We start from the raw sequence: 144,179 nt of genomic DNA, 5'->3' as shown, positions 1-144,179 counted from the left end.
CTATCTAAATTACGAAAGACCTCTCTTATACATGTAATACTAATATTTACATATATTTGAGGCACTAGGTGGCTTCGATAACTGAACAAACCCCCATCATGTAACCCTGGATCTTGGAATGTGCCAGTCTGCAATACTGAGTCAAAGTCAACTCCTTGTTCTGGAATACCAACACGTTTAAGGAAAACCAAAGAGCTATCACTGAGTTAATGGCTGTCAAAGTGTGTATCCTGGGAATCAACCGTAGAGCATGGCAGTCCCACATCACAGAGCTGCTTGGAATGAATCTTCACAAAAAATGGGTGTAGTAGATTTATCCAATTAATTATTGTGCCACAGCATCTCCGCTGCTATTCCTGTATCAGGAATATCACCATGACTGTGATATTCATGGCATCTCTCAGTAAGGCTGACCTAAGACTAAAACTGAATGCATTATTTTATAGAAACTGGTTTCTGTACTCTCATTAATTACAGTCATGAAATCTCAAGTTTTTGAATGCTCAGGTCAGAAATGGCATTTCAGCTACGAACATGCACACAAAGGCTGCAGGGAACCTTTTTTGTATCTGAAATAAATCTAATCAACCTGTTCAGAGAAGCTATTACACATTTCTGGAACAAGTGAGGCTTGAACCCAGGTCTCCTGGCTCAGAAGCAGGGACAAAACCTCTGTGCCACAAGATCTCCGTATTCCAGGACCTGAAATAGTAGGTCCAGGATGAAAGTGATAATGGACTCCGGCTCGATATTATGGAGATAGACTAATTTAGAAGCATAATAGGAGCTTGCTGGCAACTCATCAATAAAGAGGACTCCTAGATTTGACCGCCACAATGCCCATAGTGACCATAAAGTTAGTTGCAAGAGGATGATCAGGAGGGAGAACTGTTAGGAGTCAGAATGATCATGATCTTGCTGTCATAATATGATGACAGCAAGAGTACTTTCTACACTTAGTTTTCATTGTCTTTACTTAGAAATTGTCATTTCACAATTGCGGGCTCATACAGGTACCCTGTCACTCAGTTTCAGAAGCTGAGGGTGAAAGAGGGTAGTTGGAATTATTTAAACCCTGGAGTTGCTTGCCTCAAATGTTCATTCAAGTGCAGCTAAGCAAGTTGAACCAATACTTGAGACTGAGTGGTTGATACAAGTCATTAAAAGGGGAGAATAGAGAGTTTGGGAATTTAGAGGAAGGAAGGATTTGAAGGAATAATTCTGCTCCTTTTGAATTCACAAAAATAAGATTTGTATTGAACTACAAAGGCCTTAGCATCTTATCTGTTGGGTTTGCCCAGAAAATAATTAAAATGTTATGTCAAAGTCTGAGCAAAATCAGACAGTTCCTCAAATGGCCACCAGTACAATAGTTATGGAATGTTATAAGTGCTATAGATGCATTGCTTTGATTAAAGCTCCTATATTTCACAGTTACCTGTAGGGCAGTGATTCATAAAGTCTATACTAAGGTGTCAGTTTGTATGCATTGTATCATTCACTGGATAATGGAATCAGGTATGCAGATATTGGAAAATGCGATTCAACTTGTGAATCCAATGAAGCTGATGCAACTGAACTACAGAAAGTACTTGTGCCTGACCAAACTTTGTAAGAGGTAAGAACTTACTTTATTAGGATGTACTTTGGAGTGAGCAGGGAACTAACATGGCCATTCGTGACAAAGCATTTTGACACTTCCGTTCTGCAGTTTGAGGCAATGGCAGTGAAGTGGGATGAACATTAGAATTTCAAGGCCATAGATAATACTTCTAAAATTGTGATTTCTTTATTGTTGCTAATGTTGCCTTCGTTAAGAATCAACCTTTCTGAAAGTTTCATTTAACCAGGGTTCTTTTTGATTTATTCTTCATTGTGAAAGAGACAATTGCTTCAATCAATAAACTTTATGTCCATCATATTTTCCATGTCCTACAGTACCTATCTGATATTCTCTGACAAGACTTTAGCCTGAGGAATATGTATAGTGGAAACAAAACTTTTAATTATATAGATTGATTGCTTGCTTTAAGAATGACTTATAATAAGGGTAGATATCATCAAATGTTATAATTTGTGGATTGTAGTCATTCCATTAAAGCCCATGATCACATTGTAATTGTCTTCCTTGGACCCTATTTGCTATTCTTTATTTGTCCAAACCTCACAAATAAAAATACAACAACAGACCTAAGTGCAGCATACCTTACACTTAAGTGTAGTCATGTATAACAATGTAGTAAAATCACAAAGCCATAAAAATGAATTGTGGGTCAATTGTTCAAATAAAGAAAACTCAATGGATTTAGTTTGCACTCAAAGCAAGATTACTGCAGAGCTTTCATAATAAAGTATTTAATGACTAATGAATGTATTTTATTTTCTTTAAATTGTAGCTAATAATTGTGCTATGAAAATGACCCGTTATGGGCTCTGTAATTGACGCAGTAATACTTTAGCTATACACCTGGTTCCTATTCTTCGAGCGTGTTAATTCAGGATAATACTGGCTTCTGCTTAAATTGGTAATGAGTACACTGTTACAATACTACTGATCATATTCATTTCACCAGATTGGTTTATTTAGAATAATAGTAAACTGGTGCATAAATAACTTATGAAAGAACTGTGGTAAATTTTAAATGAATGGTGATGTTTATTGATGTACTATTCTTTTTAAAAAAGCAAAATGGGATTTGGTCATACAATAATATCTCATATATTTCATCTTTTTTGTTTTTGTTGTGTGCAGGAATATTCATATTTACTTTTGATGATAATTATTTTAGTGGTTTTCTCCATCGTTCAATGAATTATTTGAAAGTACTGCATATAGCATAGAAATATATCATTCACTTCAACAGATCAATGTTTAAACTGCATTTGAGTCCTTCAAACCAAAATTCATCTAACTTCATCTTCACATTGCTGTATCCCTTTCACCCTCATGTATTTATCTAGTGTGATAACTCGGGAATCCTGACTGGAAAGGAATATCACTTATTGTTGAACATCAAAAAAGAACCACTACTCATGGCATACATAGACTGGTCCCAGGGCAGGGCAGACAGTTCTGTGAACCCATCTATTCTGTTTGTAGTTCATTAGAACCAGAAATAGAACACGAGGTAGATGGAGGGTAAACCTGAACAGGGAATACTTTATTGCGCATCAATTCAGCTCTACAGTCAGTCCTAGACTGCACCTCTAACTACTTCTTCTGGGTCACATGACCCACTCACTTAAAGGGCCAATACACACTCAACATCCTGTATAACAACCCTTCCCCTTTACTTCCATATATATAATTATAACTGTTACATGAGCACTGCAGCTAACATTTATACATCATTCGGAATATATACAAAATTAACACGGCAGAAGAAGTCTATGCTACTGTTTACAATGGCTTGGTCAGTCTCTCAGAAGGATGGTGATTCCTAGAAAACTGTCTCCTTGTCTCAGAAACTTTTCCTGGTGCAGTGTCCTGGCTTCTGGAGGCTCGTGTTGTTCTGCAGATATACACCTCTGTGATTAGCTGTTGTTGCCTTGTGGCGCTGTCATCTCCTCCTTGGGTATGGCCAATCCTGGCTCAGAAACACATGACTCAGTCGACACCACTGGTCCCATCTGGACCGGCTCAATGTTCTGAGGGACATCTCCCTGTTGGTCAGGTGCGGCGACCAGCTGTCTTCTCCAGAAAAGCTCATTCCTCATCTCGTGTCTGACAATAATCCTGTTTGAGCTATGACTATTCCAAAGATCTTCAGGTTGAGTGGGTTGACCATGCTAAGAATTGCCCATGTGTCCAGGGTTGTGTAGCTTAAGTGGATAAGCCATGGGAAATGCAGGGTTATAAGGTAGGTTGCGATGGAATGTTCTTCAGAAGGTCTGTGTGAACTCGATGGACCAAATAGTTTGCTTCCACACTGAGGGATACTATTCTACCATCCAATAAAAATATCTTTATAAATGTGCAATTTATGAGGTGTTTCTGTCAGAAGGTTTTCTTTTCCATTTCCCTCACATTTCATCAAGGTGTGGTTCCGGGGTCTGCTGCTGAGTGGAGGAATCCTGTCCTATACTGGAACCTGTCGGCCTTGAAGTTTTTGATAGTTAACACCGCAGGGTCACTGCAGCTAGATGCCAGACATGTTGAGAGTGTCCTGGCCAGACACAGGCTCACCCTTCTCTGCTTAAACTTCCACAGGCTTGAGGTTCACTGGCAGAGTTGGGGGAGGACGTGGGGTACAGGTACCTCTGATTTGTTCTAAGAGGAGATTCTAGGGGCCTATATGTGTTGAAATCACTTTAAATCTTGCTAATGATCCTTTTGTAAGTGGGAATAGTTTTTCTGTATCTACACTATCCAGCCCACTCCTGGTTTTTAAAACCTCTGTTAAATCTCTTGCAGTTAGAATCACTATAGTGTGGAAACAGGCCCTTCAGCCCAACAAGTCCATACTGACCCTCTGAAAAGGGTCCCACCCAGACCCATTCCCCTACCCTATATTTGCCTAATGCCCTAACCTACACATCCTTGAACACTATGAGCAATTTAGCTTTCTTCTCTCCAAGTAACAGCGCCAACACCTTCAATCTAGCTTGATAACGGAAGTTCCTCATCCATAGAACCAATCTTGTAAACTGCTTCTGCACTCTCTCCAATGTGTTCATATTCTCCCAATAATGTGAACTGTATACAGTGCTCCAGCTGAAATCTAACAAGTGTCTGATACAAGTTCAACACCTTACTCTTTTACTCTATGCCCCCAATAATAAAGCAGAAGATACTGTAAGCTTCACTGACTGCTGAGTCTATTTGTCATGCCACTTTCAATGATCTGTGCACATATACACCCATGTCCATCTGATCAGCACCTCCTTAGAATTGTACTCCTATTTCATACTAACTTTCAATGTTCTTTCTATCTCAGATTTCTCTTAATTGAAACTCATCTGCCACCTATCCGTTACGCAGTTCACCAACTTGTTGATGTCCTTCTGGAGTTCTGCACTGTCCTCCTCATAGTTTACAATTCTTCTAAGCTTTGTGTCATCTGCAAACTTTGAAATTGTTCCTGCACATTGAGCTCTCAATTATTCTTAATAATATCAAGAAAAGCAGGGTGCAAATACCAATCTCTAGGGAACTCCACTAAAAGCCTTCCTCTGAATAAATATGCCCATTGACCATTACTCTCTGTTTCCTATCATTCAGTCAATTTTGTATCCATGTTGTTATTGACCCTTTCATTCCATGGATATAAATTTTATCACATCTGTTGTGTAACATTGTATCAAATGCCTTCTGAAAGTCCACAACATTATCCTCTTTGAGCTTTTCTATTACCTGTTTAAAAACACTCCAGCAAGTTTGTTAAACTTAATTTTCCCTTTAGAAATCCATGCTGACCCTATCTAATCAGGCTATTTTTTTCACGTGTAACTTCTACCCTGAATAATTCTCTCTAGAATCTTACCCAACACTGAAGCCGAAGGGTCCCTATTGCTGGGTCTCAAAATATCACCTTGCTGCCTCCTCTTCTGATGTGTAGGTAAAAAGGGAAAACAAAACGTAAAAGAGAATCAGCGAGAAAAAGAGAATGAGAATCGTAGAATCATAAAAATAAAAACAACAAAACAGTAGTTAAAAAGGAACAAGTATGCTCTGGCAGGAGATTCATTATGTTCACTATGTTCGAACACCAGTCAGGAATTTTGTGTGAATGTGTTCTGTACTCAACTGCTAGTATTATTGCTCTAGTTTTTCAGGCTTTAAATGTCAAATAAGTTCTGTTTTACTTTATCTTCATCACAGGCTTTTGCAAGGGTTATTTTGATTTTTCCTGCTTATTTTAATTTTTTTTAATTCATAGTTTCCTGACCTCTGCTGAATCCAATGACTGTGTAATCTAAGGGTTATAAAGACTTCTGCAATATCACTGATCCCTCAGGATACCTTGCCCCTACTCATTACTATTTTTTCCCACTTGCTTAGATGAAAATTAGTCTATGAACAAAAATTCAAAACTTCATTAGCAGTATCAGTATGTACCATATTTTCTAATAATTTAGAAAAAGGCCTACTATTTCTGTCATAATGACAGGTCAGAACTCTGAAGAGCTGAGGATATTTTTAGCTTGTCCAGTAATTCCAAAATGTGATTCTTTGAAAAGGGCTGGTACAGCCAAAAGTAGATGCAGACCTAACTTGAGTAGATGCTGAGAGAAATAGGAGTGTCACATCTACAGCTGCTAAAGGAATATCAAATAACAGCCTTTCAAAGGGTGAAGAAGCAAATCAAAACACACTGGACTTTGATCTCTTATGAGTGCAAAGGTAACAAGGGGATTATGATTTTTTGCTCAACAGCAAGCCACATCCTGCATATTGTGCTTTTCCTTTGAATAGCATACAAGGACAGAGGTTAAAAAGGCAGCTTCAACTCTACAGTTGTATGCTAGTGGATCTGAACAATCTCATATGTACCAGCTTGGGTTCACATGTTAGAGTACTGTGAAGGTCACAGTTGAATAACAATCCCCCAGGATAGGCTGTCCAAAAATATCCATTACAAGTCCTCTGACTCTCACAGTTACCTGAACCACACTTCCTCATGGAGAAAGTGAGGTCTGCAGATGCTGGAGATCAAAGTTGAAACTTTATTGCTGGAACAGCACAGCTGGTCAGGCAGCATCCAGGGAACAGGAGATTCGACGTTTCGGGCACAGGCCCTTCTTCAGGAATGAAGAAGGGCCTGTGCCCGAAACGTCGAATCTCCTGTTCCCTGGATGCTGCCTGACCAGCTGTGCTGTTCCAGCAATAAAGTTCCACACTTCCTCATACATTGCTTCCTGCAAGGATTCTTGTCTCTGGCAAATAGACCCTTGGTATATCTGGTCCATCCAGTCACAAATATCTCCAGGGTCAGCTGACGAAACCTCCAACATTCTATAATGGAGCAGATCCCTTCCACCCCATATGTGCAATAGGGGAGCTCAGTGCATCACAGTGAGGGGGAGAGGAGGAGAATATTAATGGCACATGTAGCGATGGCTGGAAAAACAATTTGTTCAGCACACAAAGTGATGTAAATTGTTTATGTTTAATGTAAAATTTTGCAAACAATGTGATATTAAACATTTGGTTCTCAAACAATGTGATTTCAATAGTTAGTACATTTAATAAACCTTCTCTTTTGTGGATGCTTGGTTAGGCCTTGCAGTATTACACCTTGACCCTCAGCAAAGTGCAGTGTTAGGGATTTATAGCCAGGGGTAGAAAATGTTTGCATGGTATCAGCTTAGCAGATTCTTCAGTTTTGTGGGCAATTCCTTTGGAGTTTGACATACTAGAGATGCTGCACGGTCCCCATGCTCAACTCACATTTACACCAGAATAATCAATGCCAGGCCATCAGAAAGTCCAAGCCATTATTTCACCTCAAAAATGAAATCGCAATAACCAGGAAATGGTGCCAATTTCTTAAGTTATGATCATGAAAGCCACATTTCGAGCTCTGCGCTAGCTATCCTGCCATGAATCATACATGGTGGAGTAATCACAGGTTTGTGCCTCTTTGCAAAGTTTTGGGTGATTTAAAGATGGTTGCTGGGCAACAAGGGATACCGTTTAAACATGGCATATGAAACTTTAAGAAATCCACAGATTGATGCAGAATAAAGATACAATATTGTTCGTGCTTCCAACAGAACCATAGTGCAACAGAACACAGGACTCCTGAATGGCTCCAGTGGAGGTTCATAGCATCCATGCCCTCCTCAACTTGAGCCAATAATGGGGCTGGATGGGGGTGGGGGGGTGCTGTCCTGAAAGCAAACAAAACCATGAGTGAGAGTTATTCTTCAAGCTTGAAGCTCAGGGTTAGGACCATAAAATTAACCAGAGATTCTGTCTACAAGAGGAGGACAGAGCAATATTTCAGACAGATTGAGAGGTCAGAGGCAATCTTATTGCTATCCACTTCCAGGATAACTCAAATGGGTTCTGACTTTGTTTAATTGTTCATACTTTTAAGTTGGTAATTTGATAAGCAGCCCCCTGTGTAATGGAAAGGACATGTTGAACTTGTTGGTTTGCTGTTCTTCATCTTTTATACTGTGCATCAAATGTTACATTATCTATGTTATTATATGAATTATACGTTTAGGTGAACCAATATTTTTATAGATATGCATAACTTGCCTCACATCCCTATTCAGGAATAAAGCAACAATGAGAAAGTGTATTTACATTTGTAGGGTTCCAGTTTGCAATCAGTAATTTTCTGATTTTTAAGTGGTTCATATCCCTCCCAGATCCCTGCTTCTGGACACTGGACCTATTTAGGGAATGCAAAATTAGGAGGCAGTAAACAGGTGTTTCAGGGCAAAAGAATCCCTGCGTTTAATTAAGGTACAAAGGCAAATATCATACAAGAAAAACAGGTAAATGCAATATATAAAGAAATTGACACAATTAATAATAGAGAACTGTAGTACCTTAAGTCACACTATTTACTAGATTAACACCATTAGAACCTATCCCACCAACACTCACAGAAAACAACAGTTTAATTACAGAGTCTTTAATCAGAATTCCTACTCTGGGGTCCCAATGCACCGCCACCACATGCCTTCCCCTCCCTGCCAGCCAGGTCAGAACTTTGTGGTCTCAGGAACTAAAGCTCACCACTGAGAAAACACAATTTTGAAGTGTACTTGGTTGTTCCCGCTTGTCATACCCAGAGCCAGGGTAAAGCTTTCAGACTGCATAGACTTTTCAGTTTGTGTTGAGTCCACTGATGCGATAACTACGTGTATTGGCACTATTGAGTGAGTACCTGGTTTTCTTTACTTCTGATGGTTTTGTGGGCCGGTTTTCACCTCAGGATATACCTGGGGACTTATGGTGTCATTAGAGCCTGTTGGTCTGAAGGCTGTTGGCCTTTGTTTCTGCTGGTGTGGTCGGTCATCGACAGTTCTCTTGGTTTGGGATAGGACTGTGTCCGGTCGCTGTCATTCAGAAAGCTCTTGGATTGTTCACACATGCCAAACCTGTGCTTTTCATTGTGTTTCTGGTGTTTCCTCCGGAAGTTAATTGGTTTGGCGATCATTAAAGTGGCTGCGAATGGATTTTGATTGAGTTTGAACATCCCAGTATCTAAATTGGCCCCATACTGCCTGTGCTGTGTAGCCCAAGGTATAATAGCTGTCGTGGGCTGGAGTATGGTGGTTTTGGCTGATTGTCCTTTAAGAGATGAGGTATAAGTTGGAATTCCAAAGCTGAACAATGGTTCCTGACAGCACTCTTCATTCTGTGAGTTGCGTTTGTGTATTTTCCACAGAATTCAGTCCAGCTATTCCTTTACTCTTTCAAAGTCTTGAAAACCCCAAGGTTGTGTCCAGTATTTTAGATATTGGAAGAAGTCCATGGTTTTTTCCAGTCCTTTAAATATTGGGAATTTTTGCTCAGTTCTACACATTGCATGGGGTTAACATTATGTAGCTCTAAAACCATACATGAGGTTATGGCATCTGAGTCATGTGAAACTAGTCAGTCATGAAAGCCAGGATTTGGAGGTGCCAGTGTTGGACTGGGGTGGACAAAGTTAAAAATCACACAACACCAGGTTATACCAAAGGGTTTATTTGGAAGCACTAGCTTTTGGAGCACTGCTCCTTTGCAGGGCTCCAAAAGCTACTGCTTCTAAATAAACCTTTTAGACTATAATCTGGTGTTGTGTATTTTAACTCATGAAAGCCATCAGGTTGAGATGAATTCTCAGGAATCTCTTTTTGACCCTTCCTCATTAATATTCTTTCAATTCTTCAGATTGTGTCATGACTGTAATATTGCCTTGATATACTTGAAGATCCTTATGACTTGAAGAGCCTTTAACTTGAATGAGGCAATAATTTGTCTAGTTTTTCTATCCAGACTTTGTGCCATGAGAAACATTGGACATGTTAGCTGTCCATTGAATGTCTCCCAGAATCGAATAGCACTGTGCTCCCTTGAAAAACATAAACATAGGTGGGGAATAAATATTTATATTTAAGGATCACATGAAAACTAGAAGATTTAGATACTTTCTGGATTGAAAAGTTTTCTCACCTTGCTATTGCTTGAAAAATGAGGTCAACAATTTAATGTGTACTGTGATTGGCCTGTTATTTGCAGAACAGTAAATGAATTTGGAGAAAAAGACAAATAAAGTTTTTAGGGAAAAAAGTAATAGCATTTGTGATTCTTAATTGCTGGGAAATTTGACTTTAGAAAAGACTGGGGGCACTTTGTGCTAATGGAATGCAATATATTTTTTTAACAGAGCTCGATGATCATTAAGGAAGGAATATTCAGAAGCTGCAAATCTGTCTCTCTCTCTCTCTTCTTTGCTCAGTAGAAATGGAAACTTGATAGAATTTCCAAAAATCCATATTTATGATTACCTTTTAAACCCTGAAAAGTTGAACTGTGACCACTTTCTAAGGATTTTGAACAAGCTTGAAATTAATCTGAAGATCTTTCATCTATCTACAACTGTCAGCAATTCAACTTTGTCAACAAGAAACCCAATAGATCATGGGAATTCATAATATTTTAACCTTTGTTTTCAGACCCTTGGCCAACAAGAGCTGTTTTCCTTTGGTCCTTTTTCTATTGTAACATCCTGTAAAGTCTACTGTTGTGTTAGTTTGAATGTTGGGATTTAGGGGATACAATTCTAATACTGGATTATTTCCCAGATATTGCCCAGTATTTACCACTTGTTTTAAGAATGAATTTTGTATTCCAGTAAACAGATTATTTTATGTTCATTAAAGAAGATAAATGAAAGTGTCTTTTATTGTGGATAGTAGGCAAAAAGAAACAAAATATTTGGCCATTTTGGAGATTCAATCAACACATTTCAACAATTGGTGAGACGGGAGTGGTGGGACTTCATTAACAGCACATTCCCTCCATCATAATCATTAGTCATAATATCAGCATTTCCCCATTGAGATGGATGGATTCATCACTTCTGTCTTACTCACACTCAAAAGGTGTTTGCATGTGTCAAATAATGTGTGCAAAGGAGGCCCTGGCACATTTCATGATCATTCATCTCTGTGTTGTTTGTACTAACGTGAAATGCTTCAGCTGCCGTCCTCAAAGTTAAGGTTCAGTGATCCCTGGTAATATGAGGCTATCTATTTGTTTGCAAAGGCTGAGCAATTCTTGACAATTGCAGTACTTTAGGCTCCTCATCTCTCACATGGGCCTGACTTAACCAGGTATTATTATGAAAATCACACTACAGCAGGTATTGTAACAATGCAAGTGAAAGTATACCAAGCTTTGACAAAGGGTCAGTTAGACTCGAAACGTCAGCTCTTTTCTCTCCTTACAGATGCTGCCAGACCTACTGGGATTTTCCAGCATTTTCTCTTTTGGTTTCAAGAAAAATGTTTGGTTCTTTACAATATTGCAGAATGCCAAAGCATTCTCATTATGTTCTCTTCTTCTTTGTCCTCTTATTACATCTAGATGCCATTCACAGATGGGCTGGAGAGAGCCTGCTCTGCACTTTGTTCTGCTAATTTGGAAGACTAGGGAAATCCCCTGGTGCCTGCTGAAAGTTTTCTGCCTAGGTGCAGGCCCACCCAGCAACCTGCTGTGGGCCTTGTAGTCACAGGGTAGGTAGAGGAACAGTTTCCTGTGAAGAAGCTTCCATGGCTCTTGTGTGTGGCTTGCTTTCCCAGTAGATGCCTCCTGACATCAGAATGTCACAAGAATGTCAGTCACTTAGGAGGAATGTCAGATCTTCCGCAGTACCTTCAAATAATCTAGCACCATAAAAAATCAAGGCAGAGCTCACTTTCATTGTGACAAGCTCAGCTGGAATGGCGGTTGAATGAGACTGAAGATCTTTGTGAATAAAATCGTAGAAATGTGCCATGTCTGATTTGGATAATGTCATATGTCACCCAGAGAGGATAGGGCATCTAGAATAACTATGACAGAGCTTGCCCCCCCTCTCCTCTTCCCATTGATGCTGAGCATTCATGGCTAATGCGAAGGAGAGCAGGACTGAGGCTGTATCTGGCAGCCATGGGTCACAAGAAGTAGGCACCACCTTTATTGATACAGCCATGAGCTTGGGTGCACTGCCACGACAGTGATGAGAACAGCAATGAAATCCTCCATCTTTTATTCCTGCCTACCAACTGTCACTGGCACACTTGCCTGATGGTCCTCTGCCCATCTCTGGAGGTTGAGTTAAGAAAGCAAGCATGATATCTACCTGGGGCTGGGAAGGTAGCTGGCCTCTGGTACAGGGAGTTCTCCGATAATGTCATAAACATGTTCCAGCGAAACCTTGCTTAATAGAAAATCACATAATTGAAATAATGGGACCTATGGGAAAAGTGGGGTGAGGGGCAGATAGCGAAACATATAACTAACAATCGCTTAAAAATCACTTAAAAATCTAGCCTGAATGAAGATTGAAATCATATTTATTAACTAATTAAAAGTAAATTTAACACAGTACATTTAAAAAATGGAAGAAAGTTGCTCTCTATACAGTACCTCTCATAGAAAGCTGCTCTGTTGACAGCTGACATCAGCACATGCACAGAACAACAACAAGACCTATGCTGACATCACACATGCTCAGAATGAAGCATATAAACCGATCACCGCTGGAACTGCATTATTGCCAAGGAAAATAAGTGTTCTCCAAAATACCGTTTCCTTATTCTTCAGTGACATTATAGCCAAATTGCGCTGCCGAAATGCACGTTATCCCAGAACCACCTGTAGTCCTCTGACTTTGAGACAAGCTGAGAGTTCCTTCCTTGATCAGCTGCAGAGACATGTTGGTCTTGTGCACACCTGACTGTGCCCTAAAGAGAGTACCCTCTAAGGTGAAAGTCTCTGAGTTGGTGGAGAATGTAGGTGTACACCTTGATAATGCATCCTTAACGGGTCGAGTGGCTTCCTGTTCAGAGGTGAAGCTGTCAGAGGGATCTCAGGGTGTGCCCTCTACATTCTGGAGGTTCCTGAGACAAATTATTTGGAGATGATAAATAAAGGTTTGTGCAGAATAACAATAAGTTAGTGCTGATGATAAGTGAATAGGAGTGCAGCACAATGGGGGTTACAAATTTGGCTCCCTATCACTACATAAGCAGTCTTAGTCCTTCCTGGCTGCTGTACCATCATGTTGTCATAGGAATCCTGACGTCTGGGTACTCCAACCATATGTCCTCCTTGAATGTGAAACATCTTTTTCTACATTGAGACAAGCCACAAGGATTGAGTATGATGCAGAAGATGCAAGAGTAGTTAGTGACAATCCATGAGCAGAAGAAGTAATGAGATGTCCCCAGTGAGTGAGTAAGAAGCATAGAGGACAGGAAGAGTTAGTAGCTATAGAGGATGAAGTATATAAGAATATCAGCCTTTGAGCGGACTTGATGTCCTAATGAAGTGTTTTTGCCTGAAACGTCGATTTTCCTACTTCTCGAATGCTGCCTGACCTGTTGTGCTTTTCCAGCAGCATTCTAATCTTGACTCCGACCTCCAGCATCTGTAGTACTCATTTTCGCCTTGATGCATGCAATGTTGAGTAGTAATCCATCATATGCATTTGCACTGGCAAAGTTAGAGTGAGTACTAGCCCTGGGTGCATGAGATACCAGAAAACAATCTCATGGAACATAGGATATCATTTGATCTTCTTTCTGTGCTGCTGGATATATCTTTTCACAGTGGTGTCAGCTTGATCTCTACAGCTATCTCTGGCAAGGCTGGCTGGATCTGGTGGTGGGGAGTCTTGAAATGATTAGCATGGTAAAGGATTTACCTTCTCTTTATCTTCCTATCTACTAGAACACTTTTAAACCAGAAAATATGGAGCAAGCTGCATATGAGTTGAGGCTTTAGAGGAGATCACCTCTGTCTAATGGGTAGTTATTGACTCGCGGCATTTGAAAAGGTGTCCACTGAACTTTAAAAATGACACTACAGACTTCGAAGGTCAAAATTCCTAGCAATAATGAGCACATACATCAAATTTGCTATGCAATTTACAAACTGACATGAGCAAAATCCCACTTGCATAATTAATAAGGAAAGAAGCTCAAGATTGTTCAAGGCTATTCACCTTGGCCTATGACAGAAATGATGCCACGAAACTCACCAACAGCAAATGGGAAAATGCTGTCCTTAGTGTGTGGATGAAATTGCTACCCAATAACAGAGGTGTGGCCTATTGCAAAGGTTGCACATCCTCTCCTTGTCTGTATGGGTTTCTTTCAGGTGCTCCGGTTTCCTCCCATAGTCCAAGGATGTGCAGGTTAGGTGGATTGGCCATGCTAAATTACCCATAGTGTCCAGGAATGTGAAGGCGAGATAGATTTTCCTGATGGTTTTTGGAGGGTTGGTGTACACTCGATGGGCTAAATGGCCTATTTCCACACTATAGGGATTCTATGATTCTATGAACCATAAATAGAACTTTTCACTTCATTGGTGGCATAGAATGACTATAAGCAGATTGGTTTCTCTTATACAAATAACTCCATTTTTTTTTCTCCTTCAATTGACTGGGTAGAATGTGGTAGTGATTAACAGGGAGTTGTTCTACTATGACCTTGGGATGATCAATAAATACCAGATTAGCCAGTACAGTCCATATCCTGAGAATAAATCATAAAGTCAAAATGGTACAGCTTCTGTTTAAAACTTCTCTCTTCAGTCGAATATGTGGAAGTAGATGGAGGAAGTTATTGAGATTATTTCTTCAATTTGCATTTTGTTCACTTGTGATACTTCCCATCCTCATCTGAATTGCATTAAACTAGAAATTTGTGCAGCCCCAGCAGAGTTTGCTCCACAGGACTTTGCAAATAACAACACCTCACAAGAGGATATTTCCCAAGGAAAGATAGAAGATAGGAATGGCAGACTCCAGTGATGGCACACAGATAATATCTGGCACTTTCAAAAAATCTAGTGCCAAGAAAAAATGTGAAGGCAGAGTTCAGTTTCATTACAATAAACTCAGTCAGTCTGGCAGTGAAGCAGGCCTGAATATCTTTATGTGCAGAAGTGTGTCATGATGGCCTTAGACAATCATAAGCATTGAATAAGTTTCAATAGAACCATGTTTCTAATAAGAATGTGTAGTACCTGGTGAGATGTCATCTCTGTAATACTATGTCACTCTCGTCAGCTATTCCTCGTCCAGATTCTCCTCCACCTCCACTCGATGTGAGGAATTCATACATCGAAATTACAAACTTTCGCCAGATGTTCTGAATGGGGGTGGGGGGTCAAAGCATAAAAGAAGAGTCATATTGGACTTGAAATGTAAACTCTGTTTCTCTCTCGGCAGATGTTGTCAGGATTTCTCTCATAGTTTCTGTTTCAGATCTCCAGCATTCACAGTAATTTGCTTCTGTGGAATATAAATTGTAGGGCTGAGGGTCTGCCATTGCAATATGAGTGAAATACCGTGTACAAAAATTTGAACAACACTCTGCAAAAAAAAGTTTAAAAATATCATTGAATTTCAAGAATTGATCAAAGCTCTGAAACTCCTCACTGTTGCCATAGGTATGTTTGCTGAGCTGGGAAGTTGGTTTGCAGATGTTTTGTCCCCTCTCTAGGTGACATCCTCAGTGCTTTGGAACCTCCTGTGAAGTGCTGCTGTACTGTGTCTTCTGGAATTTATTTAGTTTCATTCCTGCTGCTTCCGGATGTTCATTGCAGTGGTCAATGTGCTATAGACGGAGCCCGTGGATAAGTGCCAAGCTTCTAGAAATTTCTGGCTGTCCTCTGTTTAGCTTGTCCTATTATTGTTGTGTTGTCCCAGTCCCCTGGACCTTCATCCACAGGTGCCTAGCAGACAAACAATGCGACAAGGACATGCCACAATCTAACACACTAGCCATGCTACTTTATATAAAAAATGTCTCGGATCTAACAGCCAGACTTCTCCGGCCACTTGGATTCATGACAGCCCATAATGCAACAGCCACACTAAGCCAACAACTCACCAGAACAAAAATCCCTATACCCATCATGTGCGAGATGAATGTAATTTATAAGATTCCATGCAAACACTGCACGAAACGTTATATAGAACAACAGGCAGACAACTAGCAATCCACATCCACAAACACCAGCTAGCCACTAAATGCCATGACCAACTGTCAATAGTAGCCATGCACACAGATGACAAGGACCACAAATTCGACTGGGACAATACAATGATATTAGGACAAATCTTTAGGCAAACCTTGAACTCCACACTGTCTCTAAATTCAGGGAGCTGAGGAGCAGCTGCAGTTCTTGTATGGGCCTAATTTTTACCTGTAATATTTCATTCATCTAGAGCATGAATGGTACATAGATAGCAACGAAGATATGGAGCTTGTTCTAACTTCTTTAGTAAAATTACAGCTTAACAATAGTTTATCTGATGAAGATAGAAAGGAAATCCAACACCAACAATGTTATAAAGGGAAAAAGTTTCGCCACACATTTTTGGTATTTGATTCTGTACTTAATTATGTGAAATTACTAAAAAATGTAAATTGGAACTGTTAATTGTTGGTACACACTGCATAGGTCCATGCATGAACAGTGTGTCTTTGGGCAAGTTACCAGGAAGAAATCAGTGTATATGGACTGTCCCCCATCAACAGAAGTGGAGAGTCAAAACACTGGTGAAGAAATGTGCTTAGAAACTTTTTAACAATCCTATTTGATGCCCAATTAAAGAAAGTAGCTCATTTAATAGTTATTTCATTTGAAAAATCACAGTTCACAACGTTTCTAGATGAGACGTTCAGACATCAACATTTTATCGCTCAATCAATACTGACTGAAAAACAATTACCTGCCTGCTACAGCAGCTTAGTATGATTAATAGCTGTGGTACAGGAACAGATTTAATTTAATTTTCTTTCTTTGCACCCCCAACTTATGCCCTCTTTATGCTTGGGAATAACTGAGAGAATGAGTATTTAATATCCGTAGTGACTTCTCAATTCACTGTGCTTTCTCTATTACCAGGATTTTAGATTCTTAATGGTCTTACACTTTAAAGAGTTTATTTGCAACCACTAATCCTGTTGAGATTCTAACTCTTACCCCTTTGGGTAGAGGTCTACTGAAATCTGGATATTGATTTTGCATTTGCTAGCACTCCAAATTGAATGTATCTTTTGACAAGTCTGGATCACAGAGACACTGCGCCTTGTCATTGCCAAAGCATTCGATTAATATCATGATCTTTCAACTTCAGGTGTCATTGAAGGACTTAAAATCCATCTTGAAATCCATCATCAGTTGTTAAATTTGTGTAATCAGGCTCTGGCATCAAATTAAGCATCCTACATGTCATGATGAGAAATAACATATTTCCAAAGATTTTTCCAGGATTTTCTCTCAACTCTTCCAGTTCATTTGGCATGTTACTCCATGACCATTATCCGATCCCCGTCCTAAATCTGCCAAGATGACACATTGCAGGGTGAAAACAAGAAGACCATAAAACCATATAATGCATAGGAACAGAAATTAGGCCATTCAGCCCATTAAGTTTGCTCCACCATTCAATCATGGCTGATAAGTTTCTCAACCTTATTCTCTCATTTTCTCCCCATAACCCTTGACCTCTTTGATTCTAAAGAGCCTATCTATCTTAGTCTTAAATATCTCCAATGCTTTTTGTGGAGATGAATTCCATAGATTCACCACTGAAGAAGTTTCTCCTTATCTCCATTCTAAAAGATCTTCCTTTTACTTTAAATCTGTGCCCTTGGATCCTAGTCTCTCCTACCAATGGAAACATCTTCCCAACTGCTGCTCTTTCTATATGTTTTCTATTCTATATTCTATATGTTTCAATTAGATCTCCCCCATCCTTCTAAACTCCATCGTGTACAAACCCAGAGCCCTCAAACGTTCCTTTTCATTCCTGGGACCATTCTCCTGAACCTCTTCTGAACACGCTCCAGGCCAGTACATCCTACCTGACAAATGGGCCCAAAACTGTGCAAATGTGATCTGACCAGAGCCTTATAGAGCCTCAGACGTACACCCCTGCTTTCATATTCAAATCCTTCCAAATAAATGGCATCATTTGCCATCCTAATTACTGACTCAATCTGCAAGTTTAATTTAAGAGAATCCTGGACTAGAACTCCCAAGTCTCTTTGTACTTCAGACTTCTGAAATTTCTCCCCATTTAGAAAATAGTCCATGCCTCTATTCTTCCTGCCAAGGTGCATGACCTCACACTTCCCCAAGTTGTACTCCACCTGCCAATGCTCCAATGCTCCAAACCTGTCCAAATCCTTCTGCAGCCTTCACGCCTCTTCAATGCTACTTATCCCTCTAGCTACCTTTGGATCATCTGCAAACTTAGTCAGAATGTCCTCAGTTCCTTCATCTAGATCTTTAATCTATAGAGTGAAAAGTTGTGGCACCAACAGGGAGCTTTGTAGAACACCACTTGTCACCGGCTGCCATTCTAAGAAGGACCCTTTTATCCCCATTCTCGGCTTTCTGCCAGACAGCCAATGTTCTATCATGCTAGCACCTTGCCTCTGACACCATGGGCTCTTACGATACTCAATTGCTTCCTGTGCAGCACCTTCTCAAAGCCCTTCTTGAAGTCCAGGTAGATGACATCCATTGGCTCTCCTTGGCCTAAGCTGCTCATTACTTCATCAAAGAATTTTAGCATATTTGTCAGGACTTCCCTTTGATGAAAACATGGTGACTTTGCTCTACTTTACCATACACTTCCAAGTATTCAGAAATATCATCCTTCACAATGGATTCCAGGATCTTACCCATGACCGAGATTAGGCTAATTGGCCTGTAATTTTCCATCTTTTGCCTTATTCCCTTTTTAAACAGGGGTGTCACGTTAACAATTTTCCAGTCCTTTGATTCTAGCAATTCCTGAAAGATCACCACTAATATCTCCACTATCTCTTCAGTTATCTCCCTTAGAACTCTGGGTTATAGCCCATCTGGTCCAGGTGATTTATCCACTTTCAGACCTTTCAGTTTTTCCGAGCACCTTCTCCTTGGTGATGGCCACCATACCCAGCCCTGTCCCCTCACTCTCTTGAATGTTTGGGAAATTACTCGTGTCTTCCACTGTGAAGACTGATGTAAAGTAGTGATTTAGTTCCTCAGCCATTTCCTTGTTCCCCACTACTATCTCTCCAGCCCATTTTCCAGTTGTCCAATGTCAATTTTTGTTTCTCTTTTGCCCTTTATATATTTAAAGAAACTCATATAGTCTTCCTTTATGTTACTGGCTAGCTTACCCTCATTTTCAATTTTCTCCCTTCTTATTTCATTTTGGTTGCTCCCTGTTGGTCTTTGTGAGCTTCCCAATTCTCTGGTTTCCCACTACCCTTCACCACATTATATGTTTTTTTTCCTTTTATGCTGTTCCTTACTTCCCTTGTCAGCCATGGTTGCCTCATCCTCCTTGTACTATGCTTCTTTTCACTCGGGATGAGTATCTCTTGAATTATTCCCAGAAACTCCTGCTATTGCTGCTCTACGGTCTTTCCTGCTAGGCTCTTCTCCTGGTCAATTCTGCCCATCTCCTCCCTCATGCCTCTGTCATTGCCTATATTCAGCTGTAATACCATTACCTCTGATTCTATTCTCTCCTTCTCAAATTGCAGAGTAAATTCAACCAAATTATGATCACTGCTTCCTAAGGGCTCCTTCACCTTAAGCTCCCTTATCAAGTCTGCCTCATTGCAGACTAAATGCAGTATTGCCTCTTCCCTGGTGGGCTCCACTATAGGCTGCTCCAAAAAGCCATCTCATAGACATTCCACAAATTTCTTTTCTTACAATCCACTACCAAAATGATTTTCCCAGTCCACCTGCATTTTGAAATCCCCCCGATTACTGGAACTTTACCTTTCCTATGCATCTTTTCTATCCCCTGATGTACCTTATGTCCCAGCTCCTGATTACTAACTCCAAGTATGATTTTATTTTATCTTTGCAGTTCCTCAATTCTGCCCACACAGATCCTACACCATCTGACCCTACTTTGTTTCTTACTATTGATTTCATTTAATGTCTAACCAATAAGGCAAACCCAGCCCTCTGCCCACTTCCCTATCTTTTTGACAGGATGTATTTCCTTGAATATTTAGCTCCCAGTTCTGATCCCCTTGGAGCCATCCCTCCATTATGCCCACCATGTCGTACTGCCATTTTTGATTTGTGCCACAAGCTTGTTTACTTTATTCCTTAACTGCGTGCATTTAGATGTAACATCTTTAGTTCTGTATTAACCATCCCTCATCTCATTGTCATTCGTTTGTCCAGTACGCTTGAAGTTTGATTGCTTTGTTTCATCAAGGGAAGGGGGTCGTGTAGGGAGAAACAATAGAGTCAAAAATGCAAGTAAGAAAAATGATGTGAGAATACTAGGGGAAGAAATGTGAGTAATGAAATTAAATTTAAAAATATAGAGTGACATTTGAAAGCTAGCAACCTCAACCAAGGTAATTGAATAGTTTCTTCCAAAACCACAATCTCCACCACGTAGAAGGCCATGGGTAGCAGAGGCTGGGGAAGACCACCACCTGCAAGTTCTCCTCTAACACACATACAATCCCGATTTGGAACAATGTCACCATTCTTTCTGTGACACTGGGTCAAAATCTAGGAACCCCCTTGCTAACAGGCTGTGTCTATTTCACTGTTCTCATGTACCTGAGAGATCCAGAACCCACAGGCAATACAACCCAGGACAACTTCAACCTGCCACCAACAGCTTTGGGGAGTTCAGCAGACTGCTGACAGGAGTCACCGTAGCCTAGTGTGTAGTCCTATCCATTATCCAGGCTGTGCTACTGGTTTAGAAAAAGGCTAGGGCATCCCAAGCAATGTTCACACCTGGAGGAACAAGAATTGTTAAAGATAAAAAGAAGTTGTGAAAAAAGCGCTTTTATAGAAAACCTCGACTACCCAACACATGGGTGGTAACCACAATCGGTATGCCCTTCTAATTCTTCACTGAATTCCCTTCCCCAGCAGGAAATCGGACCGTGAAGGAACGAAAAGAGGAGCTGTTGGAGAAGGTGCGATTTGGTGAAACTGCAAGGGAAAGTAGTGTGATGAAACTGCTGGGCTAGAGTGTGGCGGAGCTGCAAATTGGAAGGATGCCGAGGCTGTTGGGGATAGGGGGTTTGTGAAACTGCGAGGGAAGGAATGGTTAAATCATGAGGTAAAGGGCGTGAAACTGCATGTGGGAATTGCAGCAAATCCGAGGGTTGGGAATGGCACAACTGTAAAGCGGTTTAATATTTGGAGAAGTGGGATTAATGATGGGTGGTGTTGGTGGGAGAAGTTGTGAAACTGCAGGACAAAATCACCTGCTATGTAAGGGAAGCATTGTTGTTTATTCTATGAATGGTGTACAAAGCTCTTTGAGACTTTGTGTTGCTGGCTTAAAATTTTCCCACAAGTTCCTTGATCACTTTTCGGTATTGATGGAACGGTCTGCTGAATACTTTGATACTGCAGATGTTTCTTTCACCATCATTCCATGCTAATGTTAATTCTATGAAAATGGAATTCTTCAAACCACTTTGAAGGTAATTACTGTTGCAATTGTTGTGGTTCAAGTACTGTGTGATTCTGTTTCAGTTCAGTGATTTCAACTGATTACTTTTTTTTACAATTAGCCCCCTAAACTGAGGAGACTCTAAATCTCCTGGTTATATATATTATATATGTATATATATTTCTTTCCCCCAGCATCCATGCTTTGTGTGTGCAGGTGTGAGACACACTGAAAGACAACAGGTGTATAAAGCTTTATTCAATTTCCACCACCAGGCAGAAAGGAAACACTTGAGTGGTAAGCAATGCCCTTCTTATCAAAGGGCAATGCTGTGTGATCACAAAAATGAAGGGGAGGGCAGGGATTAAATAATTGATGACTATTAGGTGTCAAATGGCGACTGGTTAATTTGAAATGCAGATCATCACAAATGAATGTAGTTAAATGCTTGTGGGATGGGGACAGTGCCTCTACCTTTGAGCCAGAAGTCTTGGGTTCAAATCTGGACTGTTCCAGACGTGTGTAAATCTCTGAGCAGATTGATGAGAAATTGCGTACAGAAGGATGTCAATGTTTTCGAAAATGAACTGCAGATGCTAGAAATCTGAAACCAAATCGTGATGTAAACTCTGCTTTCACCTGCTGATCAACAATTGCTGGGAGGATGGGAACTCGGGAAAATTGGTCCCTAGATGCAAAGTTCATGCATCTGCCATATCCAGACTGTAATGGCTTGGAACAAACTTGTACAGTTTGAGTTCTGTTGGTCTCCAGGCTAAAGAACCTCAAATTGGGAGAAGGAAAGAGGGAAAGTGCAAACTGGGTGACACTGGAAAGTGAAACACAAGCAGTTGGATAAGAGACTTTATATCAGCCTGAGAGATGAGTTATGTTATATAATGGCCATTTATTCTGGGAGAAAGACAGTGTTACTGCTGCTCTCTATGAACTGAGTCACAGTTCTTGAATTTTGGATCTCAGTGTTGGGCTTTAGAAGTCAGTGAATAGGATTAATTCTGCTTTTAGCTTGATTTATTGGTCAAATATTATTGTATGAACAATGGTAAGGGCCTCAAAATCAACATTATTAAAAGTAAATCTTCTGATCTTCACCTCATGCGCAGATAACTGTGATAATCAGGATAGTCCTATCCGATTTATCCTGCTCCTCCACAATCCTCAGGAGTGTAGCACCATGATGAGAAATTTTGCATTTGAATCCATGGAAAAGGATGAAACTGTGGCCTTAGTCATGAGTACCCATCAAACACACCAGTAACATTAGAGGCTTTCCATTGAAGTGTAAATGGTATTTTAGCAGTGTGAAAAGTCTTAACATCAACAATCTCTCTGTTTACCTTTATAAGGGTGGAATCGCAGCCCACCAAACTTTCATGGTTGTTGGAAATTTTAAAATGTTATTTTTCCTCCTTTTCCTTCCTGCCTCCTTCATTTCCCACTCTCAATCTGATTATTATTCCTTACCCTCCCTTTGTTTTGTATTCTGGTCAATATTTTACACTGAATTGAATATTATAAGTTGAACTCATGAATTCAGATTCCATATGCTTTAGTCAAGTTTTTTCAATCTGATTGTGGAAAGAAACATAGCATTACTTGTTCTGTTCACATAAGTCACAGATCCCTGATAGAGGGTGCCACGCTAAACTGACTGCCTAATTATCTAATTTGCTGTGCAAAATCCCACTAAAGTCTGTAAGCAAATGTAAACATTGTTCATTTTGCTGATTGCAAAAATAAAGCCATATTTTTTAAACCTTCCTCAGTATTACAGTTAAATGTTACATGTTCACACGTCAGGGACTGAACATCATGTGATTGATTATCCTGTGTTTAAATGTCACATAATCAAATCTCCATGCACATGAAGAGCGAAAATTGTCAAATCTACTCATGATGTCAGCAAATCATTTAAGTGACAATATATTGATACAATACACACTTGTATACATTGTCTCTTAAATCTGCAGAGAAATCTGAATTAATTAGTTCATGGCCAGAACATTCTGTATCTCATTATTGTAAATCTATTGTCTCTATAATTTGTATGTTGATGCAGACTTGATTAAGTATTGATTATTTATATATTTGGACTTGACAATAATTAAGCAGTGGCTATCAGTGGTTCTGGTGCTGAATTGATGGTGCCCACATGAAATTCTTTCATTTATCATGATGTATTAGAGCTGTGGGATATCATTAAATGTAGATTAAAATAACAACAGGATGTTTGTCTCCAGTTGGAAATCATAGTGTCTGAAACTGAAGGCCTGAAGACCATAGGAAACTGGGCCCTATTGCTTATCAGCTAACACCAGCTCATCCAATACCTCAATGTAACTCTAGTTTCTTCTGGCTCTGCAATAAGGTATGCATAAAAAGAGCTTATCTACTCTTCTAAGGCCTCCAGTGTTCTCTTTAAGGAGCATGGATTTTACAGCTGTGGATTGGAAAATGCTAGCAGACCGTGAACAGTGATTTTTTTTAGGTCACTTTTTCTGAATGTGCCTTGGAACGCTTTGATCAGTATCTTCAATGTACATAACCTCTTTTCTGAGAAAGTGACCTGTGATCATTTGCAAGGGAATTTGACATGCTGGAGATCAATCACTTTCCTATTGGCCCTTCAGTCTGTCTTTAGCTATCATTATGGATAAAAATATTAAGTTTTTTTGAACCAACAGCCAGTCAATAACATTGAGTTATCTGGAATGTAGGCCCTGCTATTAATGAGGCAATGCTTTGACACTGGAGACAAAAGGGATCTAATATTGGATGGAAAACCTGGCATTAAATACAGTCTGCCTGTCAGTGGCTTTTAGCAAGACCATCTCACGATTACTCATGGATCTGGGTACATTGTGACAAACAAGGATCTACATTCAACTTCAATATATAAAGGCCTAACCTGAAGATAGGATTTGGCATAAAGAGATGAAGAATTGCAAAAGACTCCAGGTAACCAAAGACTGATGTGTTTCAATAATGCTTACTTGTTTTGCCATTGGGGTCAGAGGATGGCTGGAGAGGGAACTCTCCCATAGTTACAGGATAAAGAAACATGCTGCTAGCATCAAGAAAGTGTGCTTGGATGTGACAGGAGGTCAGCAACAGGAGCAAGGACCCATGTAACAATAATCTTGCATTATCTAATTGTAACACAGGTCCATTTACTTGAAGATGTCTGGTGGGTTTATTCACAGCTAAACTAATTATAACCAGTACAGAAATATATTCATTGAAATAAAGTGAAAGGTTGTTTTTGGAGTGCTACAATGCAGAGCCTGTGGTCATGTGATACTATAGGGTACTTGACTCATTTACATGTTGAGCTCATAAAACAAAACATCATTACAAATGTGATAACACAACAGGTCATACTTCTGGATTAGGTAAAGGAGGAACTGTAATGACCTAAACAGCTGACCAGACAGGTTAGACAGTTGTAGGTCAAAAGTGTCATGCATCTCTCTGGGAACCTTATGCAGAACTGTATCATTTTTTTGTGCGCATCTCTGATAAAGAAACATGTTGCCAAAGCTTTTTGTCTCATACTTGTGAGGAACAATGCGAGTGTTGATTTTCAAATATTTACAACAATTTATCTTGCAGAATTTACTTAACCCTGGAAGGGACAAGAGGTGAACTAATTACAAGTGGCACTGACTTTGACAATTGTCATGAAAGCAAAACATCTATGTCCAGATGTGAGCAAATCTTCTTTTAGTAGGCAGCAGATGTTGCATGTCACCTCCAACCTAAGTCTCCTGAGACATTCCAGTTCAGATAGGTCAATAAATTTTAGTCTGTCTGTGGGCCCCATGTCTGTAACATTGTCTGTGATCTGTTTCCCTCTCTGCACCTTCACTCTGCATTGTGGTGACAGGTCATTCAAGAGCAGGCTGCTACTACCATTGTTTCTGAGTATTCTTGTCCTCATTCAAGATTATTGAAGAAAATCATTTCAGCGTGGTATGATTCGGAAAATTGCAAAGCATATAAAGTGAATTCTCAGCTAAAGTACTATGAACCAATCCTTTCCCATTAACCAGCAAGAAATCAAATAAGAATATTGAGTGAGTATTGCAATATTTCTGAGATTCAAGTAGCGTCCTCAACTGCCTTATTTTCACTGGTGAGTGTCAGTTAACTCTGGAAACCCAATGGATGAAACATTACAATTAAAGGTGCAATGTAACTTTAGTCCAATTGAGTGATTAGTATATATTAATAAGTAATCCACCTTTCCGAAGGAATTTTCTGTAAGTAGTTAAAACACTTGAGTTAAACCTGGCAGTACGCTGATTGATGCATTTGCATTTTTCCAGTTTTCACAACACCAACTCAAAATTGTTTAAGGTCAAAATCTCTACATCTGAAGCAGCAAAATAATTAATCAAAAGATAGAAAAACACTATTGAAATTATCAAATATATTAGTCAAGGATAAATTGATAAGATTTCTGTGGGATCCAGGATAACTTTTACTATATTGAGTGAATGTTTTATATTATAATGAGTTTGGTTTGGCTGAATAGGTATTTGCATTGAAGTGTGGGAAGTAATGAATATAATTAGTTAATTACAATACCATACAACATTTGGCCAGCACTGAATAGCTGCAGACTGTTGCCTTGAGATTTTACAGGGACTGAACAAATTTATTTGGTAAATGCATTGATTTCACCTGGTGCCAAGTCATGCAGTGCAGCAAATCGTAAATGAGTTATAAAGACTGAAATAAATGCATAATTTACAGATCTATATAAGTGTATCTTTTTAATTACTTCATTAAGTTGCATAACTGTTTTAAATTGCATTTTGTTTGGTATCTCCAATTTGTAACTAAGTAAAGCACATTTGCTAAGAATATGAAAAGCTGTCGTATTGTTCTCTTGAAAGTTGTTTTGACCACTTAAGCATATTAAGGCTGAACATTGGCTGTGTTGTACTAGAAATGTACTGTCCTATGCATATGGAGTGCATCCAAAAATGAACAAGAATCAATAAACATCTGAGAACATATTGCACAAATCAAGCAGAATATTGACTAGATTTCTGTTTTATGGGTACTAGATTTACTCCATAAAATTGCCTATTATATTCGAGATGAAATTAGACAAAATAATTGACAACATACTAACATGTTTAAAAAAAACAGCAATAACCAGAGTTTCTGAATAAAAGGCAATTGATATTAATGATATTCTTGTTTGTAAATGTATCAGCAAAAAATTCTGGTCAAATTTTGTAACAGAAACAACAGAAATTACTGGAAAGCTCAACATCTGTGGGGAGAAAGCAGAGTTAACATTTCAAGTCCAGTGGCCTTTCAGAACTGATCTCAAATGTGGTATTTATCTTGATGATGGGAGGGTGGGAGAATGAGTGAACAAAGAGGTGGAAGTAGAGCCCAGAAAGAGAAAGGATTAGATTAGATTACATTAGATTAGATTAGATTACATTACATTACAGTGTGGAAACAGGCCCTTCGGCCCAACAAGTCCACACCGACCCGCCGAAGCGCAACCCACCCATACCCCTACATTTACCCCTTACCTAACACTACGGGCAATTTAGCATAGCCAATTCACCTGACCTGCACATCTTTGGACTGTGGGAGGAAACCGGAGCACCCGGAGGAAACCCACGCAGACACGGGGAGAACATGCAAACTCCACACAGTCAGTCGCCTGAGGCGGCAATTGAACCCGGCTCTCAGGCGCTGTGAGGCAGCAGTGCTAACCACTATGCCACCGTGCCGCCCACAAATGTTAGACAGATAAGGATTGTTGATAGTACACCAAGGACAAAGAAAATGTAATAGTGAGGACTATAAGAGGATGAAAATGGATTGGTTGTATTGAAAGCAAACCCGTGTCATGACAGGACCTCAGGTATGGGGGTGGTAACAAAGAATGGAGGGAGGTGTTCAGGCTCAAACATTATTGAAGTCAGTTTTGAGTCCTGAGGGCTGCAAAGTCCCCAGTTGGAAAATGCAATGCTCTTCCATGAGGAGGAATAGCCTTCAGGACTCAATATTGAGTTCAATAATTTTAGAGTTGGAGCCATTTCCATTACCATCAAGCTGGAGAGTTAACTCCAGTTCAATGAGGAGCACAGGAAGGCATATCAAGTGTAGCACCACGCATTTGTAAAAATAAAATATGAATCTGGTGAAGCTACAACACAGTTCTGCATGCATTAGAAATAAAGAAACAATGTGTTAGATAAAGCTGAGTGATCCCAAAATGTCAAAGCAATCTCAAGATCAGATAAAAGCTCTATAATGCTGTCCTATACAGTTGTACATGGTGGTGGACTGTTGAACAACGAACTGAAAGAGAAGGCACCTCAAATATTCCCATCTTCAACAATGAAGGAGTCCAGTCCACCTAAACAAAAAACAAAGCTGAACTATTGGCAACCATCTTCAGCCAGAAGTGTTAAATAGATGATCCATCACTGCCTCATCCTAAGATTCCCAGCATCTTCGTTGCCAGTCTTCAGCCAATTCAAATCACTTCACAAAATATCAAGAAATGGCAGTGGGAACTGGATAAAGCCAATGATTTGGGCCTTTATAGCATCCTGACAGTAGTACAAAAGACTTGTGTTCTAGAATTAGCCATATCACTAGCAAAGTTATTCCAGTATAGCTACAACACTGGCATTTACCCAGTAATGTGAGAGTATAGCTTGTCAACAAAAAGCAAGATGACTATAATTCAGTAAATAACCTTCCTATCAGTTTACTCTCAATCATGAACAAAGCAATGGAAAGTGTTATTAAAAGTGCAGTCAAGCAACATTAAACCACCCACTCACTGCAATGCCTACAGGATCTCACTATGGTCACTTGATGATAATCTTGTTCCAGACATGGCGAAAAGAAGTCAACGGAAGAGATAGAATAGAATCCTTAGTGTAAAAACAGGCCATTCAACCCAACAAGTCCACACCGACTTTGAGGTGAAAGTAATTGCCTTTGATTAAAACATTTTTTGATCAAGCATTTTTGGAAAAATTGAAGTTAAAGGTAATCCAGGGGAAGTCTTCCAAATATTAGTCATACTTAGCGCAAGTGATTTTAGTGGTGGTTGTTGGGAGACCAATGATCTCAATCTCAGAACGCTACTGCAGAAGTTCCTCAGATTAGGATCTGAAGCCCACTGACCTTTAGCTGATTCAACAAAGACCTTCCCTCCAACATGAGGTCAGAAGTGAAGATGTTTACTGATGATTGCACAATATTCATGACCCCTCTGATATTGAAACAGTCTACTTCCAAGTGCTGTAATGTCTACACAACATTTAGGCTTGGGCTGACAAGTGGCAAGTAGCATTTGCACCATACAAGTGTCAAGCAACAACTATCTCCAACAAGGGAGAATTTAATTATCTCCTCTTAATCTTCAAAGTAATAACATAGCTACAATTCCAGCTATCAACATTATATTGACCAGAAACTGAACAGGACCAGCTATTTATCTATTGCGTTGACAATAGCAGGTCAAAGACTGGGAATTCTGTAGTGAGTAACTTGTCTCCAGATTGGTCAAAGCCTTTCCATTATCTACATATCAGGGGTGTAATAGTATATTTTTCTGAGTGCAGCTCCAGCAATACTCAAAAAGTTCGACACCATCAAAGACAAAGCAGCCTGCTTGATTGACACCACATCCATCACCTTCAACATTCACTCCATCCACCGCTGGAGCACAGTGGCAGCAGCGTGTACCACCTAATAGATGCACTGCAGCAGCTTATCAAGACACCTTTAGCAGCACATATAAACCCATCGTCACTACATCTAGCAAGATAAGGACAGGAGATGCATGGGAACACTACCATCTGCAAGGTGCCTTTAGCCACACACTATGCTGAGAATGGAGCTAAATTGTTATTATTTCACTGTTGCTGGATCAAAATCCTGGAAATCACTACCTAACAGCATTGCATGTGTAGCTACCTCACCTGGTCGACAGTGGTTCAATAAGCTCATCATCACTTCCTCTAATAAATGCTGGCTGAGCCAACAATGCCCAAATCTCATGATTTTTAGAGAGTCTCTTCTGATGTTAAAAATCTTGACATTACTAAGTCTCTTGTAAATCTACTTTCACAATACATCCCTAAAGTGCAATGGACCTTGGAGGAATTTTAGAGCCAGAGATACATCAGGTTAGTAATCAATAGTGATCCTGGAGTCCACCAGCCAGGCTGTTGCTAATGGTCTGCCTGTGGCTCCAGCTCAGAAGAATCAAAGGGAATAGAGTGGAATCCGATATGTGATCGGTTATCAATTTAAACAAGCAGCTCCTGGAAACTCCTACAACTGAGGAGACTCCAGGTGTGGGAGTTCTCACCCCTCCTCCAGAGTCAGGCAGTTGGTTTAAGAGGGAGTTGCATACGTAGGACAAGTCTGTGTCTCCAAATCATGCCCATGGTATACAGCCAAAATAAAAATGAAAAGCACACCTTATGACTGATTAAAACAAATGGAGAGGTCAGTTCACCTTAGCAATGGGCGGACTACTGCCCCCTTGATCATGACCTCACCTCCCATCACCAAATCATCATCTCCCAGACCATGCACAAACTCATCATCTCTTGGGATCTCCCATCCACAGCCTCCAACTTCATTGTCCGTGAACCCCGCACTGCCTGATTCTACTTCCTACCGAAGATTCACAAACCTGACTGCCCTGGTCGACTCTGTCTCAGCCTGCGCCTGTCACACCAAACTCATTTCTTCCTACCTCGACATTGTCCTATTCCCTTTAGTCCAGTAACTCTCCACCTACGTTCGTGACACCACCCATGCTCTTCACCTCCTCCAAGATTTTCGTTTCCCCGGCCCTTAACACCTCACCTGCACCATGGACGTCCAGTCCATGTACACATCGATATGCCATGACAAAGGTCTCCAAACCCACCGTTTCTTCCTCTCACATCATCCCAGTACCCTTCCACTGACACACTCATCCGCCTGGCTGAACTGGTCCTCACCCTCAACAACTTCTCCTTCCAATCCTCCCACTTCCTCCAAACCAAACAGGTAGCCGTGGGCACCTGCATGGAACCCAGCTATGCCTGCCTGTTTGTTGGATATGTGGAATAGTCCATCTTCCACAGTTACACCAGCACCACCACCCACCTGTTCCTCCGTTACATTGATGACTGTATCAGCGCTGCCTCATGCGCCCACAATGAGGTTGAACAGTTCGTCAACTTTACCAACACATTCCACCCTGAACTCAAATTCACGTGAACCATCTCCGACACCTCCCTCCCCTTCCTGGACCTCTCCATCACCGTCGCTGGTGATCACCTAACCACAGACATCTACTACAAGCCCACCAACTCCCACAGCTACCTAGACTATACTTCCTCAACATCCAACTCCTGTAAAAACGCCATCCCTTATTTTCAATTCCTCTGTCTCCACTGTATCTGTTCCCATGATGACCAATTCCACCTCAGAGAGTCCCAGATGGCTTCCTTCTTCCACAATTGCAACTTCCCTTCCCACGTGATTGACAATGCCCTCCAGCACCTCTTCTCCACTTCACGCACCACCGCCCTTGAACCCCACCTTCCCAACGCAACAAGGACAGTACACACCCTGGTCCTCAGCTTCCACTCCACCAACCTCCGCACACAAGCCATCATCCTCTGCCACTTCTGCCACCTTCAAACGGACCTCACCATCAAACATATGTTTCCCTCCCCACCCTTATCAGCATTCCAAAAAGACCATTCCCTCCACAACTTCCTTGTCAGGTCCACGCCTCCCCCCACAGCCCACAAATCACTCCTGGCACCTTTCCCTGCCACTGCAGGAAGTGCAAAATCTGCGCCCACACCATTCCCCTCACTCTTCCAAGGCCCCAAGCGAACCTTTTACATCTGTCAGAAATTTACCTGTACCTCCACCAATTTCATCGACTGAATCCGTTGTATCCGGTCTGGTCTCCTCTACATTGGGGAGACAGGACGTCTTCTTGCGGATCATTTCAGAGAACACCTCTGGGACACCCACATCCACCAACCCCACTGCCCCATGGCTGAACACTTCACTTCCCCTCCCACTCTGTCAAGGACATGCAGGTCCTGGGCCGCCTCCATGACCAAACTGACGCCTGGAGGAAGAGCGCCTCATATTCCACGTTGGGACCCTGCAACCACACAGTATAAATGTGGATTTCAACAGCTTCCTCATTTCCCCTCCCCCACAATATCCCAGTCCCAAGCCTCCAACTCGGCACCGCCCTCCAGATCTGTCCATCGCTCCCCCCTCTGACCTATCACCTTCTCCCTCACCTTCATCCACCTATCACTTTCTCAGCTACCTTCCTCCCAACCCCACACCCTCCCATTTATCTCTCAGCCCCAACCCATAGCATCATTTCTGCTGAAAGGCTTATGCCCGAAACATCGATTCTTCTGCTCCTCAGATGCTGCCTGACTTGCTTTCGTTTCCTAGCAACACACTCTTGACTCTGATCTCCAGCATCTGCAGTCCTCACTTTCTCCTCAGTACAGGAGGTAGCAAACTATAGGCTACAAGTCCTGGTCTATTAGCATAGAAGGCTCTGACAGTGAGAAGGATGATCACATTCTACCAGTCAGTGACTAGTTAGCTCAAGCTGGGCAGCCCCCAAGCAATAAGCTACTTAGCTGCCAAAACCATTCTGTGGTTGGGGGTTCCAATCATGACAGGTACACAGTAAATAGGTAGCTATGAAACGAATGATGAAGACTCTCAGGCTTGGAAGGTGTAATGTCCAGACTATGTGGACTGCACGCCAAGCCCATAGCCACCTATACATTTTAAAACTATTTTTGAAATCCTGTTGAACAAAACATACCAGATTTCAACATTTCAGAGTTTTACTGCAGCAAACAAACTCAAATCAACATTGACCAAACATTACTTGGTGGGAAACTAACACTAAAATCTATAGAAACAATGACATTTCATAATGTCTTAACTCTACCAATAATCCCACACTACATAGATATACATCATTGCACACTCTCCTCAGGATTATAGTCTATACAGGAAACAGTACACAGTCACTTCCCAACTTCCAACGAAATCTTTATTTCCCATGTTGCTGAGTCATGATATTGAGTGTCCATGGAAAGATATGATAAAAATAATTTTGTCTGTGCTACCCTTTCAAGCAAACGTTTCATGCCCACATACTCACCTGATGAAGAAAATTATATCTCAACTCCTCTCTAAACCTTTGGCAAATTATATTAAATCTATCTCCAATTGGCATCTGAAATATGTCCTTTCTACCCACTCTAATTTTGATCCCCAAAATACAGTATGCATCTTAATTAAATCTAACCTCATCCCCCACATTCCTAAAGAACCAGTCCAGGTATATCCCATCTTTCCCCATAGCTAAAACTACTTTTATTTGGCAATACATAAAACCTAATCCAAATAAAAAACTCACACTGAGCCAAGTTTATGCCAAAGTAATACAAGTGAATATAAATAGCTGCTGCTCTGTTCCTCTAGTTCTCTAAGCTTGATTTTCATAGCTTTACAAACCCTTGAGAGCAGAATTTTTCCAGGCTCTGAGCAATGTTGGCTGTGGTGAGAAACTTGGAAAATATGTCAAATGAGGACGTTCTCAACTTTAACAATAATTTTCTAACCAAGTTCTGAATATTGAGACAAGATTTTTGTGACTGAGTGGCAAGAGGTCTATTAGCCTGGGTTATCACTCATGGATTTTCAGCCTCATTATAACTTCTTTAATATGTAGGTTCATATTCACTGCCCACCACTTAGAAATTATATGTCAACATTTCCTGACATGAAGGTCGGAGCACGCATCTGGCAGCTCTAGTTTATTGCTTGCTTCTTCAGACCTCTACCTTTGATACCCAGCACAAGCATCTAAAGGTACATTCCATGGTCACTGGCTGCAAGCTCCCAATATCCATGGACTTTGTCTGCACTTCAATGCTGAACATTGGGGTGTACTGGCCCCTTTCATTGGAATGCTGGTACAAGGAGATTTTGAGCACATAATCTGGACTAGGGGGAATGTCAGGGTTGCTCACCCGTGTTTTCTGCCCTCATTCCATTTGTGTCTACTTTGAAGCCATAACCTCCCTGCCTTTCTTTGCCTTCTGGTGGTTTTTTCCCCACAGACTCACCTTAAATGTTCACAGTTCTTCAGTGTTGACTTGATTTTCAGTGCCTACATAAAGCTAGACAGTTTGTCAGCTGGCATCAGTCACCGATGAACATCCTGCCTGTTAAAACTGGACCATGTGCCAGCTATTCACATGCCAATGATGCAGTATGTGCTTCGAGCAAATAACTATGTCTGAAGTCAGAGGAAAATAGTCCCAAGTTAAGTTCAGGTAGACACCCTTCAGGTAGGAGGTCCTAGCACTGGAATTCAAGGACAACCTCCTACAGAGGAAGACAGTCAGGGACCTGTACAGATAACAGTAAGGGATCTGGTCACTCATCATTCAGGGCTGTCTGACTAGGTTGCTCAAAGACATTGGTCACAGGGTGAGGGTGGCACGGAGGGTGGAGATGGAGGGCCTAGCCACCTCTGGAGCATCCTAAGGGGAGACTTCTGGGTGGCCTGTATGCTGTTCTTACTCACAGGGGTGCTTACCAGTACCATCCTGTCTCCTTGTGTGGACCAAAAATCAGTAGTGAGATCTAGAGTGAGATCAAGGTCCTTTGTCACTGTCAGCTTCATGCACACAAATGAAGAGCTCTTGTGCAGGTCCTTTTGCATATCCCACGGACTCAGCCTGCTGGACCTGGTTGTCCATGGCTGCTACCAACTTTACCCATGGAGTTAGCCAGACACTCACATGCCTGAGGTAGCAGGATGCCAATGGGCCTGCTGCAGTCCTGCTGCCTTGAGTCAGTTTGTCCCATTCCCCTGACAATCCTGCTCTTGTCTTTGGATGTGCATGTTGATAAAAGTTTTGACTGTCGACACCATGGGATCCTCTTCTGCCGAGGACTGAGCAGACACCTGGACTTTAGGTGTCCTCCAAGTGCCAGTGATCTGGGGCATTTTCCTTTCGATCAGCTGAGGAGACATGGCGGTATCTCTCCCTCAGGTGCTCCCGACTCCAAACTAGCTAATGTATCCACCAAAGTGTTGCTGGGTTAGTGCCGGGTGCAGACACCTTACTGATGCTTCCTCTGAGGCATCAGGATCTCTTTCTCAGAGAATGTTCATTTAATCAGAGAGGCTGCAGAACTCTTGCTGGTACCTGCAGAGCAAAATGTACCATGACAAGTTGTGGCATGATAGTGGTAGTGGAGGTAAAAGTTAACAATGAACAAAGCTTTTTACTTGGTTGTTGGTACGTGGCTATTTTTGCATCTCTGTAGGACCAGTTCTGGTCCTCACCAGCGAGTCTAAAATTGTCTCCATGCAGAGGGTGAGGAGTCAAACGTTAGCCCCATTCCACATTCCCTGCCTGGTTATTTTGGTCCTAATATTGCCCATTTGCCACTGGAATGAGAGAAAAGGAGGGACTGATTGTAATGAGTTTGTTGGTACCGCTGCATTTAGGGGAAAGATGTTGAGGAGGCCGAAGCAAGTGAAAAATGCAGCATAGATGCCATACAGGCCTCAAGGGTTGGGGGACTGGGATGGAACAGCATATGAAGGAAAATGTTGCAAAAATAGTGAGAGGGATAGAGCATGAGCCTCAGTGGATATTCCATGCAGTAGCAGAGATAGATTGAGTGTTGAGTAGCAAAGAGAAGATAATGGCACTTACTCTGGCAGAGCAGAGCAGATCATTGACCTCCTGGTGGCACTGCTGATTTATTCTCCAAATGTGGAAAGACTACATTGGTTCTGTGGCAATCTCAAACCAGGCTGAGAGAGTCTGGTAATGCAGCATCCTCTGGCAGTCCTGGGGGAAAGAGGATGCCCCTCTCCTGCATCAGTCCAACTGTCAAGATACCCAGGTCCCTATCCGCAAAGCCCGGCACTAGTTTTGCCTTGTCTGTCATTTCAACTGTGCAGATCAGCACTTGACTGGCTACACAATAGCGTTTTAAAATGTCACTTCACCAGTGATCCCTGAGATATCCCAGCAAAGGTAAGTACTTCCGGTGACAATAAGTGAGAATCCAGCTAGCAATAGACAAATGGCCGGGTGCCATGGTGTTGTGGTAACCAGTTGATGAGGTGAGTTTGGAGGATTGCAGCAAAAAACTAGGAAGATTTCATGAAGAGAAACTCTTCATAAAACTAAATAAAAGTGGCAGCCAATTTCTGGTAATATTCTGTTCATTATCTCATTGCTTAAAGAGTATCTCTAGGTAGGGAAAGGGTGTAAGAGCTATGATTACACCTCAGCACTGTTTTCAGAGCATTGCAGAGTAATAATTGTGAAATAAACTAATTGGAGTAAAATGACTGTTGAATGGTTACAGTACATATTTGGGATTAATCTCAGCCTGAGAGAGGGGGGATAATAGGTGATTGTGAACTGATTTGAGTCTGATTTGCTCACATTCTTTTCATATCATAATTTTCTTTTCCTCATCAGTTCCACTTTACCAAGCAGAATTAATTTCAAAAATTCCACAAGTCAATAAGAATCAAACACGTTAAAGTAAGTCCAATAAAAAAGAAATGGTGAGCACATGTATTTTAATGGGGATGATGTACCTTTAACATAGCTGCTTGAAAGTCTATTTTGTAAATTGAGGCTGTTTTTGTAATCCTAAGACACTAGCTGCAATCTTCCAATTAAGTTGAGAAAATACATCATCCATAAGCTTTTGCAGTGGAAAACCTAATTTATCATTAAAATTAAATCACTTTTGCAATTATATTGTAAGCAAGCAATACTCTTCAGTTTTTCTTTAGTTTTTCAAGCACCATTGTACCATTATTTTAGCTATAGATGGATAAATTTAGCCGTATATTTTATTTTTAAAATATGTCCTGGTTGGATTCTCACAGTTCTTGGGGTTTGAGACCATTCTTCCCTCTAGGCTAATTGGAGTAAACTTTTGTCTTCAGCTTCAGGGTACCAATATGACAAAAAACAGGAAGTGCCGGAGAAACACAACAGGTCTAGCCGCAACTGTGAACAGAAAGGCAGAGTCAACCAGAGAATCTTATAAGAGTCTGAACGATGTGGGTTATAGAGTCATAGCGATGTACAGCACAGAAACAGACACTTCGGTCCAACTCATCCATGCCAAGCGGATATCCTAACCTAATTGACCATAAGACATAGGAGCGGAAGTAAGGCCATTCGGCCCATCGAGTCCACTCTGCCATTCAATCATGGCTGATGGCCATTTCAACTCCACTTACCCGCATTCTCCCCGTAGCCCTTAATTCCTTGTGACATCAAGAATTTATCAATTTCTGCCTTGAAAACATTTAGCGTCCCAGCCTCCACTGCACTCTGTGGCAATGAATTCCACAGGCCCACCACTCTCTGGCTGAAGAAATGTCTCCGCATTTCTGTTCTGAATTTACCCCCTCTAATTCTAAGGCTGTGTCCACGGGTCCTAGTCTCCTCGCCAAACAGAAACAATTTCCTAGCGTCCACCCTTTCCAAGCCATGTATTATCTTGTAAGTTTCTATTAGATCTTCCCTTAATCTTCTAAACTCCAATGAATACAATCCCAGGATCCTCAGCTGTTCCTCATATGTTAGACCTACCATTCCAGGGATCATCCGTGTGAATCTCCGCTGGACACGCTCCAGTGCCAGTATGTCCTTGCTGAGGTGTGGGGACCAAAACTGGGCACAGTACTCCAAATGAGGCCTAACCAGAGCTTTATAAAATCTCAGTAGCACAACAGTGCTTTTATATTCCAACCCTCTTGAGATAATTGACAACATTGCATTCGCTTTCTTAATCACGGACTCAACTTGCATGTTTACCTTTAGAGAATCCTCAACTAGCACTCCCAGATCCCTCTGTACTTTGGCTTTACGAATTTTCTCACCGTTTAGAAAGTAATCCATGCTTCTATTCTTTTTCCCAAAGTGCAAGACCTCACATTTGCTCACATTGAATTCCATCAACCATTTCCTGGACCACTCCTCCAAACTGTCCAGATCCTTCTGCTGCCTCCCCACTTCCTCAGTACTACCTGCCTGTCCACCTAACTTTGTATCATCGGCAAACTTCGCTAGAATGCCCCCAGTCCCTTCATCCAGATCATTAATATATAATGTGAACAGCTGCGGCCCCAACACTGAACCCTGCGGAACACCACTTGTTACCGGTAGCCATTCCGAAAAAGAACCTTTTATCCCAACTCTCTGCTTTCTGTCAGACAGCCAATCCTCAATCCATACCAGTAGCTCACCTCGAACACCATGGGCCCTCACCTTGCTCAGCTGCCTCCCGTGTGGCACCTTATCAAAGGCCTTTTGGAAGTCTAGGTAGACCACATCCACTGGGTTTCCCCGGTCTAACCTACTTGTCACCTCTTCAAAGAACTCCAACAGGTTTGTCAGGCACAACCTCCCCTTACTAAATCCATGTTGACTTGTTCTAATCCGACCCTGCTCTTCCAAGAATTTAGAAACCTCATCCTTAATGATGGATTCTAGAATTTTACCAACAACCGAGGTTAGGCTAATTGGCCTATAATTTTCCATCTTTTGCCTTGATCCTTTCTTGAACAAGGGGGTTACAACAGCGATCTTCCAATCATCCGGGACTTTCCCTGACTCCAGTGACTTTTGAAAGATCTCAACCAACACCTCCACTATTTCCTCAGCCACCTCCCTCAGAACTCTAGGATGTAATCCATCAGGGATTTATCAATTTTAAGACCTTTTAGCTTTTCTAGCACGTTCTCTTTTGTAATGGCAACCATACTCAACTCAGCCCCCTGACTCCCTTTAATTGTTGGGATATTACTCATGTCTTCCACTGTGAAGACTGACGCAAAGTACTTATTAAGTTCTCCTGCCATTTCCTTATCTCCCATCACTAGGCTTCCAGCATCAGTTTGAAGTGGCCCAATGTCTACTCTTGCCTGTCGTTTGTTTCTTATATATTGAAAGAAACTTTTACTATTATTTCTAATATTACTGGCTAGCCTACCTTCATATTTGATCCTCTCCTTCCTTATTTCTCGCTTTGTTATCCTCTGTTTTTGTAGCCTTCCCAATCTTCTGATTTCCCAGTGCTCTTGGCCATTTTATAGGCTCTCTCTTTGTCTTTGATAGATTTCCTGACTTCCTTTGTCAGCCATGGCTGTCTAATCCCTCCCCGGATAATCTTTCTCTTCTTAGGGATGAACCTCTGTACAGTGTCCTCAATTTTACCCACAAACTCCTGCCATTTTTGCTCTACTGTCTTCCCTGCTAGACTCTGCTTCCAGTCTATTTTCGTCAGTTCCTCTCTCATGCCCTCATAATTACCTTTATTTAACTGTAACACCATTACATCCGATTTTGCCTTCTCTCTTTCAAACTGCAGACTGAACTCTACCATATTACGATCGCTGCTTCCTAAGTGTTCCCTTACTTTAAGATTTTTTATAAAGTCTGGTTCATTACATAGCACTAGGTCCAGAATAGCCTGCTCCCTTGTGGGCTCCATGACAAGCTGTTCCAAAAAGCCATCCTGTAAGCATTCCATGTATTCCCTTTCTTTGGATCCACTGGTAACATTATTTACCCAGTCCACCTGCATATTGAAGTCTCCCATGATCACTGTGACCTTGCCTTTCTGACATGCCTTCTCTATTTCCCGGTACATGTTGCGCCCCTGGTCCTGACCACTATTAGGAGGTCTGTACATAACTCCCGTTATGGTTTTTTTGCCTTTGTGGTTCCTCAATTCCACCCACACAGACTCCACATCATCCGACGCTATGTCATTCAGCACCATAGATTTAATTTTGTTCTTAACTAACAAGGCAACCCCACCCCCTCTGCCCACCTCCCTGTCTTTTCGATAAGTTGAAAACCCTTGGATGTTTAACTGCCAGTCCTGACCCCCCTGTAACCACATCTCTGTGATGCCTACCACATCATAATCATTCACGATGATCTGTGCCATTAGTTCGTCTGCTTTGTTATGAATGCTACGAGCATTCAGGTAAAGTGCCTTAATGTTAACTTCCTTATCATTAGAAATATTGGAAGTCATAAGATGTCCTAAGTTATCCTTCCTTTTTGCTGCATTCCCAGTCTGTCTCAAGTTTAAATCTGCCTGCACATATGCTATCCTGCCGCTTATCTTTAGATTTAACTCCATACTCCCTGTCGCTTTCACTTTCCCTTCCCCCCAACTCAGAAGTTTAAAGTCCTACTGACCACCCTATTTATCCTCTTCGCTAGAACATTGGTACCTGATCGGTTCAGGTGGAGACCGTCCCAACGGTACAGATCCCCCCGGTTCCAAAACTGATGCCAATGCCCCATGAAGTGGAATCCCTCTTTCTCACACCAATCCCTTAGCCATGTGTTTACTTCCCTAATTTTCTTATCCCTATGCCAATTGGCACGTGGCTCGGGCAGTAATCCAAAGATTATGACCCTTGAGGACCTGTACTTCAATTTCCTTCCTAGTGCTTGATAATCCCCAAACAGGTCCTCCACCCTAGCTTTGCCTATGTTGTTAGTCCCAACATGGACCAACGTGAGTCTCATTTCCCAACACTTGACCCATATCCCTATTCATATACCCATCCAGATGCCTTTTAAGTGGTGTAAGTGTCCCAGTCTCCACCATTTCCTCTGGCAGTTCATTCCATACACGCACCATCCTCTGCATGAAAAAGTTGCCCTTTAGGTCCCTTTTAAATCTTTCCCCTCTCACCCTAAACCTAGGGACTCCCACACCCCAGGGAAAATACCTTGTCTATTTACCCTATCCAAGCCCCTCATGATTTTATAAGGTCACCCCCTCAGCCTCCGACGCTCCAGGGAAAAAAGCCCCAGCCTGTTCAGCCTCTCCCGTTATCTCAAATCCTCCAATCCTGACAAGATCCTTGTAAATCTTTTTTGAACCCTTTCAAGTTTAACAACCTCCTTGCTATAGACGGCAGACCAGAATTGCACACAATATTTCAGAAGTGGCCAAACCAATGTCTTGTACAGCCGCAACATGACCTCTCAACCCCTATACTCAATGCACTGACCAATAAAGGAAAGCATACCAAATGTCTTCATCACTATCCTATCTACATGCAAGTCCACCTCACATTTATCTAAATTTAACTCCATCTGCCACTCCTCAGCTATTGGCCCAGCTGATCAAGATCCAATTGTACGCTGAGGTAACCTTCTTCGCTGTCAACTACACCACTAATTTTGGTGTCATCTGCAAACTTACTAACTATACCTCTGATGTTCACATTCAAATTATTTGTATAAATACCAAAAAGCAGTGGACCCAGCACCAATCCTTGCGGCACACCAATGGTCACAAGCCTCCAACCTGAAAAGCATCCCTCCACCATCATGTTCTGTCTTCAAGCCAGTTCTGTATCCAAATGGCTAGTTCTCCCTGTACTCCATGAGATCTAACCTTGCTAACCAGTCGACCATGAGGAACCTTGTTGAACGCCTTACTGATGCCCATGTAGATCGTGTCCCACCACTTTGCCCTTATCAATCATCTTTGTTACTTTTTCAATAAACTCAACCAAGTTCATGAGACGTGATTTCCCACGCACAAAGCCATGTTGACTATGCCTAATCAGCTCTTGCCTTTTCAAATGCATGTAAATCCTGTCCCAACAACTTGTCCAATACCAATGCCAGGCTCACTAGCCTATTGTTCTTTAGCTTTTCCTTGCCATATTTCTCTAGTAGTGACACCACGTTAGCTAAACTCCAGTCTTCCGGCACCTCACCTGTTATTATTGATGATACAAATATTTCAGCAAGGGGCCCAGCAATCACTTCCCTAGCTTCCCACAGAGTTCCAGGGTACATCTGATCAGGTCCGAGGGATTTATCCACTTTTATGCGTCTTAAGACACCTTCTCCTCTGTAATATGGATATTTTTCAAGATGCCACCATCTGTTTCCCCTCATTCTATATCTTCCATATTCTTCTCCATAGTATTCACTGATACAAATTAGTCATTTAGTATCTCCCCCATCTCCTGTGGTTCCACACACAGGCTGCCTTGCTGATCTTTGAGGGGCTCTATTGTCTCCCTAGTTCCCATTTTGTCCTTAATATATTTATAAAATCCCTTTGGATTCTCCTTAACCCTGTTTACCAAAGCTCTCATGTCCCCTTTTTGCCCTCCTGACTTCCCTCTTACGTATACTTCTGTAACCATTATACTCTTCTAAGGATTCACTCGATCTCCGTAATCTATACCTAACATAGACTTCCTTCTTTTTCTTGACCAAAACTTCAATATCTCCAGTCATCCAGCATTCCCTACACCTAACAGCCTTTCACCCTAACAGGAACATGCTGTGTTTTGACTCTCATTATCTCATTTTTGAAGGCTTCCCATTTTCCAGCCATCCCTTTACCTGTGAACATCTCCCGCCCAATCAACTTTTGCAAGTTCTTGCCTAATACTGTCAAAATTGGCCTTCCTCCAATTTAGGAGAAAGTGAGGACTGCAGATGCTGGAGTTTAGAATTAATCCTGATGAAGAACTTATGCTTGAAATATCAACTCTCCAGCTCTTCAGATGCTGCCTGACCAGCTGTGTGCTTTTCCACCAACATACTCTTCGATTCCTCCAATTTAGAACTTCAACTGTTAGATCTGGTCTATCCTTTTCCATGACTATTTTAAAACTAAGAGAATCATGGTCACTGGCCCCAAAGTGCTCCCCCACTGACACCTCAGTCACCTGCCCTGCCTTATTTCCCAAGAGTAGATCAGGTTTTGCATCTTTCTCTAGTAGGTCCATCCACACGCTGAATCAGAAAATTTTCTTGTACACACTTAACAAATTCCTTTCCATCTAAACCCTTAACACCATGGCAGTCCCAATCTATGCTTGGAAAGTTAAAATCCCCTACCATAACCACCCTATTATTCTTATCAATAGCTGAAATCTCCTTACAAATTTGTTTCTTAATTTCCTGCTGACTATTGGGTATCTACAATACAATCCCAATGAGGTGATCATCCCTTTCCTATTTCTCAGTTCCACCCAAATAACTTACTTGGATGTATTCCCAGGAATATCCTTCCTCAGTATAGCCGTAAGCTATGATATCCCAGTCCCAAGTTCCTAACCATGCCCTGAGTTCATCGGCCTTCCCTCTTAGGCCTCTTACATTTAAATAAATGCAGTTTAACTTATCAGTCCTACCTCATTCTCTGCTTTGTCCCTACCTGCCCTGACTGTTTGAGTCGCTCCTTTTCCCAACTACTAGTGTCAGACTGATCTCTTTCTTCACTATTTCCCTGGGTCCCACCCCCCACCTTACAAGTTTAAATCCTCCTGAGCAGCGCTAGCAAATCTCCCTGCCAGTATATTAGCCCCTTTCCAATTCAGGTGCATTCTGTCTTTCTTATACAGGTCACTTCTGCCCCAGAGGTGATTCCAAAGATCCAAATATGTGAACCCTTTTCCCCTGCACCAGCTCCTCAGCCATGCATTCATCTGCTCTATCCTCCTATTCCTACCCGTACTAGCTTGTAGCACCAGGAGTAATCTAGATATTACTACCTTCGAGGACCTCCTTTTTAAATTCAAGTCTAACTTTCTGTATTCTCCTTCAGAATCTCATCCTTTTCTCTTCCTGTCGTTAGTTGGTGAGATTTGTGGCAAAATTGGATGAGAAGTCCAATGAGTCCAATCTTGATGTGGGTAATATTCCACTCCATCTCTTATACTTTTGACAAGCAGCACAGAAACCTTCTTGCTAGGCAGCAGCAGGTTGCCAGTTAAACAGGGCTACTTATTGGTGAATATCATATTGATGGCTAGAAAAGCTAGTTGTGTTCCTCAACAGAAAGAACAAATCAGAAGGAAAATGATTCCTAGGTCGCAATAACTCACCTCAACATAATTGTTCCAATCAGAAATGGCATGTTTATGGGACAGCATTGCTGTTAACTGGTAGGTAGTTGACAAAGAAAGAGAACCAAATAATTAGCACCTCCAAAACAGATTAAAAAACACATTAAAGGCCTACTGTGCTCAGAGTTTCTATTGACTTATCTTTGAATCCAATGGGAAAGAAATTAAATGGTCTCCTGTGCCATGCTTGTCAGTTCATATGTGAATTAGAAAGCAGGTAATCCTCAGTAGATTTTACATGCCCAGAAAATGGTAAACATTCACAAAGCTCAGTCACTGGGAAACTCGTTATGAAGACATGTGTATGAAAATATTACGTATGAGCTAAGATGCTTCCACTGAACTCTATAGGAAACATATCTAAATGGCAGTATAAAATCACTGTCAGCTTAGCAGGTAGAACCATTTGACGATTAATGATTGCTTTGGTAGTAACAATACTAGTGTTAAGGACTAGACATTAGTGTGTGACTGCATGTGGACTCAGTAAGAAGATCCTTTCCAAGAATTTCTCATTTGAAATGTTTTCCAAGGCTAATCAAACTTTAAATCTACTACAAGAATTAAGTCATAGAGTCATAGAGTCATACAGGACGGAATCAGACCATTCGGTCCAACCAATCCATGCCGACTATAATCCCAAACTAAACTAATTCCATCTGCCTGCGCTTGGCCATATCTTCCAAACCTTTCTTATTCATGAACTTACCCAAATGTCTTTTAAACATTGTAACTGTACCCATATCTACTACTTCCTCTGGACATTCATTCCATGCATGAACCACACTTTGTGTAAAAATGTTGCCCCATGTCTTTCGTAAATCTTTCTCTTCTCGCCTTAAAAATATGCCCTCTAGTTTTGAAATCCCCCATCTGAGGGAAAAGACACCTGCCATTCATCTTATCAATACTCCACGTTATGTTATAAACCTATCCAATATCACCCTGAGTCTTCTGTGCTCCAGTGAAATAAGTCCAGCCTTTCCTTATAACTCAAATCTTCCATTTCCAGCAACATCCCAATAAATCGTTTCTGAGCCCTCTCCAGCTTAATAATATCTTTCCTATAACAGGGCAACCAGAACTGGACACAATACTCCATAAAGGGCCTCACCAACATACGGTCCAATCTCAACATGATGTGCCAACTCTTATAGTCAGTTAGAACTCTTGCATTATTTCTTACATCAGTATATTGGAATATACCGATATAAGAAAACACATTTCCTTTTGAACAACAATATTGAATTTCCTGCAAGAAATAATGCCCTTGTAATTTGATAAAGTTAGAAACTATAAATAAATTGAAATGTATAGTAATGGCCATCCTGGATTGTCACTGACAGCCAATTTTATTTTTGAAAATGGTACTTTAAAATCACTTGACTTCAAGATAAATTTTATGGCTAATACATTAACTCAAGACTTTAATAAAGTGTGCACCAGTTTTGTATAAAGGACATTAGTGACAAATCATCATAGAACTTAAGATCTCACACGTCTAGTGACAGATAAGATGGACAAAACAAGTATTCAGATTTGTTTACATTCTTTAAAAAGGTCAGCAGCCTGTCACCAACAGCATAAATCTACATCAAGCAGTTCTGACGATGAGACTTTCCCTCACTTACTTTCTGCTTTTGCTTAAGTTGTGTTAATTTACAGATTAATATCCATATTCTACTAACATTTATATCGAGGCTGCTAGCTAAATCAGGCATGAGTCTGAAATGGTATGTCACGTTGAGGTTGTACAGGACCTGGGTGAGACCCTCTCTGGAGTATTCTGTCCAGTTCTGGTTGTCCTGTTATCAAAAAGATGTTTTTAAGCTGGAGAGTGTTCAGTAAAAGATTTTACAGATAATGCTGGGAATGGAAGGCTTGATAATGAGAATGTTAAATGAAAATAGTTTAAAGATTGGCCTTGAAGAATTTGAGAAATGTGGCTATGACCATTTCCTATTTCAGTTTGTTCCACTGTGGGATTGTTCTTGGGAGTCATTGATACATTGCCTTGGAACTTAATGGCTATGTAAGTTTATGTAGATAGCTACTTTATGTTTTGTTGGAGAGCTCCAGGTACTTGTTGGAGTGAAATCCCACCAGTCTATTCCATTGTTTACAGAACATGGTCAGTTTTTTTTTGTTTTTGTTGTAGAGATTCCTATTACAAATATTTCATCAAGAATATGGCACTAGGATATTGCCTACCAAGTCATGCAGAATCATATCTTTGGATTGCTCGATCATACTTAAATTTCTCGCCATATAAGGATCCTACACGCAATGTGTATACTCCAGGACTGGGTGAAAAAAATATTTGGTATCTGCATGTAGTGATCAATCATGAAAAGTTATATTTCTATTAAACAAAAATAATAATTAATTCTATGCATGAGCAGAAATATTTCACCAAGGTTTGCATGGAAGGAAATTTGAAGTGTTACTCTAATATATTTAGATTATTTTAACATTAGCTATATATCTCTATCACTATCTTTTCATCAGTAGCTGTAATGTTGTTATTGACACTTTGCTGGGATATCTCACCACGGATATCAAATGTCCACTGGTACATACCAGTGGCTTTTTCTGATGTTTGCGTTCAAGGTAATATGAATAGGCTATTCAATTGGAGAAGAATTTTGGCCATGCTGATAATATTATTGCTCGATATCCATAAACAAGGATTTACTGAATCATGGGCGAAAACAAGCACACGCTACAATCATGGATGAATGGTCACTGTGCAACAACCACCAGACAGGGATGTTCCCTCCCATTGGGGGAACACTTCAGTGGTCTGGGACATATGGCTTCGGATCTTCAGGTCACCAACCTCCAAGGCGAACTTCGTGATATGCAACAACGCAGAGTGACTGAACAGAGGTGGATAGCCAAGTTCAGTACTCATGAGGATGGCCTCAGGCAGGACCTTGGGCTCATGTCACATTACGGGGACCCCTCTAAACACACACACACACTCAATCATGCACACACTCTCTCAAATACACACATATACACTCCCCTCACACTGAAACCCATGCACACACCCGCTCACAGACTTATACTCCGTCACACTCATGCACACATTCTACCAAGCATGCAAACACACAGTGTCCCAAGTGCACTCACACTCAGATGAACACATTCACTCTCTCTCTCTCCCTCACATTCCACACACACACACACACACACACACACACACGTCTATGGGGTGAATTTGCATTTGCAGAACTGTATTTGCAAATACATTCTGTTTTTGCTCAAAAAGCACACAACCTGGAGGTAGTCAATGCAGGTAGTCCATCTGTATAACATTTTATAATTCCTACTTTGGAAACAGAACCAGTCTGCCTCAAGATTGGAATACAGACAGATTCTAACCTCACACCATTAATACATTGTCTGAGCCAAGATGGCACTTTTTTTTTAACAAAAGCTTGGTTATCTTGAGAATGTGACTTAAAAGAAGTTCTGGGATTTACATATTAATGAACCGAAAGCTGCAACCCATTCTAGAACATAGAGCATAGAACATTACAGCGCAGTACAGGCCCTTTGACCCTTGATGTTGCGCTGACCTGTGAAATTAATCTGATGCCTGTCTAACCTATACCATTCCATTACAGAGTTACAGAGATGTACATCATGGAAACAGACCCTTCGGTCCAACTCGTCCATGCCGACCAGATATCCCAACCCAATCTAGTTCCACCTGCCAGTATTTGGCCCATAACCCTCCAAACCCTTCCTTTCATATACCCATCCAGCTGCCTTTTAAATGTTGCAATTGTTCCAGCCTCCACCACTTCCTCAGGCAGCTCAGTCCATACACATACCACCCTCTGCGTGAAAATGTTGCCCCTTAGGTCTCTTTTATATCTTTCCCCTCTCACCCTAAATCTGTGCCCTCTAGTTTTGTACTCCCATACCCAAGGGAAAAGACTTTGTCTATTTATCTTCCCCATGCCACTCATGATTCTATAACCTCTAAAAGTTCACCCCTCAGCCTCCGTGCTCCAGGGAAATCAACCCCAGCCTATTCAACCTCTCCCTATAGCTCAAATCCTCCAACCCTGGCCAGATCCTTATAAATCTTTTCTGAACCCTTTCAAGTTTCAGGTCTCCGATAGGAAGGAGACCAGAATTGCAGGCAATATTCCATCTGTGGCTTAACCAATGTCTTGTACTCCTGTACTCAGTACTCTGACCAATAAAGAAAAGCATACCAAACACCTTCTTCACTGTCCTATATACCTGCGACTTCACTTTCAAGGAGCTATAAACCTGCACTCCAAGGTCTCTTTGTTCAGCAACATTCCCTCGGACCTCACCATTAAGTATATAAGATTTGTTAAGATTTACTTTCCCAAAATGCAGCATCTCACATTTATCTAAATTAAATTCCATCTACCACTTCTTAGCCCATTGGCCCATCTGATCAAGATCCCATGGTAATCTGACGTAACCTTCTTCTCTGTCCAGTACACCTCCAATTTTGGTGTCATCTGCAAACTTACTGTAACTGTACCTCTTATGCTCACATCCAAATCATTTATATAAATGATGAAAAGTAGTGGACCCAGCACTGATCCTTAACTCCACTGGTCACAGGCTTCCAGTCTGAAAACACCTCCTCCACCACCACCCTCTATCTTCTACCTTTCAGCCAGTTCTGTATCCAAATGGCTAGTTCTCCCTGCATTCCATGAGATCTAACCTTGTTAGCCAGTCTCCCATGGGGAACCTTGTCAAACGCCTTACTGAAGCCCATATAGGTCACATCACACGCTCTACCCTCATCAATCATCTTTGTTACTTCTTCAAAAAACTCAATTAAGTTTGTGCGACATGATTTCCCACGCATAAAGCCATGTTGAAGATCCCTAATCAGTCCTTGCCTTTCCAAATACATGTACATCCTGTCCCTCAGGATTCCCTCGAACAACTTGTCCACCACCGATGTCAGGCCCGCTGGTCTATAGTTCCCTGGCTTGTCCTTACCACCTTTCTTAAACAGTGACACCACGTTAGCCAACCGCCAGTCTTCTGGCATCTCACGTGTGACTATCGATGATACAAACCTCTCAGCTCGAGCACCAGCAATCACTTTCCAAAGAGTTCTGGGGTACACCTGAACAGGTCCTGGGGATTTATCCACTTTTATGCGTTTCAGGATACCCAGCACTTACTCCTCTGTAATATGGACATTTTTCAAGATGTCACCATCTATTTCCCTACATTCTATATCTGCCATGGCCTTTTCCACAGTAAATACTGATGCAAAATACTCCTTTTATTATCTCCCCCATCTCCTGCGGCTCTCCAATATTATCCATATGCAAGGGCAATGCCCATTTAAATGCCCTTAACATCAGCGAGTCTACTACTGTTGCAGGCAGCTGTTCCACACCCCTATTCTGAGTAAAGAAACTACCCCTGATATCTGTCCTAAGTCTATCATCCGTCAATTTAAAGCTATGTCCCCTCATGTTAGCCTTCACCATCTGAGGAAAAAGGCTTTCACTGTCCACTCTATCTAATGCCGTGGGCGGCACGGTGGCACAGTGGTTAGCACTGCTGCCTCACAGCGCCTGAGACCTGAGTTCAATTCCCGCCTCAGGCGACTGACGTTCTCCCCGTGTCTGCGTGGGTTTCCTCCGGGTGCTCCGGTTTCCTCCCACAGTCCAAAGATGTGCAGGTTAGATGAATTGACCATGCTAAATTGCCCCTAGTGTTAGGTAAGGGGTAAATGTAGGGGTATGGGTGGGTCGCGCTTCGGCGAGGCGGTGAGGACTTGTTGGGCCGAAGGGCCTGTTTCCACACTGTAAGTAATCTAATCTAATCCAATCCTCTGATTATCTTATACGTCTTAATTAAGTCACCTCTCAACCTTCTTCTCTCCAACGAAAACAGCATCAGTTCCCTCAGCCTATCCTTGTAAGACCTTCCTTCCATACCAGGCAACACCCTAGTAATCTCCTCTGAACCCTTTCCAAAGATTCCACATCCTTCCTATAATGCAGGGACCAGATCTGTACGTAATACTCCAGGTGCAGCCTGATCAGTGTCTTGTACAGCTGAAGCATGACCTCGTGGCTCTGAAACTCAATCCCCCTACCAATAACTGCCAACACACCATATGCCATCTGACCAACCCTATCAACCTGGGTGGCAACTTTCAGGGATTTATGCACCTGGACATCGAGATCTCTCTGTTCATCTACACTGCTAAGAATTTCACCATTAACCCAGTACTCTGCATTCCTGTTACTTCTTCTGAAGTGAACTACCTCACACTTTTCCACATTAAACTCCATTAGCCACGTCTCAGCCCAGCTCTGCATTTTATTGATGCCCCTCTGTAACCCAAACATCCTTTGGCACTACCCACAACTCTGCCAACTTAGTGTCATCTGCAAATTTACTAACTCATCCTTCTTACGCCTACATACAGATCATTTATAAAAATGACAAACAGCACTGGCCCCAAAACAGATCCACTGGTAACTGAGCTCCAGGATGAACATTTCCCATCAACCACCACTCTCTGTCTTCTTCCAGCTAACCAATTTCTGATCCAAACCGCTAAATCACCTTCAATCCCATGTCTCCGTATTTTCTGTAATAGCCTTATCAAACCTCAGTGTAGTCCATTTACACCACATCAGCCACTTTACCTTCATCTACCTGTTTTGTCACCTTCTCGAAGAACCTAATAAGATTTATGAGGCATGACCTACCCTTCACAAAACCGTGTTGCCTATCCCTAATCAAATTATTCCTTTCCAGATTATTATAAATCCTATCTCTCACAACCTTTTCCAACACCTTACCCACAACCAAAGTAAGGTTCACTGGCCTATAATTGCCAGAGTTGTCCTGACTCCCTTTCTTAAACAAGGGAACAACATTTGTTCTCCTCCAGTTTTCTGGCACTACTCCTGTCAACAATGATGACATAAAGATCAAAGGCTCTGCAATCTTCTCTCTGGCTTCCCAGATAATCAGAGGATAAATCTTATCCGGCCCAGGGATCTCATCTATTTTCAGATCTTCCAAAATTGCTAAAACCTCCTCTTTGTCAACCGCAATCCCATCTAATCTAGTTGTCTGTATCTCCGTATTCGCACTAACATTACCCTTTTCCAATGTGAATACTGACAGAAAGTATGCATTAAGCGCTTCTCCTACGTCCTCAGATTCCACACACAACTTCCCCATACTATCTTTGATTGGCCCTAATGTTGCTCTAGTCATTCTTTTATTCCTGATATACCTATAGAAGGCCTTAGGGTGTTCCTTGATCCTATCTGCCAACAACTTCTCATGTCCCCTCCTGGCTCTTCTTAGCCCTTTCTTTAAATCTTTTCTGGCTAACGTATACCTCCCAAGCAACCTAACTGAGCCTTCACGCCTCATCCTCACATAAGCTTTCTTCTTCCTCTTGATAAGAGCTTCAACTTCTTTAGTAAACCATGGCTCCCTGCCTGATAGGTATATGCTTATCAAGGACCCGCAGTAGCTGTTCTTTGAATAAGCTCCACATTTCAAGAGTGTCCATCCTCTGCAGTTTCTTTCATCATTCTATGCACCCTAAATCTTGCCTAATCACATCATAATTGCCTTTCACCCAGTTATACTTCTTTCCCTGCGGTATATACCTATTCCTGCCCATTGCTATTGTAAACCTAACCGAATTGTGGTCACTATGACCAAAGTGTCCACCTACCTCCAAATCTAACACCTGACCGGGTTCATTACCCAGTACCAAATCCAATATGGCCCTTGTTGGCCTGTCTACATACTGTGTCAGAAAACCCTCCTGCGCACATTCAACAAAAACTGACCCATTTAAACTACTTGAACTATAGCATTCCCAGTAATACTGGGGAAGTTAAAGTCCCCCATAACAACTACCCTGTTACTCTTGCTCCTTTCGAGAATCATCTTTACTATCCTTTCCTCTACATCCCTGGAACAATTCGGAAGCCTATAGAAAATTCCCAACAGGGTGACTTCCCCTTTCCTGTTTCTAACCTCAGCCCAAACTACCTCAATGGATGAGTCCTCAAACGTTATCTCAGCTGGTGTAATATTACCCTTGATTAACAATGCCACACACACCCCTTCTCCCCCCCTCCTTTACCATCTGAATCCCAGAATCTGCAACAACCATTCATGATCCTCTTCTAGCCATGTTTCTGAAACGGCCACAACATCGAAATCCCAGGTACCAACCCATGCTGCAAGTTCACCCGCCTTATTCCGGATACTCCTGGCATTGAAGTACACACATTTCAAACCAACATCCTGATTGCGACTTTGTAAGCCTATCCCTGACCTCAATACCCTCAACCTCCTGCACACGAAGTCCAATTCAGGTTCCCATCCCCCTGCTGCATTAGCTTAAACTCCCCCCTCCCAGGATATTGGTTTAGATGAAGGCCATCCTGTTTGTAGAGGTCCCACCTTCCCCAGAAAGAGCTCCAATTATCCAAGAATCCAAAACCCTCCCTCCTGCATCATCCCTGCAGCCACATGTTCAGCTCCACTTTCTACATGTTCCTTGCTTCACTAGCACATGATACAGGCAACAAACCAGAGACAACAACTCTTTGTTCTCACTCTAGGCTTCCATCCTAGCTCCCTGAATTTCTGCCTTAGATCCCCACCTTTCTTCCTACCTATGTGGACTTGACTGGGGCTGCTCCCCCTCCCCCTCAAGGATCCCAAAAACATGATCAGAGACATCACGAATCCTGGCATCTGAGAGGCGACACGCCAATCGTGAGTCTCTCTCGTTCCCACAAAACCTCCTAACTGTCCTCCTAACTATGGAGTCCCCAATGACTAAAGCTCTGCTCCTTCACCCCCTTCCCCTTTGAGCAACAGGGACAGAATCTGTGCCAGAGACCTGTGCCCCATTGCTTACCTCTGGTAAGACATCCCCCTCAACAGTATCCAAAACAGTATACTTGTTGTTGAGGGGAACCACCACAGGAGACTCCTGCACTGCCTGCTGGTTCCCTTTCCTACTCCTGATGGTATTCCACAGCCTTCTTCATGTGGCTGTGGAATAACTACCTCCCCGTAACTCCTCTGAATAACCCCTTCCATCTCCCGAATGATCCGAAGTTCATCCAAACTCTGATTCTAAAAGATGAAAGACTTAACAGCAATCTAGGTTTATTCAATATATCATTTTAATTGCATGACACTGTGATCTTTTGCTATAAATTCTGTGTCTTATGATCCTGCCCCACTAGTTACCTGATGAAGGAGCAGCACCTCAAAATCTAGTGCTTCCAAATAAACCTGTTGGACTATAACCTGGTGTTGTGTGATTTTTAACTTCTTATAATTAGTATTCACTTCATACATAAACATCCTTCATATATTTTCAGTGTTTCTATACCAAGTGCATCGTAATCTGCCTTTTTGCCAGCTTTTGTCATGCAAACCATTTCTGTCAACTGATGATATCTGAAGAAAGTGTAACTAACAATTTTTTTTTCCCTACATTTGCTACTCCAGAGCCTGCATGAAATGGCTGATATGTGGTATTACTTAATCTAATAGTTAGTTGACATTATCCAACCGTTGATTGATTGATTGATTGATTGTCACATGAATCAGAGTACAGTGCAATGCTTTGATTATGAGCAGTACAGGCACAGCATATAAATGATCATCATAAACCCCTCATTCCTGATGTAGGGCTTCTGCCTGAAACGTTGATTCTCCTGCTCCTCAGATGCTGTCTGACTTTTCCAGCACCACACTCTTCGACTCTGATCTCCAGCATCTGCAGTCCTCACGTTCACCTATCAGACCATTGTAAGTAAGGATGTGCAGATCAGAGGTTGTAAAAAACTTTGACAGAGGCAGACAGGTTACGATCGCATTGAACATGTGCTAGGTGAGATCAACGTTAGCACGAGCAACATTATTTGAAGTTAGAAAGTCCATTCGTCACTCTAATAATGGCCGGGAAGAAGCGGTTTCTGAACTTGCTGGTGTGTGTGTGTGCGCGCGCGCGTGTGTGTCTAAACTTCTCTTTCTTTTGCCAGACGCAAGAGGTTGTAGGTGATTGTTACTGGGGTGTGATGGGTCTTTAATGATATTGGCAGCCTTTCCACAGCAATGAGCTGTGTAAATGGAGTCCATGGATGGAAGCTAACAGCAATCTCCATCAATCATGATTTAATCAGAGACACTTTAATCAGGCTTCCTACCCTTACAGTACCTGCATTGTCACCATCCACCTTCCCCTCCCTGCTAGCGAGGTTGGAAACTTTAGCGTTTCGGGAATTTAAGCTCATCACTGGGGAAAAGACTCAATTTTGAAATACATCTGACTGTTCCCACTTGCTGTAATCAGTATCTCATTGAAGATTTCGGACGGTGTAGGTCATCAGCCGGGGTTGAATCCACTGACGCATATTGGATTTATCGGGTGAGTACTTGGTTTTCTCTACGTTTTGCGAGCCGGATTTCACCTCAGGATCTATCTGAAGCCTTGCAGTGTCGGTTGGGTTGGCGATCTTCAGAGGTTGTTAGTTCTTAGGTCTGCTAGTCGTGAATGGTTGCTGCTGGTTCCCCTGGTGCAGAACAGGCCTGTAGGTTTCGGAATTGCAGTTGTGATGCCCTTCCAGACTTAGCTCTTGGAAATAGCTGCTGGAATTAGCTGTTTGAATTCTCCTTCTGGGGATGACTGTTTGGAACACCTCCTGGGAATAACTGCCAGCGGATAGCTCTCAGAGAGACAACTATTTGATATGCCTCTTCTGGAGACAGCTGCGGGAGTTGCTCACAGGGAGAGGTTGGGGCCTGCAATTCTGGTCTCCTTCTTATCGGAAGGATAGTGTGAAACTTGAAAGAGTTCATAAAGGATTTACAAGGATGTTGCCAGGGTTAGAGGATTTGAGCTATAGGGAAAGGCTGAATAGTCTGGGGCTGTTTTCCCTGCAGCATTAGAGGCTGAGGGGTGACCTTTTAGAGGTTTATAAAATCATGAAGGGCATGGATAGGATGTGGTGGAGGAGTCCAGAACTAGAGGGCATAAGTTTAGGGTAAGAGGGGAAAGATGTAAAAATGACATAACAGGCAACTTTTTCAGACAAAGAGTGGCGCATGTACGGAATGAGCTGCCAGAGGAAGTGGTGGAGGCTGGTACAATTACAATACTTAAAGACATCTGGCTGGCTGGATGAAAAGGAAAGGTTCATTGGGATATGGGTCAAGTGCTTGCAAATGGGACTAGATTAATTTAGGATATCTGGTCGGCATGGGTGAGCTGGACCGAAGGGTCTGTTTCCATGCTGTACATCTCTATGACTCTTTGCCTCTATTTTAGTTGCAGGTCTCTTACCTTTGTGCCAAATCTGTGCTTATTATTGTTACTGGCTTCCTGACTGTTAAAAGCATGTGTAAATGCATTTTAATTGAGGTTGATATCTCTCTGAATGAACATTGATTGAAGTTGAATGTCTGGTATGTGTACGGGTTCCATAATGCCTGGGTTGGGAGTAGCCCGCTGTGTAATAGTTTCAATCTAGAATGTTAGATCTGGTTGATTGTTCTTTTAGAGTTGAGGTGTGAATTGGATTTTCAGATTGAAAAATGGTTCCAGTCAGCTATCTCTGTGCTGTGTATTTCTCCCCGAGCTCAGCCCAACTGCCACCTCGTTCTTTAAAAAAAGTTTTGAAAAATCCCCTTTGCTCAATCCTACATTTTGCAGGAATTGCATTCTGGGATCATGAGCCACATGACTGGAGGATAGTCTTTCAAACATACTAACCACCAACTGGTTTAAAATTATGGCTGAAATGTGGATGATATTGTAGACTGTACAGAAATAGGGTACCGTCATTAAAAAGGGGAGGTGATGGCCGAGTGGTATTATCACTGGGCTATTAATCCACAGACCCAGGACCCAGGTAACATTCTAGGGACCTGGGCTCAAAATTCACGACAGCTGATAGTAGAATTTGAATTCAATAAAAATCTGGATTTAAGAGTTTAATTATGCCTATAAATCTGTTATCCAATGTGGGAAAACCCATTTTGTTAACTTATCCCTTAAGAGGCGAAACTGCCATTCCTATCTACTCTGGCCTACACGTGACTCCAGACCCACACCAATGTGGTTGACTCTTAACTGCCATCTGGGCAATAAATGCTGGCCTAGTCCGAATTTGTTAATGAATAAAAAAGAAACACAGAAAATAGGAACAGGAAGAGACCATTCAACCCTTCAACTGCTATCTCAGGCATGGCACTGGCAGCATAACTTGCTTCTTCTAGTTAAACTGCACTTGGACAGTCAGTGTGTAGAGTTATTTCTCCCTGTAGGACAACTGAATTTTCACATATAGGCCTGGATTTTCACTTGTGAGAAGGGTGAATTTTGAGTTTGATATTCCCTGGCTCGCTGAATTTCCTTTGGACAAAAAGAGATTTGAGTAATGGGTTCGTTGTTCTTAGGGTTGGGGAATGCTTGGATAAAGGGGAGTTGCCTGCAGCTTTCAGGCTCATCAAGAGCAACTTCACTGCAAGAAGGGAACTCTGACCTCTGTTTCTCATTGAGGTTAAAATGAGAGAATTGCTCCCTGAACATTCTCAGCAAATAATACCCCTTATTCAAACTCCTTCTCCCTAGACTTCTTCACAGCCTACTTCCAGCAGTATGTTCTATTGTTTGTTACCACTGTTCGTCCTACTATCCATGCTGTATTCCAAGAGAGATCATGTCTGACAGAGTCATCAAAGTCAAGACAATATCTGTCAGCAGATATCACACCATTCCATGCACACAGTACAAACTTGAACAACTCTGGAAACTACCTTATACTTCCACAATCAAAGCGAAGGCCAAGTGGTTCAGGTGCCCTCTCCTCCACCTAGTTTACTGCATTCGATGCTTCCAATGTGGTTTGCTGTATATCAGTGAGACCAAGCATAAACTGAGGGAACGTTTCGCTGAGCATCTCAAAGCATATAAGAACATAGCAACGAGGAGTAGGCCGTCAGGCCCTTCGAACCTGCTCCGCCATTCAATAAGATCATGGCTGATCTTTCCTTGGACTCAGATCCACTTACTCGTGCACTCACCATATCCCTTAATTCCTTTATTGTTCAAAAAAATCTATCTTAGCTTTAAAAATGTTTACTGAAGTAGCGTCAACTACTTCACTGGGCAAAGAATTCCATAGATTAACAACCCTCTGGGTGAAGAAGTTCCTTCCCAATTCAGTCCTAAATCTGCTCACTCTAATCTTGAGGCTATGCCCTCTTGTGCTAGTTTCATGTGCCAGTGGAAACATCCTTTCTACTTCTATCCTTTCTATTCCCTTCATAATTTGATACATTTCTATAAGATCGTCTCATTCTTCTGAATTCCAATAAATATAATCCCAGTCCACTCAGGTTCTCCTCATAAGTCAACCCCCTCAACTCTGGAATCAACCTAAGTGAACCTCCCTTGTATCCCCTCCAGTGCAAGTACGTCCTTTCTTAAGTAAGGAGACCAAAACTGCACACAGTACCTCAGATGTGGCCTCACCAGCACCCTATATAACTGCAACATAACCTCCCTGCTTTTAAACTCAATCCCTTTAGCAATGAAGTACATAAATTCCATTTGCGTTCCTAACTGCTTACTGTACCTGCAGACCAACCTTCTGTGATTCATGCACAAGGACACCCAGATCCCTCTGCATAGCAACATGCTGCAACTTCTTGCCATTCACATAAAAGTCCTTTATACTGTTACTCCTACCAAAATGGATGACCTCACATTTATTAATATTCTACTCTATCTGCCAGACCTTTGCCCACTACTCAAAGTATCTATGTTCCCCTGCAAAGTTTCACAGTCCCCTGCACACTTTGCTCTGCCACTCATCTTTGTGTCATCTGCAAACTTTGATCTGCAAACATGTGGTCCCCAACTCCAAATCATCTATATAAATTGTGAATAATTGTGGTCCCAACCCTGATCCCTGAGATACACCGGTAGTCACTGATTGCCAGCCAGAATAGCACTCATTTATCACCACTCTGCTTCCTGTTAGTCAACTAATCCTCTATCCACACTAATACTTTACAGATAACAGCATGCATCCTTATCTTATGTAGCACTTTGTTGAAGGTCTTTTGGAAATCTAGGTACACCACATCTACTGGGTCCCCGTTGTCCACCTTGCTCGTAATATCTTCATAGAATTCGAAAAGATTTGTTCAGCATGACCCGCCCTGCATGGACCCATGTTGCATCAACAAAATGGGACAATTTCTATCGAGATGCCTTGCTAGGCCAGCAAGAGCCAGCCTGATCTCCCGGTCATTGCACATTTCAATTCCCCTTCCCACTCCCTCTCTGACATGCGCATCCACGGGCTCCTCCATTGCTACAGTGAATCAGACCACAAATTGGAGGACCAACATCTTATTTTCCACCTGAGCAGCCTACAGCCTGGATGACTCAACATGAAGTTTTCCAATTTTAAATAACCTTGCCACCCATCCTTGACTCCCTTTCCAGCCCTACCTCCCCCTTTCCATCCCAGCTACAGGCCCTTCCTTCCAGCTACCAACCGGATTCGGTCTTCCCATCGACCGAGGTCATACCCAGCACCTGTATTCACCTATCACTACTTCACCATTCTGCCCCTCTTCCCAGCCAAGCCTCCCCCACCTCTCTAACTGCAGCTCCGCTTACTCCCACCTCCATTCCTGAAGAAGGATTATACCCGAAACATTGACTTCTCCACCTCCTGATGCTGTTTGGCTTGTTACGTTCTTCCAGACACCTGCTTGTCTACTTTGGATTCCAGCATCTGCTGTTTTTTTCAATAAATAGGAATGAATCAGCAACTAAGCTGTAAGGAATTGTTAGTCCCTTTAAATAAAAGTGGTCGACGCATATCATACCTATTTGATTTATTACTATTATCATGTATCAAGATGCAGTGAAAAGTATTGTTTTGCATGCTATACGAACAAATTATAACTTAATAACTACATCAGGGTGGTAGAGCAGAATGCAGAACCTAGTGTTATAGAAAGGTTTCAGAGAAAGATCAGCCTTAATTTGAGAGATCCTTTTAGAAGTCTGATAACAGTGGGGAAGAAGCTTTTCTTGAATCTTTTGATATGTGTTTTCAAACTTTTGTATCTTTTGCCCAGTGGAACAGGGTGGAAGAGAAAATAACTGGTGTGGGAGGGGTCTTTAATTATGTTGCCTACTTTTCTAAGGCAGTGGGAAGTATAGACAGAGTGAATGGATGGAAAGTTGGTTTGTGCTATGGACTGCGCTATGTACACAATTCCCTATAGTTTCTTGCGGTCTTGGGCAGGGCAATTGCCATAGCAAGCTGTGATGCATCTAGGTAGGATGCTTTCTATGGTGCATCTATAAAAATTGGTAAGAATCACTGTGGACATGCTGTATTTCCTTAGCCTCATGAGGAAGTAAAGGTGCTGCTGTGTTTTCTTGACTGTAGCATTGACATAGATGGACCAGGGCAGATTGTGGGTGATATTTACGCCTAGGAACTTGAAGTTCTCAACCATCTCCACCTCAGCACCATTGATACAAACAGGGGCATGCCCTCCACTCCACTACCTGAAGTCAGTGACCAGCTCCTTCATTTTCCCTCTGACATTGAGGGGGAGAGATGATTGTATTTACACCATGCTACTAAGCTATCTCTTTCCTGTACTGTCTCGTCATTATCTAAGTTCCAACCTAATGCTGAACATGTATTAAAGATACCACATTTGATGGACCGTTGGGCTCCAAAATGGCAGTGCAGGCGTCAATCAGCATTACACACTGATTGAGTACACCATCTGCCAGCTATGAATAACTTGCAGTAGAATACCTCCAGCGCAATGTTAATGCCCTAACCAAAATAATGCCTGACCAAATGTGTGCACACTTGCTGAGGACTACACTTCAGGATGAAACAAAACCTTTAACTCCAAACAATTGAATATACCTGAACTGAATTTCATTGCCTATGTGTACCCTTGCTGAGAAACTTGATATTGTTTGACTATGACTGATGAGTTTCTTTCTCGAGATTCACTATCAATTCAAATGTTCAGTTAGTCACTTAATTTCACAAATAAATCAGAGGAAAAATTGCAACTATTCAGTAAAGTGATTTAAAAGAGATTTGATTTGAAGTTTCTAGATTAAGAATTGATTTAAAATAATCTACTTAAACATTCATCATTCCTAATCATACTAGTTATTGCTGCAGTACTCCCTTAATTTATTTATTCAATAATGAACTTAAATTATTCAAGCTATCTTACTACTGAATGCCTAAAAATCCATTAACATACTCTTATTTCTTATTACTTTTTAATTTTTGAACTTGTACTAGAATTGTAGCTAAGAAATTCTTCATTCCAGAAGCCTTATCTTCAAATTTTCTTACTGGATTTCCTAATAGAAGTGATTCAATAAAATAACAATTGGAGTTCTTGACTTTAGTCTCACTCGATATTGGGATTGTGGAGCATTTTTCCCAGATACAGTAATGACCACGATGAGGTCTTAAACTGAAACTTCAGTTCAGTCTGTTTCTCATAAATCTTGTTGATTTCATACCAGGATCTGCCTCACAGTGAGTCTTTTTTTCCACTTAAGTGTTTACTAGTACATGTTCAGGAAATGATAGAGGATTTGTGGATAGGTCTCTTGTGGTGCAATGGTCATGTCTAAATCTCTAGGCTAGAAAACCCAGTTTGAAGTAAGCAAGTTATTATGGAGTATTTTAAGCAGTGCTATTATTACCTTTTGCAGTTCATTTACTGTTGGAATTTTGAAGTGGACTTTTATAGCACTTTAGAAGAATTCTTGGGAGAGTTTGTCAAAAGTTCATCAACATGTTTGCATTTATTCTCGCAAATCTCTGAGTGTTTTACCTAAATAGTATGAAGCTGGCCACTGTACACTATAGGAGTCACCAGGAGAAAAGGGGTGATTGTCCACCAGTGGGTTGCGAAGCAATGCCCCTTCATCTGGATGAATGATGGAAGCAGGAGATCAGAGTGAGAAGAACAGCTACAGGTGAGACAGACAGAAGGAAGAGGAAAAGGAGGATGAAATTTTCTCCTTTATTCCTGCAGTTAGAGTGTATTCCTCTCCTTTAGACCTTCTCCACTAGGACATCCTCTTGCAATCGGTCCCTTGCACTCTGTTGAGGTGCCTGCGACTGAATACTGTGTGTCAGCCAGACCAGTTCGTACTTTACAATTGAAGTGCATGAGTGAAACTAACATATACGGCTCCACAAAAAAAATGCATCTAATCAGCTCTAAAGCACTGAACTTGTAGGTGTCTCAGTTGTAACAACTTCAGGTCCATTCAAATTACAATAATGAGCAATTAAGATCAACCATGACTCACTAAATCAAATTGCTGTACCTTACAAGATTTAGTGCCTGTTTAAAGGTGGTACAGTGGTAGTGTCCCTATCCCTGGAGTGAGAGACCCGGATTCCAGTCCCACCTGCTCCAGAAGTGTATAATAGCATCCCTGAACAGGTTGATTAGATAAATAGGTTCAGTGTCTGTTTTAGGGCCCTCTTGTGGCTCATTGATGATATTTCTAACACGGGACCAGAAAGCCTAGGTTCAATTCCATAATCCTGGACCAAAGACCTGGGTTCAAGTCCTAGCTGCTCCAGAGGAGTGTAATAAGTCTCTAAACAGGTTGCTTTGAAAATAATTTAGTGTATGTTTTGGGGTCCTTGTAGTGTCCCTACCTCTGAACCGCGAGGTCTGAGTTCAGGTCCTGGCTACTCTACAGGTGTGTAATAACATCTCTGAACAGGTTAATTTAAAAAATAGGTTCAGTGACTGTTTAAGCACTGTCTTGTAGCAATGTGATAGTTTTCGTAGCCCTGGAGCAGAAGGCCCAAGTTCCAGTCCCACCTACTGCAGAATGGTGTCATAACATCGCTGAACAGGTTCATTGGAAAAGCATGTGAAGTAAAAAATAATTCTTAAAAATCCAAGGCCTGATTTATAGGGGATTTGTGATGCAGTGTTCGTATTCCTACCTTTGAACCAAGAGATCTGGATTCAAATGTCACCTGCTCACGAGGCATGTAATACTGTCTCTAATCAGGTAGATTATGGATTAAAAATATGTTTAATGGCTGTTTTAAGGGCTGTTCTAGTGTAGTTATTATGCTCCTACCTCTGAGCCAGAGTATTGGGTTCAGGTCCCATCTCCTCCACTGGTGTGTAAAACACTTCAGAATAGGTTAGTATAGAAAATCTCAAAACATTTTGAACATCAGTTTGCTTGATGTTTGAGGGGCTCCTGTAGCAAAGTGGTAGTGTCCCTACCTCTGAGCCAGAAGTGCTGGGATCAAGGCCCATCTGCTCTGGATGTGTGCATAAACATCTCTGAACAGGTCAACACAAAATATCTTTAGTGCCTAACTAAATTAATTGGCCTCTGCCCCACAAGTGAAGCCTTTTACTCCCACCTGTAAGCTGTGTCAATCCTTCAACTGACTTCATATTCGGCAAACACCACACTCACAAAATAGGACTATTCATAACAGGAGGAAAATGACTCAAACCATTTATTCAGGTTTTTTCACACCAATGGAATATGTCACCATATATGACATAGACACTGATGTGTGAGCAAGGGCATGGGAAATGGTGAGGCTGGGGAGCAGGTTACACAGGGTTTCTGACCATCGTTACATTCTTGTCACTTTGAACTACCTCAAGGCAACATGATGTTGCATGGAGGTGTCCCTCAGCTGTTAATGCTGACATTTGTCATTCAGCCCTCTTTGAAGACAATTCATTCATTCAAATCTTGCAAGTACCAACTATGAAAACACCTGCCCAGGAAAATCAAGCTCTGAAGGGCTTGCAAATGATAATTCTCAGAGCAGAACTGGGCAGGAGTATGGAGGGGCACAACAACTCAAGACCCGGTTTCCTAGAGGGAGGGGAGCTGAATTCCCAGTTCAGCTGCAGAATAATAATTTCTAAAAATCAGCCCAAAAACAAATACAGGACTGCAAAAAAAAAGCAAGGTATGTGGGAGTGGGAATCTTACTTGGCTGTTTTTTTTAAATCAAATCATTGATTCTTTTTTGATCATTGATAAGAAATCCTCTGAACAACATTTTAGAAATTTGCTTACTCTGTGACTGGAAAATTCATGTCAATTAATTTGGCAAGACCCTTGTTTTCCCCATGTCTTTTCACCTGCAACAAACACGACCACTTCATCTGTCAATCTGGGACCTTGGTGGTAGTATTTCTTTGAAGAATGTAGTCAGCTGTAACTGCAGTATAAATCAAATTACACATTCACTTTTCTTTGAAGACGACCTTTAAACTCCCTTCCTAACAGCTCAGTGGGTGTCACCACATCCCAAGTTCAAAAAGTACAGAAGTTCAAAAAGGCAGAGAATTTGAGTTGAGCAAAAAATCCTTTGAGATCCACATCCCATGAATGAATAAAAGAATAGCAAGATTCCTGCTCATGTTTTTCCTCCTTAATGCGAAAATTGCTGGTAACAAGCAGGAATGGCATTGGCATTTCACCTGCGATATACTGAGGCATCAATCTCAATTTATGTTCACTATGAATCCATGCTGGGGACAAGTAAATATTGCTCCCATTGAACGAGTTAATCCTTAGCTACTGTAATGACAAACAATCTTAGTACAATGCTAGTAAATGCTTCAGAAGCGCAAAATGAATACTTCTTTATTTGTTATTAGTAATGCAAATTCCCACAGCAGCTAATATATCTTCCAGGTTATTGAGGAATCATAAATACTGCATTTAATATTAAAAGAAATATGATAAGTAACACAATTAAATTCAGGTAATGCAGTGAAACCCAAAACACTATAGTCAGATTAAGGAATCATGTTTTAGAGTTGTTAACTTTTTAATGAAGGCCATTAACAGTGTTAATAACCAAACTAGCCAGCAATAAATTTATAATAATTTATTGATAAAACTGATATTGTCCCAGTACGAGCAAATAACTTTCTCAATGATTATTTTTAATAAGGATTTATACATTGACAGAAGTTATAAGCTTTTCAAAAAAAGTAACAGTCTCTTAAAGGCATTCTACAGATTTGTGGGAAACATTGCTATGATTGAAAATTGTAAGATGCTGCTTAACAATTTTTTTTTTATTCATCTGTGGGATGCGGGCGTCGCTGGCTGACTGGCCAGCATTTACTGCCTGTCCCTAGTGCCACTGAGAATGTGGTGGTGAGCTGTCCTCTTGAACCGCTGCAGTCCACTTGTTGTGAGTTGACCCACAATGCCATTAGGGAGTGAATTCCAGGATTTTGACCCAGTGACAGTAAAGGAACAGCAATATATTTCATAGTCAGGATCATGAGTGGCTTGGAGGGGAATTTGAAGGTAGTAATGTTTCCATGTATCTTCTGCTCTTGTCCTTTTAGAGGAAGTGGTCGTGGGTTTGGAAGGTGCTGTTTGAGGATCTTTAGTGAATTTCTGCAGTGCATTCTTGTAGATAGTATATACTCTGCTACTGAGCGTCAGTGGTGGAGGGCATGAATGCTTGTAGTGCCAATCAAGTAGGCTGCTTTGTCCTGGATGGTGTCAAGCTTCTTGAATAGTTTTGGAACTACACTCATCCAGGAAAGTGGGGAGTATTCCAGCACACTCCTGATTTGTGCCTTGTGGATGGTGGACAGGCTTGGGGGGAGACAGGAGGTGAATTATGTGTCACAGTATTCCTAGCCTCTGACCTGCTCTTGTAGCCATTGTGTTTGTGTTGTGAGTCTAGTTGAGTTTCTGGTCAATGGTAACCCCAAGGATGTTGGTAGTGTGGGATTCAGTGATAGTAATTGAATGTCAAGGGCGATGGTTAGACTGTCTCTTACTGGTGATGGTCATAGCCTGGCATTTATGTTGTGTGAATGTCACTTGCCACTTGTCAGCCCAAGCCTGGATATTGTGCAGATCTGGTTGGAATTTCACTTGAATTTCAGGAAGATGGTATCAAAGTCAATATGCTTCATTCTTTCGACTGGCATTTTTGGCCAGTGCAGATTAGGTGTGCAGGTAACCATTCCACACAGAAAACTTCTGCTCCATTCAGTACCATTGCAGGAACAAACCCATCCTTTTTTGCAATTTTGTTGAAGTTTGTTCTATTCTGATAGAAAACATAACTAATGGCAATTCAGTGACATCATGAAACAGGTGGGACTTTTAGATTCAAATTGGTAACCAAAAAGGAGAACAGCCATTCAATGTTCCTTTTGAAATTGAAGTATAAATAAACACCGACATTGAAAAACCACTTCAAAGAAAGAATTACTTATTTCAAGATAATCATGATGTCATTAAAAAAAAATGACACTTTCTTCTCTTGTTATGTCAACATCTCATGCTGATCTAAGTACATTAGCTACTCTTGGAGTTCGGTTAAGCAGTTATAATGAAGCCATCTGGCACCCCTATCAGAAAAAGCTATTTTTGTATTGATTTATAAAAGACTAAAATGAAGGAGTAAATGAAATAATTTTACAATGATGATATAAATCACTGTGGTTGATTGATACTTTCAGGAATTTGTAAGCGCTGAAGATGTTTTTAAAGTTGGTTTCCAAAGCTTCACGACATTGTCACTTTCCGGATCACTTCAAAGATTTTCCAAATTTCATTGGCTCTGTACATGGTGGACTTTGTGAGTCTGGGTATGGGGAATGCATATGGGGCATTGAAGGGCTAGGGTGGGTGATACTGGAGGGGAAATAGAAGACATGGAGGCAATGAAGGGGTTGAGGTGTTAAGGGTTGAGGACCTAAAACATAATTACAACTCAGCCAACTTATAGTCAACACAGATATGCCAGGCTTGCCATAGAAATGATGTAGATTTCTCAGCCTCTCAACCTTATTGTGCTTTTTAAGGGGATCGCGGCTAATCTATCACCTAGTTCCACTTGAAGACAGGAACTAACTAAAGAAGAAATACTTACAGAATACAATGTCGTGGTATACCGTTTTTGGAACCAGTGATCTCTGCATGCGCAGAACACACAGGCATGGTACGCTGCTCGTGGAAATAGCGATCTATGTGTGCGCATGCGCAGAACACAGAGGCATGGTACGCTGCTCGTGGACAAGCGATCTCCTTCTGCGCATGCGTAGAACAAACCGGTGATTTCTGCAGACATGCGCAGAACACAAGAAACTGACTTGTTGTTCACGTCATTGAGATTTGAGACTAAAAAAACTGCTGTACTTGTTCGGGGAGAGATGGTATCGTCAAGTCCCGTTGTTCAGGTCAGGATCACGCTGCCCCTCCCAAAAGCTTTTGGTTTAATAAGTTTGATTGACTTACTTCTAAATTTGAGTTTTATTAATTTTACTACAACACATCTACCTGTCCTGGATTAGTATCCCTTAAATTAAGATAGCATCTAATCCATTTTGACGGAGTGTGTGTTATGGTGTCTATAGAGACCAACAACTTTACAAATAATCTGATTTCTAGTTATTTACTGAAAGGATGATTTCAAATGACATGAAATGTTGAGGTAAAAACAATGACTGCAGATGCTGGAAACCAGATTCTGGATTAGTGGTGCTGGAAGAGCACAGCAGTTCAGGCAGCATCCAAGGAGCTTCAAGCTCCTTGGGTGCTGCCTGAACTGCTGTACACTTCCAGCACCACTAATCCAGAATGAAATGTTGAGGCATTTAGTGTAAGTGAACAAGTGAAAGCATTTTTAATTAATCACTATCTATGTAGGCAATTGACACTTTTAGACCATTAAACATAATTCCAACCCACATTCCTGCACAGAGAATAATGGAGATTTTTGACTTTCTACTGTTCTCTCTCAATTACTTGGTTCCTAGTTTCAATAGACAATAGGTGCAGAAGTAGGCTATTCTGACCTTTGAGCCAGCACCACCATTCATTATGATCATGGCTGATCATCCTCGATCAGTATCCTGTTCCTGCCTTATCCCCATAACGCTTGATTCCACTATCCTTAAGAGCTCTATCCAACTCTTTCTTGAGAATATCCAGAGACTTGGCCTCCACAGCCTTCTGGGGCAGAGCATTCCATACACCCACCACTCTCTGGCTGAAGAAGTTTCTCCTCAACTCTGTTCTAAGTGGCCTACCCCTTATTTTTAAACTGTGTCATCTGGTTCAGGACTCACCCATCAGCAGAAACATGCTTCCTGCCTCCAGAGTGTCCAATCCTTTAATAATCTTATACGTTGCAATCAGATCCCCTCTCAGCCTTGTAAACTCAAGGGTATACAAGCCCAGTCGCTCCAATCTTTCAACGTACGATAGTCCCGCCATTCCGGGAATTGTCCTCGTGAACCTACGCTGCACTCCCTCAATAGCCAGAATGTCTTTCCTCAAATTTGGAGACCAAAACTGCGCACAATATTCCAGGTGCAGTCTCACCAGTGCCCTGTACAGCTGCAGAAGGATCTCTTTGCTTCTATACTCAATTCCTCTTGTTATGAAGGCCAGCATGCTATTAGCTTTCTTCACTACCTGCTGTACCTGCATGCTTGCTTTCATTGACTGATGTACAAGAACACCTAGATCTCATTGTACTGCCCCTTTACCTAACTTGACTCCATTTAGGTAGTAATCTGCCTTCCTGTTCTTGCCACCAAAGTGGATAACCACACATTTATCCACATTAAACTGCATCTGCCATGCATCTGTTCACTCACCTAGCCTGTCCAGGTCACCCTGTATTCTCCTAACATCCTCCTCACATTTCACCCTGCCACCCAGCTTTGTGTCATCAGCAAATTTGCTAGTATTACTTTTAATACCTTCATCTATATCATTAATGTACATTGTAAAAAGCTGCGGTCCCAGCACTGATCGCTGCGGCACACCACTGGTCACCGCTTGCCATTCTGAAAGGGGGCTGTTTATCACTACTCTTTGTTTCCTGTCAGCCAACAAATTTTCAATCCATTTCAGTATTTAGCCCCTAATACCATGTGCTCTAATTTTGCTCACTAACCTCCTATGTGGGACTTTATCAAACGCTTTCTGAAAGTCCAGTTTTACTACATCCACTGGATCTCCCTTGTCCATCTTCAGAGTTACATCCTCAAAAAATTCCAGAAGATTAGTCAAGCATGACTTCCCCTTCATAAATCCATGCCAACTCTGACCTATCCTGTTACTGCTATGTGTCGTAATTTCGTCCTTTATAATTGACTCCAGTATTTTTCCCACCACTGAGGTCAGACTAACTGGTCTATAATTCTCTGTTTTTTCTCTCGCTCCGTTCTTAAAAAGTGGAACAACGTTAGCCAACCTCCAATTCGCAGGAACTGATCCTGAGTCTATAGTACATTGGAAAATGATCACCAATGCATCCACGATTTCTAGAGCCATCTCCTTCAGTATTCTGGGATGCAGACCATCAGTTCCCGGGACTTATCAGCCATCAAACCAAACAGTCTCTCCAACACCATTTCCTGCCTAATATAAATTCCCTTCAGTTTAGGTCCTTCAGCCACTATTACATTTGGGAGATTGCTCATGTCTTCCCCAGTGAAGACAGATCTAAAGTACCAATTCAACTCTTCTGCCATTTCTTTGTTCCCCGTAATAAATTCAACCGTTCCTGTCTTTCACATACCTAAAAAAGCCTTTACTATCCTCCTTTATATTTTTGGCCAGTTTACCTTCATACCTTATTTTTTCTTCGCGTATTTCGTTTTTAGTTATCCTCTGTTGTTCTTGAAAAGCTTCCCAGTCCTCCGATTTCCCACTCATCTTTGCTATGTTATACCTTTTCCTTTCTGTCTTTATATGGTCCTTAACTTCCCTTGTCAGCCACGGCCACCCCTGCCTCCCCTTAAGATCTTTCTTCCTTTTTGAAATGAACTGATCCTGCATCTTCTGCATTATACCCAGAAATACCTGCCATTGTTGCTCCACTGCCATCCCTGCTGGGGTATTGCACCATTGAACTTTGGCCAGCTCCTCCCTCATAGCTCCATAGTTCCCTTTATTCAACTGAAATATTGTCACTTCCGATTCAACCCTCTCCCTTTCAAACTGCAGATTAAAGCTTATTGTATTGTGGTCACTACCTCCTAATGGCTCCTTTACTTCGAGGTCCCTGATCAAATCCGGTTTGTTGCATAACACCAGATCCAGAATTGCTTTCTCCCTGGTCGGCTCCAGCACAAGCTGTTCTAAGAATCCATCTCGGAGGCACTCCACAAACTCCCTTTCTTGGGGTCCAGTACCATCCTGATTCTCCTAGTCTACCTGCATGTTGAAATCCCCCATAAAAACTATAGTAATATCTTTGCGACAGGCCAATTTCAGCTCCTTATTCAACTTACACCCTACATCCAGGCTACTGTTTGGGGGCCTGTAGATAACTCCCATTAGGGTCTTTCTACACATAGAATTTCTCAGCTCTATCCATACTAACTCTACATCCCCTGATTCTAAGTCCCCACGCCGAAGGGACTGGATATCATTCCTTACCAATAGGGCCACCCCACCCCTTCTGCAAGTCAGTCTGTCCTTATGGTAGCACGTATAGCCTTAAATATTCATTTCCCAAGCCCTGTCCATTTAAAGCCATGTCTCAGTTATCCCCACAACATCTTAACTGCCAATTTCCAAATGAGACTCAGGCTCATCCACCTCATTTCTAATGCTTCATGCATTCATATATAATATTTTTAATTTGTTACTCCCCTCACCCTTCTTATCAATCCCTATTTCACTTGACCTTACGGCATGATCTCTTTTTGAGTTTTCTGCTCAATTGATTCTGTTGGCTTTTTTGACTTCTTTTGTTCTAACTTTCCCTTTAACTTCCTTCTTAAACTTCCAGTTTGTCCCCTCCCCCCCCCTCCCGCTATTTAGTTTAAATGCAGCAGTGTTGCAGTGGCAAACCTACCTGCCAGAATGCTGGTCCCCCATGTATTAAGGTGCAACTCGTCCCTCTTGTATAATTTATCCTTACTGCTAAACATACCCCAGTGATCCAAGAATTTAAATCCTTGCTTCTTACACCAGTTCCCCAGCCACACATTCAAGTCCATTATCTCCCTGTTCCTGTCCTCTCCAGCCCGAGGAACTGGAAGCAAACCAAAGATAACCACCCTGGATGTCCTGCTTTTCAGCCTTCTTCCGAGTTCTCCGAAGTCCTGCTGTAGAATGTCCCTCCTCTTCTTCCCAATGTCATTTGTGCCAACATGCACCACCACGTCTGGCTCTTCACCTTCGCCCTTGAGGATTTCCTTCACTCTGTCTGCGATGTCCTTAATCCTGGCACCAGGAAGGCAACACACCATCCTCAAATCCCGCCTGTTGCCGCAGAAACCCCTTTCAGTCCCTCTCACTATGGAATCCCCTATTACCACAGCTATGTGTGATGTCTGACTCCTCGGCTCTGCCTCCACGCCAATTTCTGATTGGCAGACCTGACCGCCTCTCGGACTGGCAGTGACGTCTGTCTCTACAGTTTCCAAGAGGTACTTCCCCCGGGGTCTCTTGCACTTGTCTCATCTCTGCCTTCCTCATTGTTTTCTCCCTTCTACTCTCCTATCCAGAAAGATCTCATTCTCTCGGATGAGCCTGAGGTCATCTAGTTCTTTCTTCAGCACTGCAGTATGCTCTGTCAGAAGCTGAACGTGTACACACTTTCCACAGTTATACGAGCCAGCTACACCAGAGTCCCTGACCTCCCACATCATGCACGCAGTACACTGAATCAGCTTGGCAGTCATGTCTTCACCCTCTTCATCTGTGGTGTAATCACTTCTCTCAACTTCTTTGTCGAAGATTCCTGAGCCAAAGACTCACTCTTTTCTCAACAGAAACTTCCCGCGACCCCCGTGTTTTGTTGCAAGTCTGTGGACTTTTAATTTAGGTTAGAGGAGGCCCTACTGTGTAGGACCTGGGACCTAGAACACACTGACTTAAATAACACTCACCCACCTTCCCAACAGCCTCTGCGATCTGACTTCATTTCCGCCCAGCTCCTGCCGCTCTCTGCCGCAAAAAGCTTTTTTTAAGTTAAAAAAAAATCACAACCCATGCTTTATTGTTTAAATGATTAAAATGTCTCTTCAGATTTAATCTAAATCAACAACCCCAGTGTAAATCTACTGTGGTATTCCTGGCAAAACTGAAGTTCAGATTAAAGTTTCATACTAAAGGTTCTCATTGAGCTGGAGCTCTAAAGGAAGATTGGGTTTCTGCTGCCAAGGGATGTATGGCTTCTCTTCCTATGCAAACTTGACATCAGTGGTACTTCAGGGAGTGAATTCAAACGTTAGCATAGAAATGATGGGACAGTCATAAAGTGGTTGGTCAAGTTCCATAATGGTTGCAGCAATATTAAATTTGTTGGTTGGTATTTTTGCAGAGTTTCAAAACATGCATTTCTCCAAATCAGAGCTAGAACAATTACATTCACTGCAGTGAGAGGCAAATAAGGTTAGATAAAGATTCTTAAGTTTCTTCTGATTGTGCAGAGGCAAGGCAACAACATAGTGCGAGAGATGGGCTCACTGCTTTAATAAGAAAACATTGATAGCATGATGATTGAGGTCATTTACAATCGTAGTGAGGGAACTATTTCTATTAAGGAGTTTCAATGATATGAATTCATCCACAATTCAGCAATTGTTCTTAAATCCTTTGCAGAATGGTTTGCAAACCATAAGATGTCTTTGCTACAGCAATAGTTTCTATGCAAATCTTAACGTGGAACTGGATGCCAAATTGCTACTTGCTGTGGGAATGCTTATGAATTATGCATCGCTGATGTTCGATGTATCACTTTGTTGTTTCTGCTGCCTCCATTTTCTGATCTTTGTTAGATCAGTAATAGGTTCATTCACAAACATGCACCAAGATATTTCTAAAAATTAAAGTAGTTGTTCTGTTTGGTTACAATTTGATTTCAACACTGCAGAAATTCTGGTATTAAAGCACTATAAAAGGCTTAGTGATACATAATCTTTGATGTTGCTCAGACGATAAGGATCTATTATCCTTTAGGACACCAATAGGATTCATTATACTTTGAACAAGAATATAATGATGTAGTGGGTCTGCCAATAGGTATTACACAGAAAAGCAGTTAAGGAGATTCAGTCTAATAATCTCAAACATGCTGAGCTCATTTCAGTGGATTTTGTTAACCCCAGTAGCATCTCAAGGCTTTTTGTGCAGAGGAGTGTGGGAATGAAGTGATAGCAAAAACTCAGCAGAGAAATGACCTCAGCAGGTCAGGTGAATTGGCCATGCTAAATTGCCCATAGTGTTAGGTAAGGGGTAAATGTATGGGTGGGTTGCGCTTCGGCGGGTCGGTGTGGACTTGTTGGACCGAAGGGCCTGTTTCCACACTGTAAGTAATCTAATCTAATCTAATCTAAAAAAAAACAGAAGCTGCCTTCTTTGGGCAGAATATTCCCAGTCAAATCGAGGAAGGTTCTAGATGCAGGAGAGTTTGAAATTGACATTGGATTAAGAAGAGAGAAAGTGAGGGCTGCAGATGCTGGAGATCAGAGCTGAAAATGTGTTGCTGGAAAAGCGCAGCAGGTCAGGCAGCATCCAAGGAACAGGAGAATCGACGTTTCGGGCATAAGCCCTTCTTTCTGAAGAAGGGCTTATGCCCGAAACGTCGATTCTCCTGTTCCTTGGATGCTGCCTGACCTGCTGCGCTTTTCCAGCAACACATTTTCAGATTGGATTAAGAACACAATATTAGCCCTCCTTTTTTTCTGCTCTCCCCTGCTAGTACAGAGCTTCTGTTATTAAGCAATTAAGAAGTAGTTAAAGTAGTTATGAAGGCAGTTAAAATCTACTTTAATGGCGATTCCTGGATTTCCTAGCCCTGGGGCTTGTTTTGTGATGTGTCAGAAATTTGCGAAGATTACCAAGTGCACAGCTGGGCAAAGCTTCTTCAGTGAAACTGATAAGCAAGGAAGCCTTTGAACAATTGCATTGAATAGTTCCATTGAGAGTTTGCCATTCAGAATATCTCTTCTCACAGAGAGTGTTTGTGTAGCTTCAGAAGTGATTGTCAAAATCTTGAAAGGCACTTCACTGTGGTGCACTTCACTGGCCTTCAACTGCACTTCCTTGTTGCCTGTCTTCATCATGATATGATAGCAGCTTATGCAACTCCACTTTCCATTCTAAACTGCGGTGAAAGAGCAGAGGCAAAATCACTGTCGGCAGCACCAGTAGCAACAAGAGCAATTCCAGCAGCAGATCAGTTGTTTTCTCTACAACTGCATAGCTCATGACATCCAGCTGGAAGGAGACTAGCTGCCACAGAGGCAGAAGAACAACTCTGCAAATGTGACAGAGCATCAGTGCCTCAGGAAGCTGGGGCTCTTATGCCAGGTAATTGCTGATGTCTGGATATTCCTACAGACAAGTCTTCCTCTCCCCAACTTCAAGTGGACACACATTACAAGTGGGCGAAAGCGAGGGCTGCAGATGGTGAAGATTAGAGTCATGAGTGTTGTGCTGGAAAAGCACAGCAGACCAGACAGCATCTCAGGAGCAGGAAAATCGAAGTTTTGGGCAAAAGCCCTTCATCAGGAATGAGGCTGTGAGCTTCGGGGGTGGAGAAATAAATGGGGGTGGCGAGATCTTGGGGAAGATAGCTGAGACTGCAATAGGTGGATGAAGGTGAGGGTAAAGGTGATAGGTCGGAGGAGAGGGTGGAGTGGATAGGTGGGAAGGAAGATGGATAGGTGGGACTGGGAAGGAAGATGGATAGGTGGGACAGGAAATGAGGGTGGTGCTGAGCCGCAAGATTGGAACTGGGATAAGGTAGGTGGGGAAGGGGGAAAAGATATCCACATTGATACCATGGGGTTGCAGGGTCCTGAGGCGGAACCCTGCTTCAGGAATGGGGGGGTGGGGGTGGGGGTGGGGGTAGGAAGAGCTACAGATAAAGTGGTGGGGAGAGGATTATGGGTGAGGAGGGGGCTGAGTGGTGAGGTGGTCATAAGGGAATACAGATAGTAGGTGCGACCTGGTTGGTTGATAGGAGGAATGAATCTGGTTGGCACTGGAGGAAAGGGTTGGTTGGAGGGATGGAAAGGAGAAGACAGGACTGGAAAGGGAATCGGGGTCAGGAAGGGAAGTTATTTGAAATTAGAGAACTAAATGTTAAGTCCTCTGGGCTGTAGGCTGCCCAGGCAGAAGGTGAGATGTTGTTCCTCCAATTTGTGGAGGATTCATTGTGGCAGTGGAGGAGATAGCAACAAGGCACCTGCTCCTTTATCACCATCAGAGAACAGAACATCAAACATGTAAATCACTGGAAGCATAATCTCCAGAGAAGGTGACTTAGAAACTAATGTCCAGACAACACTCAGAATATCAGCTTTAAACTTTGAGAAATCTCACATGGTGAGGGCACCTCTTATTACCAACATGGGCAGATGTTCACAGGTAAAGGGACGGCTGGAAAATGGGAAGCCTTCAGAAATGAGATAACAAGAGTCCAGAGAAAGTATATTCCTTTTAGGGTGAAAGGAAAGCCTGGTAGGTGCAGGCAATGCTGGATGACTAAAGAAACTGAGGGTTTGGTTATGAAAAAGAAGGAAGCATAGGTCAGGTATAGACAGGATAGATCGAGTGAATCCTTAGAAGAGTATAAAGGCAGTAGAAGTATATTTAAGAGAGAAATCAGAAGGGCAAAAAGGGGACAAGACGTAGCTTTGGCAAATAGAATTAAGGAGAATCCAAAAGGATTTTACAAATACATTAAGGACAAAAGGGCAACAAGGGAGAGAATAGGCCCTTCAAAGATTAGCAAGGCGGCCTTTGTGTGTAGCCGCAGGTGGTGGGGCAGATAGTAAATGAGTATTTTGCATCAGTATTTACTGTGGAAAAGGGCATGGAAGGTATAAAAAGGAGGGAAATAGATGGTGACATCTTGAACATGTCCATATTATAGAGGAGGAAGTGCTGGATGTCGTGAAACACATAAAAGTGGATAAATCCCCAGGACTGCACGGTGGCACAGTGGGCGACACAGTGGCACAGTTGGGCCGCACGGTGGCACAGTGGTTAGCACTCTGCCTCACAGCGCCCGAGACCCGGGTTCAATTCCCGCCTCAAGCGACTGACTGTGTGGAGTTTGCACATTCTCCCCGTGTCTGAGTGGGTTTCCTCCAGGTGCTCCGGTTTCCTCCCACAGTCCAAAAATGTGCAGGTTAGGTGAATTGGCCATGCTAAATTGCCCGTAGTGTTAGGTGAAGGGGTAAATGTAGGGGGATGGGTCTGGGTGGGTTACGCTTCGGCGGGTCGGTGTGGACTTGTTGGGCCTGTTAGAAACAGAACTCACTCACAAATCAATCAGCCTGAGACAAAGCCTTGGAAAGAAGAACAATTTATTACAGCCTTGCAAGGACTGGATGCTTCTGAGGTCAAGCAGAAATGCGCGCCAAAACAGAGCATGTTAGTTTTCTTATTCAGTTTACAAGTTGCGGAATCACGCCTCACTTTTCCCATCCTATCATAAGCTGATTACCTCACTTGTTAGTTATTTTCTTATCTGGCCATGCTGCTGTCCTTGTCTGCATTCTTTGTTCCTTGTTTGTTACAGCTTGTTCTTTTATCCAGTTTCTCTTATCATACTATAAGCTTTATTGTGAAATGCCCCTGCTGCTTCTTTTTGTGGTCAACTACAACACTTTAAAGTTATTTCCTAGCTTAAAACTATTTTCTTTAAAAGACCCTCTATATTCATTGAAGTCTTCGCCTTAAGTATGCTACATGCTACAAGAATTCCACGACCGTTTGTATAATGTTCCCCTTCAACAGCTTCCTCATTTCCCCTTCCCCCACCTCATCCTAGTTTCTAACCTCCAGCTCAACACTGTCCCCTTGACTTGTCCAGACTTGTCCGACCTGCCCAGCTCCTTTTCCACCTATCCACTCCACCCTCTCCTCCCTGACCTATCACCTTCATCTCCTCCCCCACTGACCTATCGTACTCTATGCTACTCTATCCCCACCCCCACCCTCCTCTAGCTTATCTCTCCACGCTTCAGGCTCTCTGCCTTTGTAAGCTTTATTCCTGATGAAGGGCTTTTGCCCGAAACGTCGATTTTGCCTGTCCTCGGATGCTGCCTGAATTGCTGTGCTCTTCCAGCACCACTGATCCAGAACCTTACTCGTCCGATTAATCTGACCAATTATATGCTTTTTTTTAGACTTCAACTGTTCTCCATCAATCACTTTTATGTAAGGATAAAAGAGATTAGTTAGAAACTGATAGTAAGGTAGTCATGACGTGTAAAAAGAACAGGAGTTAACATTTTATTTCATAATCTGTAAAATCCTTAACCTTAAAAGATATCATGTTAAAATTTCCATAGTAGAAATCAGATTCAAAACAGTCCCGGATCTCAAGCTCCAGGGAACAAAGCACAAACATTCAATCACCAACAAACAAATGTACATTCAAACCGAATCACAAAGGGTTAAACTTTCTACTAGCTGTACAGCTGTTTTCTCTCTCTGTCACATACACCACAGGCACCATGTCTCACAGACACTTTGAGCTTCCCGCAACGACTCCTCTAGCTTTTGAAAATTTTTCTGGACACCTGGCCATAATTTATGAAGTGCACCCTCAGTAACCCTTCAGCTATTAGCCCTTCTGACACGGGCTGTTTTCCATTGACATATGCTTAATATTATATATTGCCAATTTCCCGTACTTGCGTATGTCCAGACCACCAAGGCAATACTTAAAGGTCTCTTTTCTTACCTTGGTCTGTGCACAAAGTTACCTGATTATTTCGGTGCGCCCCATCCCGCGGCAATTCCTGCAGCAAATACCGCTGCCCCCGGTCGCCCGGATATATCCTTTAAAATCTTTCCCCACTTGGGTCTTGTGCACAAGAGTTGCCCGACCGAACCCGCCTTGTTTCCAGGGTCTCCCAGTCCGGATCACACTCACCCAAACCGCGAACGACAAGCAAGGGACTCAGGGATCACCGAAATCGGCGAGGTGCACCTCCCCCGTTGTCCCAAGAGTGTCGAGCGGTCGGAGTTTTGGATCTCGAACGAGGCCCCCAAATTGTGAGAAACAGAACTCACTCACAAATCAATCAGCCTGAGACAAAGCCTTGGAAACAAGAACAATTTATTACAGCCTTGCAAAGACCGGACGCTTCTGCAATCAAGCAGAAATGTGCGCCAAGCAGAGCATGTTAGCTTTCTTATTCAGTTTACAAGTTGCGGAATCACGCCTCCCTTTCCCCATCCTATCATAAGCCGATTACCTCACTTGTTAGTTATTTTCTTATCTGGCCATGCTGCTGTCCTTGTCTGCATTCTTTGTTCCTTGTTTGTTACAGCTTGTTCTTTTATCCTGTTTCTCTTATCATACTATAAGCTTTATTGTGAAATGCCCCTGCTGCTTCTTTTTGTGGTCAACTACAACACTTTAAAGTTATTTCCTAGCTTAAAACTATTTTCTTTAAAAGACCCTCTATATTCATTAAAGTCTTAGCCTTAAGTATGCTACATGCTACAAGAATTCCACGACCGTTTGTATAATGTTCCCCTTCCCTTCCTCCCACTACACCCCCTCACCCATCTGCAAAAACAACATTTCTAATCTCCCACAGGCCGAAGGACCTGTTTCCACACTGTAAGTAATCTAATCTAATCTAATCTAAGACCTGATCAGGTGTACCCTAGAACTCTGTGGGAAGCTAGAGAAGTGATTGCTGGGCCTCTTGCTGAGATATTTGTATCATCGATAGTCACAGGTGAGGTGCCGGAAGACTGGAGGTTGGCTAATGTGCCACTGTTTAAGAAAGGTGGTAAGAACAAGCCAGGGATCTATAGACCAGTGAGCCTGACCTCGGTGGTGGGCAGGTTGTTGGAGGGAATCCAGGGACAGGGTGTATAAAGATTTATGGAAAGGCAAGAACTGATTAGGGATAGTCAACATGGCTGTATGTGTGGGAAATCATGTCTCACAAACTTGAGTTTTTTGAAGAAGTAACAAAAAGGACTGATGAGGGCAGAGCAGTGGACATTATCTATATGGACTTCAGTAAGGTGTTTGACAAGGTTCCCCATGGGAGATTGGTGAGCAAGGTTAGATCTCATGGAATACAGGGACAACTTTCCATTTGGATAAAGAACTGGTTGAAAAGTAGAAGACAAAGGGTCAAAGGGTGGTTGTGGAGGGTTGTTTTTCAGTCTGGAGGCCTGTGACCAGTGGAATGCCACAAGGATCGGTGCTGGGTCCACTACTTTTCATCATTTATGTAAATGATTTGGATGTAAGCATAAGAGGTATAGTTAGTAAGTTTGCAGATGACACAAAAATTGGAGGTGTAGTGGACAAGAAGAAGGTAGGCTCAAATTACAACGGGATCTTGATCAGATGGGCCAATGGGCTAAGGACTGGCAGATGGAGTTTAGATAACTGTGAGGTGCTGCATTTTGGGAAAGCAAATCTGAGCAGGACTTATATACTTCATGGTAAGGTCCTAGGGAGTGTTGCTGAACAAAACATTGGAGTGCAGGTTCATATTTCCTTGAAAGTAGAGTTACAGGTAGATAGGATATTGAAGGCGGCATTTGGTATGCTTTCCTTTATTGGTCAGAGTATTGAGTACAGGAGTTGGGAGGTCGTGTTGTGGCTGTACAGGACATTCGTTAGGCCACTGTTGGAATATTGCATGCAATTCTGGTCTCTTTCGAATTGGAAAGATGTTGTGAAACTTGAAAGGGTTCAGAAAAGATTTACAAGGATGTTGCCAGGGTTGGAGGGTTTGAGCTATAGGCAGAGGTTGAAAAGGCTAGGGCTGTTTTCCTGGAGTGTTGGAGGCTGAGGGGTGACTTCGTGGGGGTTTACAAAATCAGGAGAGGCATAGATAGGATAAACAGACAAAGTCTTTTCCCTGGTTTGGGGAGACCAGACCTAGAGGGCATAGGTTTAGGGTGAGAGGAGAAAGGTATAAAAGAGACCTAAGGGGCAACTTTTTCACTCAGAGGGTGGTACGTGTATGGAATGAGCTGCCAGAGGAAGTGGTGGAGACTGGTACAATTGGAACATTTAAAAGGCATCTGGATGGGTATATGAATAGGAAGGATTTGGCCAGACTTTGGCCAGGTGCTGGCAGTTGGGACTAGATTGGGTTGGGATATCTGGTCGGCATGGACGAGTTGGACTGAAGGGTCTATTTCCATGCTGTGTATCTCTATGACTGTATGATTCCTTTCACAGGCACAAACCCTGACTTTCAGGGAGTCATCACGACATCCTGGCATCTAGGCAATGCCCTGACATTGTGCCCTACAAGATCATGCTTGAAGCAGGGCACACTGGCAACTAGCAATACACAGTCGCATTGAAAACATTAGCCGTACAGGGAGAGGTACCCAGTCCATGGTGTGGATCAGGCTGTCCACTTGGCTGTTCCCTTATTCTCTCAGCACACATTCACCCAGTGTGTACTGAAATGCAAACCTTGTCCTGTTGTGCTTTGCACTGGCAATTCCCGCTGTCACACAATGAACTGTGTAGTCATGCTGTGCGGCAGTGCCCAGTTGTGGATGGTTCTATCTTCTCATACATTAGCGAGCAATGTCAGGCTTTCACTTGTACCAATGGTAGTATCATTTGTACCAAACTCAGTGCATCAGCAGCAAGCAATGGGACATGCCTGAAACTGTTCAGGGAGTGGTCAGCACCCAAATCCATGGGGGTACCTGTCAGATAGGTGGGGGGAAGAGGGGTCCAGCAAGAGGATGGCCCTCCTGTGCACTACCTCAATAACCTGTTGGAGAGCTCTGTATCAATCAGTCATGAGCAAAGCAGATGCCAAGTTCCAGTGCACTTCCTGGTGTACTGCACGCTCCTCAAGAAAGCACAGCCACAGAGGATACTCATCTCAGATGGGATGGAGATATAACATGATATTTGCTATTAGGCTGGCAAAAGCAATTAAAGCAGCAAGTCTGGCAAAATTTTGGTCCAGCTGCATAGCAAATTTGATGTTAGCCAAACTCTCTGTAACTCACGTGTAGCCTAACAAACGTGACATGCTGATGTGTATATCTGTTTTCCATACTTAAATGGATAAGCTCACATTCCTCCACATTGTATTCCATCTGCCATTTTCTTTTCTCACTGACGCAGCTCCTATACATTTCCTTGAAGGTATTTGTATCCTTTTCACAATTCCCTCCACCACTTAGATCTGTGTCTTCTGCAAACTTGGAAATATTACATTTCAATTCCACATCCAAACCTTCAACACAGATTATGAAGAGCTGGGACCCAGTACTGAACCTTACAGTCTCTCCTAGTCACAAAGCCAATGAGTTGCTTGAGCAGTGGGTCTGACTGAACGCACTAAAGATTAGAGCAACAATATTTGAGCCAAGTTCATACCCATTCGTGATTTCTAACACTCATTTAATTTGCACAAACATTTCTACTTGTAATTTGTTGGATAATCACAATGTTAACTTGTAATCTTTATTCTTAATCCTTAGCGTTGTTTTGATTTGCCATTTTACATCTCTCAAGTAAAAATTAGTTCATGACAGACTGCTTCAATAATAATCATAAGAAATTACTACTGCTGATTAATTCAAGCAAATAAAGACTGACTAATCTGAATGTTGTCAGAGTATCGACCCTTTCTTCTGTCAAGTATTCCAAATAAATGAGGCTCCTGCACAATCTCCACACTAGTGACCTGAATATCCCGAGGGCATCTCACTAAAGTTCTTTATTTTACGACACACTTTGCCTATCCATCAAGGGTTCTGAAATAAATATGAAGGAACATAACATGTTTATGACTCACTGAGAGCATTCTGTACTTCAGCTTTCTAAATGATATTATAAACCAAACCTGGGAAATGCCTTGTCTTTACATAAGCCTTCAGATTTAATTAATGTAGAAGCTTTACAGCTTCATCAGCTTAACAACCTGTGATTTAACGAGCTGACTTCAATGTCATATTGGCAGCTTAAGCTGAAACACGTTCATCGGCACATTTAGACACACTTACAGTGAACTTCATCATGAAGTCATCCATCTGGTAATTTGTAGGGCACATTGACCACAAGCACAAACTACCAGACTCCACAGTCACACTGCAGTGTTGTCAAATCCAGTAATCTTGTTGCATCTCTGCAGTCAATGTGGTTCACACAGAGCAATTGAATGACTGAAAAATGCCTCAGGAACATTTACCTGAGAGAGGACAATGATATTGGAGTAGATATTATTTATTTTGGTATCTGCGGTATCTATTCTGCCTATGTTTCTGACAAGTACAAGAGTTGTAATCTTACTGCCCTCAGGACCATGAACATGGTGCCAGGTTTGAGATCTTCATCATCAAACACTGTTGTGCAGATGGTCAAAAGTTGCACTGGTACTCTGAGGCAAAGCAGAATTTCATCATCAATAGCTGCTCCCACTGAAAGGAAGCTCCCATGGTATCAGACATGATTTCTGTTGACCAGTGTTTCACCATGCATTTTGGTAGTTTGGGGACAGCATTGCGCAGCAGGAGAAGACTGATTAAGAACCTCTGTCTTCCAGATTTTTGGCCTAAGGACTATTCATTCATACACAGCTGTGAATAAATCAACAATGGTTTGGATCACAGTTTTTGACTATGCACACGCATCCAAGTGTCAACTGTGACTGCAACTCAATGACCAGAATTAGGATAGACTAGGTTTTGAACTGGGGAAGTGATGGCAATTGATGGCAGTTTCCCACTTATCCTGTAGAGAAGCTCCACTACAATGAGAAACTTAAAGGAGATGGAGGGAATGTTGCAGCAAAAAAAGGAGAGAAATGCTGGTGCAGTTATACGGCCTTTCTTCATGATTTATACATATTTTGGTACACATCTGTGGTGGATCCCCTCTTCAGGATCAGTGCTTACATATAGGTTTAGGACAATGACAAATATCTGCAGGAAACCAAATTTCAGGAATATGCTCCATAATCCCTCACAGTTGACAAAATTGAAGGTATTGTGAAATCAAAGAAGAAGGTAGCTGCTGCTTTCTGCATTTTTCTTGGGCCTCTACAGCTTTGAAAATCAAGTTCACTGTGCCTCTTGATGGATAAAATCAATTGCAAACAATATTGTAAAATGAATACTTCTCAGTCAATGAAATATGATGAATCGAGTCAGCAGCAGCCTCCCAACAGCTGGTCCATAATAAAGACAGCAGTGAAAAAAAACATGTCCTTGTAGCTCAGTCTTCCTCAAAGGGGGCAACTATGAGGTTTTCACATACATCTCTGGCTTGCGGGATGTCTGTCGGGATCCTGCTGAATGATCTCAGCATATTCAGAATCAGATTCTTCTTCAGAGACCTTTCACTGCTCCATTGCATCAATGTCTCAAGACATTCCCCATTTAAGTCAACTTGTGATGATGCTGTAGCTTTATGAGGTCTATTTTGTTTAAAGTCTTTTTTTTAAAAGAAATATTTTAAGACAGAGATGTCGAGCTGTGTACAGTTGGTTCTGCTATAAAGCATGCTTCTTCAACCCAAATTGGCTTTAGTGTAATTGAAGAATTTAGATCATTATTTGTAGAATGTGAACTTTCCCTACCTGTATTGGCTATAATGCAATTCCGGCCCCATTAGTTAAAGTGACACAGCTATTGCACGAGAACGTAACTACTGCAATATATTGGAACCACTATATTTGGAAAGGCAAAAAAGTAGAGTTAATGAGGCCTTGATTTTTAAAAAAATTGCAACGATAGAAGCAGCCTGAATGGGTAGGGGTTAAGGTCTCATAGAACCAGCATTTTTAGTTTCTTAGCTTTTCAGTAGCAGTTTTTGCTAGGTCTGTTGCTGCAGCACATTTCTCCCTGCTACAATCTTTCCGAGTTATCTTGATGTTTCCCATCCTGGGCTGCTGGAGTTGCATGTGAGATAATCTGTTTTCTGAATTTGCCTTTTGCCAAGGGTGTGTTTGTGGGATGTTACTATATTGGAACAGTTACTGTTTGGTAACTAACTATTACTCTGTTAATTGTTCCAATTGAGTTATAGCTAAGCCAAATCTATTTTTTATTATTTTTGTTGTATTTTTAAACATGTATATGAATAAAGTGTGTTTTGAGTCAAATTTGGTAGTTTGACCAATCAAATTGCATCTGGAACACAGCACCTGACACTTATATTTAAAATAAGAAAAGGTTAGGGTCTAGAATATCTTGTTAATACATTTTGCGAGAATTTGGACTGGTCTATAACACAGGGCTCAGTAAATAAAAGTGATGGAAGGCACAGTGTCTGTGGTGTGCTGCATTATACCACCTGACCAGTCCAGCCATTTGAATCTCACTTTCAGGAGTCCTATGATCTGTTGCACATTGACCTTGTGAAACAACACACAATATTTTACTCCTCCTTTAGATTAGATTCCCAACAGTGTGGAAACAGGCCCTTCCGCCCAACAAGCCCACACCGACCCTCCGAAGAGCAACCCACCCAGACCCGTTCCCTAACACTGCGGTCAATTTAGCATGGCCAATTCACCTAACCTGCACATCTTTGGACTGTGGGAGGAAACCGGAGCATCCAGAGGAAACCCACGCAGACACGGGGAGAACGTGCAAACTCCACACAGACAGTTGCCTGAGACGGGAATTGAACCCAGGTCCCTAGCACTGTGAGGTAGCAGTGCTAACCACTGAGCCACCGTGCCACCCTATAGATTTCATGAGCCAAGATTGGTTGATTGTCACCAACCATCCTGATAAGCATAGAAGAACTAGGATTCTAGAATATAGGCATCACAACTGCTCCCTAAATAAGGTGCTCAGATGTGCCTCATCTGGCTGGTATGGTAACAGATTGATGGAATATATAACTGCTGTTTGTTTTTTAGGGCCCTCTGATGACAACCTGGGGAAAGTTAATTGCATCCTGCTTCAGTGGAAATCCTGCAATGGTATCAGATCTGAGGTCCATGACTACCGAGCGTGGCACAGTGATTCAGCACTACTGCCAGACAGCATCAGGGTCCTGGGTTTGATTCTAGCCTCGTGCAACTATCTGTGTGAAGTTTACACATTCTCGCCATGTCTGCGTTGGTCTCCTTCCAGTGCTCTAGTTTCCTCCCACAGTCCAAAGTTGTACTGGTTAGGTGGACTGGCCATTGCCCATAGTACCCAGGGATGTGCAGGCTAGGTAGAGTAATCATGGGAAATTCAGTGTTACAGGGTAGAGGGGGGTAAGCCTTGGTCGTTTGCTCTTCAGAGGATTGGTGTGGGCTCGCTGTGCCAAATGGCCTGCTTCCACACTGTAGGGATTCTATGTCTCTCAGGTTCTGAGGGGATATTAATAAATAGGTACATAGAACATAGAATACAGAACATTACAGAGCAGTACAGGTCCTTCGGCCCTCGATCTTGTACCTACCAGTGGAATCAATCTGAAGCCTATCTAACTTATACTATTTCATTTTCATCCATATGTTTATCCAATGACCATTTAAATGCCCTTAAAATTGGGCAGTGCACCCCACGCTCCTATTATTCTGAGTAAAGAAACTACCTCTGACATCTATCCTATATCTATCACCCCTCAGTTTAAAGCTATATCCCCTCTAGCCATCACCATTGGAGGAAAAAGGCTGTCACTATCCACCCTATCTAACCCTCTGATTATCTTACATATCTCAATTAAGTTGCCTTTCAACATTCTTCTCTCTAACGAAAACAGCCTCAAGTCCCTCAGTCTTTCCTCATAAGACCTTCCCTCCATACCAGGCAATATCCTAGTAAACCTCCTGTGAACTCTTTCCAAAGCCTCCACATCCTTCTTAGAATGCGATGACCAGAATCATAACGCTCTAAATGCAGCCGCACCAGAGTTTTGTACAGCTGCAGCAGGACCTCTTGGCTCCGAAACTCAATCCCTCCACAAATAAAAGCTAACACATCGTACGCCTTCTTAATAACCCTATCAACCTGGGTGTCAACTTCCAGGAATCTATGTACATGGACACCGAGATCTCTCTGCTCATCTACACTACCAAGAATCTTACCATTAGCCCAGTACTCTTTATTCCTGTTGCTCCTTCCAAAGTGAATCACCTCACACTTTTCTGCATTAAACTCCATTTGCAACCTCTCATCCCAGCTCTGCAGCTTATCTATGTCCCTCTGTAACCCACAGCATACTTCAGCACTATTCACAACTCCACTGACTTTACTGTCATCCACAAATTTACTAACCATCCTTCGACACCCTTATCTAGGTCATTTATAAAAATGACAAACAGCAGTGGCCCCAAAACAGATCCTTGCAGTACACCACTTGTAACCTAACTCCAAGATGGACATTTCCCATCGACCACCACCTTCTTCTTTCAGCTAGCCAATTTCTGATCCAAACCACTAAAGAATCCTCAATCCCATGCCTCCATACTTTGTGCAATAGCCTACTGTGAGGAATCTTAACAAACGCCTTACTGAAATCCATATACACCACATCAACTGCTTTACCCTCATCCACCGGTTGGGTCACCTTCTCAAAGAACTCAGTAGGGTTTGTGAGGCATGACCTACCCTTCACAAAACGGTGTTGACTATCCCTAATCAACTTATCCCTCTCTAGACGATTATATATCTTATCTCTTATAATCTTTTCCAACAGTTTACACACAATCGAAGTAAGGGACAACATTTGCTATCCTCCAGTCTTCTGTTATGCAACATGATGGCAAACAGGGCATCAGTGACTTTCAGGATACATTTATAAGTGGATAACTCTGAGATTCTGTAGAGGTCCCTAGTGCATCTGTGAAATGATCCACTTCACCCCTCACCTAAGATGTGATGACCCCAAAATTAAACACACCAATAGTTGGCTCTCTCACATGCAAAAGGTGGGCTATGGTAGACATGCAGGAGGCTGGAAGAACACAGCAAGCTAGGCAGCATCAGGAGCTGGAGAAGTCAACGTTTTGGGTGTAATCCTTCTTCAGGACTGGGGGTGGGTGTAAGGGGAGCTGCAGATAAAGGGGGTTTGGGGGGGCAGGATAGGTGAACCCAGTCGAGGGTGCAAATTGTTTGGTCGATGGGAGAAATGAATCTGGTTGGTGGCTAGAAGGAAGGGTCAATGAATGGAATGGAATTGCTGGAAAGGGAGTCAGGTGATGGGAAGGGAGGTTATTTGAAATTGGAGAACTCAATGTTGAGTCCTCCAGGCTGTAGGCTGCCCAGATATGTCTGAGGGAGCCAGACAACTTCTTCAAAGAGGGAATCCTTTGAAGAGCCTTCGCAGTGGTACAAATTTGGTTAGAGACATAAAACTGCAGATGCTGGAATCCAAGGTGGACAAACAGGAGGCTGGAAGAACACAGCAACCAATCTGTTCAAAGGATGCCCACTTTGAAGACGTTCTCTGCTTCCCTCAAAGCAGAACTATGGCAACTTTATCTTTTACCTTTAATTTACACCAATATGAGGACAAAGCAGGAAATATTTACCCCAAGATGAATAAAAAAGTACAACTCATCAGATACATGCCACTGTCGAGTTTCTCAAGTGTCACATTTCTGGTTTGAAAGGCAAAGTTCATTTTATATTAATGAAATGCAAATGTGTGCAGATTGACATCTCACCACCTACTGGTGGCATAAGGATCTGCAACCTGAAGAGGGAGAATTTATCATTGACATTTTACTCAATAGTACTCAATCTGATTTTCAGCCTCCTACCGATTAAGTTTACCCAGCCACCATTATTCTCCTGATCGCGTTGTGTGTGAAATCCCACCCATTTGTTTTTTCCAATAGCCACGCTGCTCAGCAATGATCTCTTTGGGGAACAACTGAGGAGAAATCGAGCTATTTAAGTTGTGCATTCATGTTCTCATGTTTTCCCTCTCCATTTCTTGGTGGCTGGGTTCAGCCACTGTTCGATGACAAAAGTCTTATTTAACTATATATTACAACCAGACACTCCAATATTTTCCAAAATTTGTATATTTTTGCCATTCCACAAATATTAGGGAAAGAGACCAGTGTAGCAGCTAATAGGTCTCTGTGAGATGAATGCTTTGCCACAATATTGCTCAACTGGTTACTCAAAGTGAGCTTTGTCTGTTGATGCTTTGGACTTATGTTTAAGCTTTGTAGCTGGTGATAACTATGAGAGCTGGGCCAAAACAAATAACAACAAGTTGGAAGCCAGTACACATCCCTGCCAATGTTTACTTCTATTGATTTGAAAAGGTCCGCAAATTCACTGTCATCCCTTTTACCATTGCAGTAACCTAAATGTCATCCTCATAAAATGTAAACTTATTTCTGTTTAAATTGGAGTGTTGAAAATCCTCACAGAAGTTTTACACCTATCCCTGAAAGTAAACATCCAGGTGTAGCAGGCAATGAAGAAGACAAATAATAATGTTGGCCTTCTTAGTGACAGAATTCAAGCACAGGAGCAGGGATGCCTTACTGCAATTGGGCAGGGCCTTGGTGAGACCACATCTGCGGTTTTGGTCTCCTTATCTGTGGAAGGATGTTCTGGTTATGGAGAGAGTGAAATTAAGGTTCACCAGACTGATTCCTGGGCTGACAGGACTGACATATGAAGCGAGACTGGATTGCTTGAGCTATAATCACTGGAGTTTAGAAGGATGATGGGGAATACCATAGACACCGAAAAAATTCTAACAGGAATAGGGAAGGTAAATGCAGAAAGGATATTCCTGATAACCAAGGACTCCAGAACCAGTCGGTACAGTCTAAGAATTTGGGGCAAATCATTTAGGACTGAGCTAAGAAGGAATTCATTCACACAAGAGTGGTGACCCTGTGGAATTATTGATAACTCAAAAAAGAGTTAGATATAGTTCTTAGAGCTAAAGGGCTGAAAGTGCATGGGGAGAAAGTAGAAACAGAGTACTGTGTTGAATGATCAGTCATGATTATACTGAATGGTGGAGCAGGCTTGAAGGGCTGAATGGCTTACTGCTGCTCCTATTTTCTATGTTTCTTTGCTTGCCAACCAACCCCTGCCATTGCTGCATTTTTACCTAAAATCTAACGTTCATAACTTCTTCTTCTGTGAATGTCTGTAATTACAGCAGTACCCACTGGTCCATCTTATCATCCAGCATGGTTCCGCAGGGATGCCTAAAATGAAATAGAATGAGGGAACAGGTAATAGCTATGTTAACTAAGGGATAATTGAACAAGAACTGGGCAATCTGGGAAACAGGGTGATTAAAAAAATGTACTCGGGGAACAAATGATAAGTAGTGTTGGAATTTGTGCTGAAATTAATGCTGACTGGAATTCGATATGACTGAGCTCCACCCAATCAGCAGTTTAATCTCTGATATTTAACGTTAGCAGCAGAAGAAGGCAAGCTGTTTGGAGGTGAAATGTTAAAAACTGAATATTATTCTAACCACAGAGTGATTTGGAGAAAGCTTCAGAGAGTTGGCTGAATCCAAATGTGAAGGATTCCGTGTTTTCCCCATTCAAACCTTACAATCTATAGAAGAATAGCTGAGCGGACTTACTTCATTTTCATTCTATCATTTGTGGATTTGGCAACCACTTATAGCCAGGCAATAATATATAAAGATAAGCGATTGTTTGTGGCTAAGGTAATCAAAAGGTGGATAAGGAATTGGTTTAAACTACCAGCTAAATTTCTCACATGACAATAAGGGGAAGTTCACTAATGGTGAGCTTAGAGATTAGTGTGTAAACGTGAGCATTATAGTTATGAATATTGCAAGAGAAACTCCTTGTAGTACCGGAGTGTATGAAAGTAAGCACACAATAATAAATGAAATGGATCCCAAAACATTGGCAGACCAGCCAATGATATGTTACCATCTGCTATGGAAGTGAATTGACCATACTCAGAATTTGCCACAGATAGTCAGAGGATATAGTCCACAGCAAATAATTCTTAGTAGAAATTCTAAAGTTCAGCTAAAAATAAGTGGTCAGCCCCTACCCTGAAAGGGACAAGAAATAGCTACACTTTGAGCATTAAATGCACAGTATTTCAGTAAAAATCTTTCATCAAGCCAGAATCTCAGAATTTGGTGACCTGCAAGACATAATATAAGGCTATTGGAAACCAATTATAATCAGGAAGATATGGCTTAATCTAAAGAATAATGAAGGGGTTTAAAGAATAAAGAGAACAGAGAATGGTTTTTGATAAATACAAATAATTGTACATCAAGGAAGCTCGATTCTTTGGGCATACTTTTCACGGTTACTGATATAGATTATAAACTTGCAGATTTGAAAGGTGTTTTAGAAAGTAGTGAGGAGCGAGCTTCCACTAAAGACCATATTTTTATCAGACTGTCACAATTGTTCGCAACAAATATTTGGGACTGCAAATCAGTTAAGTATAAAGCTGCATTTCCACAGAGAGATCACTCAGGTGAACTGTTTCTTTGGTCTCAGAGAGGCACCAAATGTAGTGGAGATGTTTTGGAAGTTTAATCTTTATATCTGTATTATGCCTCTAGTGTTTGTTACTTCTCAGTAAGATGGCCCTGCTAAAATTAAGTTGGGTCCATTTGAAAGCAGTCAAGAGTGGTGCTAGAAAAGCACAGCAGGTCAGGCTGCATCCGAGGAGCAGGAAAATCAATGTTTCAGGCAAAAGCCTTCTCCTCGTAGGATTTTCCTGCTTCTCAGATGCTGCCTGATCTGCTGTGCTTTTCCAGTACCACTCTAATCTTGACTCTAATCTCCAGCATCTGCAGTACCCACCTCCGCTCATTTGAAAGCAGACCCTGCCATGTTCTATTGACACCATGGAGGACAGCTTTCAGGCATCTTTATGATGCATATCCTTTTTTTGTGGTGTGTGAGTAGTGAATTTGAAAAACAATTCCTCACAATTTTGTGAATCTCAATCAGATCTCCTTCTGTTCTTCAAGATCCCCATTTCTGCAGTCTATCCTTTTTATCGAGATTGCTGAACCCTGGGACCATCTTTGTGAACTTCTTCTGCACTCTGTCCAATACCTTTACATCCTAAAATATAGGACCCAGAACTCTACACAATACTCCAATTAGTATGTTATACAAGATTGTCTTAACCTTCTGGTCTTGTACTCTGTGTCCCTATTAATAAATCCAAGATAGAATATTCTATACTATTTACAGCTCAAATTTCTTTGCAGATTTCCTGTCATCCTATTCACTAGTTGGTGGTCTGTAGACTACACCAAGTAATTTATTTGCATCCACTTTGCTCCTTAGTTCTAAACAAAATTATCTGGCTCAAACATCCTTTCACCAGCACTGCAATGTTCTCCTTGACCAAGGCTGCCATCCCTCTTCCCATCAGTTCCCTTTCCTGTTTCTGAAACTAAATTTGGTTCTTCTGAGGTTTCTGTAATTGCTACACCAACATATTTCCATGTGTCAATCTGCACCTATTACTCATTAATCTTACAATGTGCATACATGCAGTTTATTCCTCATTTAGAATGTTTTAATTTCTTCCTTAATCTGATCCAACTACAGAAAACAAAGAACAATACAGCACAGGAATAGCCCTTCGGCCCTCCAAGATTGCGCTGACACATTTCGCCCTTCCATACTAAAACTGTCTTCACTTACAGAATCCATGTCCTCCTAATTCCTTCCTATTCATGTATTCTTCCAGGTGCTTCTTGAATGCTTCTTGTGTCTGCTTCCACCACCTCCTCTGGCAGCATGTTCCAGGCACTCACAACTGTTTGTGTGAAAAGCCTGCCTCGCACATCTCTTTTAAATGTTCCCCCACCCGCACCTTGAACCTGTGTTCCCTCGTAATGAACCCCTCCACCCTGGGAAAAAGCCTCATACTTTCCACTCTATCCATGCCATTCACAATCTTAAAAATTTCTATCAGGTTCCCTCAACGTCCTGCTTTCCAGTGAAAACAAACCCAGACTATCCTACCTTTCTTCATAGCTAAAATTCCCCATACCAGACAACATCCTGGTAAAGCTTTTCTGTATTCTTTCCAAAACATCCAGATCCTTCTGGTTGTATGGTGACCAGAACCGAACACAATATTCCAAGTGTGGTTTAGATTAGATTAGATTAGATTACTTACAGTGTGGAAACAGGCCCTTCGGCCCAACAAGTCCACACCGCCCCGCCGAAGCGCAACCCACCCATACTCCTACATCTACGGGCAATTTAGCATGGCCAATTCACCTGACCTGCACATCTTTGGACTGTGGGAGGAAACCAGAGCACCCGGAGGAAACCCATGCAGTCATGGGGAGAATGTGCAAACTCCACACAGTCAGTTGCCAGAGGTGGGAATTGAACCCGGGTCTCTGACGCTGGGAGGCAGCAGTGCTAACCACTGTGCCACCGTGCCGCCCAAACTGAGGTCTAACTGAGGTTCTATAAAGCTGCAGCATAACTTGGTTATCCTTATACTCAACACCCCTTCCAATGAAGACAAGCATGCCATTAACCTTTTTTGCTATCTTATCTACCTGTACTGCCACCTTCTATGATCTGTGGGCTTGCACACCCAGATTCCGTTGCATATCGATACTCATAAGGGTTCTGCCATTCACTGTATAATTTCCACCTGTATTTGACTTTCCAAAATGCACACTTTACACTTGTCCAGATTAAAATCCATCTGCCCATACTTCCAATTGATCTATGTCCTGCTGTATCATCTGACAATCCTGCTCTCTATCCACAACTCTATCAATCATTGTATCATCCGCAAACTTATTAATTAGACCAGCCACGTTTTCCTCCAAATCATTTATGTAGACCACAAACAGCAGAGGTCTCAACGCCAATTCCTGTGGAACACCATTAGTCACAAGCCTCCATTCGGAAAAGCATCCTTCCACCACTACCCTCTGTCTCCTATGACTAAGCCAGTTCTGTATCCATCTTGCCAGCTCACCCCTGATATATGTGACTTCACCTTTTGTATCAATGTGCCATCAGCGACTTTGTCAAAGGCTTTGCTGAAGCCCATGTAGATGACATTATCTACTTAGCTTATTTTGTATTCAAGTGCTATCTATCTCTCCTGGCGTTTTGTACACTCTGGTATGCATTCCTGGTTCCCACACCATTGCTGTGGTTAATTTAAACTTTCCTTATTGCACAAGAGCTATTCAAGTGTAACCCATCCAACTTGTAAAAGTGCTTTCTCGACCAGAGACAGTGCCAGAATCTCCTGGACCATCTTGCCAGTCATGGTTGTCTGTTCTCCTACTTTTAAACTCACTGATGTGTTTCTCAGAGTGTTCTTTTTGAGCTGCTGCTGACTAACTTTCTATCCAAGTTGTTAAATTCTGACTGCAGCACCATATTCCCCTTTTCTCCTTATTTTATTGATGCCAGTCATACCACAATCTCAGGCTGATCACCGTCTCCCAGAAGAAGGACCTGCAATTGATCTGTGACATCCTTGACACTGGCACTAGGGAACAACATGCTATCCTGGAGTCACTTACACAGCCATAGAATTGGCTGTCCATTACTCCAACTAATAAATAGTCTACCACGTCTGCTGTTCTACATGTCTTCCTTTCCTTCTGCACAGCCAGCCCATCTATGGTTTTCTGGGACTGGAGCTTGCTGCACCCCTCAAAGGAATCATCGCCAAGTATACAGGTTAGAAAGCTGCTTCTTTAGAATAACTTCAGGAGACACTTGCACTACCTGCTTGGTCTTTTTAGACTCCCTAATTCTCACCTATTCATTATCTGCCTGCATCTCCATAACCTGTCTGAACATGTAATCCATAGAAGTACGTCTCTCAGAAACACCAGTGACTCGAAGCCAATGTTAGACTTAGGAAACTGAGAGAGCCCATATTTCTAGAGTGAGTGAGGCTTTTGCACTCCTTAGCTGAATCAAGTGGTGTGACCAGATGGGCATTTTGCATGGCCGACCTATCCTGCTTAACTTAAGTTTACTTTGTGCTATTATATATATAAAATGAAGAGTAGAAATTAATGAATTTACAGTTCCCCTGTGATTTTTTTTTAACATACAGTACATTCATCCAGCTTTTCAACTCCTGTGTGCTTCTATTCTGTTCCACTCCACTCTGTCCATTACTGTAAGCCACTGGTCCATACTGCTGAAATTCAGAGTCTACCATCTGAGAATTACATAACTGGTTTAGGGCACATACGTAATTAGTAGATTTCACCTCTTCTCCAGAAGAGAGCCTGCTTATCCTCACTCAAGCCTGGAAGAAATTTTAAAAAACAGTGAATCCATTTAAGATTCTAATTAAAAATGGACACAGTAGCTTTTTAAAATAGCAATAATCCCTTAATTTAAAAAATATACCTCCCTTAACTCACCAAACTTAGAAACTTCACTGTCTCATTGCATGATCTATTTGCAGCTTTGAAACTGGACAGCAAAACAATGTGTAGCACTTCCATAAGTGCAAGATGAAAACATTCTCATTGTAGGCAAATCAGTGACCCTTCAAGCTGTTTTGTAGTTTCGGGTGTAATTTCTAAGTTATACAGTGGGAATTGCACTCCATCCATCAGAGCTAAACATTTGAGAGGAAAGATAAATTAGTTATCTCTAGAATGACTGTTCAAAGCCACTCTGAAAGCCCCACCACCAAAACAACAAGACTTTTTTCTGGTGGAAATGCAATAATTCTAATGACACCTGACAATGAAAGGCAATAATGTGTTTCAGGAGTCTGTGAAAAATGAATAGTAATTGAGGGTTGAATGTTGGCAGGCGCAGATCCTGAAAGCAATATATAACCCCGAAATACTATTAGACTTAATGAGACTCATTCTGCAACGAAGGTTCAAATAAAGCACAAGAATTTCCTGCTGAATGTGATTTTATCAGCAAATTCAGCTTGGGGTAGGAAAGTAGGTCTAATGAATCATTCAAAGGTTTTTGGAGAATGGTGCATGATTATACTGTTTTCTAAAATCATTGCTTTGCAGACAGGGTATAGATGATGTATTAGGAAGGTACAGAATACCTTCATATACCCATCCAAATGCCTCTTAAATGTTGCAATTGTACCAGCCTCCACCACTTCCTCTGGCAGCTCATTCCATACCTGTACCACCCTCTGTGTGAAAAAGTTGCCCCTTAGATCTCTTTTATATCTTTCCCCTCTCACCCTAAACCTATGCCCTCTAGTTCTGGACTCCCCAACCTCAGGGAAAAGACTGTCTATTTACCCTATCCATGCCCCTCATAATTTTGTAAACCTCTATAAGGTCACCCTTATAAGAACTGCAAGCGACAACATGTTTGTGATATGATCGTGGCCTAGAAATTGGTGGAATGCCATGTCTATCTTACAAATTAAACTTGTAATTTGGTGGATGATATTCTGTGTATATCTTTGGCTGCATGGTTCTGAAGCATTAATCATAACTCAGAAAGGGTATCAGGCAACTCCTTTGCTCTTTTTAACCTACCGTTGGATGCTTTATACCCATGTGAGTTCGAAAAGGGCATCTCAGTTAAGAGCTCCTGTGAAAGATAGCACCTTTAACGGTGTTACATTCTCTTGGTACACTCAGCCTATTAAGTTCCCAAAACAAAAGATTAGAAATATTCAACAAGTCTGACAACATCTGTCGCAAGTAAAACATTTCTCATCAATGACCATTGATCAGAACTGGTAGTGGTAAATTTACCAGTTTTTAAGCAAACACAGAAGCAGGCAAAGAATAGGGGAGGATAGAACAAATGTCTGAGTGGAAGGCAGGAGAGAAAATGCCAAAAAGGTGATGGTAATTAGATAAGGAAAAGAAACAAAATAGGTGTACAGGAACAGTATGTGCACAAGTAGAAACATCAATAGTAACGTTCTTTAAAATTACAACTGTAGTTAGCATCTGTGTCTGGAATGTTACAAGCGCTAACTGAGAGATGAGGTGCTGTTCCATGATTTTCAATTGTGTTTCAATGTAACAGTGCACAAAGCTGACATAGAGGACAGGATGGGTGTTAGTCAAGAAGTAAAATGGCAAATTGCTGCATTTCCTAACCATACTGAAAACTTTCATCAACGTGGCTTTTAACTCTTCATAATCAATTTCCAACTCTTCCTTCCCCAACATTTTAACTCAATCATAGAATCCTTACAGTGTGGAAATAGGCCCTTCGGCCCAATAGGTCCACACCAACCCACGAAAGAGTAACCCACCCGGACCCATTCCCCTACCCTACTACTCTACACTTACCCCTGACTAATGCCCCTAACCCATACATCCCTAAACACTATGGGCAATTTAGTATCACCAATTAATCTCACTCGCACATTGAAGCGTGGGAGGAAACCGGAGCACCTGGAGAAAACCCACGCAGATACAAGAAGAATGTGCAAACTCCACACAGTCGCCCGAGGCTGGAATTGAACCCGAGTCCTTGGTGCTGTGAGGCAGCAGTGCTACCCACAAGCCACCATGCTGCCACAATTTCTCTGTTTCTGAGTATAGAATGTTAACCCAAATTTTCTACAAATTCACTGATTTCTAGGCTGCTTTGACTGTACTTTCGCCACTCATTGCCTGCAAGGGCTCTATTCCACTCTTGCAGCTTCTCTGCATCTATTAAGTTGTTTCAGTGAGTTTTACCTGTGCTTCCAACGTGTCTTTCTTTATACATCTACCATAGTTGGCAAAATGCTATAGAACCTTATGATAAAGGGCTCAGAGTCTCCTGATATATGAATTTTATTCCTAATACTCGTTTGAGTTTAGAAAAATGAAAGGTCTTCTTGAAACCGAGAAAATACAGTTATGACCACATGTCATAACCCCAGATAACCTATGGACCTATCAAGCTTAGAATACTGGAGTTCCTAAAAAAAATACAGCCAAAAGTTGAATGTGGATATAAATTCAGTAGTTGCCTAGAGAGAGGCTCTGGAATTCCACATTTGATGACATGTCAGAGAAGCTATAGAAAGAGAAATACCACTAAAATCCTAATATAAACTTCTAGGGATATCATCAGTCTGTGAACATGATGTTAAAGCATAGAAGTCTGGGCAAGAGACATTCTTACATTGCTCCCCTTTCAAGAATGTCAAGGGGCAAAAGTAGGCTTCTATGTTAGTCTCTATGAGTTTGTGGTGTGGTGTGATTTGCTAGGGTAGGGGCTATTGTGCTGTAAAGGTCACGGCTGAGAAAAGTAATTTATTACACACCTGCACTGTTCCTTAGAGTGCCAGTCAGCCACTGCGAAAAGGAATCAAGGCAAGAGTTTCAGTCAGCCTAGGATCTCAAGATCAACTGTTCAACTATAAGTTTGATGTGCCGGAGGTGGGTACTGCAGATGCTGGAAATTAGAGTCAAGATTAGAGTGGTGCTGGAAAAGCACAGCAGGTCAGATTAGATTACTTACAGTGTGGAATCAGGCCCTTCGGCCCAACAAGTCCACACCGACCCGCCAAAGCATAACCCACCCAGACCCATTCTCCTACATTTACCCCTTCACCTAACACTACAGGCAATTTAGCATGACCAATTCACCTAACCTGCACATTTTTGGATTGTGGGAGGAAACCGGAGCACCCAGAGGAAACCCACGCAGACACGGGGAGAATGTGCAAACTCCACACAGAGAGTCGCCTGAGGTGGGAATTGAACCCCGGTCTCTGGCGCTGTGAGGCAGCAGTGCTAACCACTGTGCCACCGTGCCGTCAGGCAGCATGAAAATGAGGTGGGGTAAATCAACAGTTATATGCAGCAAGCAGTCTGTAAAGAAAAGATAGAATAGTCTGTACCAGGGAGAAATGTACTCAATATACAACAGTGGAAATAAAATATTTTGCAGAAACGTACTAGTCAAATAACAGTCCTTCTTGGACAAGGGAAACATTTACAAACCACAATCTAATGGTGCAGACAAGGATAGTCTTTTCCTCGATGTGCAGAATAGAATCTTGAACCATAAGCCTTCATTGTATCACAAAATCACCAAGCTCTCCTTCTGGCTGAAATATCAACTAACTAGTATTTCTTCAATTTTGTGCTATATTTGCTACTCACGTTGTACTGTCTTGTACATCATGAAACCAAATGCAGATTAACTAATTACATTTCTAACACATTAATTCCGTTCACAATCATGACTGTGAATTTCCAATCATGTTATTTTTAATTTTCCAACTTAACTTCAAGCACCTGCACTATGCTACTTTTGTTTGATTTCCTCTTCTTAAGTGCAGTTGAACTCAAAACCTTCATAAGTAAGGCAAGAGTTCTTCCAATGATCCAAAGCTGAAATGATTTAAATTCAATTGACTATGAAATGAATTCTTAATTTCATTTTGATTACACTTAAATTATACTTTAAATAAAAGAGCCCAACTATGGCTCTTTTGTTCTCTCTTAGGCTATGCATGTCAATGGCAAAGTAATATTGTTCTTGAGAAGTTGGTGGTGAGTAAGCTTCTTTAACTGTTTGGGGTTAGGAACATCAACAATACACTTAGGTAGGGAGTTCTAAGGTTTTTAACCAAGCAACAATGAAAATAATGTTGGTACATTTTCAAGTGTTCCTTTTGTCCTGACATTCCCTGTTCCCATCAATACTGAGCTTTCACATGTTCCGACACACATCTTGGAATTATAATTTCATCTCTAAGCCTTGCCCCTGAGCCCCAGCCCTAGAGATTAGACACAGCAAACATCTTGCTGCACTGTTTCCCCCTACTTGAGTGGTGACTGTAAACCACCACCATCTCCGTGCAGTTACCGAAACCCTCCATTGTACTATTGCTTCCCATTCTCATTTGATAAGCTTACTCATTCACAATTCCTGTCAGTTTTACATCCTAGCATGCTGTCTTCAACCCCCACAACTGAGCTCCCCAGCTTCCCTTCAATGCCAGTGACCCCTGATAACTTCCCCTTGAATTTTAGATGACTCTTGGACTGATACAGATGGCTATCCCCAACTGTTAAATGACTAAACCTCTGTACAGCTCCCCAACTGATTTAATGCAAATCCCCATAAGGGCTATTCCCAGGTCTCCAGCAATACAGAGCTCTAGATCTTCACAACCCAAGGGGGCAAATGATGATGTTTAAGTCTCTGGAATATTATCATCAGCTCTCCTTAATTTATGTCAATCCCCCATGACTGAAAAGTGTCTTCTTTGACTTGGCTGAGGACTATTTCCTTTAGACTTTATGAATAAGTATTTAGTTGGAGCTCACGCTGTGCATTTGTTGTGCAAGCTGCAGTTTAAGCATATGGTGCAAGTGTGAGGTTGATTCAGCACAGTGCCATATGGAATCATATCTACCACCTTGACTGATGACTGCCAACCATGTAAAGGATTTTGCGTCTGTTGTAGGCAAGACAAGACAGAAGTATTGTGAGCCTTTAAGCTCTGTGAGGTGGAGGCAAGGCATAAAGAGGGAAGGCAAAGCAGAGAAGCCAAATAAGTGTGAAGTGAGTAAGCATGAAGATAGCAAACAAGGAGCTGTGAGTTGCGGTCTGGTGTCAAATCAATGAGATGGTGGAATCAATGAAATGGGTGACTATCCCTGTGCACGAAGTATCATGGCAGCAGCCTTAGTGAGAACAGAAGATGCCGGAGATCGCAGCAGGTCAGGCAACATCTATGGAGAGAAAGCAAGCTTTCGAGTCTACTTGACTCTTCAACAGAGCTGACATAACTTTGTGATGTAAAGTCATCTAGATTCTAAACGTCAGCTCGCTTTCTCTCCAAGGATGATGCCCGATCCACCATGTCCTCCAGCATTTTTTGGTTTCAGCACAGATTCGAGCATCTGCAGTAATTTGCTCCTTACTGAGCCTTCTGCAACCATGGAATATGCAGTGTTAGTTGGGAACTGAACATAGATAATAATATTTTTATAAAGTATTATGTAAACCATTTTGATATTTGTGATATATGTTGATTTATACTGCATGAACTTTGATCATAACAACCTCAGTCTAATTTTGGGGATTGAGTTCAAGTCCCAGTTGATTATTTTTTAAAAACTGGAATTCTAAAATGCTAGTCTAACGGTGATCATAGAACTATAGTCAATTGTTGTAGAAACCTACCAATTTCACTAAGATCCTTCAGGGAAGGAAATCTGCCATCCTTATATTCTCTGGTCTAAATGTGACTCCAGACCCACAGAAATGTTCACTGATTGATTCTTAACTGTTCTCTGGACAATTTAAAGATGGGCAATAAATGCTGGCCTAGCCAATAACACCCACATCCCATGAAAGAATGAAGAAATATAAATTTTACTATGCTGCTTTATTGCTATTCACTTTTGTTGGCATCTGAAGACCTGTTAACATTTAATATTTTATTTCTAGTCATTTATGAAATTTAGCCATCACCATGTCTTTATTGCTCATCCCCAAGTTCCCTCAAGAAGTTGGTGGTGAGTTCAAATTGGGTCACACTGGAAAATAGCTCTTGAAGTACTATTGATGCTGTTTGCTTTCCTTTGTGTGAATATAATCCAGTAAGATTATCGTCTGTTATTACCAACATCATCCTGCATTACAACTCCATTGAATGTTGAAATGCTGAAGTCACATTTCTTACCTATACAAACGTACTTGTCCACAGACTTGACGGAAACAAAAGTTAATCAAGGGATAGACTAAAATTTCAACTCATTTGAACTCTTAAAAATTCTACTCATGTAAAATTGTTGAGGAGCTTTTGAATTTCACTAAAGATCAACAAAGTGCTCTCATTTCATGACTCATTGTCACACAAAGCTTTCAACCTTTTCGTTTCATCCACTCTAACCTCTGCTTCAGTGCAATTTGTGTGCTCCAATGACATGTTGCCCAGGCAGAACTCTGGCATCTGAAATGCTCAGCTGGAAGTTTCAACCACAATCTGCTAATCGCATGAAGCTTTATTATTTCTCCCAATTTTCCAATTTGCAGTGCAAACACTATTAAGAACAACAGTAAATCACTAATTTATTATTGCGTTTTCAACAGTAGAAATGCAAAGAGGTACACCATTGTCATGTTTGTCTGTAAGAATAAATTAGTTTGCCAGCCCATTTATTAAGTTGTAGTTTTAGAGCACTTATTATAAACTAAGTAGCAGAATTAAAGTTACCAATTAATATAATATATTTAAATTCAGTTAGCTTGTACCAGCTAGTTCCACTGCATCTAAAGAATCACTGGATTAGGAGTGCTTCTAGCTGACATTTAATTAATCAATTGGCAATTTTATTAATGCTACCAGCTCTGATTCAGAATTCCAAAGAAGTTATATTGGACATGAAATGTAAGTCTGGGCAGACTCTTAAAGACCTGACTGACAAGAGTAAAGGTGAGGAATCTTGAAGAATATGTGAGAAGCTGAGCAATGCTGTTCTCAATAGCCAGAGCAGCAAGTTGTATTTTCCAGCAGATTCCCAGATGTTGAGACTGAGATTATCACTAGGGAGAGGCGAGAGACCTATGACAGGTATAGGTGCACATTATCCCTCTCTCATTTTCAGCCTACATGGATGCACACAATCTCCCTATCTTGCCCTGCCTTATTGCACTATGTTCCCTCAGTCGGAGCTACCAGGCTCACATTACTTCTATCGGCCTTGTCTTTCAGCACAAGCACTAAGTTAGGCAGCTTGTCACAGTGAGGAGGTAAACCTGTTGCCGTATGACCATACTATAACTACCGACAGATCACGCAGCAAACACACTGCATGTGCATCAACCAAATGGCTATGTCTCCAAGTTCAATGGGAGTGATCCTCCATCAGGTCAAGGGAGAGATGCTTCATTCAGGATTCTGACTTAATACATTTGTGTCAGTCAATAATAACAAAAAGTTCAAGCAGTGAACTTGCATAGTTGTTCTGATGTTATCTTTCACACAAACATACAGATTAGATGGAGAAGTAAGCCAGTTGGTCCTTTGAGCCCTGCTTTATCATTCAATATGATCATGGTTAATCCTCTATCTTAAAGCTACATTCCTGCTTTCTCCTCTTGCTGTCGATGCCTTTAATATCTAAAAATCTATCTACCTTTTTCTTGAATATATTCAGTGACTTTGTACCCACAACCTTCAGTGATAGTGAATTCTATAAGTTGACCACCCACTAAATGAAGAAATGTTTCCTCACCTTAGCACTAATGGCCTTCAGCATGAGATGGGGACCCTTGGTTCCAGATTCCCCAGCCATGGAAACAATCCCCCTGCATCTAATCTGTCTAGCCCTGTTAGAATTTCAAACATCTCAACCAGGTTCCCTCTCATTCTTCTAAATTTTAGTAAATACAAGTCCAATCGATCCAATCTCACTTCATAAAATAGGAGTACCATCCCCAGTATCAGCCAAGTGAACCTTTATGACAATTATATCCTTTCTTAGGTAAGGAGATGCAAACACTACTCCAGGTGCAGACTCACCAAAGCCCTGAATAACTATAGTAAGGCAACCCAACTTCTGAATCAAATCCCATGCCAAATACTTTTGGGTTCCTTTGCCTAACAAGAATTTATCCACTTCTGCTACAAAGATATTTAATAATTATGCCTTTGCTGCCTTTGGAATCTGAGTTCCAAAGTGTCTCTACCATCAGAGGAAAAATATCTTCTCCTCTTTGGTCGAAAAGAGTAACACCTAATTTTAAAACTGTGTCCCCTAGTTCCAGGAACACTCACAGAAGAAACAACCTTTCCACATACATCTTGTCAAGACCATTCAGCATCTTAAACTTTGATCAAATTACTTAAATGCCAATGAAGACAAACTCAACTTCTCTAATTTCTCCTCCTAAGACTGTCCACTCATTCTAATATCTATCCAGTAAAAACATCTCCAATACAATTACATCCTTCCTTAAATAAAGACACCAAAACTGACATAAAAGGATGAATGTCAGCAATATTGGCCCTGCTGAATGCCTGACTCAGTGAGAGGCAGAGCTATTGTCAAATGCCATTCATTTGTAAATAAATGGTGATTGGTGATGAGATGCCAGCCTCTGAAGAGTTATTTCACTCACTATATCCACCTTTACTCAAACTAGGCTGAGGAAAAACAAAATCCTTCACATGCCCTTCCATCCCATTGTGGGCGGCACGGTGGCACAGTGCTTAGCACTGCTGCCTCACAGCGCCAGAGACCCGGGTTCAATTCCTGCCTGACTGTGTGGAGTTTGCACGTTCTCCCCGTGTCTGCGTGGGTTTCCTCCGGGTGCTCCGGTTTCCTCCCACAGTCCAAAGATGTGCAGGGTCAGGTGAATTGGCCATGCTAAATTGCCCGTAGTGTTAGGTAAGGGGTAAATGTAGGGGTATGGGTGGGTTTTGCTTCGGCGGGTCGGTGTGGACTTGTTGGGCCGAAGGGCCTGTTTCCACACTGTAATCTAATCCCCTGTTATTGCTTCTCAAACCAGTTCAATAAATGTTTGATTTCACCCTTGTTAATTAGGTGGCTGGAGAGCTGGCCCACAAGTTAGTGTAATGATTCTAGGCTCAGGGCTGAAATTCTAAACAGCAGAATAGATAGGAAAGGAAGATTGACCATCAGGGAGGGGAGGCCAGAACCGAGCTTCAATATTTAATTTGCACCCTAAATTCAAATGTCGGAGATGGGTCTATGACCCATAGGTCAGGAAAGATATAACTAACTACTTGCAGTAAAAATGTATTGAGTCCAATTGGAATCTTGCCACCTGAGAACAAATGAAAACTTCACCAAGCATTCAGCAAAGGTCCCAGACATGGCAGGGACAAAGGCAGTTTGTTGGTGGAGTGCGCTCCATGGTATTGTGGATATTTGCCTTTTTGCTCTGGCTAACTAAGAACCCATAAGCTTTTAGCTTGGACCACTGAGAATGAACAGGCACCCTTTAAGCTTCTGTAAAAGCGTGGGGTGCCAATTGCAATAATTTGGGATAGGGTTTGCCACTGTGAAAGAACCACACACCATTGGTAGAATTCATCACCTGGAGGTATGGCCCCGACAGCTTTGTTTGCTGCATCAATAAGGGCCTCCCATCTTAATTATGGTCAATGCATGATACACCAATATCAAAGAGTGATTATATAGGTACATCCTCTACAATTAAGGAGAATCTCTTGCTGACAATGTAAATTTTATGAAGAACAATAAATTGGAGTCAAAATGAACGTGAACTGGTTGAATTAATTACTTAGTGTCCTGTTCTGTTAATCTTCAACTAACAAGACTCATTAAATTCTAAACGATTGTGTAGTTTCTGTTGTGTAACAGTTATTTACATCAAGCTGTCTAGCCTTTTGCTCATATTCTGAGGCTTATTGAAATGCACCTGATTATTTGTAAGTTTGATCCCAATATAGCCTGAGGCTGCACTGATGAACTGCCTGCATATTTCTGCATCTTGATGATTCTAGTATTCACCTTCATCCAATGTGATCAGTTGAAATTAGTAATAAACAGAAATTAGGAATTGTCTTGAGAGAATCATCACCCGAACTCAAAAGGATTTTTTTTAACTTGGAAGTTTAACAAAAGAGTACTGGATAATTAATTCAAACATTAAATGTTCATGACTCCAGTTTAACTTATTAACTGTTATTTATATAATTTAGACTGTTATCAACTAATTGTCCTTAATTGGAAAGGACATAATATTTAACTGTAAAGTATTGATGTAGCCCTTATTAACTCACTTATTTCCAGCAAGTAATGTCTTTGCAATTCCTTTGATAGTGCAAAGATCCTTATCGTATTCATTAGTAAAACAGTCAGTCATGACCTCTGTAAACTTTGGAAAGTGTTATCTCAAATTCAGCTAGGTATGGAATCAAATAAAAACAGCATTTCTCAATCACTTTAGCTGTAGCATTCCAGGTTAACCTTATAGATACAGGATACTCCTTTTTGCTCTGGGAACAGATTAAAACAAAAAGGTGAGAACACATTGTTTTAATTTAAAATAAATTTATATTTCAGTACCAATTAGCTGTCATGCTTTCTAAGCAGGAGATCTTAAATGGTTTCATTTGAAAGCTGTTAAGGGTTTTTCGTTTCATTTTCTAAAACATTAATTCTGTGGAATATGGGTGCCGTAACCAAGGTTGGGTTTTGTTTCCCATCCCAAACTGCCCTTGAGCTGAGTTAGTAGCTTGTTAGGCTATTGCAGAGGGAATTTAAGATTTAACCACACTGCTGTGGGTCACATTATCGGGAAAGATGACAGGTTTTCTTTCCTAACGGACATTAGTGAGCAACATGAAGTTTTTGCAGTAATTGATGATAGGTTTATGGCCACTGTTACTAGAGACCAGCTTTAATTTCAATTTATTAATTGAATTTAACTTCCATCAGGAGCCATGGGGAATTTGAACCTGTATACCCACAGCAGTCACCTGGGTCTCCACAATGATAGTCCAGTGACATTATCAGAATGTCACTGCTTTCCCTGCATTCTTAAATGAATCGAACTATCAACTACCTTTCTTAGTAATGCATCCCTCATGTTAAGGAATATAATGGGATATTTGTCCAAAATTTGAATCTCCTTTCTTCTGCCATCACTCTTTCAAATCTGGATTTATGGATATATCACATATTTGCTACATAAAAAACTATGATTTCTATGTAATTAATTCTACCTGTACTCAACAAACAAGGAAAATTATCTCGTAGATCTTTTCTGAACATTTTTAAACTTGTTAAGAGTAGTTAAAGAGTAGCTACACCTCCTCCCACCCTGCCCCCTGTAAAAACACCATCCCATATTCCCAATTCCTTCGTCTCCGCCGCATCTGCTCCCAGGAGGACCAGTTCCAAAACCGTACAACCCAGATGGCCTCCTTCTTCAAGGACCGCAATTTCCCGCCAGACGTAGTCAACGATGCCCTCCACCGCATCTCTTCCACTTCCCGCTCCTCTGCCCTTGAGCCCTGCCCCTCCAACTGCCACCAGGACAGAACCCCACCGGTCCTCACCTACCATCCCACCAACCTCCATGTACAACGTATCATCCGCCGTCATTTCCGCCACCTCCAAACTGACCCCACTACCAGTGATATATTTCCCTCCCCTCCCCTATCAGCATTCCGAAAAGACCACTCCCTCCCTGACTCCCTCGTCAGGTCCACACGCCCCACCAACCCAACCTCCACTCCCGGCACCTTCCCCTGCAACCGCAAGAGATGCAAAACTTGCGCCCACACCTCGCCCCTTACTTCCCTCCAAGGCCCCAAGGGACACTTCCGTATCTGCCACAAGTTCACCTGCACCTCCACACACATCATCTATTGCATCCGCTGCACCCGGTGTGGCCTCCTCTATATTGGGGAGACAGGCCGCCTACTTGCAGAACGTTTCAGAGAACACCTCTGGGACACCCGGACCAACCAACCCAACCACCCCGTAGCCCAACACTTTAACTCCCCCTCCCACTCCACCAAGGACATGCAGGTCCTTGGACTCCTCCATCGCCAGACCATGGCAACACGACGGTTGGAGGAAGAGCACCTCATCTTCTGCCTGGGAACCCTCCAACCACAAGGGATGAACTCAGATTTCTCCAGTTTCCTCATTTTTCCTCCCCCCACCTTGTCTCAGTCAAATCCCTCGAACTCAGCACCGCCTTCCTAACCTGCAATCATCTTCCTGACCTCGCAGCCCCCACCCCACTCCGGCCTATCTCCCTCACCTTGACCTCCCTCCACCTATCGCATTTCCAAAGCCCCTCCCCCAAGTCCCTCCTCCCTACCTTTTATCTTAGCCTGCTGGACACAATTTCCTCATTCCTGAAGAAGGGCTTATGCCCGAAACGTCGATTCTCCTGTTCCTTGGATGCTGCCTGACCTGCTGCGCTTTTCCAGCAACACATTTTCAGCTCTGATCTCCAGCATCTGCAGCCCTCACTTTCTCTCAAAGATTTTAACCTACTGCGAATCCTCTTACAAGGATGCCTTCCTTGAAGAAGTTCTCTTCCTCCCTCTACAAGGATTTCAGTGAGTCCCTCTCTCACTGCACACCCCAGGTCATCTCCTCTGCGCAGAAGCTCTTCAGCCACGTTCTCAAACAGACTCTCTACCACAGCCACATCTCCTTCCTCAGCACCTGCCTACAGAACCGACTGATCCCGCACGGACTACGGACTACGTTCAGACCAACAAAATTTGGACCCAACCAGGACAACCAGTACCTACAACAAATCCGAAGCCTCCAGCAAAAGACCTCCCTCCGGATCCTTCGCTCCACGCTTGCAGCCATGCGCTGCTACCTACATTCCCTGCAATTAGACCTACCCCAGCTCAGGACAACACTCTCCCAGACCTGTAAAGGACTTCTACTGTTCTTCATCCACAGAAGAATCCATACACTAAATAAACAGTTCTACCTAGCCATATCGGAAATTAAAGACAGGAAGTACCAAAAACTTTCATGTACTTACCCCACACTCTGGGTTCCTCAACTGTTCCAGAATCTTCCATTGGCCTCCGAAATTGTTCCGACGCCATTAACCACGCGTCTGCTACATCGCCCGCGGCAACAACTGCCGCCGCGGACCAAGACATCACTTCCACCCCCACCGACCTCGCAGCCTCCGCGATCGCCGCCCAGACAACCGCCTCCACGATCGCCAGGAAGACCATCGCCGACAGATTCGTGGGCCCCGCGGCTATTGGGAATAGCACTGTCTCGGTCGTCGCCGTGACATTAACCGCCTCAACTTCTCCACCCCTCTCACCCACTCCAACCTCTCACCCTCGGAACATGCACCCCTCCATTCCCTCCGTTCCAACCCCAACCTCACTATCAAACCAGCAGACAAGGGAGGCGCGGTAGTAGTTTGGCGCACCGACCTTTACACCGCTGAGGCTAAACGCCAGCTCATGGACACCTCCTCCTACTGCCCCCTTGACCATGACCCCACCTCCCACCACCAAACCATCATCTCCCAGACCATCCAGAACCTCATCACCTCAGGGGATCTCCCATCCACCGCCTCCAACCTCATAGTCCCACAACCCCTCACCTCCCGCTTCTACCTCCTGCCCAAAATCCACAAACCTGACTGTCCCGGCCGACCCATTGTCTCAGCCTGCTCCTGCCCCACCGAACTCATCTCTGCATACCTCGACACGGTCCTGTCCCCCTTAGTCCAAGAACTCCCCACCTACGTTTGGGACACCAGCCACGCCCTCCACCTCATCCATGATTTTCGCTTCCCCGGTCCCCAACGCCTTATCTTCACCATGGACATCCAGTCCCTGTACACCTCCATCCCCCATCACGAAGGACTTAAAGCCCTCCGCTTCTTCCTTTCCCGCCGTACCAACCAGTACCCTTCTACTGACACCCTCCTTCGACTGACTGAACTGGTCCTCACCCTGAACAACTTCTCTTTCCAATCCTCCCACTTCCTCCAAACAAAAGGAGTAGCCATGGGCCCCAGCTATGCCTGCCTCTTCGTAGGATATGTGGAACAGTCCATCTTCCGCAGCTACACTGGCACCACCCCCCACCTTTTCCTCCGCTACATCGATGACTGTATCGGCGCGGCCTCGTGCTCCCAAGAGGAGGTTGAACAGTTCATCCACTTTACCAACACTTTCCACCCCGACCACAAATTTACCTGGACCGTCTCAGACTCCTCCCTCCCCTTCCTAGACCTTTCCATTTCTATCTCGGGCGACCGAATCGACACGGACATCGACTATAAACTGACCGACTCCCACAGTTACTTAGACTACACCTCCTCCCACCCTACACCCTGTAAAAACGACATCCCATATTCCCAATTCCTTTGTCTCCGCCGCATCTGCCCCCAGGAGGACCAGTTACAAAACCGTACAATCCAGATGGCCTCCTTCTTCAAGGACCGCAATTTCCCGCCAGAGGTAGTCAACGATGCCCTCCACCGCATCTCTTCCACTTCCCGCTCCTCCGCCCTTGAGTACCTGTGAGTGTACCTGAGAGTGAAGGCAGTACCTGTGGAGTGACAACAGTACCTATGAGTGAAAGCAGTACCTGTGGAGTGACAGCGGTATCTGTGAGTGAAAGCAATATCTGTGAGTGAAAGCAGTGCCTGTGAGTGAAAACAGTACCTGTGGAGTGACAGCAGTGCCTGTGAGTGAAAGCAGTGCCTGTGGGTGACAGCTGTACCTGCGAATGAAAACAGTACCTGCGGAGTGACAGCAGTTCCTGTGGAGTGACAGCGGTACCTGTGAGTGAAAGCAGCACCTGTGAATGAAAGCAGTGCCTGTGAGTGAAAGCAGTACCTATGAGTGAAAGCAATATCTGTAGGTGACAGCAGTACCTGTGGAGTGACAGTAGTACCCGTGGGTGAAAGCAGTACCTGTGGGTGACAGCAGTACCTGTGGAGTGACAGCGGTAACTGTGGGTGAAAGGAGTACCTGTGAGTGAAAGCAGTACCTGTGAATAAAAGCAGGACCTGTCTGTGACAGCAGTACCTGTGGGTGACAGCAGTACCTATGGAGTGACAGCAGTAACTGTGGGAGAAAGCAGTACCTGTGTGTGACAGCAGTATCTGTGAATGAAAGCAGTACCAGTGGAGTGACAGCAGTACCTGTGGAGTAACAGCAGTGGATGTGGGTGAAAGCAGTCCCTGTGGAGTGACAGCAGTACCTGTGGGTGAAACCAGTAGCTGTGGAGTGACAGCAGTACCTGTGAGTGAAAGCAGTACCTGTGAATGAAAGCAGTACCTGTGAGTGAAAGCATTACCTGTGGAGTGACAGCAGTACCTGTGAGTGGAAACAGCACCTGCGAGTGACAGCAGTACCTGTGAGTGAAAGCAGTGCCTGGGTGGGTGACAGCTGTAACTGTGAATGAAAGCAGTACCTGTGGAGTGACAGCAGTGCCTGTGGGTGACAGCAGTACCTGTGGGTGAAACCAGTACCTGTGGAGTGACAGCAGTACCTGTGGAGTGACAGCAGTACCTGTGAGTGAAAACAGCACCTGTGGGTGACAGCAGTACCTGCGAGTGACAGCAGTACCTGTGATGAAAGCAGTACCTGTGATGAAAGCAGTACCTGTGAGTGAAAGCAGTACCTGTGAGTGACAGCAGTACTTGTGAATGAAAGCAGTACCTGTGGAGTGACAGAAGTGCCTGTGGGTGAAAGCAGTACTTGTGGGTGACAGCAGTACCTGTGGAGTGACAGCAGTAGCTGTGAGTGAAAGCAGTACCTGTGGGAGACAGCAGTACCTGTGGCTGACAGCAGTACCTGTGGGAGACAGCAGTACCTGTGAATAAAAGCAGTACCTGTGGGTGACAGCAGTACCTGTGGATTGACAGCGGTTGCTGTGAGTGTAAGCAGTACCTGTGGGTGACAGCAGTACCTGTAAATGAAAGCAGTACCTGTGGGTGACAGCAGTACCTGTGTATGAAAGCAGTACCTGTGGAGTGACAGCAGTACCTGTGAATAAAAGCAGTACCTGTGGGTGACAGCAGTACCTGTGTATGAAAGCAGTACCTGTGGAGTGACAGCAGTACCTGTGAATAAAAGCAGTACCTGTGGGTGAAAGCAGTACCTGTGTGTGACACCAGTACCTGTGAATAAAAGCAGTACCTGTCTGTGACAGCAGTACCTGTGGGTGACAGCAGTACCTGTGGAGTGACAGCAGTAACTATGAGTGAAAGCAGTACCTGTGGAGTGACAGCAGTACCTGTGAGTGAAAGGAGTACCTGTCTGTGACAGCAGTACCTGTGGGTGACAGCAATACCTGTGGAGTGACAGCAGAAACTATGAGTGAAAGCAGTACCTGTGGAGTGACAGCAGTACCTGTGACTGAAAGGAGTACCTGTGAGTGACAGCAGTACCTGTGAATAAAAGCAGTACCTGTGGAGTGACAGCAGTACCTGTGGGTGCCAGCAGTACCTGTGAATGAAAGCAGTACCAGTGGCGTGACAGCAGTACCTGTGGGTGAAAGCAGTACCTGTGAATGAAAGCAGTACCAGTGGCGTGACAGCAGTACCTGTGGGTGAAAGCAGTACTTGTGGGTGACAGCAGTACCTGTGGATTGACAGCAGTAGCTGTGAGTGAAAGCAGTACCTGTGAGTGAAAGCAGTACTTGTGGGTGACAGCAGTACCTGTGAATAAAAGCAGTACCTGTGGGTGACAGCGGTACCTGTGGATTGACAGCAGTAGCTGTGAGTGAAAGCAGTACCTGTGAGTGAAAGCAGTACTTGTGGGTGACAGCAGTACCTGTGAATAAAAGCAGTACCTGTGGGTGACAGCTGTACCTGTGGGTGACAGCAGTACCTGTGAATGAAAGCAGTACCTGTGGCGTAACAGCAATACCTGTGGGTGAAAGCAGTACCTTTGGAGTGACGGCAGTACCTGTGGGTGACAGCAGTACCTGTGGAGTGACAGCAGTACCTGTGAATAAAAGCAGTACCTGTGGAGTGACAGCAGTACATATGAGTGAAAACAGTACCTGTGGGTGACAGCAGTACTTGTGGAGTAACAGCAGTACCTGTGAATAAAAGCAGTACCTATGGAGTGACAGCAGTACCTGTGGGTGAAAGCAGTACCTGTGAGTGACACCAGAACCTGTGAATAAAAGCAGTACCTGTCTGTGACAGCAGTACCTTTCGGTGACAGCAGTACCTGTGAGTGAAAGCAGTACCTGTGAGTGACACCACAACCTGTGAATAAAAGCAGTACCTGTCTGTGACAGCAGTACCTTTCGGTGACAGCAGTACCTGTGAATAAAAGCAGTACCTGTGGAGTGACAGCAGTACCTGTGAGTGAAAGCAGTACCTGTGGAGTGACAGCAGTACCTGTGAGTGAAAGCAGTACCTGTGGAGTGACAGCGGTACCTGTGGAGTGACAGCAGTACCTGTGGGTGACAGCAGCACCTCTGAATGAAAGCGGTACCTGTGGAGTGACAGCAGCACCTCTGAATGAAAGCAGTACCTGTGGAGTGACAGCGGTAGCTGTGAGTGAAAGCAGTACCTGTGGGTGACTGCAGTACCTGTGAATGAAAGCAGTACCTATGGAGTGACAGCAGTACCTGTGGGTGACAGCAGTACCTGTGGAGTGACAGCAGTACCTGTGGGTGACAGTAGTACCTGTGGAGTGACAGCAATAACTGTGGGTGAAAGCAGTACCTGTGGAGTGACAACAGTACCTGTGAGTGAAAGCAGTACCTGTGGAGTGACAGCGGTATCTGTGAGTGAAAGCAATACCTGTGGAGTGACACCAGTGCCTGTGAGTGAAAGCAGTGCCTGTGGGTGACAGCTGTACCTGTGGAGTGACAGCAGTAGCTGTGAGTGAAAGCAGTACCTGTGGGTGACAGCAGTACCTGTGAATGAAAACAGTACCTGTGGGTGACAGCAGTACCTGTGGGTGAAAGCAGTACCTGTGGAGTGACAGCAGTACCTTTGGGTGACAGCAGTACCTGTGAATAAAAGCAGTACCTGTGGGTGACAGCAGTACCTGTGGAGTGACAGCAGTACCTGTGAATGAAAGCAGTACCTGTGGGTGACAGCAGTACCTTTGGGTGACAGCAGTACCTGTGAATAAAAGCAGTACCTGTGGGTGACAGCAGTACCTGTGGAATGACAGCAGTAGCTGTGAGTGAAAGCAGTACCTGTGGGTGACAGCAGTACCTGTGTATGAAAGCAGTATGTGTGGAGTGACAGCAGTACCTGTGGGTGAAAGCAGTACCTGTGGGTGACAGCAGTACCTGTGGGTGACAGTAGTACCTGTGGAGTGACAGCAGTAACTGTGGGTGAAGCAGTACCTGTGGAGTGACAGCAGTACCTGTGAATGAAAGCAGTACCTATGGGTGACAGCAGTACCTGTGGAGTGACAGCAGTACCTGTGGGTGACAGTAGTACCTGTGGAGTGACAGCAGTACCTGTGGGTGACAGTAGTACCTGTGGAGTGACAGCAGTAACTGTGGGTGAAAGCTGTACCTGCGAACGAAAACAGTACCTGCAGAGTGACAGCAGTTCCTGTGGAGTGACAGCGGTACCTGTGAGTGAAAGCAATATCTGTGAGTGAAAGCAGTACCTGTGAGTGAAAGCAGTACCTGTGAATGAAAGCAGCACCTGTGAGTGAAAGCAATATCTGTAGGTGACAGCAGTACCTGTGGAGTGACAGCGGTAACTGTGGCTGAAAGGAGTACCTGTGAGTGACAGCAGTACCTGTGAATAAAAGCAGTACCTGTCTGTGACAGCAGTACCAGTGAGAGAAAGCAGTACCTGTGAATGAAAGCAGTACCTGTGAGTAAAAGCATTACCTGTGGAGTGACAGCAGTACCTGTGAGTGGAAACAGCACCTGCGAGTGACAGCAGTACCTGAGTGAAATCAGTGCCTGGTGGGTGACAGCTGTAACTGTGAATGAAAGCAGTACCTGTGGAGTGACAGCAGTGCCTGTGGGTGACAGCAGTACCTGTGGGTGAAACCAGTACCTGTGGAGTGACAGCAGTACCTGTGAGTGAAAACAGCACCTGTGGGTGACAACAGTACCTGCGAGTGACAGCAGAACCTGTGAGTGAAAGTATTGCCTGTGGGTGACAGCAGTACTTGTGAATGAAAGCAGTACCTGTGGAGTCACAGCAGTGCCTGTGGGTGACAGCAGTACCTATGGAGTGACAGCAGTGCCTGTGGGTGAAAGCAGTACTTGTGGCGTAACAGCAATACCTGTGGGTGAAAGCAGTACCTGTGGAGTGACTGCAGTACCTGTGGGTGACAGCAGTACCTGTGATGAAAGCAGTACCTTTGGAGTGACAGCAGTACATATGAGTGAAAACAGTACCTGTGGGTGACAGCAGTACCTGTGGGTGACAGCAGTACCTGTGATGAAAGCAGTACCTGTGAGTGAAAGCAGTACCTGTGAGTGAAAGCATTGCCTGTGGGTGACAGCAGTACTTGTGAATGAAAGCAGTACCTGTGGAGTCACAGCAGTGCCTGTGGGTGACAGCAGAACTTGTGGCGTAACAGCAATACCTGTGGGTGAAAGCAGTACCTGTGGAGTGACTGCAGTACCTGTGGGTGACAGCAGTACCTGTGAGTGAAAGCAGTACCTGTGGAGTGAAAGCAGTACCTGTGGGTGACAGCAGTACCTGTGAATGAAAACAGTACCTGTGGGTGACAGCAGTACCCGTGGAGTGACAGCAGTACCTGTGGGTGAAAGCAGTACCTATGGAGTGACTGCAGTACCTGTGGGTGAAAGCAGTACCTATGGAGTGACTGCAGTACCTGTGGGTGACAGCAGTACCTGTGGGTGAAAGCAGTACCTATGGAGTGACTGCAGTACCTGTGGGTGACAGCAGTACCTGTGGGTAAAAGCAGTACCTATGGAGTGACTGCAGTACCTGTGGGTGACAGCAGTACTTGTGGAGTGACAGCAGTACCTGTGGGTGACAGCAGTACCTGTGAATGAAAACAGTACCTGTGGGTGACAGCAGTACCTGTGGGTGAAAGCAGTACCTATGGAGTGACTGCAGTACCTGTGGGTGACAGCAGTACCTGTGGGTAAAAGCAGTACCTATGGAGTGACTGCAGTACCTGTGGAGTGACAGCAGTACCTGTGAATGAAAGCAGTACCTGTGGGTGACAGCAGTACCTGTGGAGTGACAGCAGTAGCTGTGAGTGAAAGCAGTACCTGTGGAGTGAAAGCAGTACCTGTGGGTGACAGCAGTACCTGTGAATGAAAACAGTACCTGTGGGTGACAGCAGTACCTGTGGGTGACAGCAGTACCTTTGGGTGACAGCAGTACCTGTGGAATGACAGCAGTAGCTGTGTTTGAAAGCAGTACCTGTGGGTGACAGCAGTACCTGTGGAATGACAGCAGTAGCTGTGAGTGAAAGCAGTACCTGTGGGTGACAGCAGTACCTGTGTATGAAAGCAGTACCTGTGGGTGACAGCAGTACGTGTGAATGAAAGCAGTACCTGTGGAGTGACAGCAGTACCTGTGGGTGACAGTAGTACCTGTGGAGTGACAGCAGTAACTGTGGGTGAAAGCAGTACTTGTGGCGTAACAGCAGTACCTGTGTATGAAAGCAGTACCTGTGGAGTGACAACAGTACCTGTGAGTGAAAGCAGTACCTGTGGAGTGACAGCGGTATCTGTGAGTGAAAGCAATACCTGTGAGTGAAAGCAGTGCCTGTGAGTGAAAACAGTACCTGTGGAGTGACAGCAGTGCCTGTGAGTGAAAGCAGTGCCTGTGGGTGACAGCTGTACCTGCGAACGAAAACAGTACCTGCGGAGTGACAGCAGTTCCTGTGGAGTGACAGCGGTACCTGTGAGTGAAAGCAATATCTGTGAGTGAAAGCAGTACCTGTGAGTGAAAGCAGTACCTGTGAATGAAAGCAGTACCTGTGAATGAAAGCAGTGCCTGTGAGTGAAAGCAGTACCTATGAGTGAAAGCAATATCTGTAGGTGACAGCAGTACCTGTGGAGTGACAGTAGTACCCGTGGGTGAAAGCAGTACCTGTGGGTGACAGCAGTACCTGTGGAGTGACAGCGGTAACTGTGGGTGAAAGGAGTACCTGTGAGTGACAGCAGTACCTGTGAATAAAAGCAGTACCTGTCTGTGACAGCAGTACCTGTGGGTGACAGCAGTACCTATGGAGTGACAGCAGTAACTGTGAGAGAAAGCAGTACCTGTGGGTGACTGCAGTACCTGTGGGTGAAAGCAGTCCCTGTGAGTAAAAGCATTACCTGTGGAGTGACAGCAGTACCTGTGAGTGGAAACAGCACCTGCGAGTGACAGCAGTACCTGTGAGTGAAAGCAGTGCCTGGTGGGTGACAGCTGTAACTGTGAATGAAAGCAGTACCTGTGGAGTGACAGCAGTGCCTGTGGGTGACAGCAGTACCTGTGGGTGAAACCAGTACCTGTGGAGTGACAGCAGTACCTGTGGAGTGACAGCAGTACCTGTGAGTGAAAACAGCACCTGTGGGTGACAGCAGTACCTGCGAGTGACAGCAGTACCTGTGAGTGAAAGCAGTACCTGTGAGTGAAAGCATTGCCTGTGGGTGACAGCAGTACTTGTGAATGAAAGCAGTACCTGTGGAGTGACAGCAGTGCCTGTGGGTGACAGCAGTACCTGTGGAGTGACAGTAGTGCCTGTGGGTGAAAGCAGTACTTGTGGGTGACAGCAGTACCTGTGAATAAAAGCAGTACATGGGGAGTGACAGCAGTTGCTGTGAGTAAAAGCAGTACCTGTGGGTGACAGCAGTACCTGTAAATGAAAGCAGTACCTGTGGGTGACAGCAGTACCTGTGGGTGAAAGCAGTATTGTGGGTGACAGCAGTACCTGTGGGTGACAGCAGTGCCTGTGAATGAAAGTAGTACCTGTGGCCTGACAGCAGTACCTGTGGGTGAAAGCAGTACCTGTGGGTGACAGCAGTACCTGTGAATGAACGTAGTACCTGTGGCGTGACAGCAGTACCTGTGGGTGAAAGCAGTACCTGTGGGTGACAGCAGTACCTGTGTATGAAAGCAGTACCTGTGGGTGAAAGCAGTACCTGTGGGTGACAGCAGTACCTGTGGGTGACAGCAGTTCCTGTGGGTGAAAGCAGTAGTTGTGGGTGACAGCAGTACCTGTGGGTGACAGCAGTACCCGTGGAGTGACAGCAGTACCTGTGGGTGAAAGCAGTACCTGTGGAGTGACTGCAGTACCTGTGGGTGAAAGCAGTACCTGTGGAGTGACTGCAGTACCTGTGGGTGACAGCAGTACCTGTGGAGTGACAGCAGTACCTGTGAATAAAAGCAGTACCTGTAGAGCGACAGCAGTACCTGTGGGTGAAAGCAGTACCTGTGGAGTGACTGCAGTACCTGTGGGTGACAGCAGTACCTGTGGGTGACAGCAGTACCTGTGGGTGAAAGCAGTACTTGTGGGTGACAGCAGTACCTGTGGGTGATAGCAGTACCTGTGGGTGAAAGCAGTACTTGTGGGTGACAGCAGTACCTGTGGGTGACAGCAGTACCTGTGGGTGAAAGCAGTACTTGTGGGTGACAGCAGTACCTGTGGGTGACAGCAGTTCCTGTGGGTGAAAGCAGTAGTTGTGGGTGACAGCAGTACCTGTGGGTGACAGCAGTACCCGTGGAGTGACAGCAGTACCTGTGGGTGAAAGCAGTACCTGTGGAGTGACTGCAGTACCTGTGGGTGAAAGCAGTACCTGTGGAGTGACTGCAGTACCTGTGGGTGACAGCAGTACCTGTGGAGTGACAGCAGTACCTGTGAATAAAAGCAGTACCTGTAGAGCGACAGCAGTACCTGTGGGTGAAAGCAGTACCTGTGGTGTGACTGCAGTACCTGTGGGTGACAGCAGTACCTGTGGGTGACAGCGGTACCTGTGGGTGAAAGCAGTACCTGTGAGTGACACCAGTACCTGTGAATAAAAGCAGTACCTGTCTGTGACAGCAGTATCTGTGGGTGAAAGCAGTACCTGTGGGTGACAGCAGTACCTGTGGGTGACAGCAGTAACTATGAGTGAAAGCAGTACCTGTGGAGTGACAGCAGTACCTGTGAGTGAAAGGAGTACCTGTCAGTGACAGCAGTACCTGTGAATGAAAGCAGTACCAGTCGCGTGACAGCAGTACATGTGGGTGACAGCAGTAACTATGAGTGAAAGCAGTACCTGTGGAGTGACAGCAGTACCTGTGAGTGAAAGGAGTACCTGTCAGTGACAGCAGTACCTGTGAATAAAAGCAGTACCTGTGGAGTGACAGCAGTACCTGTGGGTGCCAGCAGTACCTGTGAAGGAAAGCAGTACCAGTGGCGTGACAGCAGTACCTGTGGGTGAAAGCAGTACCTGTGGAGTGACTGCAGAACCTGTGGGTGACAGCAGTACCTGTGGAGTGACAGCAGTACCTGTGAATGAAAGCAGTACCTGTGGGTGACAGCAGTACCTGAGGGTGACAGCAGTACCTGTCGAGTGACAGCAGTAGCTGTGAGTGAAAGCAGTACCTGTGAGTGAAAGCAGTACCTGTGAGTGACAGCAGTACCTGTGAATGAAAGCAGTACCTGTGGGTGACAGCAGTACCTGTGGGTGGAAGCAGTACCTGTGGCGTAACAGCAATACCTGTGGGTGACAGCAGTACCTATGGAGTGACTGCAGTACCTGTGGGTGACAGCAGTACCTATGGAGTGACAGCAGTACATATGAGTGAAAGCAGTACCTGTGGGTGACAGCGGTACCTGTGGGTGAAAGCAGTGCCTGTGGAGTAACAGCAGTACCTGTGAATAAAAGCAGTACCTATGGAGTGACAGCAGTACCTGTGGGTGAAAGCAGTACCTGTGAGTGACACCAGAACCTGTGAATAAAAGCAGTACCTGTCTGTGACAGCAGTACCTGTGGGTGACAGCAGTACCTGTGAGTGAAAGCAGTACCTGTGAGTGACAGCAGTACCTGTGAGTGAAAGCAGTACCTGTGGGTGACAGCGGTACCTGTGGGTGAAAGCAGTACCTGTGGAGTAACAGCAGTACCTGTGAATAAAAGCAGTACCTATGGAGTGACAGCAGTACCTGTGGGTGAAAGCAGTACCTGTGAGTGACACCAGAACCTGTGAATAAAAGCAGTACCTGTCTGTGACAGCAGTACCTTTCGGTGACAGCAGTACCTGTGAGTGAAAGCAGTACCTGTGGAGTGACAGCAGTACCTGTGAGTGAAAGCAGTACCTGTGAGTGACAGCAGTACCTGTGAATAAAAGCAGTACCTGTCTGTGACTGCAGTACCTGTGGAGTGACAGCAGTACCTGTGACTGAAATCAGTACCTGTGGGTGACAGCAGCACCTCTGAATGAAAGCAGTACCTATGGAGTGACGGCAGTACCTGTGAGTGAAAGCAGTACCTGTGGGTGACAGCAGTACCTGTGGGTGAAAGCAGTACCTATGGAGTGACTGCAGTACCTGTGGGTGACAGCAGTACCTTTGGAGTGACAGCAGTACCTGTGAATGAAAACAGTACCTGTGGGTGACAGCAGTACCTGTGGGTGACAGCTGTACCTGTGGAGTGACAGCAGTACCTGTGAATGAAAGCAGTACCTGTGGAGTGACTGCAGTACCTGTGGGTGACAGCAGTACCTGTGGAGTGACAGCAGTACCTGTGAATGAAAGCAGTACCTGTGGGTGACAGCAGTACCTTTGGGTGACAGCAGTACCTGTGAATAAAAGAAGTACCTATGGGTGACAGCAGTACCTGTGGAATGACAGCAGTAGCTGTGAGTGAAAGCAGTACCTGTGGGTGACAGCAGTACCTGTGTATGAAAGCAGTACGTGTGGAGTGACAGCAGTACCTGTGGGTGACAGCAGTACCTGTGGAGTGACAGCAGTACCTGTGAGTGAAAACAGCACCTGTGGGTGACAGCAGTACCTGTGGGTGACAGCAGTACCTGCGAGTGACAGCAGTACCTGTGGGTGACAGCAGTACCTGTGAGTAAAAGCAGTACTTGTGATGAAAGCCGGTTCAAGTCTCTTAGCCTTTCCTCATAAGACCTTCCCTCCAGACCAGGCAACATTCTGGCAAATCTCCTCTGCACTTTTTCCAATGCTTCCACATCCTTTGTGAAATATGGGGATCAGAACTGTAGACAATATTCCAAGTGTGGCGCTGTGGAACATAATGTCATTGCAACTTTGCCTATTATCTGGACTAAAGTGCCACTCAACTTTAAGCTGAAGCATTTTGTATAGTTGCAGCATGATAATGCGGCTCCGGAACTCAATCCCTCGACGAATGAAACCTTACACACCACATGCCTTCTTAACAGCACTATCCACCTGGGTGGCAACTTTCAGGGATCTATGTACATGGACTCCAAGATCCCTCTGCAGATCCACACTACCAATAATCTTTCCATTGATCCAGTACTCTGCCTTCCTGTTATTCTTCCCAAAGTGCATCACCTCACATTTAGCGGCATTGTACTCCATTTGCCACCTCTCAGCCCAATTCTGCAGTTTATCCAAGTCTCCCTGAAATCTGTAACATTCTTCCAAACTGTCCACTATTCCACCAACTTTAGTATCATCTGCAAATTTACTAATCCATCCACCTATGTCTGTGTCTAAGTCATTTATAAAAATGACAAACAGCAGTGGTCCCAAAACGGATCCTTGTGGCACACCACTAGTAACCAGACTCCAGGCTGAATATTTTCCATCAACTACCACTCACAGCCTTCTTTCAGAAAGCCGCTTTCTAATCCAAACTGCTAAATCACCCACAATTCCATGCCTCTGCACTTTCTCCAACAGCCTACCATGTGGAACCTTATCAAAGACTTTACTGAAGTCCATGTATACCACGTCAACTGCCCTACCTTCATCTACATACTTGGTCACCTTCTCAAAAACTCAATGAGGTTTGTGAGACACAACCTGCCCTTGACAAAACCATGTTGACTATCTGAAATCAAATTGTTGCTTGCTCGATGATTATAAATCTTATCTCTTAAAATCCTTTCCAAAACCTTTCCTACAACAGAGGTAAGGCTCACTGGTCTATAATTACCTGGGTCATCTCTACTGCCCTTCTTGAACAAGGGCACAACATTTGAAATCCTCCAGTCCTCTGGTACGAAACCTGTAGACAATGATGACTCAAATATCAAAGCCAAAGGCTCTGCTATCTCTTCCCAGCTTCCCAGAGAATCCTCGAATAAATCCCATCCAGCCCAGGGGACATGTCTATTTTCACTCCTCTAGAATTGATAACACCTGTTCATAACTAACCTTGATTCTTTCCAGTCTAATATCTCGTACCTCATTCTTCTCCTCTACAATATTCTCCTTTTCCTGAGTGAACACCGATGAGAAATTTTCAATTAGCACCTCTCCGATCTCCACAAGGTCCACACTCAACTTCCCACTTCTGTCTTTGATTGTCTATTCATACACTAATCATCCTTTTATTCCTCACATACCTATAGAAAGCTTTAGGGTTCTCCTTTATTCTATTTGCTAAAGACTACTCGTGTCCTCTCTTTGCTCTTCTTAACTCCCTCTTTACATCCTTTCTAGCTGACCTCAACCATCTTGCCTCATCAACACATAAGCCTCCTTCTTCTTCATAACAAGAGATGCAATTTCTGTTGTAAACCATGGTTCCCTTACCTTATCACTTCCTCCCTGCCTGACAGGGACGTACCTATCAATGACACACAATATCTGTTCCTTAAACCAATTCCACATTTCCATTGTCTGCATCCCTGCGTTTTGCTACCCCATTTTATACATCCTAATTCCTGCCTAATTGCATTATAATTGCCCTTGCCCCATCAATAACTTTTGACCTGTGGCATGTACCTGAATTAAGGTCACTCTCTCCAAAGTGCACACCAACAACTAAATCATTACCAAGCACCAGATCCAGTATGACCTCCCCTCTTGTCAGTACGTCCCTTCGATATACTGTGTTAGGAAACCCTCCTGTACACATTGAACAAAAACTGATCCATCCGACGTACTAGAGTTATAGCATTTCCAGTCAATTTTGGGGAAGTTAAAGTCCCCCATAATGACCACCCTGTTCTTTTCACTCCTACCCAGAATAATTTTGCTAATCCTCTCTTCCACCTCCCTGGAACTCTGCAGAGGCCTATAAACAACTCCAAGCAGTGTGACCTCTCCTCTCCTGTTTCTAACCTCAGCCCACACTACCTCAGTAGACGAGTCCTCATGAAAAGTTCTCTCAGCCACCGTTATACTATCCTTGACTAACAAGGCCATGCCTCCCCCCTCATTTACCGCCTTGCCTATTCTTAATGAAAGATCTAAACCCTGGAACCTGCAACATTTATTCCTCACCCTGCTCTATCTATGTCTCTGAAATGGCCACAACCTCTAAGTCCCAGGTACCTATCCATGCTACAAGCTCTCCTACCTTATTTTGGATACTTCTGGCGTTGAAGTAGACACACTTCAAACCACTTCGCTGTCTGCCAGCACATTCCTGTGACCCTGAAATCCTGTCCCTGTCCTTCCTACTGCCATCCTCCTGTGCACTGCAACTACACCTCCCGTTCCCATCTCCCTGCTGAGGTAGTTTAAACCCACCCAAATAGCACCAGCAAATATCCCATCCATGATATTAGTACCCCCCTGGTTCAAGTGAAGACCATTCTATTTGTACAATCCCATCTTCTCCAGAATGAGCCCAATTATCCAAGAACCTGAAACCCTCCCTCCTGCACCATCCTTACAGCCATGTATTTAGCTGATATCTATCCCTATTCCTTGCCTCACTATCACGTGGCACGGGTAACAAACCAGAGATAACAGCTCTGTTTATTCTAGCTCTCAGCTTCCACCCTAGCTCCCTGAAATCCTGCCTTGCATCCCTATCCCTCTTTCTACCTATGCCGTTGGTACCTACGTGGACCACAACTTGGGGCTGATCGCCCTCTCCCTTCAGGACCCCAAAGATATGATCCGAGACATCACGAACCATGGCACCTAGGAGGCAACACACCAACCGTGAGTCTCTTTCATTCCCCACAAACCTTCTATCTGACTCTCTAACTATCGAGTCCCCAGTGACTAACGCTCTCCTCCTTTCCCTCCTTCCCTTCTGTGCAACAGAGACAGGCACTTGGAGAATTTAACACTAATTATCCTTCTGCACCATAGCAACAATATATCAGGTGTTCCTAGAATTGAGCAACAATCGTACAAACATTCTAGAAAATATACTGTATCACATTTTCCCATCATTTGTGTCTAATTGCAACATGTCAATCACTTGTTGAATGTCTGACATTTCCTGTGTCAAGGATACAAGGTAGGAGCAAATTACTGCAGATGCTGGAATTTATACTGAAAACAACAAATGCGGGTCAGACAGCATCCACAAAGAGAGAGCAAGCTAACCTTTCAGGTCTAAATGACTCTTCATCAGAGCTGATATGAAGTATTGAGGGGTAGCATTTATACTATAGTTGGGAGGGGGTGCTGGGGTGTGGGCAGGGGGTGTGGTGATGGTGGAGGTGTAAGGTGCTAGTGAAGAAAAGATGTTGGTAGTTCAGATTATGTGAGAATGGCAGAAAAATGATGTGTCTAACTGCCAGACTGGAAAGAGAAGACAGTTCTTTCTTCCCTACCCTCACCCTAGTGGGATTGCCTTCTCACATTCTAATCACATAATCTGAATGATCAACATCCATTCTCTACCAGCACTCTACACCTCTACCATTGCCACACCCACAACCCCCCCCCCCTCCCAACTACACCATAAATGCCGCCACCTGTACTCTTCACTTCAGCTCTAGTGATGAGTCATGTCGACTTGAAATGTTAGCTTGCTCTCTCTCTATGGATGCTGTCTAACCCGCTGTAATCTGTAGCATTTGTTGTTTTCAGTCTCCACAAACAAGGTAGACCATGAAGGATTGAGATAGAGTCATAGTGTCATAGAAATATACATCATGGAGACAAACCTTTTGGTCCAACTTGTCCATGCTGACCAGATATCCTAAGTAAATCTAGTCCCATTTGTCAGCATTTTGCTCGTATCCCTCTAAACCTTCCCAGTCATATACCAATTCAGAGGCCTTTTAAATGTTGTAATTGTATCAGCCTCCACTATTTCCTCTGGCAACTCATTCCATACGTGTACCACCCTCTGTGTGGAAAAGTTGCCCTTTTGATCCCTTTTAAATCATCCCCATCACCTTAAATCTCTAGTTTTGGACTCCCCAACCCCAGGAAAATACCTTGTCTATTTATCCTATCCAGGGCCCTCATGATTTTATCTATTTCTATAAGGTCACCCCTCAGTCTCCGATGCTTCAGGGAAAATAGCCCCAGCCTTTTCAGCCCAATAGCTCCAACCTGCCAACCTTGGCAACATCCTTGCATGTAATAGTGGTTACTGGGCAACTGGGACATTTCCTTCATTGTAGAAGAAGAACTGTTGTTTTTTTTTATTCACTCTATGCTGGATTTCATGTTAATATCAAGGTTTCTATTCATCACTCTGTGGGATATGGCCAAACCTGCAGCATCAGCTGGCTCTTCTTTTATATATTGTAAGGGAGATCATCTGAGATCCCTATCAGTGGGAATAATTGAAATGTTGTAGGTGAACACAAGCCCTTCCAGAACACTGTCAGTCAACAACCTGAGATGAACCCACATTTGGACAGTGCTAAACCTTTCCTTTACATGACTTGACTAAATTCCAAGATGGCAGTGGATTAGGACGCCTCACTGGAGCTGGTCTACTCTGACCACTTTTCTTTCTTTTTCTTTCTTCTTTTTTCACTTTTCTCTTATTTTCTTTCATCTTTGCAGCTCGGTCATGGAGGCAGTGAAGGCAGTGGCTAGGGTTCTCTGACAGTCAGCCACAAGGTCATGATCGGTGGCATCATGATTTCACTGGAGTGGTGCAGGAGTGGGACTCTGCAGCAAGGTAGCTGATGCAGCAATGGAGTATGGCAGCGGCTGGCGAACAGTGCAGGCCTGGATGGCAGCAGTGGCAGCTGGTGGCCAAGGATGGCAGCAGCAGCAGTCAGTGATGAGGCAGTGGCAGTGGTCAGCAGCAAAAGATGATGGTAGCGGTGGTTGGTTGCGAAGAATGGTGTCAGCAGCGAGACCTGCCATGCCCGATGGAGGTTGACAGTTGCATTCGGTGCCTGGTGAACACATGCGGGTCTTAGCCCCGTGCGAGTGAAAGCATGCCAAAAGTAAGGAGGAGCGAGCCCTCTTGGGGAAAGCCCAACCTGGAGCATCTGCTGCCCCATGGCTTAAGAAAGGACTGGAATGTTTGACTTTTTATTTTCTTTATTTTCCATTTTTATACTAAGAAGACTGTAGTGCTGAACTTCTTAATTTATTTCTTTATTTATCTACTTCTGTAATTAAGATTTTGTACCTAGATATTTTGTACCGAAGGCGGTGCCGTGTGTGGTGACACTGTACACTTTTCACTGTGCCCCTGTACTCTGTACTTCAGTACACATGACAATGAAATCTAAATCCAAAATCTAACTGTCCCCATGCCCAACAATCGTGATGCAAGTCCTTTCCTTCCTAAATGCTGCCAGGTTCCACACTCTGTTCCCTCCTGGATTCCATCTCTGCTCTGTCATGCAGGCAGAACCCCAACCTTTCAAACCACATTGACTCTCAGTTTCCCGAGCCTCTATGCGAGATGCCATTCTCATGCACCACTCCGTTCAGCACAGATATAAGTGTTGAGTTTAGAGTTGTGCTGGAAAAGCACAGCAGATCAGGCAGCATCCAAGGAGCAGGAAAATCGATGTTTCAGGCAAAAGCCCTTCATCAGGAATGTAGGGCTTTCGCCAAAAACGTCGATTTTCCTGCTCCTCGAATGCTGCCTGACCTGCTGTGCTTTTCCAGCATCACTCTAATCTTGACTCTGATCTCCAGCATCTGCAGTCCTCACTTTCACCAAATAAAAGTGTTGTCTGCATTACAATGAATAGCCATGGGCTAATCATGTATTATAACCCCTTCGTTTGTTTACAATTTCATTCAACTTGACCCCAACGTTTTGAGTGTTGGTACCTTTCCCTAGCCATGTTTCTTATGCAATGATTCGAGCCTTTCCTTTGGAGCAAAGACAAGCAAATTAAAGACATTTGAGTGGCTATAACAGTTTTCTCCCCATAAATGTATGCATTCTCTGATGATGAGTGGTGCAAGTGCAGCTTCCTTTTAAAAGCATTGCCCTTAAGTTAAGTGTCAATAAACATTCATGTGGAATGTTATGTGAATTTACAGATTGCCTTGAAGATTGACACAAATATACATTCCTACCTATCCCTGTTTAACTTTCTACCCTTTACATGGCAAGTATATACCTATCCCTCCCTTAAAGATGTATAAGATTATACCTACCTCTGCCTTCGAGATGGGTAAGATTATGATGGTCATGGGCAGAATGGCTAGAAAGCAGCTGTTTCCCTTATTTGAGGGCTCAGTTACATTTTTTTAAGCTAAATGGCAAGAGGCTTAGAAGGGAGTTGAGGAAATCCTGTTCAACCAGAGGGTTATGGGGATCCGGAATGCACTACTTAGGAGGATGTAGAGGCAAGTAACCCAACAATTTATTAAAATACTTGGATGAGCACTTGAAACATTCTAACATTCAAGGTTATGGGTCAAGTGTTGGAAAAAGGGATTCGCATAGATTTAGTGTAGATTGCCTTTTCTGTAAATATTGTTCTATGATTTTAATGTTATTGAATGTTAAGGCAAAGTGGTTGGATTCTCTCTTGCTCTTGCCGTTGCTCTGCTGCACATGAATGGTGTGAATATTACTTATCCCCATGTATCAGCTCAGTCCTGAGTGTTGTCCAGATCCTGCTGCTGGTGGTCAAAATTGCTTTATTATTTGACAAGTTGGAAGTGGAGCTGATCATTATGCAAGCAACAGCAAATATCCACACTCCTGACGTTATGTTGGAGGGAAGATAATTATTGAAGCAGATGAAGATGATTGAGCCTAGGACATTACTTTGATAAAGTCCTGCCGTAATATTTTCAGACAGAAATGATTGACCTCCAATACTCATCTTCCTTGATGTTAGGTGTGAAGCCAGCAAGAACTGTTCTGAAGGAGAATCATACTAGAGTCAAAACCATAACTCTGTTTCTGTCTTTACAGATGCTGCTATACCTGCAGAGTTTCTCCAGCATTTTCTGTGCTTGTTCCAGATATCCAGAATCTGAGGTAGTTTGCTATCTGGTCAAGGACATTCGGCCTCAGATCTTTTGGTGAACGTCATCCTAGGTGGATATCAGGATACACAACAACACAGAGTCAGCAGGCAAAGGCTGATAGGCAAGTTTGGTACCCATGAGGATGGCCTCAACCAGGATCTTGGGTTCATGTCACACTGCAGGGGACCCCACCACACTACACACACACATGCACTTTCTCTCTCTCTTACACACACTCACACTCTCTCACAGGCATATACTCCCTCACAGACAGACTTTCTCTCAAGTACACACACACACATGCTCACACATACACACACATGCATGCACACTCTCAGCCACACATGCACACACTCACATGTGCACTCTCTCAGACACATATACTCCCTCACACTCACTTTCTCTCAAGCACACACACACTATGTCTCTCTCTCTGTCCCTCTCCCTCACACACACACACATCTATGTCTCTCTCTCTGTCCCTCTCCCTCACACACACACACTATGTCTCTCTCTCTGTCCCTCTCCCTCACACACACACACATCTATGTCTCTCTCTCTGTCCCTCTCCCTCACACACACACACATCTATGTCTCTCTCTCTGTCCCTCTCCCTCACACACATCTATGTCTCTCTCTCTGTCCCTCTCCCTCACACACATACACACTATGTCTCTCTCTCTGTCCCTCTCCCTCACACACACACACTATGTCTCTCTCTCTGTCCCTCTCCCTCACACACACACACATCTATGTCTCTCTCTCTGTCCCTCTCCCTCACACACACACACACTATGTCTCTCTCTCTGTCCCTCTCCCTCACACACACACACACTATGTCTCTCTCTCTGTCCCTCTCCCTCACACACACACACATCTATGTCTCTCTCTCTGTCCCTCTCCCTCACACACACACACATCTATGTCTCTCTCTCTGTCCCTCTCCCTCACACACACACACATCTATGTCTCTCTCTCTGTCCCTCTCCCTCACACACACACACACTATGTCTCTCTCTCTGTCCCTCTCCCTCACACACACACACATCTATGTCTCTCTCTCTGTCCCTCTCCCTCACACACACACACATCTATGTCTCTCTCTCTGTCCCTCTCCCTCACACACACACTATGTCTCTCTCTCTGTCCCTCTCCCTCACACACACACACACTATGTCTCTCTCTCTGTCCCTCTCCCTCACACACACACACATCTATGTCTCTCTCTCTGTCCCTCTCCCTCACACACACACACACTATGTCTCTCTCTCTGTCCCTCTCCCTCACACACACACACATCTATGTCTCTCTCTCTGTCCGTCTCCCTCACACACACACACACACTATGTCTCTCTTTCTGTCCCTCTCCCTCACACACACACACACACATCTATGGGGTGAATTTGCATTTGCAGATACATTCTCTTTTATTCAAAAAACATAGAATCTGTAGACAGTCAGTCAATGTGGCATTTTATAAATTCCTACCTTGGAAATAACACCAGTCTGACTCCAGGTTAGGACACTGAAGGATTCTAATCAAGCCTGCTTTAAGCTTTACGTCTAAAATGCATTGTTTTAACTGGGATGTCACTTCTTTTATATTGATAAGACCTTAAATTATCTCAGGGCAGTGACTTGAAAGAAATTCTGGAATTTACATACTAATTAATTGAAACCTGCACCTCCATTCTAACCAGTTAAAGACTTAACAGCCATTTAGATGTGTTCAATAAATTTGCATCAGTTGCATGACCCTCTGATCTTTTCCTGATAAATTCTGTGTCCTACATATCCTCCTTCATTAGCACCTGAAGAAAGAGCATAGCTCTGAAAGCTTGTGTTTTCAAATAAACATGTTAGACTATAAGCCGGTGTCGGATGATCTTTTGACTTTGTCCACCTCAGTCCTACACCGACACCTCCACATCATGACAATAAAGTAAGATAGCCATTACATTATTATATTCCTAACAATTCAAGTACTATATAAGACCATAAGTCACAGGAGCTGAAAATAGACCATTCAGCCCATCGAGTCTGCTCTACCATTCAATCATGGCTGAGAAGTTTCTCAACCCCATTTTCCCACTTCTTCTCTGTATCCCTTGATCCCCTTTATAATCAAGAACCGATCTATCTCCATCTCAAATATATTCAACGGGTATATACTCAATGCGCTGACCTTGAAGGAAGCTGTGTGGGAGAGCTCACAGCCTGGGGGAAACTAAGTGCATTGTTTTTAAGTGTAACCTTGCTATAAATCTGCAATAGTGAGTAGAGTGGGTTCTTTTTTGATTGATATTGTGTGCAATTCTGGTCTCCCTCCTATCGGAAGGATGTATTAAATAAAATAAATTTTGCACCTTTAGGAGCATTGGTGAAAAGAAATTACATCCTCTATTTACCATTGCTCCATTGCCTACAGATATGAACTACTCAGAACAAACAGACTCTGACGTTTTAACTTTCTGTGAGAGTGAAATTTATTTAAAACTATGCCCAGTCAACAACCATGTCAAATTAAATAGAGAGTCAAAGTAGATGTAAAGGTCAAAGACTGATTAAAATGCTAATAACAATTTTATAGCAATGTGTTAGAGAGGTAAAGAAGTCATGTAGAATAAAGCACCACTTGGTGCTTTAAAAAAAAGCTTGATATATTGCCCAATAAAAAATAACTTTTTACTTCATAAATCATTAATATTGCAATTGATCTGTTCAAATGCACAGATTTAAGAAACAAGCCAAAAAAATACATAGCGCTTAGATAGGTCAGCTTTATTTCACTGGAGAGTTTGGATTACATAGTTATTTTCCACGATCCAGATTTTCCACGAATGGACATTTTGATATTTTCACAATACAAAGATCAGCATTTCAATATTGTGCTTCATGCTTCTGTTTACTGAAAAAAGTCCAATTGTTTCAGTTCAAAGTTACATAATTTAACTTACACAATTTTTTTCAAACAAAGGTGCCCTTTTAATTGTTCATTTGAACTACTGGGTAACTTGTAAACTTTCATGCAAAGAAAATCTTAGATTAACAGAAGCAAAATATTATTTTTCGTAATAAAACAGAGAACTGGATCCTGAAATAAACAAATTCAGAAATTTCTGGAGAAAAGGTCTAGCAGGATTTATTGAGAGACAAACAGAGTAAACATTTTGAGTCCAGTGACCTTCTCCTTAACTAGAAGAGGCTAAGAGAAGGTGTCGTTTATCAGATAACGTAAAGGGGTTGGAGGGGAGAATCTGGGGGAGTTAGTAAATGGATGGAGGAGAAGTCCAGAGAGAGAGAAAACAGGGTAGGTAAACCAAGAGACTGTTAATAGTAAGCCAGGGAAGAAGAAAAATCTAGATCATTGATAATGGGGTCTCTGAGTAATTGAATATGAGTTGGCTGTGCTGAAAGAAACTCATTTCATAACACACCCTGGGGTTGTGGGGGTAGGTAATGAACATAGAGAAGGGTGTTCATGTTCTGCAATTGTTAAATTCACTGTTGAGTCCTGAGAACTGTAAAATATTAAAATGAAAGATAAGATGTTGGGAACATTTGAAGAAGGGTTGCTGGACTCAAAACGTTGACTGTTTTCTCTCCACCGATGCTGCCAGACTGACTAAGTTTATTCAGCAATCTCTAATTTTATTATTTTCTATATCTCATTTAATCAATTTCAAACGTTCAGTTCTAATCAAAGCACCTTATTCAGTTTCAAAGTGGAACAGTCCAAACTGAGTGCTCTTTAGAAGAATCCTGTGAACTCTGAGTAAGGTGTGAACCCTTGGGGGAGATTATAACTTCTGGCATCTTTCCACAGACAGGATTACTGATCAAACCCTCTGCTGTGACGTTTGATTCAGGAGTCAGGGCAAGGCCTTGGCAATATTACCAGAGTCTGTGCATAAGCCAAAATGCCCTGGAATGGCACTTCACCAGCTCAGTATAAAACCCAGTTTGTGTGGCCCAGATAGTGACCTGACTGGTTTTGTAGAGGTGCTGAGGCACAAACAAGACTGATGCCACAGAGAAGAACCTGGAATGGAAACAATCTGCATATACCTCACAATATCAGCATGTTTCTTTTAAAACAAAGAAACACATTTCTTTGAATAACATAGGATAATTAAGAATATAACAACTGACAGCAATGCAATCTAGCTCTATTAAAAATGACACATTAAAGAAGAGTCATGCCGAGCTCAAAATGTTAACTCCATTTCTTTGTCTCCAGATGATGCCAGATCTGTTGAGTTTCACCAGTATTCTATTTCTACTTCAGATTTCCAGCATCGACAGCATTTTTCTTTCAGTTGAGTCTTGGTATTGGTGTGGCAAGATTACGCCAAATATATGGGATCAAACAGAGTTACTCAAATACAGAAGTCTTACAATAGCTGGTACCATCCTGATGTTCACACAAATCAGCAGACAATTAGTAATTGGTATTCAGCAGACAATACCACAAACGGCTAAACACATAGAAAATCGCAACCTACTGATTGTCCTGTAAACTATGCCTATTTGTTTAACTTCATTGTACCTACTGCCCAATTATGTCAAGACATTCCCTAATCTTGTATTTATTAAGAATCATATCATTATTTAAATGGACTTCATGCGAAATCTTTAGACTCTTAGGTAACCAATTCACAGAGCATGCCAGACAGCCACTCCATACTGTCAGATTGGAGGCCCATTCAGGTACATGACAGCCTCATTACAACGTGGTTAGTTGCTCTCATTAAATGGGTGCTTTACTGCAGCTTGCTCGATCTGACCATCATGATGTAGGTGAGCAAGAGGGGGAAACCCCCTCTGTGTCACCTCCAAATTATGGAGTGTGGAATAGCATTTATTATGCTCCTGGGTAGTGTGCGCAATCATCTCTCATAGTTACCAGGCTCCTATGTATGTCACAGGGCCTTAACTTGCATTCTAAAGAGACCTACGAGCACACTGGCTATCGTGCAGCATGCCTTTTTCCGGATGGTGGTGATCAAATCAGAAGTAGGAAAAAGGTCGTACCTTTCATTTTTATGATCGTTTGTATTAAAGACCTGTTTCTATCCCTTAGAGTGAGTAAAAGTATCACTATGGGCTTGTCCTTTTTCCCGATTCATTTAGCCAAAGGCTGTGCAGGGGAAGATAAAGTAGGCAATAGGAAACGTAGCAAGAACGTTGATGCCACCCCTGCCCCGTACATATCTTTTTTCCCTTCCATCTGAATTTAATTATTCCGCCTCTTCCATGGTCAATCAGGCTGTTAAGCTGCCCATCTTTGGAGGATTCTGCTCTTTATTTGCGCATCACCTCCCCTGATATTGTGTGACAGTCCAATGGTAACATCATTGCAAACTTGAGACCTGATGATTAAAAGCTTCTTGGCAGTGGGCTTGTAAACTGTGCTGCATAATAAGTAATCCTTACACAGAAGATAGCATTGGGAGTATCAATGGTTTCAGAGGGTCAGGTCAAGAACCTTGGCCATCAATTTCAAGCCAATTTATTAAACCTTCATGGCAGGTTATAAAATCCTAGTTGTGTTCTAGTTGATGGTTCAATAAATTTGACAAACTATGCAATGTACTGTAAAGATATATGTGACTGTAACTGTATCCTTATGTACACCATGGGAACAGAATAGATTGTGCAGTAGCTGGAGTGAGAGTGATAGAGTGATGGCTGGAGTAACATCTGCACTCTCTAATCACACTTTATGTCCCCTCTGCATGAAGCAAATGATTGAATTATAATCTCAGTAAACACTTTCAATCTCTCAAAGGGCAGAAGGTGTAGCTTCAGAAACTCCCAGCTTGAGGTTTGAAGGTTGTAAAGTCAGAGTATGCTGTCAAATCAATAAAGTAAAGGTCACCTTTCAAAAAGCTGTATCTGGTGATATTAGCATAAAGGCTGATTCAGGCAAATGTTCTCAACAAAACCGATGGCACGGAGCAGTCTGCAGTAATTGATGTCCTGTGAGACATGAGCATTTAGAGAGCAATAGAAGGAATTTAAGATTAAAAGCTCATCAATTGTTTCCAAATGGAAATAGTGAGCAATAGTGATTGAACCTGACAGTGTAAAACTAGTGGCAGTGAATTGTCAACATAAACAAGAAAAGCTGGAAATACTCTGGTCTCACAACATCTGTGGGGAAAGCAAAGAAATGAAATTACATACTTATTTTAACATTAATGCATCTATGGAACAGGCTGCCTGTTTGGAAAAATGCAATTCTCTCAGTTTAGTGGGTGGCTTTCTGGAAGGCTAGAGTTTCTGTGGCCTCTACAATTGCTGTAGTGCCAGTGTCAATCAAAAGTACAGGACATTGCTGTACATGGAGTGTTCAAAGACATGTTGGTGAAGGGACCTTAAATGGAGACCTGGAGAAGCAAGCTGTGAGCTGCAGCCACAAGGTAACTGTTCTGACTTTCAAACAGGAGTTGTCGCCATCTACTTTCCATGGATTGGATAGAAGAATAGAAAGGTCACCCTGGTATAGGAAGGACGTTGTTAAACTTGAGACAGTGCATAACAGATTTACTAGGATTGGTACTAGGATTGGGGGGTTTGAGTTATAAAAGGAGGCTGGATAGGTTGGTCTTTTTCTCCCTGGAGCGTAGAAAGCATATAGACCTTATTGCGGTTTATAAAATCATGAGGGCCAAGATAAGGTGAATAGCCAAGGATAGGGGAATTGAAAACTAGAGGGCATAGGTTTAGGTGAGAGGGGAAAAAAATTAAAAGGGATGAGAGGCAACATTTTTATACAGAATACGTGTATGGGATGAGCTGACAGCGGAAGTGGTAGGGGTGGGTACAATTACAACATTTAAAATACATTTGGACAGTTACATGAATAGGAAAAGTTTAGAGGGATATGGGCTAACTGCAAGTAAAGGGGGCTAGTTTCAGTTTGGGATACCTAGTTACCATGGACAACTGGGACCGAAGGGTCTGTTTCTGTGCTGTATGGCTCCATGACTTTGGCTTTTGGCAAGATTTTGCCAATTATTCTGACAAATCATTTGATACCACACATTAGGTTGGTGTAATCAGATCTAAAATGATAAATTTCCATTACAATGTTGATTGCTGATAGAGAATATTAAGTGAACATGAAGTGGCAAACAGATGCTGGTGTTACAATGAACATCATGAGTTTCACAGACTTGTGCAGAGTGTCTCAGGATGTTGACCCAGAAATGAATTATGCAAAAGCAAGGTTGAAGCGATTTGATGGAATTATACAATTGCCAGCAGGAACAATTATGCTGAGATACCAATGCAATATGAAGAATGACCATCTGACTTTCCAGTTGGAAGATGCTATGAAAAATCCATTCATCTCAGTTGAAAGCTTGGACTAATAAACCTCAAATGTGCAGAAAAGAGTTGTACCATTTTGCAAGTCACTAGAGGATCATAGAGGACTGTGTTCCTGAGTCCATTGAAAATACAAAGCATATCAAAGTGAAAATCTCTGAGCTGGTGAAGGGTGCAGAGAAATCTTTGATTGGGCATCCTCTGAGGAATGTGTTACTTCTTCTTCAGAGGTGGAGGAAGGGCTGGCCTTTTTGGGACAGACAATGTGTGGGTGCTACTGGCGTCTGCGAACAGAAGGAAGTAATTATGTATTAGGGATTCAGACACCTTACAAATAAATTCACAGTGGTAGCAATGGGATAGCAGGACAGCACTGCACTGCACAGTTACTTGGTTATCTTGGCATGGATGTCTCAGCAACTGAACATAAGTGATCTCAAGTCTTTCCAACAGGTTCAACAGTTTTCACAGTGGTTGAGGACACAAATTTAAGCCACCTGACTCTGCCCTCTTGGTTCTATCATGCAACATTTTCTCCTCTAATGAGACAAAAGGAAGAATTAGGTGAGATGGATGTGGCTAAAAGAGCTGTTAGTGGTGGTGCAAGAGCATGAACTATACTGAGATGTGCCCAATAAGTGACAAGGAAATAGTGAGGGCAGGGATGCTTAGTAGTTTGAGAGGTTTAGGGGGTGTGACAGCCATTGAGAGAACATGCTGTATGCAAAAGTGAGTGTGGCAGAGTTGGTGGGAGGTGTGTGCAATGGCAGAATTAAAATGAATGTGAGCTAGCAGATAGAAGGAAATGGCACTCAACCTTGCAAAATGCAGAAGAGCATTGACCTTGTTACAATACAGTTAAGCATTTCTCCCCACCATCAACATGGTTGTGAGTCAGGTGTATCCATTAGTGCTGTCACCCCCTTTAGTAGTTCAAAGGAAAGAAGTGGGCATTCCTCCCCACCTCTCAGTTTACCAGGACCTCCAGGTCTTTGGAAACAAACCAGGGTGTGAACCTCCCTTTTTCAGTGAACTCCTGTGGAACTGTGGGCGAACAACAGACATTGTAGCTGTTCCTGCCTTGTAGCATTTGAAGTGGTGTACAGCTTTAAATATGGTCATCGTGGTGTGAATACCAGAAGGTCTCAGCAGTGGCAAGTACTTCCATTTTGGTGATCACATGGTTCAATAGAAGGGCACCATGGAGCCCATATACACAGTTAATGAGGGGCCCAGTGAAAGATTGTATGAGAAACGTCGTCATGGACCCTGGAAAAAAAACATCCATGAACCTCCTCGAAAATGTCACTTCATCAAAGTATGGCAACATTCAGTCCATAATGTTAATTTGAACTCTAAGATTGGAGGCCATTCTTGATTTTATCATCTCTTTAACACATGTATCTTAAACACAAGCTCATAGCCTGACATCAGACCACATGATAAAAGACATTGCCCTTTCTTCAATGTTCACAGAATTGCAAAATGATTAAGCGCAGGAAGAAGCCTACGTTGGCTCTCTTATCTAATACGAATCTCCTGCCCTTTCCACTATATCCCGGCACACCATTACTCTCAGAAAAAAATCGAATGTTCTCTTGAATGCCTCAATTGAACCTACCTCCATCACATTTCTGGGCATTCCATAACCTAACCATTCACTGAGAGAAATTGATTTTTTTTCTCACAGCACCCTTGCTTCACTTGCGCATCACTTTAAATATTCATCCCATTGTTCTGGTATCTTTTAGAAATAGAAGCAACCTCACCCTGTCTACTCTGTCCTGCCCACTTATCATTTTGAAAACTTCAATTACGTCTCATCTTAGCCTTCTTCTCTCCAAGGAGAAAAATCCCAACTTCTTCAGTCAACCCTCATGGCTAAAGTTTCTCATACCTGGAACTATCTTAGTCAACCACTTCTGCACTCTCTCTAATACGTTTATACTTTTCCTATAATGAGGCACCCAAAATTGTACACCAGTTATCAAACGTTTTTGATGATAAACAAGGAATAACTTGACAGAAGTCTACACCAATTTTTCTAAGATTTCTGCAGACCATCTGCTACAGTTGCAATGGATGCAGCCTTGGAAGTTCATCCCGCAATTTTCTCTTTATTCAAATATTTCAATCAATCTTAAAAATGTATCTGGCATCAATCTTCATATATTAGATGAAATACCATTTCGATCCGTATAGATCAAAGTCTGATATGTAGAATTTGTTCATTTAGAAATAAACACCTTGGCCCAATAATTATTTAGGAGAAAGTGAGGTCTGCAGATGCTGGAGATCAGAGCTGGAAATGTGTTGCTGGAAAAGCGCAGCAGGTCAGGCAGCATCCAGGGAACAGGAGAATCGACGTTTCGGGCATAAACCTGAAGAAGGGCTTATGCTCGAAACGTCGATTCTCCTGTTCCCTGGATGCTGCCTGACCTGCTGCACTTTTCCAGCAACACATTTCCACCAATAATTATTTAGACAATGTTAAAAATCACTAAAATTATAATTAAAGATGCTACCATTACAAATATGCATTACAAATTGGCCCCTTGGCATATTTCATGGAAACTTGTATAATGAGCAGCAATGTACTGAATTAGAGCCACAGCAGCAGAGCAGATCAGTTTTCAGCCTTTTGAAAAGATTCATTCACTGGATGTGGATGAAAATCCCTAATTTTCCAGAGGGCAGTTGAGAAACAACCACGTTGCGTGGGTCTGGAGTCACATGTAGGCCAAACTGAGAAAGAATTGTAGATATCCTTTTTTTATATAATATATTTTTATTAGAAAAAATAGATTTTTAAATATTACAACAAATACAAAACAATGCAATTCAAAACAGTACAAAAATAGTACAAAACTAAACCCAAATAATAAAAAAAATTCCCCAACCCACCCTCTTATACAAATGTATAAACATATATAGAGAAGTATAAAATTTTAAAAAAACCTAAACTGGCTATTTAACTAACTAAATAAATACCTAACAACAAACAAATATATAGTAATAACTCAGCCCAGCCAAACAAAACACTCATACATTCACAGTTCCTCCTCCCTGGATATTGGACACATGAAACACAATCGTTACAGCTATATAAAAGCCCTTGTTAGTGTGGCAGATAAATCTGTGTCCAGGTATTTCAAAAAGGGTTGCCATGTTTTGTAAAAATTCTCAGTTTTGTGGTTTACCATATTTATGAAAAGATCCAGGGGAATATGCTCCATAACAATCTTCCGCCAACCCGACAGGCCTGGGGGGTTTTCTGATATCCAACCTAGCAAGATATTCTTCCTTGCACAGAATGTAAGAATATTGAAAAGTTTTGCCTTATGCGAGTCTGCAGGAAATACAATGGGTAGGCCCAAAGGAGAGAAATAGGATCCTTCTCCACTCCTACACCTAAAATCCTCTCCGTTGCACCCACCACAGCGCTCCAATATGTTTGAAACCTGTCACAAGACCAAAGACAATGGGTAAGAGTATCCGTACAGACCTTGCACTTGGGGCATGCTGAAGATACCCCTGGTTTAAATTTTGACAAACGGTCTGGGCTAAGTGGACCCTGTGGAGAATCTTCAACTGTAAAGCATGGGTCCTATTGCAAATTGATATCTTCCTTGCATTCTCCCAAATATCTTCCCATACCTCTGAAGAAACTTCAACACCCAGCTCTCTTTCCCACATCTTGCAGAGTCGATCAGACTCATCTGAGGTGGCACCCCCCAATTGGTGATATAGAGTACTGACAGAGAGTGTACTCTTAGCCCTTAGTACCCCTCTTTTCATGTCAGATTTGTAGGGATCAGTCAAAAGTGTGGTCCTTTTTTTAATAAAATCCCTAACTTGAAAAAACGAAAGAGGCCTCTATTAGGTAACTCGTACTTCCGTACTAACTGATCGAAGGACATCATTATATCTCCCTCAAATAAATCACCCATGCAAGATATATCCCTAGCTGCCCAACGTCTAAATCCTGAATCTATCATACCTGGTTGAAAACTCGGCATACCCACTAAAGGTGCAAACAAAGACGTTTTGCCAATATTACCTTCCCTCTGCTGAATTGCCCTCCATGCTTTAACAGTATTGATGCCTATTGGGTTATGGCAATATTCCCTTACTGTCCTCACCTTGTCCAAAACAGCAAACTGGTAAGGGGGCACCTAGTCCACTTCGATATCTAGCCATATTGAAAGAGGGTCCCCACAAACCCAATCACTTACATAGGTCAAAAGCGAGCTTAATTGGTAATTTTTAATGTCCGGAAGGTCCACTCCCCCCAATCTGTGAGGCAACTGCAGTTTGGCTAATTTAATGAGGGGTCGTTTACAATGCCAGATAAAGGAGCTGAACCAACTGTCCAGTCTCCTGAGTGTTTGTTTATTGAAAATCAGGGGGAGCATCCGTATAGGGTATAGCAAACAAAGGAGAATATTCATCTTAATAAGCACTATCCGACCCAACCATGAGACTGGAAGTGCCTCCCATCTTTGGAGATCTTGTTTAATTTTTTCAAATAATTGAGTAAAATTGGCTTTGAACAGCCAATCCAGAACTGGAGTAATGAATATGCCCAAATACACAAACCCCCCCTGTGACCACCTAAATGGGAATCTAGTCACTCTCAAGAGCCAACTCTTTTGTAAGACCACCCATAGGCATAGCCTCTGATTTAGCAAAATTAATCTTATCCCTGAAAAAGCACCAAACGCGTGAATGCATTGTATCAGGCAAGGCACTGAGACTACTGGATTTGTCAAGAAAATTAGAACATCATCTGCATACAGTGAGATCTTATGTAATTTTGACCCCACTTCTGGAGCTGATATATTGAGATCCCCACGAATGGCCTCTGCCAACGGTTCAATCACCAACGTAAAAAGTAATGGTGAAAGGGGACAGCCCTGCCGGCTGCCCCTAGAAATATTAAAATTGCTTGATCATACCCCGTTGGTAATGACCGCAGCGAGAGGTACACTGTAGAGAACCTTTACCCATCTTATGAAAACTTCGTCCAGACCAAACCAGTCTAGAGTATAGAAAAGGTACGGCCACTCAACTCAGTCAAATGCCTTCTCTGCATCTAAAGAAATCACCAATCCCTGTATTGACTGCTGTTGGCATGCTTGAATTACGTTAAGCAGCCTCCTAACATTATTGGAGGATCTGCGACCCTTTATGAAGCCCGTCTGATCCTCTTTAATAATAGAAGGTAACACAGTCTCCAGCCTTAACGCAAGAGTCTTAGAAAGGATCTTAAAGTCCACATTTAAGAGCGAGATGGGCCTGTATGAAGCACAGTCTTCCGGATCCTTCCCTTTTTTAAGGATAAGTGAAATATTGGCCTCTCTCAGAGATGGTGGGAGACAAACATGACTGTATGAATCATTAAACATATTCAGCATCGGGCCTGATAGTATACTTATAAATTCCTTATAGAATTCACTGGGAAGTCCATCAGGACTGGGCGTCATTCCACTCTGAAGCTGCCTCACAGCTTCCTGCACTTCTTGCTCTGATAATGGGGCATTGAGAAAGGACTGTTGTTCGGGAGTCACACCGGGGAGCTTCAGATCTCTAAAAAAGGATTCCATTTTGGCCTGCCCCTCCACACAATTCTCAGACTGATATAATTCAGAGTAGAATCTCTGGAACATCACATTAATCTTTTTAGAATCACATGTTAGGTTCCCAGACCATTCCCTAATCGCTGTAACGGTTTGTGGGGCACTTCTCTTTCTGGCAAGGTATGCTAAGTATTTGCCTGGCTTGTCACCATGCTCGCATAACCTTTGCTTTGCAAAAGCCAGCTCCTTCTTTGCCATCTGCGTGAGCACAGAATTTAGTGCAGACCGCAGTGCCATAATCCTCTGTAGCTTGACCAACGAGGGTCTGTCAAAATAGGCCTTCTCGGCTGCCTTCACCGTGCTTCAAGGAGGCGTTGCTGCTCACCCTTCTGCCGCTTCCTACTTGTGGAATATGAAATAACTAACCCTCTGGCATAAGATTTGGCAGTTTCCCAGAGAACAGATGAGCTATCAACCGAGCCTATGTTGATGTCTAGGAATGCCCGAAATTCCCTCGAGAAATACTCCACAAACTTGCTGTCCATGAGAATAAAGGGGTCCATTCGCCAGTACCTTGAATCCACTGTAGCATCCTTAATTTTAACCATGAGGTACTCTGGAGCATGATCAGAGAAAAACGTGAAATCCCTACCTGTAGGGTGTAGACACCTCCAGATGTCCACCAATCGTAATTCCCCACACAAACCCAATAACTGTTTAGTTTGTGCACAGGGTATCGAGGGACCTTTAGGCAACCTGTCTACTGTGGGGTCCATGAGGCAGTTAAAATCTCCCCCTATAATGATGTGCTGATACTTGAGACTTATCAGCTTAGAAAAAGCATCTACCAAGAATTTAAGAGGATGAGCTGGGGGACAATAAACATTTAAAATGCCATATTCTTCCCCATTTATCAAGGCTTTAAGAATTACAAACCTCCCATATGTGTCTTTAACACATGCCAACAATTTAAATGAGAGATTTTTCCTAACCAATATAGCCACTCCCCTACTTCTGGTATGAAATTATGAAAAATAAACTCGGTCAAAGCCATTCTGCTGTAATTTCAACTGCTCCTTGTCATCCAAATGTGTCATCTGTAACAAAGCAATATCCACCTTCTCCTTTCTAAGACTCAAGAGCACCTTCTTCCTCTTAAGTGGTGAGTGACTTCCCTTGATATTCCAGGGTACACCATTTAATCAAATCATTAGCCATAATCTTCTGTAATTACATTTAAATTCCAGAGAGGAGGAACCCACAAATTGCTGAGCCTTAGTGTCGCATGATCCACCAAATATAAAAACTACATAAACCAAAACTACTACATTTAACAAACATACAAAATTATTAAAAATAAAAAACAACAAAAGCGAGAAAACAAACCAACATATAAAGCGCCAATAGCGCTGAGTAGGGGAACTCACCCCCTACAAGTGAGGGGGCAACTACAAGTCCCGAACTTCCCATAATTAGGCATCTAACCATCTCAACCACCTTCACTTCTCCCAGCTAGAGCCGCATCACAAGCACAAGCTAAAAAGAATAAACACCCCATAGAATATCAATATGAATAAAAAAAACATTCTTTTATAAAAAAAAAGGGAATAAATATCCCACCCATTCTTTGGTATGTCCTAACTTAGAAATTTAAAATGTACATCTTAACCACCGCCAGACATAGTTTGAACCAAATTATTATCAATAGAGGTAAAAAAAAGGGGAAAAACAAAGCTCCAACCGGATTTCCTCCATTTCTTTTACAGAATGATAAACGCATACCCAAGCAACGATATTTATACATACTACAATTGTTTAACTTAGGTTAGTTTGTCCACAAAGTCTCTTGCCTTCTCCGATGTGTCAAAGAGATACATGGATCCATCTAAGGTGATCCGAAGCACTGCTGGATATCTCAGGGTGTACTGAATCCCAAGCTCCTTCAATCTTCTCTTGACACCATCATACGATTTTCATTCCTGGATCACTGCCTCTGAAAAGTCCTGAAAAAACATGATCTTAGACCCCTCATAAATTAGGGCCTTTGGATCCTTCCCCTGGAGTCTGGAAGCCTCCATGACTCTCTCTTTATCCCGGTAATGATGGAACCGCACCAGGAAAGGACGAGGGCGTTGACCCAGACCCGACCTCCGTGCTGCGACCCGGTGAGCCCTCTCTATCTTCAATCTTCTCATGCCAGTCTCCAAGTCAAGGAATTTCGGAAGCCAATCTTCAAAAAATTCCGCAGGCCGCTCACCTTCCTTACCCTCAGGCAGACCGATGATCCGAATGTTTTTTCTCCTGCCCCTGTTTTCAAGATCATCCACTTGGTCACGCAAATTACAAACCTGCGTCTTCAAGGCTTGGATCTCTTCCTTGAATGAACTGACATCAGCTTCCACCACTGTGACCCTGTGCTCCACCTCATCCGTCCTCTTCTCCAGGTCTCCCAGCTGCTGCTCATGCTTCTGCAGCATGAGTGAGACTGGAGCCAGCTTATCTTCAATCTGTTTCCCCAACATCTCGCGAGATTTCGAGAGCTGGTTCATCAGGTCCTGGAGAGTAATCTGCTCTGAGGCTGCTGCAGGCTGAGCTGCAGGCCCAGCCTCAGATGCTCCTCCTCCCTTTTTAGGCATTTCTGGTCAGCTAAAAATACAGGTAAGTCAATTTTTGAATGTTTCTTGGGGCTCTACAATCTTTCCAACACCCCAAGAAATCCTGGGTTGGGTGGGTTAAAGGACTGTCTTGCTCCTGCTGCGATGCGAAGCTCTGCAGTGTGATCTTCTCAGATCGCCACCATCTTAGATCCCCCAGATATCCTTCTTTAAAGGACACGAGTGAACTAAGTGGGTTTTTTTCAACAATAGGTAACAGTTTCATGGTCATCATTAGAAACATAATTCCAGATTTTATTTTTGTTGAATTCAAATTCCGCCAACTGCCAGAGTGGAATTTGAACTGGGATCCCAAAATATCACCTGTGTCTCTGGATTAATCATCTAGCCATCGCCTCCCCTTACTCCGCTGCTTGCATTTGAAATCTATCAGATAATAGTTTGGAGCTTTCTAATTGAGAAAAAATAGCTTTTCTCACCAATAAATGTAAAATATAGTAACACTTAGAAGTATATTTCATGGTAGTACTTTGTTTGGACCTATACAACATTCATCATGTCGCATGTCAATTAGCTTTTCTCCTGCATTGAATCATATCATTTGCATTTTATACAGATTTTATGCATACCAGGCATGTTGTAGTTTGCTTTGGTATACATAAGTTAATCACTAAAGATATGTAGAAGTTTTTTTTCTCAAGAAAACAACTCTGAATATAATAAATTTGCTCACAAAATGCTGAGCTGTCTTCTGTCAGTTGGTAACATTCTACATTCAGCAATGACGACTCAGCATGACGACATTCTCAAACCTCAGGACATGATCTAGATAATCCAATACAGATTTAGAAGTAAACTCTACCATTGGAAGAGCTAGTCATGGTCTTCTGGTTGAAATCACGGTAATATTCTCACTTACGGGTCACATATTTATGGATTCAAGCCTTATTGTGCAGAGTAACCAGCTAATCAGCTGGCTGATCACCTATGGTCAGCCAGCTGATTCTGGTCCCAGTGGTGCCCGGCATGGGTCAGTGGCCAGTGTGAGGATTAAAAGGTGGTCCACAGTGGAGATCATTGCTGGAGTCAGACACCAAGATAAGTCAGGGATGGGGATTCTTTAGGGCCTCAGTAAGCCAAAGGATGTGCAGACCCTTCAACATCTCCAACACCACACTCTCCTGTAAAATTAAAATAGGTCAGTGACAGGCAGCAAGTAGATGCACTGAATGACCTGCTTCTGCTCCTATGACTTACGGTTATCATCACCTCAACTTACTTTGCCCATGATCCGCTAACAACAGCTATCGTGGACACTGAACGTAAGGATCAAAAAGTTTTCATTATTGGAAATTGCGTAGCTTTGTGGGCAAGAGTTTTGTGCAAAAGCAACAATACAACTGTTAGTGGAACCTGGAAATAAATAGTTAATTGAAACTTGTGGAATCATTTTTGTGACATTGTTTAAATTCTTCGTGTGCTAATCATTTGAGCATGTTAATTCCATGATGCAATAACTCTTGTCTAATATAGATATTTCATATGTCCATTAGCTATCATTCATATCTCCCATGACCAGGTGAACTGCTGTTTTTCTAGAAATGGGTTGTATGTGTTTTTACCCATTCTTTTACAAATTTTGCTAGAAATCATATAGTTAGCTTAAAGTTGCATTGTTTCTTTTTAAATGAACCTAACATTATTAGATTAGATTACCTGCGGTGAAGAAACAGGCAATTTGGCCCAACAAGTCCACACTGACCCTCTGAAGAGTAACCTATCCAGACCCATTCCCCTACCCTATATTTATTCCTGAGTAATGTATTTAACACTATGGGCAATTTAGCATAGCCAGTTCATTTGACCAGCACATCTTGTGATTTTGGGAGGAAACCCACACAGACATGGGGAGAATGTGCAAACTCCACACAGACAGTTGCCCAAGGCAGGAATTGAACTCAGGTCCCTGGTGCTGTGAGGTAGCAGTGGTAACTACTGAGCCACCATGCAACTCCTTGTTTTTAAGAGTCTTTTTTTATCTTTAAAATACTCCCATAAAACATCTTGAAATGTTTCATTTCATTGCAAGACCTCTAAGAATATAAGTTGCTGTTGTTGATGTGGCCAACAGTATAGTTCCCTCTTGACATGGAAAAGATTATCTGGAGGGACCGGAAATGGTGGGTGATTCTTTCAATTGACTACCAAAGGGGCACCTGCAGTGCCAATATTCCTGCCCTTGAAATATGCCATGGCAGCAACAATTGATCAGGTTCCCCTTCCAATGTGAATGCCACTGTATTGTCAGCCCCCTAATCTCCAGGTGGATCCCAAAAACCTGCAAAAATTCAGCTCTTCATTTTAACATGTTTTACTTTAAAGCCTTGTAAGATGAGCACTTGGAGCCAAATTATTCATTTCAACAAGTAACTTCCATTAACTCCATCAATCTAGTTAAAGAAATGAACTCAACCATTTTTTTTTGGAAAAGGGCTATGAAGCAAGTGAAGTGATTAACTCATTGTCAGTATGAATAGGTTTCTATGAACTTAAGTATTCCAGCATTCATAATGGACGTGCTTATAATAATGATGTGTAGTTGAACTACAATGTTGCATGAAATGAATTTCACATTTTAACATGCATGAATCTGAAATATTGGCCTCTTTATAAACTCAATACCAGGTCTGTTTAAATGGAAAACAGTTTTGTTGTTTAGTCATGCAGGAATTTCTACAGGAATATCAAATAAAAGTTCAATTTAAGTTCATTTACATGAGTGAACCTTGTAAGAATGAGTTTGTTGAACAGTCAGCAAAAGAAATGCAGGGTAGAATCTAATGGAGGCCTGAATGGTGTTGGTTATGGCAAGAGTTGTGGCAGTCACACAAAATGTCCAGTGAGGCTTATTTCAACATGAGGAGCAACCTGCTGCATCTTTTATGTATTTGTCAAGTGGCAAGGCGAGTTTCTTGATAGGCATTGGCAGGTTGCCAATTCAGGGGTAATTATAGCTTGTTAAATGTATTATTCATGTCACAACTTGCCTCATTAATATTCAGCTGACCAAACAAGCTAGACATCAAAAATTCTCAACACAAAAGTTAGAGTGGGTACCTGATCATGTCAGCTCAATGTTTGCTCCAAAGGGTCTCCATGTTGGACACTGGGCAGCAACATTTCAGGCACATTAAGAATCCTATATCCTATATCCTCTCATTCTTCTAAACTGTAGCAAATTGAGTCCCAGCCTGCTTAGCCTTTGTTCAT

Source organism: Chiloscyllium plagiosum, unplaced genomic scaffold (genome assembly GCF_037043375.1).
Source record: "Chiloscyllium plagiosum isolate Xiang-an unplaced genomic scaffold, Cpla_swu_hap1 HiC_scaffold_3, whole genome shotgun sequence".
Classification (NCBI taxonomy): domain Eukaryota; kingdom Metazoa; phylum Chordata; class Chondrichthyes; order Orectolobiformes; family Hemiscylliidae; genus Chiloscyllium; species Chiloscyllium plagiosum.
This window is presented reverse-complemented; position numbering follows the sequence as displayed.